The sequence below is a fragment of the Onychomys torridus genome, chromosome 5, assembly GCF_903995425.1.
Source record: "Onychomys torridus chromosome 5, mOncTor1.1, whole genome shotgun sequence".
Classification (NCBI taxonomy): Eukaryota; Metazoa; Chordata; class Mammalia; order Rodentia; family Cricetidae; genus Onychomys; species Onychomys torridus.
The window spans coordinates 92244322-92388137 of NC_050447.1; the positions used below are offsets into that span (position 1 = coordinate 92244322).

Here is a 143816-nt window from a genome sequence, read left to right on the forward strand (position 1 = left end):
GTGCAGGGTGTTTTCTGCTGCTCCAGAATGAGAAAGAAAGACACAATGCACTCACCAGGTGAGTGACAGCTGGCCAACCAAGTAACTGCTGCTCCATCTCCGCTCTGGGTCAGGTACCAAGCACTCTGCTGTGGCGAGACTTGTCCATGTCGGTCAGCACGACCCACCAGAGAGATCATCACACCCCACCATAGCTCCAGCCTTCCTAATTTGTCAGAAAGTTCTCTATTCTGAGGCAAATGCTGCCTCCCCTCCCCTCCCCTCCCCACGTCTGAACCTCTATTATGGATGTGCGCTTCCATTTTAAGATGACAAATGAGCTCTACAGATAGAGGGAAGATCTAATGGACTGTCTCCGACAAAGTTTCCGAAGCAGATCCAGGGCAGCAGCACACAGCAAAGATCATAAAAGAATGTTTATTAGCCTATTATAGTGACTCATGCTTGTAACTCAGAACTTGGGAGGCAGTGGAAGGGGCAGGATTACCAGAAGCTTCAGACTAGACTGCCAGACACAGTTATTGGTGAAATTATTAAGACCACTCCACGTAGTTAAAAGGGAGGTTTATTTTGTGGGATAACTTACAAATGAAGGGGTAGGTTGCAGGGTCTGGGAAAGGTATAGCGCAGTCCGGCGATGTTCTCTGGAGAACTCTGCTCGGTCTACTTCCAGCGTCCAGGGTCCCAGAACCAAGAAGAGCCCCCCAATCCGGAACTCAGGTCTTTAGTATCCTCTTTCAGCCCCACCTTGTAGGCGTGACTATTACTGAAGCCTCAGTGGGGGTTGGAACTTCCAGGTCAAAGCTGGAATGGCTACCCACTACACACAGTGAGATCTTGTCTCATGAAGAAGAAGAGGGGGAGGCAGGGGAGGTGCTGGGGAGATGTCTCAGACATTAAGAGTGAATACTGGGGGGCTGAAGAGATGGCTCAGAGGTTAAGAGCACTGACTGTTCTTCCAGAGGTCCTGAGTTCAATTCCCAGCAACCACATGGTGGCTCACAACCATCTGTGATGAGATCTGGCACCCTCTTCTGGCCTGCAGTCATATATGCTGTATACATAATAAATAAATACATCTTAAAAAAAAAAAAGAGCTGGGTGGTGGTGGCGCACACCTTTAATCCCATCCCTTGGGAGGCAGAGCCAGGCGGATCTCCGTGAGTCTGAGGCCAGCCTGGGCTACCAAGTGAGTTCCAGGAAAGGCACAAAGCTACACAGAGAAACCCTGTCTCGAAAAACAAAAACAAACAAACAAAAAAAGAGTGAATGCTGCTTTTGCAGAGGATTGGAGTACAGTTCCCAGTGCTCACATCAGGCTAATCACAACTGATTGTAACTCCAGGGAATTCAACACTCTCTTCCATGGGCAACTGCACTTACCTGTGTATGCCCCCCAGTACACACACATTTAAATATAATTTATAAAAATATTTAAAAGTATGTTTTTTTGTTGTTATTGTTATTTTTGAGACAGGGTTTTTCTGTGTTGTTTTGGTGCCTGTCCTGGATCCCACTCTATATACCAGGCTGGCCACGAACTCTCAGAGATCTGCCTGCCTCTGCCTCCCGAGTGCTGGCAATTATTCTTTAGGAGTGGCTGTAGAGTAAAGATTGACCTCACCTTGGGCAAGGTTAAAATCCTTCTCTAAAAATCCAGAACATTTTTTGATAAGTTTGCCAAGGCAAACTTTTATTTGAATAAATATTATATATATTTATAACAGGGTCCCAGACCTTAGCACAACTGACTCCATGATGGAAGTGCCATTCAGGCTGTGAAACTCAGCACGTAGACAGCACCACCTGCCAAAACTAAACACCTGCCAAAACTAAAACAAAGGCCTAATTCATCAAAGTCCACAGTTCTGGGAAAGTCTCTAAACATACTAACCTTGCCTTTTGGCTTCTGTAGTTCCGATTCTGGCTAACTGTTCTCGTTAGCTGAAGTATGTCAACCCAGAATATGGTTTTTGTGCTTTAAAGCTCACCCCAAGAAAGACTCAGTGCTAAACTGGGATCCCGGATACCCGGTATAATTGCCAGCCAACTAATAAAGACTTTCTATTGGCTTAAACCCATGTCCCAGCAGTCTTCTCTGGTGAATACCCCACAACATAATCACACATGTACAGACACACATATATGGAGAGGAGAGGTGAGGAGATATAGATATACATATACATATAGATAGATAGATAGATAGATAGATAGATAGATAGATAGATAGATAATCTGTCTTAGGAAGCCTCAAACTGGGTATGAGAGAATGACCCTGAATTTTCTAATCTTTCTGCCTTTACTTCCCAAGAGCTAGAATTACAGAAGTATGCTACCATACCTGGGTTTATGTGGTGCTGGGGATCCAACCAGGGCTTTGTTCATGATAGGCAAGCAATCTATCAACTGAGAGCTACATTCCCAGCCCCAAAGTAGACTCTTTCTTTTCTTCATTTTCTTCCTCTTCTTTCTTTCTTTTCTTTCTTTCTTTCTTTCTTTCTTTCTTTCTTTCTTTCTTTCTTTCTTTTTCTTTCTTTCTCTCTCTCTCTCTCTCTCTCTCTCCCTCCCTCCCTCTCCTCTTTCTTTTTCTTTCTTTCTTTCTCTCTCTCTTTCTTTCTTTCTCTCTCCCTCCCTCCCTCCCTCTCTCCTTCTTTCTTTCTTTCTTTCTTTCTTTCTTTCTTTCTTTCTTTCTTTCTTTCTCTTTCTTTCTTTTTTTTGAGACAGGGTTTCTCTGTGTGTGTAGCCCTGGCTATTCTAGAACTCACTATGTAAACCAGGCTGGCCTCTGCCTCCCAAGTGCTGGGATTAAAGACATGCACCACCACTGCCTGGCGGCATCCATCTCTTAAATTAATTAATGTATTTTTATTTTATGTTTCTGGGTGTTTTGCCTGTATATATGTCTGTGTGCCACATGCATGCCTGATGCCCCCAGAAGCCAGAAGAGACATTCAATCCTTTGGAACTGAAAATACAGAAAGTTGTTAGCTGACATGTGGGTACTGGGAATCAAACCTGGGTCCTTTGGCAGAGGATTCAGCCAGTGCTCTTAGCCACTGAATCACCTCACCAGCCCCTATTTTTATTTTTACTGGTGGAAGGTGATGGGAAGGCTCCTAAGCTCTTGGGCATGCTAGGCAAGTGCTCTACCATTGAGCTAGACTCCCAGCCACTTCTTTCTCTGATAAACATTTTTGTTTGACCTAATAAAACCCCAGTTTTCTGTTAGACTATTCATTTGTTAAAATAAACACAGGTCAAAGATTTATTTAACTCATGAGTGCATGGGCCAGCATTTGGAAAGAGATGTACTCTTAGATTCCTGGGGAAATTTTGTACTGATGAAAGCTTCAGTTGAAAAACCATGATAAGGGCTGGAGACGTGGCTCAGCAGTTAAGAGCACTGGCTGCTCTTCCAGAGGTCCTGAGTTCAATTCCCAGCAACCAGACAGCAGCTTGATGCCCTCTTCTGGTTTGTAGGCAGACATGCAGACAAAGCACTTGTATACATTAAACAAACAAACAAATAAATAGAAGGAAAAAAGAAAAAGAAACACCACAATGAAGTTCAATGTCATCTTCAGCTACACAGTGAGTGTGATGATATTTTATTTGTGCTTTAATAAATAAAGCTTACCTGGAGATCAGAGGAAATAGCAAGCCATTTTAAGTAAATAAAGAAGTCAGGCAACAGTAGCACACGCCCTTAATCCTATCACTTGGCAGGCAGGATCTCTGTGTGTTCAAGGCCACACTGGAAACAGAGCCAGGTGTGGTGGCACATGCCTTAAATACCAAAACTAGTTAACCATGGAGGTTTGTAGGTCTGTACAGACAGACAGGAAGTGACAGAGATGGGTAGGAAGAGAAAGTGATGTAGCTGAATGGAGAGAGCAAATCAGACGGCAGAACAGCAAAGCATACAGGTGTGGGTAGACAGGAAGTCATAGCATTTGGAAGCTGCAGAGTTGGTGAGGTAAGGTTGGCTGGTGGCTTTCCCTATTTCCCTGATGTCTCTGAGACTTTCACCCCTATATTTGGCTCCGTGTTTTTTATTTAATAAGACCATTTAGAAATTCATCTACAAGTGAGTTTGAGGACCTGTCTTGAAAAAAAAAGCAAACACACACACACACACACACACACACACACACACACACACACACACGAAACAAAAACAGTTGTGATTGATTCTTGGGGTGGAAGTGGGAGGGGCACATTGATCTTGGGTGTCCCAGTATTCAAAGCAGACAGAGTTTGCTTCCTCTGAGAGGTAGAAAGGAAGTCAGTTTACTAATCAAGGATGAAGATAAATGTCTTCTAAGGTCTTCACAAAGGGAACCATGGGCCAAGAGTGATGATGCTTGTGGACTATTTTTGAGGAGCCCAGGTTCTGAACAAAGTTCAATCCAGTATGAGGGGCTGGAACATTTGGAAAACCCACAGCATCAGAGCAGTGTTTATTAGCAATCTTAGAAAATTATTCTCTGGCTCTAGGTAGATCTAGAGGCTCAACCTTCTAGGGGGCAGAAGAGCTGGGGTGAAGTTATACTGAGCTGTGGGCACTAGGATGGTCACCCTCTCATGGAAAGATGAGAAATCAGATCTGCACAATGACAGGTAGATGGAGTAACTTCCTCAGACATGCACGGAAGCAATCCGTTTTCTCCAATGGAGTGTCACAGGGTATGCCAACCACATTTTAGGGTGGGCCCTGTGCCCAGAAGTAGTTGCCTAGTTGCCAACAAAAAACCAACTCAGTGGCTTTTTTTTTTTTTTTTGGTGGACTTTTTGTTTCATTTGCTTTGACTTTTTTGTCTTATTATTTATTCTCTTTTTTGTGGACTTTTTGTTTCATTTGCTTTGACTTTTTTGTCTTATTCTTTTTTTTTTTTTTTAAATGTGGAGCTGAGGATCGAACCCAGGGCCTCTACCACTGAGGTAAATACCCAATCCCTTGTCTTATTATTCTTATATTCATATCTTCAATATGTTGCATGAGAAACAATTTTAATAAAAATAAAAGATATGAAAGGAAGCATCATCTAGCTAGTACCAAGCTAAGCATCACCACCAGCATAATTAGCATCAATACTAGTACCAGTGTTATCAGCTAATTTAACATCAGCATCAGCACCAGTATCCTCAGCATCAGTACCAGCATCATCACTTTCATTAGCATATCATCATCATCATCATCAGCAGCAGCAGCAGCAGCAGCAGCCTACAATATAGAAGAAAGCAGTGAAATTCGATCTGGGCACATTCTCAACGCAGGTGTTTCCAATGCAGCCAAATGAGGCTGCACATAGAATTTTGTGTTCTGACAAACAAATTGCCATGGTAATCACACTGTTCTTCTTCATTTGACAGCTTATTATCTAGCAGTCAAAGTAATTGGGGAAATTTTTGTTTTTGTGTTACATGGATGTAAGAGTGGGAATATCAGGGAAAGGGATGGAGGCAGGCAGAGGCATCATGCTTCAAGGCTTGGAAGAGGAAGGGGCAAAGAGAGAGGTAGAGATGGAGAGGAAGAAGGAAAGAGGGAGGGGGCTGAGGGAAGGGAGGGCAGGCACAAGGGAGGGAGGAGGCAGAGCAGGAGAAGAAAGGAAGAGAGAAAGTGGAAGATAGAGTCCAGCTGATGCGAACAGGAAACGATTGGAGGATGTGGAAAGGCGGAGGCTTAGGGTCCCCGAGGGCATCAGCCCCAACTGAGAGGCAGCTGGGCAGAGTCTAATCAGGGCCTGTGGTTGGCAGGTTCCCCAGAGAACATCTGTGTCTTTCCTCAGTAAGATAAGGTTGCAGGCAGTTTCCCTTTGAGCCTCAGAAGCCCCTCCAGGGAGCAGCTGCACTTTAGTGTAGAGACAGCACGCAGACACTGTCCTCTGACCTGTGGCTGTTGCACATCCAGGGGTCAGGTCATCTACTGGAGGGGAAGATTCCTAGTCTCACTCAAGCCACATGCTTCAGTTTCAAAGCACATCGTTGACTTTTCCTGGAGAAATAAGGATATGGCCATTAGGACAACCGAGAGCAACAGACACTCTTACGAACTTCACTTTCCATATGGTGCTCCCACTGTGCCTGCTGTAGATGGTCAAGAAGGGGCCAGTAAACCATCACTGAGTTGTCATTGAGGACGTGGTTCATTTATTATTTTATGTGTATGAGTGTTTTGTCTGCATGTATATATGTGCACTACATGCATGCCTGGTGCTTGAGGTCAGGAGAAGGTATTGGATCCCCCGGGGACTGGAGTTACAGACAGCTGTGGGCTGCTGGATGTAGGGAATCTAACCAAGGGGCCTCTCTCTGCAAGAGCAACAAGTAAGCGTTTTTAATTGCTGAGCTAACTGCAGCCCCAAGGACTTGTTTTAAGGATCTTTGCTCCCATTCAGCTGCCTAGATCAATCTGAGAGCTCTGCCAACCCCTCCAAAGGACCTCGGGTACGGGGCCTAGGAGACCCTGGGAGTGTAATAGCTCAGTTAGGCTCTACCTGGTTGCAAACCCTTTCTTAAGATCTGCAGGACCAAGAAGGCTTGATGCTTGTGGACAACTTGGCTCATCAGCCCCAACCAAGGTGATACTGGAGGGAAGTGAGGGTTGATGAAGGGACATTGTCTTTAGATAGGATTGCCCTGCCAGTGTGTGAAAGAAGTCCATTTACATGGAGTGGAGAGCTGAGCCCTCAACAAAGAAGCAGAGTCCAAGGCAGGAGGAAACAGCCCAGTGACATTGACTAAAATCCTGGGTTGACCTCTGTCTGAACCAGAAGGCATTTGTTTGGATTTGAGGTCCCCCAAAGGCTTGTGTGCTGAAGGCTTGGGCTGCCATATGGCAGTGTTCAGAGGGGGAATTCTGGGAGGCAAGTGAATCCCATGCACTCTGGGTTTATTCACAGATGGATTCATAGCTAGTTTTAGGAGTTAATGAGAGGTGATGGAAACAGGGAGATGGAGTGTGGTTGGAGGAGGCTGGTCACTGGAGCTGTGACCTTAAAGAGGGTCCTTGCTAGTGGTCTACCATGAGGTGAACAACTTTGTGATGGTCTGCCTTGTCACACACCCAGAAACAATGGAACCTATCATCCATGGACCGAAACTTCTGAACCTGTGGGCCCAAAGAAATGCTTCCTCCTTTGCGTTGATTCTCCCTCTTCCTCCCTCCCTCCCTCTCCCTCCCTCCCTCTCTCTCCCTCTCCCTCTCCCTCTCTCTCTCTCTCTCTCTCTCTCTCTCTCTCTCTCTCTCTCTCTCTCTGTGACAGGGTGGCTAAGTGGTTAAGAGTACTGGCTGCTCTTCTAGAGGCTCCAGGTTCTATTCCTATGCAATCTCTTGTTGCTCCAGTTTCAGGGGATCCACTGTCCACTTCTGGACTCTGCAGCCACCAGACAGTCATGTGTGCATACATACAGGCAATACCTATGCACATGAAACTTTTAAATATATTTTTTTAGACATAGTCTCTCTTCATACCCCTGGCTGTCTTGACACTATGTAGAACAAGTTAGCCTCAAATTCACAGAGATCCACCTGCCTCTGCCCACCAAGTGCTGGGATTAAAGATATGTGCCACCACACCTGGCTTTAAATTTTTTTTTAATTAAAAATATTTCGTGGGGATGCAGCTTGGATAGTAAGGTGCTTGCCTAGCATGTATGTGGCCATAGGATTGATTCTTAGCAACACACAAAACAGGTGTGTATGCATTCTATAATTCTAGCACTTAGGAGACAGGATTGCCCACTAGACTGAGGCCAGCCTTGTCTACACAAGTGAGTCCCAAGCCAGACCAGGAACTGTTTCAAAAAATCAGAGAAATAATGAAAACCATACTTTGTTGCTAATGCTTTGAGATAGGGTATTACTGGGTAGCTCAAGCTGGGTTCTAATGTGTGGGCCTCTGCCTCCCAAGTGCTGATAGTAATATATCTTAAGGATGGAAAACAGACACAAGATTAGGAATCATTATTCTGATTTTTGTTTATATAAAATTTGGTACTAAAACTTAAAAATCCTCTCGTGGGAATGCATACATATTTAGTGTAGACTATACCACTCAGCACTGGTTCCTCCAGCAGGGTACGGTCCTTTTCAGTGTGTCAGTCTGATAGAGGTGGAATGGGGCTTTTTCTCCCTGAGTCTTCTTCGCATGGGGGTTTGTTTGGACATTAGAATGTAGGAGAACACGTGTCTGATTTTTAGAGCCCAGTCTAGCCCACTAGACATGACAAATGCAGCCTAATGTGTCTGGAGCAGCCCAGCCCCCTCCGCAGGATGCTGGACTTCAGGGACTGCCCAGCTCACCTGTGTGGCCATCCAGAGAAGTCATATTGGTTGCTTTAAATCACTTTGTTGTCAATGTTCACTTTCCCTTTCAGAGATGGAGCTCAGGCTTGTACACGTGAGACAAGTGCTCTGCAATGATACTGCATCCCTAGTCTTTTATTATTTATTTTTATTTTTTAAGACAAGGCCTTAGGCCTCAGTATCTAACTCAGACTAGCTTGAAGCTCACTTTCTTCCTGCCTCTGCCTTCCCCCAGCTCCAGAGAGCTGGGTTATAGGCAGGCACCACAGGTGACCCAATCCACTAAATTTTGCTATCAGGAAGCAAAAGCGGAGTCACCCTAACCCTGATTCCTCATGTCACAGCACATCATTTCTTCCACACTCTTAAAAAATCATTGGGCTGGCGATTTAGCTCAGTGGTAGAGCACTTGCCTAGCAAGCGCAAGGCTCTGGGTTCGATCCTCAGCTAATAAAATAAAATAAAATAAAAATCATTTACCTGGTTTTTGAGCCAAGGTCTCACACAGCCTCTGAGATCAGGTGCTGGGGTGACAGGTGTGCCACCAAGCCTAGTGATTAAATATTTATAAGCTTCCTTTGTTTGTTGACCCCGGAGATCAACCCAGTCAGCTTAAATAAAAGGGGAATACAATGAGAAGGTTCCTGGGGCTTGTTGAAGGGTAGGGAGAGAAGTCTGGCCTCTGCTCTTAGCAGCAGCTTCCGTAATTCCTGTTTCCTACCAGAAAATGGCTCTGGACAATTCCACGATACTAATAATCAGTTCAGGTTCCCAGGACAGCCCCCTAGGCTGTCCTTTGAACTATCCTGCAGGCTTAGTGTCTTACAGTCAGGACTTTAAGCTAAGAAAGGGTCCAGGCAGGACTAGACACATGGGAACAGTTCATCTGAACTGCAGAAATTTCAAGAGTTAACCTGTCAACTGGAAATGGTTACACATCCTGGCTTGGGCCTGTTTTTTGAACTACATTATCTTTCCTGAAGGCCTTTCCTTTCAAACCCTCCCTGCAGCTACTGACCGCCATCAAGGCTTCTTACAAAAGCAATCTGTAGAGCGGGATCGCAACAGTAACAATCCTGTAACACTGTACATTTTGATAGAGCCCAAGTCAATCGTTTGCACCAGGTCCTTGAGTAGGCCCCCCGTGGGGGGGGTGTCGGGGGGATGTTATTTAGTTTTTTGTTTTTGTTTTTTAAACCAAAGTTGGCCTGTAGATAAGGACGAGGGCAGGTGAGGCGGCTCACACCTGTAATTCCAGCACTTGTGAGGTTGAAGCAGAAGAATCAAGAGTTCAAGACCAGCTTGGACTACGGAATGAGTTCTAGCCAGCCTTAGATACATGAGATTTGTCTCAAAAAGGGGGCGGGGGAGGGGAATGTATTAAAATAAGAAACAAACAAACAAGCAAAGAACCCCTTAAGACCTGAGTATCCTGGCGTTGTGAACAGAAAGGAAGGAAGCGGGACACATGATTTGGGTCTGGCCCAGGTGCCGGCTGCTCACAGGCACAGGTTGCACCTTCAGCTGAAGCCTGTTCCCCAGGGCGCCAGTAGCGAGTGGGCGACCAAGCTGGGGGTTCACAGCAGCGCCCCAGGCGCGGGCGGGGGCCCAGCGGGCGCGCGGGGAGGTGCAGGCTTTAGGCTGGGGCGGCGCCTTCGCCTCCGGCTGCCGTAGGACCGCCGGGCCGCCGCTCCATCGGCGACATCTTGGTGAAGGACGCGCTGGGGGAAACGCTGGTCACACCGTAACTCCTGCGCCTCGATCTCTGCTGACCTCCGGAGCGCGCAGGACCGAACGCGCAGGCGGTAAGGCTGCTGCTCCCGGAGTCCTCACTCCCTGCCCAGGAGGGTGCGTGGGGACCTAGATACCCAGCCTTGCCACCCTGAGTCCGGTAGTCTCCACCTCTACCTGGTGGAGCTGACCCCAGCCCTACCACCTAAGAGTACCACTTCACCTAGCAGGGTCGAATCTCCTGGAATCCCTCCTGGATCCCCGCCCCCGCTGCTACCTGAACCACAGGGTCCTCCCGGCCCGAGACTCCGCCCCCCAAGGACTCCGCCCCTCTCCCGGGATCACTCCGTCACAGACCCGCCTCCTCCCCGCCCCTCTTTGCCCCAGCCTCCGCCCTCCGGTCCGGGCGGGGCTCCGAGTTTGAACCGCGCGGCGGGCCGGGCTTCTGAGCCGGGTCAGGCCCGTAGGCGGCGGCGGCGAGCAAGCAGTCTGCGGTGCGCGGCACCATGTCCCCGGGCAGTGGGGTGAAGAGCGAGTACATGAAGCGCTACCGGGAGCCGCGCTGGGACGAGTATGCGCCATGCTACCGCGAGCTGCTGCGTTACCGCCTGGGCCGCCGGCTGCTGGAGCAGGCCCACGCGCCCTGGCTCTGGGACGCTTGGGGCCCGGACAGCCCCTCAGACAGCTCGGCTTCCCCAAGTCCGGCGCCCAGGGGCGCATTAGGGGAGCCCTCGGCACCTTCCGCGCGGGAGGAGGAGCAGACGGTGGGGGAGCGCGGAGCGGAGCTGCGGGGCGCGGAGGTTGGGGACGCGGAGGAGCACGACACAGTGCTACCAGGTACGGGCACGGCGGGTCGCTCCGACGACTGAGCTGCGCGTTTCTCCCGTCTCCCGGCATGGCTTCCTGTTTTGTTTTGGTTGAGGTTGACAGAATCCGTTTGCTGAACTAAGAGGGGAAGGTGCCGGCCTCGTCTCCGCTCTCCCTCCCCGGATTTCCCTAATTTGGTGACTCTTGGCGGAGCCTTTTATGACCTCTAAGTGCCCACCCTCCTCACCCCATCCCCGGGTCCGGGGTCCTTGGTTGCAAGGCAGTGGCCGGCTCAGTGAGCCCTCGATCCACCGGATGGCGGATCTGTTTGTTTCTGCGCATCCCTCTTTGCTAGAGGAGCTTTTCATTCCAAAGATGACCCACGAAGTTAAGAACCCCTGAGCTGTCATAATGGTTGGCTGTGTGAACTCCTTGGTCTTGCACCCCTGTTTCTGAAAAATGGTGTGCGTGCGTTTGTGGACGAACCCTCTTTGTATACGCGGGTGCCAGCCGCGCACCCTGGTTAGGCTGTGAGCCACTTTTTCCGCTGTTGCGGAGTGGGTCTGTCAGCAGAGAGGCCTGGAGGGTGCTTGGGCTCAGGGCGGTGCTAAACTGGAGATCACTATGGTTGCCAGCCACCTCCTTGAGATCTTATGAGAATCGAGTGATAAATAAGTTATTAGTCAGCCACTCGTCTAGAAATATGTATTTTCTCACCAGACCTTCAGATAGTTATAAGATGGGGTCTTTTAAAAAAAATCTCAGTTTTGTAAACAAAGACCTGGGAGCTTGGGATCCATGGTTAGAGTCTGAAAGGATCCGGTTGCTTTTGCTCTTAGTTACCCTGTTTGCCTCTTCTCAGTTCCTGCATGGCTGGACTGCGTCCTCGGCATCGGGTTGCTTGTGACCACCACTCCTGATGCTTCAGTGATGTGGTTAGAAATTAGAGTGGGAGAAGGTGGTGTGTGTGTCGGATGCGGCTAGGAGCATGTCTCCTAGTTATCCGGTGCTGAGTCCCTGCAATGATGAGGTTTATTTTTATTCGGATGAATACACGGGCTTTTCTTTTTCCCTCCGTGGTTTGATGAGGTTACCTGCTAGCTGTGTGTGCTATATGAAAACTGTTGACAGCATTTTAGTGTGCTTGGTGCCTGTGTTTGACTACTTAGGAATGCCTGAGTTCATGATTATTTGGGTTTCCATGGAGATACTGAGTCCTCCCCCAAAGATTCGCTAAATCCCTGCTAAAATTTTTGATGTGTAGGCATTAGGGGGATATAGATGTACCCTGCTTTGGATTCTCCATTGCCAGCTCTTTTGCATGGCTCCTGAGGGCCAGTGTCAATATGAGAAATGTTCCTGGTGGACGTTTGCATTGCTCTAAAATACATTTGCCTTACTTGTACTGCAAGCCACTCTCCACCCTCCCCCGCAAAGACAGGGTTTCTCTGTGTTGACCTGGCTGTCCTGGAACTTACTCTGTAAACCAGATTGTCCCGGAACTCAGAGATCTGCCTGCCTCTGCCGTCTCAGTGCTGGGATTTAAAGGCTTGGGCCACCACTGCCCAGCTACAAGGCATTTTTGCATGAAGAATTTTGTAGCTCTGCAAAACTTATTACAAAACCACAGTGCCTTCAGCAGCTGCCTGCCTACTTCTTAGGTAACCTGCTTCTAGCTCCTCTGCTTTTTCCCTTCTGTGGTATTGAAGACTGAATTAAGGACCTTGGGCATGCTAGGCAAATGTTCTATGACTGAACTACATCCCTAGCTTTCTTTGTATCTTTTGTTTTGAGATAGGGTCTCACTAAGCCACACTGGCCTTGAATGTCCTCTGTAGCTCATGCTAGCCTCAAATTGATGATTCTTCTGTTTCAGTCTCCTGAATGAGTAGCTGGTATTATAGGCCTGGGCTACCGAGCCCAGCCTCTTTTTATTTGTATTCTTATTTTGGGGTCAGGTCTTACAGTGTTGCCAAGGTTGACCTCAAACTCCTAGGCTTAAGCCATCCTTTTGCCCCAGTTTCCTGAGTAGCTCAGTCCACAGGTGAATGTCATCATGCTTGGCTGGTATTTACTTCTATATACCTTTATGGACACTAATTGATATCTGCCTCCCCCCCCCACACACACTTTTTTTTAAACCTTGGCTTTTATTTCTACTCTCCTAATACATGCATGTCTGTTTCCACACATTCTTCATAGCCAGCATAGTCTGTGTGATACTGGGCCCATGGAAATGGAGGAGTGCTCAAAGCTGACCCACTTTGCTTCTCTGGGTCCTTTTTTCTTTCTCACAATGTGGCCAATACAGTGGTTCACCATCATACTCACCTTAGCTCATCCCTCGGGGCCACCGACCTACTTCTGTCTGGCCTGCCTGCCGCCCTTGTGGCAGGCTTGACTGATGTTTGTTGTCTAAAGAGGGGCCTTGACATTACGTCAGGCACTGCCAGCTTCTCTCTCACAGATGGGAATCACTGTCATGTTTTGACGTACCTCCTCATGGGAGGCGTCATCTATCTATCAGCTTAAGAAAGTCGAATTTCTGAGACCACTGTTTAAAAAGGATCATAATTTCTGAGTTTGTGATGGCGGTTCATTGTTTCTAAAACATTGCTCCATTGCTGTGACTTCTGATTCGTTTGTTTGTTTGTTTGTTTGTTTGTTTTCCAAGACAGGGTTTCTCTGTATAGCCTTGACTGTCCTGGAACTCATTGTGTAGATCAGGCTGGCCTGGAACTCAGAGATTCACCTGAATCTGCCTCCCGAGTGCTAGAGTAAAGGCATGCGCCACCACTGCCCAGCTTGACTTCTAATTCTTGATCCATACCTATAACTGCACTGAGGGGGGCTGTTAGAATCTTTTTTCTGACTTGACTCTCAGGAGTTGATGTAGGTTACCTGAAAGTCCCTATAACCAAACTCTTAAATTTTTGTTTTCTTTATTTTTTATTTTATGTGTGTGTTTTACTTGTATATGTCTGTGCACTGTGTACATGAAGTACCCTCAGAAGCCAGAAGAGGGCGTTGTATCCCCTGGAACTGGAGGTTGTAAGCTTTCATGTAGGTGCTTGGAATAGAACCTGGGTCCTCAGGAAGAGCAGCCAGTGCTCTTAACCATTGGGCCACTCTCCAGTCGCCAATTTCTCTTTTTAAGTCAATTCTGGGGAGTCTTCTTGAATTTTTTTTAAAATTTCATTTCATTTCTCCTTTTTGGGGGCATTTATAAAGTGGAATTAAAGACTTTGTATAGCTAGGAAAGCACTGTGCAACTGAGCCTCTAGTCTATTCTTTCTTTTAGAAATTTAAAAAAATGGCAAATAAAAACTATACACGCCGGGCAGTGGTGGCGAACGCCTTTAATCCCAGCACTCAAGAGACAGAGGCAGGTGGCTCTCTGTGAGTTCGAGGCCAGCCTGGTCTGTACGTAGGCTAGGACAGGCACTAAAGCTACAGAGAAACCCTGTCTCGAAAAACAAAAACAAAACAAAACAAAACAAAAAAACTATCCACATTGATGGTTCACCTTGCGGTGTTTCCACAGGTGTGTACAGTATGTAATGCTGAAATCAAGTTAAGCATGTGCGTAATTTCTAACACTTGGCAGCTCAGTAGGTAGAGTGCTTGTTTCCATGCACACAGCCCTGGGTTCCATCCCCAGCACAAAGAGATGTGGTGGTAGTGCATGCTTGGAATTCTAGCACTTAGGTGAAGGTTGAAGGCTGGGAAGTGAGTTCGAGGTCAGTCTGAGAAAGATCCATGAGACCTTGTTTCAAAGGGAAAAAAGTATCAAGTTTATTGTTTATGTAATTTTTTTTCTTTCCTGTTTTGGAGACAGTTTTCCTGTGTAGTCCAGGCTGGCCTAAACGGAATCCTCCAGGTGCTGGGATCACGGCAGGGCACTGCTCCTTGCTTGCAAAAGGGTACACTGTATTTTTTTCTTGTAAAAGAGATATTTTTAGAGGGTTTTGTTTCTCTTTGTGTGTTTAGCAGAGTATATCCTCCCTTTTTTGCTTTGTTTCTTTTTGCTTGTAATTCTGTATTGCTCTCTGGAGGCCTTTCCCCCCAATGAATGGGATCTGTTGGCGTCTTTTCCTTATTTGAGAAATGGCTGTGATAAGTTCCTTGTAACTCCTGGGTGCCATGTTGGAGGTGGGAGTGCTTGGTTAGTAGAAATTCTGTAATTTGCTAGACATCCTACTTTGAAAGATGGTGAAGACAGCTTCCAGATTTATTTTTGTAATTCTGGGGACCCACCACAGGGCACCTCCATGCTAGGCGAGTGTGTCCCTCTGGTCCACAGCAGTGACAGTGTCAAGGAAGTGTGTCCCTCTGGTCCACAGCAGTGACAGTGTCAAGGAAGTGTGAGCAGTGACAGTGTCAAGGAAGTGTGTCACTCTGGTCCACAGCGGTGACAGTGTCAAGGAAGTGTGTCACACTGGTCCACAGCAGTGACAATGTCAAGGAAGTGTGTCACTCTGGTCCACAGCTGTTACAGTGTCAAGGAAGTGTGTCACTCTGGTCCACTGCAGTGACAGTGTCAAGGAAGTGTGTCACACTGGTCCACAGCAGTGACATTGTCAAGGAAGTGTGTCACTCTGGTCCACAGTGGTTACAATGTCAAGGAAGTGCATCCCTCTGGTCATGGCAGTGACAATGTCAGACTGCTGGCCTTTTAGACTGTCTCCAGCTCCTTATTCCATAGTCATATTTTTCAACTGCCTTTTACTTTTGGTAAGGTTTGCATGTGTCTTATTTTAAATAACCTGTTTAAAATTAAGAAAGTAATCCTGCCCCATTTCCTACTCATGCCTAGCCCTCATTCTTTCCACTTCTTGTCTTTTAGCATGTTTTGGTGGGAGGCAGGAGCTTCCAGAAGATTCTTTTTCTTCTCAGATTCTCAACTTCAGTGGTGTGCCTTCTGTCTTTATTCATTCATTGTACTGGACGTTTGGAATATGGAAGCTTCTTACAAATCAAGATTTCCTAATACCACTTAAGTTCATGTCCTCTGCTTCACATTTTGCTGTCTTTTTCTTCTCTTCCTTCCTCTTACTGAACCCCCTCTTCTGTCCTTTTCTCTTTGAGACAGGGTTTCACACTGTAGTCCAGACTGATTTCACACTATAAAAAATTTCCTGCTTCAGACTTCTGAGTACCAGGATTATAGATTTGTCCCACCACACCCCGATTTTTTTTTTTTTTTTTAAGCTGAGGATTGAAACCAGAGCCTTGCGCTTGCTAGGTAAGCGCTCTACCACTGAGCTAAATCCCCAATCCTGAAGATTTATTTATTTATTATGTATATAGCATGTATGACTGCAGGCCACAAGAGGGCACCAAATCTCTTTACAGATGGTTGTGAGCCACCATATGGGTGCTGGGAATTGAACTCAGGACCTCTGGAAGACCAGTCAGTGCTCTTAACCTCTGAGCCATCTCTCCAGCCCCCTGATAAACCTCTTGAATCAAACCTTCTAACATTAAGAATTAATTTTAAAAACTAAGATTAAGAATTTTATTTTATTGCTGGTCATGGTGGCCCAAGCCTTTAATCCCAGCACTCAGGAGGCAGAGGCAGGTGGACCTCTGTGAGTTCGAGGTCAACCTGATCTACATAGTAAGTTCCAGGACAGCCAGAGCTATGTAGTGAGAGGTCCTCAGAGAGGTCTGAGAAAAAAATAATGGTTTTACGTGTATAAGTATTTTGCCTGCATGGATATAGTCCCCAGGGAGACCAAAAGAGGGCATCAGATCAACAAGGACTGGAGTTACAGTTGTGAGCCACCATGGAGCTGCTGGGAATTGAACCCGGGTCCTCTGGAAGAGCAGCCAGTGCTCTTAACCACTGAGCCATCTCTCCAGCCTCTCATATTGATCTTGAACTCTCCACCCTTCCACTTTAACTTGGTTAGCTGGCATTACAGGTGTCAAATACTGCACCCATCTCTGTCTGTTTTGTCTAAATATGCACTCACGGGCTGGTGAGATGGCTCGGTAGACAAAGGCACTTGCTGAGAGTCTGAAGACTTGAGTTGGATCCCTGGGTCCCATATGGTGGAAGGAAAGATTCTACTTCTGCAAGTTATGTTCTACACACACACACACACACACACACACACACACACACACACACACACACACACACGTAATGGGGAGAGGGGTCATACCAGATGTCTGCTCCTAAGCTCTCTGCTCATATTTAATGGTGAGGCCTGAAAGTGCTCTGAGAAACCTGGGTGTGGAAGTCTTGGGGTTACTTATTGGCTGTATAAGAGGAAGACACAGGCGTTTCTCTGGGGAGTTTAAAACTTACCCTCTGGGAATCTCCTATGTGCCCTTCCCAGATGGTGCCTCCGATCTTGCCCCAGGGGAACCAGCCAGTCTGCCACGTACTTGGAGCCCAGGAGGAAAGCTAGAGAGAGCTCTGTGCTGAGGCCTCCAGTCCTGTTAGGAAGGTATGGCCCTGGCTTTTGCTGTGCTGGGGGCCCAGGTCCAGGACCCCTCTGCTTCTCCATCTTTAAACAGGACTCTGGGCGTTGGGGAGCGCTTGCCTAGCAAGCACAAGGCCCTGGGTTCGGTCCTCAGCTCTGGAAAAAAAAGGCAAAAAAATAACAACAACAACAACAACAAAACAGTACTCTAGCATTCAGGGAGGAGAGGAGTAGGCACTTTGAGTAGACTGAAAGAGAGAGGCTGGGTGGTGGTGGTGATGGCGGTGGCACACGACTTTAATCCAGCACTCGGGGGGCAGGCAGATCTCTGTGAGTTCAAGGTCAGCCTGGTCTACATTGTGGTTCCTGGGCAGCCAGAGCTAAAAAAAAGAGAAAAAAAAAAAGAAAGAGAGAGAGAGAGGGGGAGAGAGGAAGAGAGAGAGAGAGAGGGAGAAATGAAAGACGGTTATCCATTGCTGTGAAACTGTCACCTGAACTCAGCCCAAATCCACACCACTCCTGACTCCTGAAGCATTGTAGGCTCTGGGCTAGACACAGGACCCTTCCCGAGGCTGGCACACCTTGTCTGATAACTTGGCCTCTGCTGAGAGACCAGCTGAGCTGTTGCTAGATCAACACTTGCAAGGCTTCCCCCTGTGCTGGGCCTTCCTCATTGTGTGTGGATGGTCTTTAGGACAGCACACAATAAAACAGACTGGATGGAGGGCCCTGCCTTTCCAGTTCCTTTGTGGATCAGACAGTATCTTTCCTTCTCAGCCTGCTTTCTTTAGAAATTACGGAAGTCTGCTTAAGCCTGGAGTTGGGGGTACCCTGATCCAGTTCTCAGTGGAAATGTGTCTGTTGCTTTACAGAAGGTTGTGGGGTAGGGCTGGCTAGTGCTGGGACTTTGGAAAGGAAGTCCATTGCCCTGATCTTGTGAGACCCATGTGCCTAGTGGACTCTCTTTGGGCTCAGCTTTTGACCTGGGCCTCCCTTCAGGCAATCGGCTCCCTCTGGTGATTTGAACCTGTGTTCCTCACTTACATGCTTCTTGGTGTTGTATTGCACCCTCTGTGTGATCCCATTGCTTCCCCTATGCTGTGTCTTTGTGCCTTTTGGCCCTTACTGAGGCTCCGGACTTTGGGGAAGAAGAGATCTAAGGACATATTTGCAGTGCTTATTTGCACAGACCCTCCTGCTTTATTTTTATTATTTACTTATGTGTATGTGTGTGCATATGCACATGTGCATGCAGGTGCCCATGGAGGACATAGGATTCCATGACCCTGTCAGATAGGTCTGTCCTGGAACTCACTATGTAGACCAGGCTGGCCTTGAACTCACAGAGATCTCCCTGCCTCTGCCTCCAAGTTCTGGGATTTAAGCTACCATGCACTGGTTTTGTTTTTAAGAGAGGATCTTGCTACATAGCCCAAGCTGACCTTGAACTAGAAGTCCTCCATCAACCTCCCCAGGATTATAGGCCCTTGCTGTCTCCTAACTCAGGTTGACCTCAGATTTAGTATACAGCTGAGGTGACCTTAACTTAATCGCTCTGCTTCCATCTCCCACGTGTAATCACAATAGAAACTTTAACTTGTGGTAGAACATATAGAACACGAAGCTTACCGTTTTAACCTTCTTAAAATGCGCAGTTCCTGGCATTAAGTACTTCATGTGTTTTAACAACTGTATGTTTTGGTTTTGACTCATAGTCATTTAATTAAGCATAGTTTCTCTCTCTCTCTCTCTCTCTCTCTCTCTCTCTCTCTCTCTCTCTCTCTGTGTGTGTGTGTGTGTGTGTGTGTGTCGGGGGGGAGTAGGCCAGAGGAGGATGTCAAGTGTCTTGCTTCACCACTGTCCACACTATTCCCTGAGACAGGACCCCCTCTGAACTTGGAGCTATACTGGTCGCCAGTGAGCTGCAAGGGTCCTTTTTCTGCCCCACCCCCCAACCCCAGTGCTGAGTTACAGATGCACACTGTTACACTTGACTTTTTACATGTGTTCTAGGATCTGAACTCAGGTCCTCAGGCTTACACAACAAGTAGTCTTATCCACTGAGCCATTTCTTCAGCCCCTAGATGAGTTTCTACATTTCAAAAATGGAAATTGATGTTGTTGTTGTTTTGAGACTGGGCTTCACTCTGTCAACAACATCCTTGGTTCAGACAGGATTTTAAAAGCCCAGGCTGATCTCAAATTTATAGTAATCCTCAGTCTGCCTAGTACTGGGGTTATGAGTGTTAGCTGCCACATTGGACATAAAAATGAAAGAGATTTGAAAGTTATTTATTATTATTATATTTTATATTTTATTTTATTATTTTTATATTTTATTAGCCTCATTTTCCTAATGGTTAAGAGATGATGTTCTGTATCTTTTCAGTTTATGGAAGTCCAGTTTTGTGTATGTGTGAAGATTCCCGTTCATGGCTGTGTCTATGAGGTGTGTGTGTGTGTGTGTGTGTGTGTGTGTGTGTGTGTGTGTTCCACATCTGCTTGTGGGAATGCACCATCTCCAGTTACCTGGTGTTTGTCCCCACCCCACTGGGTCATTTGCTGTTCTTCCTTTTTTTCCCTTTTCAACAGAACTCTACAGAACAGCTCTGCGGTAGTAGACGCATTTTCTATGGCATCCACTGTGGTGTCACTGAATGGTTGACCTGTGACATGCCTGACAGAGGTGCACAGTCCCCTCATTTTGTTTCCTTTTAATTTACTTGAATTTATTTTTAATAGCCACATGTGGCTAAAGGCCATTGGATTGGGCAGCTCCACCCTAAAGTCTGGATTTATTTGAATTTGAATGTTCTCTCAGTTGATGAGAAAAATGTTACAGTCTTCCCCTGAATCTTGTGGGAAATACTGTTTTTGTTTGCCTGAAAATATCCTTATTTTGAACATCATTCTTTCAAATAGGATCTTAGAAGCATATACTTATATCTAATTACCATGTACCAGGCACTATTTTGAGAGTTTTATAAATATTAAATTACAGCAATTACAGTCTATCTCTTTTCTTCTGTTCTGTCCATCTTTGGTTTCCTGCTGGGAATGATTTTCAAGCATTATCTTTTTTTCTTAAGCACAGAGTATAAGCACCATTATTTCACAGACTGTAGATGATAATTTAAGTATCTTAAGTCTATTGCTCCAGCTGGTTGTCTCAGCATTGTTATCTTTTCTTGGGTGCTGGGCTATCTTCTGTGACACTCTGGTAATTATGTGAAATCATCTGTAGGAGTCATTTGGACACTGGGGTCCTCCCTAGGTCCTGTGGGCAGTGACTTTCGTACTTCACTGGGCTGCTTTGGGTCCTTGTGGTAAGGAGGGTCGATCTGGTAGCTCAGTGATCCGGTAGCTCAGTGGAGCAGTCTCCTGCTCTGCTGCTCGGCTCGGTTCCTGAGCCTCATGTCCCTCCTGCACCCACCAGAGTTGTAGGGTCTCAGTCCACCATCACACTGGCTTTTGTGTGGAATGTGGCACTTGGTAGGTTTCCTTCTGTTTTTTTTTTTTTTTTTTTTCTAGACATCCCTCCTTTGTCCTACTCTTGGGTTCTTTCTCTGCCAGATCATTAAGTAAGTCTCCCAGGGATCCAACTGTGCCCTATTGTTCTTCTGCTCCACACTTCTCCTGGGCAGTCCTGTGCACTCAGAACCTGGTCCCCAGCCTCGTCTTCCCTCTCAGGGTGCCTGTGGCTGTTTACTAGCAGCCTGCCTGGTTGTTCCATTCTGCACAGTTCCGTCCTTCATGCCTGGGACACCGTGGGTCCATGCATAGAAGGACCATCTGCTTAGAACATCTATGGAGACCAATCAGGCTCTTCTGCCCCACCCCCAGGCCACCATTATGCCAGGGTGCCTGTTTACCCTGGTCTGTTGTCAGCTTTTCCTGGCAGGCACTTGGCCCTATTCTTTTATCCAACCCATCCTAAAATATAGATGGCACCACATCATTTCTGAGCTTAAAATCCTTCCCTAAGTCCCCATGATTTCTAAGGTGTAATCACTCCCACCTCCAATCCAAGATTGGCACAGAAAGGCTTTATTTCTTGAGTGCCACCTGCTCCCAGCCTGTGGTTGGCGACTGCATGTGTACTTGTCCTTAGAACTGTTATTTATTCCCTCTTCCCTTTCAATGGACATTCCTTCTTCAGGTCTCTTCCTGGCCAGCATCAGCTTTTTCTTCACAGAAAGGCATTATTGTCCTTTCTGGGCAAGCTGCCCCAGGAGATCTGGAGGAGAGGAGGAGAAGGGACCCAAAACTCAGGTCACTACACAATTCCTCATTCTCTGTATTTGATCTATGTAGCTCTGCCCCATGCTACTTTTTTCTCTTTGCTTTGACTGCGAGGTTCCCTCTTTCCCACACCCTCCACTCAGGTGAGGATGGGTATGGGTATAACATGCAGAAAGGTGCTCGGGCAGTAAGTGGACTTAAGTCCTGGGATGAAGTGGAATCTGGTGTCCCTTCACCCCGTGAAGCTCGCTCCACTGCTGGGATTACAGCCTGGTGTAGGATGTAGATGTTAGACCCCGGGCTTGGCTTGTGTCCCCTGATACTTAGGACGCGCAGTAAAAATGCATGGGTTGTTAGAGCTAAGGCGGAAGTGAAGGTTTCCTGCAGTCAGGCATGCCCTGTCTGGATTGCCCACACCAGGTGCATTCTCCCATAGAGGAATATGAAAAAGATACCCAGCCAAGGGTGTGAGCAGGGCTGAGGGTCTGTCCTCTGGGGGGACCCAGCTTTGTTACAGCAGTCTGTATAGTTAGTTATCGTGAAGAGCCAAGTTCTGCAGCAGCTGATGGAGGAGGCTATGCAATGCCTGAGCAGGGGGTGACTCACATGGAGCTCATATTCTGGTGTGTGTGTAGGTGGGAAGGAAACAGGCTCAGGAAGGATTTATGCAAAAAAAATCATGTCTTATAAGGGTGTGTGTACATGTGTTAAAAATGTCAAAATCGCTAAAGGTAGGTAAGGGAAATTAGAGCCATTCTGGAGCGTTCTTTCATACCTGATATTCACCCCAGGTTGCGCAACCACATCCCTGCCATTTCCCTCTATTTCCCCAGGCCCCACACTCTGTGTGTCCATTACTTTTCTCATCACTGTGACCAAGTCCCTGATAAGAAACTACTGGTTGGCGGAAAGGTTTCTTTTGACTGTGCATGGAGAGGGTATGGTTCATGTGATGGGAGAGCTATGTCAGAGTTCATGGCAGCTGGAAGGTGAGGCCGCTTGCTTACATCTTGATGGTTCAGGAAACAGAGGTTAGGTCAAAACTGGGATCAAGCTATTACCCATAACACTCATCTTGTAGTGACTCCCCTCCTCCATCAAGACTCCATTTCCCAGAGATTCTACAATCTCCTAAGATAGCACCACCAGCTGGAATTGTTCAGATTCATGAGCCTGCGAGGACATTGCATATTCAATCACAGCACTATGGGTGGCCCTGACTCATGAAGTCACGTCTCTTTCAATATCTCTTGCTGGGGATGCTGTAAAGGGCTACACGAGGTGAGTGGTTGGGGTGACCCCCTCCTGTTGTGACAAGTGCCCTTAGACTCAGGTAGACAGCCACCTCTTGGCAGGCACAGGGGAGGAGGTTTTCTATCAATGTACATCAAGGAGGAAACAGAATCCTGGAACTCCAGGGAGTGACTTAGAGCCTGACCTTGAGCAGCTGCCTGGTGAAGTCTGCCTGCTCTGTCCCCAGACAGAGGGGAGCTCCCCGTACAGAGGGGAGCACACAGTCTGGGACTTGTGGAGGGGCACCAGGGTATGTCCATCACTTTGTCCTTGCGATGATGAATCCTGAGGGTCGCTGTCAAGGTTGCTTTGGAATTGTTTTGATGTAATGTTGGTACCTTTGTTGTCAATTTATTTATTATGTATACACACACCAGAAGAGGGCACCAGATCCCATCATAGATGGTTGTGAGCCACCATGTGGTTGCTGGGAATTGAACTCAGGACCTCTGGAAGAATAGCCAGGGTTTCTCTGTGTAGCTTTGCGCCTTTCCTGGAACTCACTTGGTAGCCCAGGCTGGCCTCGAACTCACAGAGATCCACCTGTCTCTGCCTCCCAAGTGCTGGGGTTACAGGCGTGCACCACCGCCGCCCGGCCCTTGTTGTCAATTTTTAAAATGGGATAGATGAGAGTTACTCTACAAACTTGTTTCCGTATCTTGCTTTCGGTCAAACCTGTTGAGTTTAGCCATAGTAAACATGTAACTGACTTGATGAAGCTTTATTGTTTTTCAGCTTAAATTAAGCAATTATATATAAACTTGATTTAAAGTGTTTCCATCTTGTCTCATCCCTTTTTTCCAAAGCACCACCAAAAAAAGACAGAGAAGAAAAGCCTGAACAACAAACCAGGGCAAAAGAAACTGACAGGGTGCCCGTTGGCCCCGAACCTCGACAACAGCCTAGTGCCTTATTTGCCAGAGCAAGTAAGAAAGCTACCAGGAGCCCCCAAAGATCAACAAGCAAAATAAAAGAGAACAAGCACCCATTTGCTCTTTACGGCTGGGGAGAGAAACAGATGGACACGGGGAGCCAGAAGACGCACAATGTCTGTGCATCGGCCTCTGTGCATGAGGTATGCCTCAGAAGGGCAAGTCCAGCCGTGTGCCGCACAGGGCATTGCTCCTATGGCTGTTGATGCTCTGGGCCATGGGAGGTCGTCGGGTGGTGTGGGGTTCCATGGAAGTCAAAAGAAGGGGCCTCTGGTCATTAGGAAGATGGAGTAGACTTTGGCGGACTGGGGCTCCAGCCAGGAGAAGAGGCAGATGTCATTGTGGTTGAGTTCTGTGGCCTGGGCCACAGAGGGGTAAGTACACTGGGAGCTGGAGAGGTCTCGGTTTCCCTCAGCTTTGCTACCCTGGGTCTGTGACCAAGGCTTTCTCCTTGGCATGTCTGATGACTTGACATCTACTGGGGGCCTCTGTTTTCCCTTCTGATGAATTCAGCTTCCTGCTCTCCTACTTGTATGTGTACTAGGGTTTTGTTCGAGAAGCTCCAGTCATCCGACTCAGCCTGGTTTGACATTCTTTCAAGACCTGAGGTATTTTAGACAGGAGGGCAGAGAGGGTATGGTCCATCATGAAACAGTTACTGTGTTAGCACCAGCTGAGTGCCAGGGATGCCCGAAGAGCAGGCAGGAAGAGAAATTGCAAACTCAGTTTCCCTGTAATACCAGGCAAGTTCCCAGAGCAGTCAAGGTGGCAGATGCTGTTTATCTGAAGTGAAATCTGAGACAAGGGAGTTGTTAGCAGGGGATTCTGATCAGTCTCTGGGACTGATTGAAAACAGTGTGTGTATCTGTCACAGGATAAACTCCCCAGACATTTTTTGTTTTATTATATTTTGAGACAGGATCTCATATAGCCACAGGCCTGAAGCTCCCTACCTAGCTGAGGATGACCTTGAACCTCTGATCTTCATACCTCTATCAAATTCTGGGATTACAGGCTTGTTCGTACTCCTGCACCTGGCTGTCCTCCACATTTTTTAGTGCAGTGTTTTAAAGCATTATCAAGAACTTAAAGACTCTTACATGCTCACTGTGGAGGAGTTTCTATCTAATCTGAGTCCTTGGGAGGCAGAGACAGGAGGATCCCTGGAAGTTTATAGCCAGTCTGATCTTTGTAGTGATTTCCAGGCCAAGCAAGATCCTGTCTCAAATAAGCAAACCAAGTTTTCCCAAGCTGGTCCTAGATTGCATGAAAGTTAGCTGCTTGCCATTTATATCTAAACTTTTAAAAATTTATTTTATTTATTTATTTTTTTTTGGTTTTTTGAGACAGGGTTTCTCTGTAAACTTTTATTTTTAAAAAATATTATTTTTAGTTATGTGTATGTGTGTGGGCCTGTGTGAGTGCTGGTGCTCTTGGAGGCCAGTGGCATCAGATCCCCTTGGAACTAAAGTTACAGATAGTTGTGAGACGCCCAGCTTGGGTTCTGGGAATTGAACTTAGGTCCTTTGCAAGAGCAATACTTGTTTTTGCTTCTGATCCATCTTTCCAGCCCTAAAACTTTTTTTTCTGTGCTCAGCTTTGCCATCATTGGTAACGGGGTGAATTGTGGTGACAGGATAGTATATTCTGTGAAGCGTTGATGCCATAGATTGGCAGGGCTTGACTCCTGCTTCAGGGAATCAGGCTAAGTAACGTAAGACAGGGTCTCGTGTATCCCTGGCTGGCTTTGAGCTTTCTATGTAGCCAAGGATGGCTTTGAGCTTATGATCCTGATGCTTCTACCTCCCAAGTGCTGGGGTAACAGGTGTATGCCACCACCCTTGGGTATAGAACCTAGAGAGCTTCATCTGTATTAGGCTGCACTAAGCTATATCCCCAGACTTTTAGTTAGATATTGTTAAAAAATGGTCCTTAAGCTGCTTAGGCCACTACCTTTATTTTTGAACTTTCTTTAGATTCATGAATCAGCACTTCGCGCCAAGAACAGAAGACAAGTGGAGAAAAGGAGACTGGCTGCCCAGAGGCAGCGGGCTCACTCCGTGGATGTGGAAAAGGACCGGAGGGTAAAGCCAACTTCCGCAGAGAACCCGTGGCTGACAGAGTACATGCGGTGCTACTCAGCAAGGGCATAGATGCTGGACATGCTCTTTCAGGTGTTTGTGAAAGACAAAGAAAACAAAAACTCTCAAATGGGACCACACACAAGTGGAAGAAATTGACTGGTTCTGCAAGGCTTCTCTCTTAGGAATTTTCAAGAGATGTTTTGCTTTCGTGATGGTTGGTCACCTGCCTGAATAGTTAGGGCAGACCACTGAAGCCATAGATGTTGGCTTGTTTATGAAGACAAGTCCCCAAGTCTTGATATTCTTGTAAGAGTTTTATTTTCAAGATTTTAATCTTTGGAGATACCCACACCAAATGCCTTTAACTGGCTCTAGGCACTTCCCATCCACACCCTCCTGTAGTACAGTTGGAGCTGTCCTTTTCGACCAGCACCACATTTCACAGCTGGCAGGGGCATCCCGTCCCGCAGTGCAGGACTCCCAGGCACCACATCTGTGCAGTTTGCCTTGCAGGGAGCACCAAGGAAAGTGAGGGCTTCAGCGTGAGATCAGTGCTGTTCCGACAAACGAGAACTCTGGCGACTGCCTAACAGTGAGACTCGGTATTTCACCTCCCCTCACCTCCATGTAGACTATGGTATTTAAGAATTTTCTGGCCAGAGCCGGGGTCACCTTTTCTCCTTACATCGTCACTTAGACATTTGTTTACTATATAACTCAATAGTTCTAGTACATTCCAGTGAGTGACGTGCAGTGCATGTTTAGAGCAATGATGACATTTCTTTTGAGTCAGTGTCACGTCCTTTTAACTGCAGCATTCCCTTTTAGAGCACACAGGGTATCTTCAGCTGCCTGTGAAGTCTCACCCACCATTCCCCTCTTCAGAGATAGCAGATGGTGATACTGAAAATTTGTAATCTGAAATGACGTTTAATGAGCCGAGTTTGTTTGGCCTGTGAGGTGGGACCAGCAGACACCATTGTCACCACCTCCATTCTGCTTTTCCTTCTCTAGGACTTCCTGAAGGCTTCATGATGCACAGTGCTGATGTTAGTGTAGGTTGAAAATGTGACTAAGGGATGTCCCGCCTGGTGATCTGTGCTGCTGAACTGTGGGAGAATGGGGCGTGTGCTGGCCTGGCTATAAATGTTCTTCTTGTAGTAGGGAACCACTGTCAGGGTTAAGAAAAATAGTTTTAAAAAACAAAGGTTTCCACGAGATGGGTGCCTTCTCCATTGTGCCGAAGAGACACTCAGGAGATGAGCACCGTGTTCTTCTTCCGAGAGACAGGGAGCTATTTGGCCGGCAGCCACTCAGCATCTGAGTTTGTCGGGTAAAACCGAGTGCTGGGCGTGTGGCTGAGCACTTCCATGGTATTTTTACTTTGTGTTTTTGAGTATGATAATTTCTAGAACACAAACTGATTTCATTCCATATAAAATTGTCACACAATGTCATCTTAAAACCACGAGGCTTTGAAAATGTATACTGAAGAATCATGAGTGTTTTAAAAACCTTTAAAAATATTTGCCTAGTTTTGTATAGTCCCTTGTGTACAGAGCCCTCCCACTGAGGTGTATATTTAATTAAAGAGTAAGTTCTACATGTTGTCCAAATACAACTTTCTAGAGACTCTGTTAACCAGATAGTCCCTAAATGTCACATAATCAGGGTGATTGGGACAGTGGCCCAGTTTGTTGAGAATTACACTTTGTAAAGCTGTGCCTTGAAGGCCTGTGTTCTCCACTCAGCCCTACGTTATTAAGTTGCACCCGACAATCTCAGAAAGACAGGTGGGGAGAACACTGGACCCCCAGCCTGGCCTTCAGACTTGTGTAGGAGACACTTGCATCCTTCTGCGTGTGTGCAGAAGTCCAGGCTGAGTGTACTGAAAGGCCATGCTGGTGTCTCTGCCACCTTCTTTTTACACAGAGCACAAATGATCAGGACTTTGGAGAATATTTAATGTTCATACACCACAAGTAAGTCAGTATGAATTAGCTGTGACTCCCACACCCGAGTCCCTAATGTTTAGGCTTCAATTTTCCTCATTTTCAAAAGATGGTGATTACCTTTTGAGCCTATGAAATTTTTAACAAATTGATCTGATCAGCTTTTTCCTATCATAGGAGCTAATATAGGACAAGTTGCAAGACAGTGAGATAATTTAAAATTAGCTTCCATGTGGGAAATGTTTGAAAATGTTTGGGAATACAATCATATTTAAAATAAATGATACACAAGTCTTTTTAAAAAATTGATTTTAAGGTCTTAATTAAAAATTTTTTTCCATAAGTGTTTTTGATTTTTTTTGTGTGCTACTTTACCTTAAAATTAATGATAGAATATTGAAGTAAGAATGCCCAGCTCTGCCAGTGACGAGAATGAGAAGAAATAGAAATGTATTCTTTGTTTTTTTTGTTTTGAGCTGAGGATCGAACCCAGGGCCTTGAGCTTGCTAGGCAAGCGCTCTACCACTGAGCTAAATCCCCAACAGAAATGTATTCTTAAACTGTATGTTTAGCGGATATCTGAATACTAGGCGTTGGTTATGTGTCTGCTCATCTGTTCTACCCCCATGGAATTTCTAACATGTTTATACATTTTCGAGTTCATTGTGGGTCGTCTTACCTGCTCACAGGGCAGCAGCCCATGTTCCTGGCAGTTCCTATTGCAACATCTTTGTAGCTGAGTTTTATTGAAGGTTGGCTGCTAATTCAAAGGTGTGTTTGCTCAGGTCACAATAACTGGACTAAATTGCAAGGAAAGAGATCGAGCAAATGGGCTGTCATTGAAGGCTTCATTTCTGAAAGGAGTCTACCATGCTGGGACTGTCATCCAGTGACAGGGCACTTGCTTGGCATGGGAGGCACTGGGGTCCCCCACATGGCAAGAAATGAAGCAGCAACCAAAGAGAATTCGGCACAACTTTCTAGTTAAGTATGTCTTCAGAAAACTTTGTAAATGAAATGAGACTTCTTGACACTTAGGACACCAGAAGTAGTATCAGAGAAGAGTAGGAAAGGCCCAGCACAGATGGAAGGTGAGGCTTGCTTTCTAGGTAAGTTCACTGCTCAGGAAAAACAGGATAAGCTGTATGGTCTACTTTATGAATAAACTAATGCTATACCATGGCCAATTCTGCAGTCGCCTGGCCCAGGTAAGATCTTTGCTGTATACTCTGTGGCTGGTATAAATGCAATCCTTTAAACATGACCTGGTCATGACCTGCATCTAAATTTGAAGTGAATTTGAAGCATCTCTATGAGGCCCTGATTATCCTGGAACTCACTGTGTATCCAACTACCTCTGCCTCCCAAGGGCATCCACTACCATGCCCGGTTATTTTTCTTGTTTTTAAAGACAGGGTCTCTTGTAGCCCAGACTGGCTTTGGAAATAAATAACCAAGGATGACCTTGAACTTTCGGCTCTTCTTGTCTCTACCTCTCAACTGCTGGGATTACAGGTATATATCATCACATCTAGTTAATGTGGTTCTGGGGAGGTAAGAATCCAGGGCTTTATGCATGTTAGGTGGTTACTCTGCCAATTGAGTTACATTTCCAGTTTTCAAAATAGGTAGGCTTTAGATTGGCAGCAACTTACCTATTTTATGCTACTAGCTTCTACAAGGAGGTGAGTTAGTGGCATGTTAAGGTCTCTGTATACTGGTCCACCCATCATTTGTATGTCTTTATGAATATCTTCCCTCTTTTTCTTTATTTAGACTTGTACAAGACACAGTTACATCGGACATGATTGCCATATCATGAGGTGGCTGTTCAGCTCTTGGGATACATCCCTGCAGCGCACCTCAAATATGACCACATGAGGACCAGCTGCTCTACAGCCAGGCTTTCTAAGGCACCAAAGTCAGCACCATGGAAGGTGTCACGGGAATGCAGTCATCTGTGATTGGACCTTAGTACCTCTTGTATGAAAATCTGGAGACCTGAGGGAATTCTTTTATTCACAAGAGCTTTTAAATAATTGAAATTACCTGAAGATTTAAAAAATCTCCACAAGAAGCAGTTGTCGGTCACCTCTGGATATTTTTTAACTTTAGGGACTTTTAGTGGGGGTCTTTAGGCAGTGGGAGCTGGGGGTGGCCCACAGGATGGCAGCTGGGGTTTGTCAGCCCTCATTCCCGCAGTATACCCAGCACTGTGGATTTCTTCAACAGTAACAAAATTGCATTCAGGAAAGTTCCCACATGGCTCTAAGCCTGAGCACCACATTCACTTCAGAGTGCTGAAACACCACTGCTTGTGGGGTTCACACTGGGCCTAACTAGCATCCCCAAGGAAGCTGAGCCAGCAGGGGGGTCTGGATCACAGGTGGCGCAGGTCCAGGCAGCACAGCCAGGGCTTTAGGAATTGATGCAGAAATGGGATCATACTGACCGAAGGTGGGTTCAAACATGGTCAACTCCACATGTTAAACATGACAGCCACAGTGTGGCAACAAGGCCATGCCCCTCACTCAGCATCTGAAGTGGGGAGCTCAGGAGAAAGACAGCAGATATTGCTACAGACATTGAAGGAGCGCTAATGAGCAATCCAAACCCTCTCAAAGATTAGATGTGAACGAGGATGACAAAAGGAAGTGACTGGGCAAATGTGTTGGTGTACATCTTAATCCCAGAACTGGGGAGGCAGAGGCAGGAGAGCTGTTGCAAGTTTGAAGCCATCCTGAGCTACACAGGGAGTTTTGGCTCAATCAGAGTTGTAGAGCAAGACTGTATCTTAAAAAACAAACTCTAAGTGAGAATATCAGAACCGTGAGAGAGCACAGCTGGATAGACTCAATGTCTGAATGGAGACGAAAGAGAATCATCAGTCTGAACAACAGAAAGATGAAACAAGAGCAGCGTTTCATGGGGACCTGTGCCTTGGGAGATGAGAAGGATAAATACCGAAGGCTTTGAAAGATTAGAATGAACGATGGCTAGAAACTCCCAATCTGATGAAAGATGTAACACCAAACGAGTCAAGCTGAGTGAACACCATGTGGGATAAACCCAAAGGAATGAACTAAGCACCTTCGAGCCCAGTACTGGGGAGACAGAGGCAGGAGGATTTGAGTTGGAGGCCACATTAGTGAGACCCTGTCTCACACAAATATCCATCTGGGCCTACCATCTTCAAACTGTCCAGAACTAAGATGCCATAAAGTGCTCAAAGAAAACCCACATGTTGCACTAACAGTTTGAACGATGGTGTGTTCTTCATAGAGATCAAGGAGGCCAGAGGAAGTGGATCAGTGGAGAGAGAAAATGTCACCTGGGAATCCTGTACCTAGAGCTGGCATGTTGCCATACACCATAATCCCAGCACGAGGGAGGCTGAGGCAGGATTGCCATTAGTATGGGGGCCAGCCTGGGCTAGAGTGAGACCCTATCTTTTTTTTTTTTTTTCTTTCTTGAGACAGGGTTTCTCTGTAGCTTTGGAGCCTGTCCTGAACTAGCTCTGTAGACCAGGTTGGCCTCCAATTCACAGAGATCCACCTGCCTCTGCCTCCTGAGTGCTGGGATTACAGGTGTACACCACTACCGCCCGGCTGAGACCCTATCTTAAGTGGGGGAGTTTCTGAAAAGACAATTTTATAATGAGATAATACTAGAAATGTTTAACCTAAAAGAGAGCAGGTTCAGAGAAGCTGAAAAGCATTTAAGAAATGCAAAAGAAGCCAAACATCAATGTCTACAGTGCCTTCTTGGTATTTCCCTGTCAGCAATGCTGTGAAGATGCTGGGACTTCCTAGGACCCACATGACTGCAGGATGTATGAGCATCACACCCACAGAGTGAAACAGGTGAGTGAGGACATCTGGTGGCTATCAGCTACACTGGGACTGAGGCAAGGGCTGTGTGGACAGGCCCAGAGCTGTATGAGTCAACTACAAATAGGAAATCTGATGGGACTGAGTAAGAGCTGGAACCTTTCACCTCCCGTGAGCACTAGAGATAACTAACAGGTGAGAATGAGCCATGAGGCAGGAAAGCCTGGTGATGACCAAACGCCAACAGTGAGAGTCCCCAAATCCTCTCCACCACAGTCATGCAAACTTCCAGGGATACAGAGCATTACCAAGACACCAACCCTCTTGTATAAACAGACCTTGCCATTCCAAAAAATTAAGATTATGCATTGTATGTCTGTGACTGTGGTAGAATTAAACTAGAAATTAGTGACAGATGATCTGGTCAGGTGGAAATTAAACAGCACACACATAAATTGCCAAAGAGAAAGTATCAAAGTTGGAAAACATTTTAAATAGGAGAGAAATGAAGTTTGGTCATATTAACATTTGCACAAGAAAGGCAGTGCTCAGGAAACATTGCTTGTTAGGAAAACAGGTTTTGCTGGGTGTGGTGGTCCATGCCTTTAATCTCAGAACTCTTAAGGCAGAGGCAGGTGGATCTCTGAATTTGAGATCATCCTGGTCTATATATCAAGTTCCAGGGCTACATAGTAAGATCCTGTCTCAATACAAAAACCAGCTCAGCTTGATAGATGTATATAGTAAAGCATGTCTTTATGTCTTCCAGAAGAGCCACAAGGGATAGTCTTTTTTGTGTGACTCACCTCTCCCCTGGACTCATTCCAGTCTCTAGCTCATGATAGCTTCCCACTGACTCAGTCTACTGAGTGCTGGGATCATAGATGTGTGCCACCATACCTGGCATAATAATAATGTGTATGATGGGGAGGTGCTTGCTGGGGATCAAACCCAGGGCCTTGCACATGCAGAGTGAAGCACTTTACCACTGAGCCCAGATTTCTTAATAAGCAGTATCCTTTGCTAGAGGTAGTGAGTTTGCTGAAAGGGACTACAGAACAATGTAAGAAGTGGAAACAGAGGCAGTGATGCCCTTATAATGGGTCTTGTAGCAAGGAGACGACAGTGGAGGTGGAGGGTGGTGTGGAAGCTGAGCAGGATGGGCAGGTTGACCTGGGCCCACAGCAGCTCTTATACTGACCTCAGTTCAGAGCCTTACAGAGCAGGACAGTGTACTGTGCATGAGAAACTGGGTTCCACTTTATTTCCGGATGTTAGTGAGTCCTGTAAGTTTAGCATTTCAGGTGTGGATCACAGAAACACAGTGTAAAAAGGGTAAGAGGGATTAAATAAATGCCCTGGCTGTTAGCGCCAGAGTCCTTTGATACGGAGTCATGTGTGTAACCAACACAATGAGAGGAGCACGCTCACATTCACAAACTGCATTTCCTGTGAGTTGGAAAAGAAAAAAAAGCTTCATTGAGTGCAGGATCTATCATGTCACACTGGCTCTGCTGTAGGAACGTGCCGGGCTGTGTGCAGCACAAGCTTGATTTAACGGAACATGAAGGGGTAGATGTGGGGCAGGGATCTTTGCATACATGTGGCATCTAAAGGTATTGTCCGCTGAGTTAGTTTGCAGTATGGCTGCTGAGTCCTGTCCACCAGTGTGCACGGTTGTTTCCCCCATGAAGATCTACTTCTGTGCTGAGTAGAAAAGACGGTAGTGAAACCTTCAGCCTCTTCAGGCTCCAGCAGCTGTGTTCCAGAAACCACCACTGAACCTGAGAAATGGGAAGTGTGATTAGATGCTTGTGTGGTTGTAAATGCAAAACAGCTCAGAGCCCAACAGGACAGTTTCACCTTTCAGTAACACCGGCTTACACTGGAAGACAGTGCCACCGTGAGCTGAGCAGGATAACATACACTTGTAACCCCAGTATTTGGGAGGCTGAAGCAGGAGGATTGCCATAAGGTGGTAGGTCCCCCTGGGCTACTTCAACTGCCCTGACAAAACGTCCACTGTGGTAATGGGGGAGAGAGCTATCAAAAGTATAATAGACAGGCAGTGGTGACATACATCCCAGTATTCGGGAGGCAGAGGCAGGCAGATCTCTGAGTTTTAGGATAGCCTGGTCTACAGAGCAAGTACCAGGACAGCCAGGAATACATAGGGGAAAAAAAAAGTTTAACGGAGAGCTTGCTGGTTCTAGAGCTAGTCCTGTGGAGGCCTCGGCTAGGCCAGGTCTACTCCACGGTTTAAGGAGAAGGAACTGCTACAGCTCCCTCTGGGCTCCGGGCTCTGCCTTGGCTTCTGAATGGCTGGGAGGAGTTCCTGCAGGGCCAGTGCTGTTGGGCAGCTCTCCGACTATCCCTGTGGATCTCCTCCCCTGCTCTCCCACCGCAGTTCCAGACCCGCTCTTTTCTGTCCAGCATGCAGGGCCTCTAGTACCCACCTGTCCTGCTGGCGTGCCTAGCAGCCACACTCCTGGGCACTCGGGGCCTGTGTACGCCGTGGCGACCGTAACTGTCTTAGGGCAGCGCCTCCATACTGGATGCCAGAGCCCATTCTCTCTGGGTCCAGCTCACCTGAGGACCAAGAATACATCTGTGAGCCTGTGTTCAGGCGAGTATGACTGACTGGCATGCTATTTAGGGTGCCTTGCTCCTAACAGCCGGCAGGGGGCACTGTTGAGCTACAGGGCACAACCCACAGATGAGGCCAGGGAAGAATGTTACCTGATGCAATTTTGTTAAGTATCTTCTTTGCACACTGCATGAACGCCTCTTCAACGTTCTCACCAGTCAGGGCACTCGTTTCCAGGAACATCAGCTCTAAAATGATATCAAAGGAGACAGACCCACATTTAGAAGCTAGTGATCTTTAAATATTTTATCATTACATTTATTCATTCATTCTGGTAGAGTGTGTGCTCTGGTGCACATGTGGCGGTCAGACTTTGTAGGCGTGGGTTCTCTTCCTTCCGCTATGTGGGTCACAGGAATGGAACTTGGTCCTCAGGCTTAGAGGCAAGTGTACACTGAGCCATCTTGGTGGCCCAATGACAGTGACTTTCAACTGCTAACAGACTGCTCAGCATTCTCATACAGTGACAGACAAAACTCAATCCAGTACCTAAATCCTCTATTCCTATAAACATAAATATATATTCTTCTTGTCTGTTTTTTGTTTTTGTTTTTTTTTTAAGATAAGGATTCACGTAGTTGAGGCTGGTCTTGAACTCTTGATCGTCTTACTTCTTTTGTCTCCCAAGTGCTGGGATCACAGGTACCAACACATCCGGGGATGCTGATATTTTAAGTGGTGGGAGTCCACTGAAGAATGAGCACTATCAGTTCCCCTGAACTGACAGGGTGAAGTAAGCATACTGGCTATTATGATTTAGAGCCCCAGTTTTCTTCTCCAAGTGATCATGAATGCAGACATGGAGCTGATAAATCACTGCATTGCACCACACACAAGCAGGACCCCTGTCCATCCAAGCCAGATACAGCCCTGCTGTCCAAGAAAAGCCATCCCCATCCAGGGCTTTTAATTTGCATTCAATTTGAAAATGTGTGCATTTGGGTATCCTAGATATTTTTACTGATTTTGTTCTCTAATCATTGATAGTTTTAAATGGGGAGGTTGGGTGGAAGTCTCACTTGATTACTTATCATTTGTGTGTATGAGTGTTTTGTCTGCATGTATGTCTGTGCACCACATGTGTACTTGGTGCCAAAGAAGGGGTTGAGCTGGGAATTGAACCTGGGTCCTTTGCAAGAACAAGGGCTCTTAGCCACTGAGCCAACTCTCTCCCTGAAGTTCCACTTGCAGTCATCCTCCTTTATCCCCAGAGCAGGGGCTGACTCCAGTGGAAAGCCTGCTCTGTGCTGAGCTGCACCACAGCTATGGCCTCTGGTCCCTACTAGGACTTGCCACACTAAACAGCTCCCGCTTTCTAAATAGCTCCAAAACATCGGTTTTCAATCTGTGGGTCGTGACACCTTGAGGGTGGAAGGACCCTTGCAGGGGTCGCCTAAGACCATCAGAAAACACAGATATTTACATTATGATTCATAGCAGTAGCAAAATTACAGTTATGAAGTAGCAACAAAAACAATGTTATGGTTGCCCCCCCCCCCCATCATGAAGAACTGTGTTAAAGGGTTGCAGCATTAGGAAGGTTGAGAACCTCTGCCCTAGACCTTCATCCCATGTACACTGCATGGGGTGATGCATGTAGTCTGCACTGCAGTTACTTTTTTCCCACCGCCTTTTGAAACAGAGCTTCACTCAAGCTTTCAATAATCCTCTGCTTCTCCCTCCTAAATACAAGGACTACAGGCCAGCACCATGCCTGGCTCATGTTTATTTCCTAGTAAGTACCCATCAAGCTGGGAAAACAGTTTTCTGTCCTTGAGTCCAACCAAATGTGGACATAAGGATATACTAGTCTCAGCTGGCTCAATGTTTATAATGCTGTTATCTCTATAAACAGTGGCTGATTTTGAAATGTAGTTTTAACATTAATGAATTTGTTACCTAGCCTGGTCTACATAGCAAGCTCCAGGACAGCCAGGACTTCATGTAAGAGAATGAAGCCAGCTAGCTGAGTGTTTGTTCTGCTTCCTTTCTATGTGAGATGACTGCCAACTTTCAAGATACATAGAAACTCTGCCACCCTAAGATGGCTGATATCCCAGAGACCTAAAAGTCCTTACAGAAGGTAAACACCTTGCTTTCCTCCACGCACCAGCTTTTGTCAGCCGAAAGACATCCTGAGCTGTGCTGAACTAGTCAGTTGACAGTGGAGATTTCACAATTTCCTAAGGTAATTTAATCTCAACTCCACCCGATATTTTAAACCCAAATAAATGTCACTGTGCCCAGACCCACCCTGTGAGAAGCTCTAAGAGGAAACTGTCACTTGCCATTCTCTTGTGCAAACCTGGAGGCTTCAAGGAAGGTGACTTCACGGTCAGCATCCAGGTCCTTCTTGTTCCCGCAGAGGATGATGACAATGTTCTGACTCGCCAGCATTCTGGCATCTGTTAACCAATTAGTAAGCGCATTGTAGGTTTCTCGGCTGTGTAACATAAGATTGTGGAAATAATACATGTATTTTATAAAACTAGCAACTCTTTCCAGTCATCCTCACCATGCACAACATTTCAGCAAGGGCAACCGCACCTCAGAAGTGACTTGGGAACCTAAATGCCCGGTGATGCATCAGACCCATGGGCTACGTTTAGCTTTTGTTACAACAAAATCCATGAGTCAGAGACACTCTGGGTTCAGAGGGAAAAGGGACTTTTCATTCACTTCACAAATTCACCTGAGCCCTGAGCATGTACAAGGTATGTGCCTGGCTTGCAACACTAATCACTGCCACCTGTAGATTTGTGGGCACCTTGACTCACAGGAATTCACCACAATGACTCTGCAAGGTCGTCCTCTTACCACTAGGAGCTGGGGCTCAGGGACATGCAGGGCTCCCTGGCTCTGTCAAACAAGGATCAACTCAGACCTGCATGTTGGCTCCCACATTTAAGGATCGGCACAAGTGATATCACACCCTGGTAGGTTGAGCCTCTCATGGCACTGGGGAATGAGGGTGGAGTCAGGAATGTCACTCGCTTCTCAGAAAGACAACCTTGTGCTATTCTCTCTTGGGTCAGGTTCCTCTGGATCACATGTTTCCAGGGCAATGCTGCAAACTCTGAGGTCAGTGCACTGATGAGATGTTCTCAAGGACAGGAATGCGCTGCAACCCGCATTGGCCAATCCTGTGGTCACCAGCCACATGTGGCCTGATGTGGCCTGATGTGGCCTGGAGGGTTGAAGTGTAGCCAGAGCAACTCGGGAGTGGAACTAAGCTGTTACATGCTTCGAGCAACTGCAACAAGTATTTCATTAGTGATTTAAACCCCTCCCCCATTGCATTCTGAGGGGCCAATAATGTTACCCTCATCTCATATCTCATAGATGAGGAAACCAAGACCAGAACAGGGAGGTCTTGGCCTGCAGAGATCACAAAGTCACTGGCTGGAGCTGGGATCTGAACCCATGTGATCTGAGCCTGAGTCTGCATCTTCGGCCTCTTGGTTCACTTCAGAGAATTCACAGAGCCTTGCAGACCTCATGGAACGTGTCCCACATGGTGTGAAGAACAAGGAGGCAGGAGGCTTGTTTCAGCCCCAACAGCTCACAAACACAAAAGACCTTCATGAATCCCCAGGAGAGGGCCCAGAGGTGTGCTGGGTACAGCCATGCTCCCTCTTAGACCAAAGTGAATCACATCTCACCAACACAGGGACGCAGAACACCAAGTGGCCTCTGTGGTGGGGAGTTGACTTTACCTGGTGATGTCGTAGACAAGGAGTGCCCCAGCTGCACCTCTGTAGTAGCTTCTGGTCACAGACCTGAAGGAATGACAGGCTTCTAACAATCAAGGCCTTTACTTCTCCCCATAAAAACCATGCTTCCTTGTGAACCACAACATAGGGCCAGGACAAGCGGGGCACTCTCTTCAAAGAGGGGCAGCTCTGCTGAGCAGCTGCTTAGGCACAGGAGGTTCTGGCATCTGCATGTGGCCCAAATGTCCTTAGCTCTATGTGGGCACCAAACTCCGGGAAACCCTCCCATCCCTGCCACCTGCGGGTGCCCTGTGCCATTCTGTCCTTTCTTCCCCAGAAAAGCCCAAGATGGAAGCGGCCTAGATTCCTGCTGTCAGCCCACATTTCCTCTGCCCCATGGAACATCCTTCTTTACTGCTCACTCTATGAGGACTGGCTTTTTGTCCACTTCACATTCTCAACGATCTGTTTCTCTTCTGTAATGCCAATTTCTCTTTGCTAGCTTTTTTTTTTTTTTTTAAACATTATTGTGTGTACGAAGTTTAGGCATGTACGTAGCAGTCAGACAACAACTTTGTGAAGTGACTTCTTACACCTTTGTGTAGGTTCTGGGGATGGAATTCAGATTGTAAGGCTTGCCCAGCTTTACCTACTGAGCCATCTTGGTAGATTTTTTTTTTTTTTTTTTTTTTTTTAATACTAGCAAAATAACGTTTGCTTTGGCACCTCCTATGTTCCTCACACTATATGGCTCAGACTGGCCTTGATCCCCTGGACTTAAGTGATCCTCCTGCCTCAACCTTCAAAGTAGGACTATAGGTACCACCATACTATATCCCCAATTTTAGTAAAAAGTTAAAAGTCTGCTGTTGGGGTATGGTTTAATGTACTGTGCAGAAAGCATGACTAAAATGTTCACACACAGTCTTGCATTCACTGTTACAAGATGCTAACTACACAACCTGATTAGCAGGGACCTGGGGTCAGTTGTGGAAGATTGTCCTGTAGGATTCATAGCAGCCGTCACAGCAGTTAGTGTGAAGGGTGTTTAAAAATTCCTCATAGAAGTGTAATATGGAAAATTCCTCACAGAAGTGTAATGTGGAAAAAACCATTTGTCCTGTTGTAATGCCTTGATTTTCATCTAAAAGCATGCTACAGCTAGGATGGTGTTACACACCTGTCATCCTGACACTCAGGAGCATGACACAAGAAGGTCATGGGCTTGAGGTCTACCCAGACTGCTCAGCTGGACCCTGCCTCAAAACACCAAAGGACAGACATCACGAAAGCTGAAACCAGCTACAGGGATGCTTAGCGTCACAGCCTCCTGACCGAGTTGCCACCTCTGAGGTTCTAGTTATCTAGTGCTATCTCTTGCTTGCTTGTTTTGGTATCTAGGGTCCAGTCAATGCTCTCTGAGCAGTGAGAGCTTCCAGGCTGAGCTGGAGTTTTTGAAATCAGTGTACATGTTGGTTTGAGATCACACACAGTGAGGGAATCTAGCTAAATAGTTTGAGTCCAAGTTCAAGTATTCTTAGTAAATTAAGAGAGCTACCTGAATCGCTCCTGTCCGGCTGTGTCCCATATCTGTAACTTTACATATTTACCACCAACATTTATTATTTTTGAGCCAAATTCCACTCCTATGGTATGATTTGAGTCATCTTTGACTAAAAAAGAAAAACAGCAAATAATTACATTTTAGAACATGAAGGTAACAATTCACAGATTTAAATAGTAATGTTAAGATGAAGGGCTAAAATAAAATAGTAAAAAGAAGTGGGGCAGGGGGCTGTAGTCAGAAGTTTTCCTGTGTCCTGCCCATCTGGCCGCCGCCAGGACAAGTAAACACAGAGGCTTATGTTACTTATAAACTGTATGGCCTAATGGCTCGGCTTCACGCTGGCTAGCTCTTATATCTTAAACTAATCTGTTTCTATTAATCTATATTTTGCCACATGTTGCATGGATTACTGGTCTGCTGGCATGTTGTTCCTTGGGCGGCAGGCTGGCGTCTCCCTGCCTCTCCTTTCTCTTCCTGTCTGCCTGGATTTCAGCCTGCCTCCAAGCTGCCTTGCCACAGGCCAATGCAGCTTATTTATCAACCAATCAGAGCAACACATATCCACAACATACAGAAAGACACCCCACAGCAGGGGACATACGAAGGGCTCTGCAGATGGAAAGGCTGCTGTTAGCTTCAGCCATCCATCTCTAACAGTCAGCTGATGAACGACACTGACTTGAAGTAAGTCACGTGATTCCTTTTCTCAAAGAGACAGTCGAGTGTTCCCCCATCTCCTAACGCATGATATAGTGACTGGAAGAGGCTGCCCTGAGCCTGTGACACCCTACTGTCCATGGAGAAGCCTGATACCAGCCACCTTCTGACACCAGGCTGCTGCACCGTAGGGCATGTGCCTGATAACCAGCTGGACACTTGCTCCGCAGTGAGGTGGTCAAAGTAGAGTTATTCCAAAGAACTGAACAGAGGGGGCCCCAAGGATAACCTGATCATAGAGCTCTGACTTGGGGTCTGTCCGAGGAATTTTTTTTCCGGTTCTTATGTGTATTACTGGTACCGGACGTTCATTAATTCTAGCCTTGCACAGCAGAACTTTGAGTTTATTGTAGAGTTCCGTCACTTCTAAGTACAACTGGGACAAAGGGATGAGTTAGAACAAATGCTACTCCTGTCACCTGCCGGCACCCATCAGGACCTGGACACAGCGGACTGCTGCTGAAACCAGGGCTCCAGCCTATGCCAGAGACAGAGTCAAGTGTGATCAGGTAGGAAGCCCTCACCCCCACCCAGGCACACTGCAGGGAAGACCTTGGCAGCAGCCCAGGTGGAGGCATGCTGTTGTGACAAGGAGAGAGTGAGCTTGTCCTTGAGGCTCTGGGGACAGTTAGGGATGGATACACAGCCTTCCTGGCTGCTCTGTTGTTTTCAGAGATGGAGCAGACACTAGATGCGGAAACCTGAGGGGTTCCCACAGACTTTACAAAAATGTCTGGTGTCACTCACATTTTTTTTCAATGAACTGATGAAGCAAGCAAGATTTGCCGGTTCCCGCATTTCCAATGACCAAGAATTTAAACAAGAAATCTGAAAGGAAAAAAAAAGAATAAGAAATAACTTAAAAGGGAGCTATGAACACATTCAGAATATGGTCATAAAATCTAGTGACGTGTTAGTTTTGGTATGATAGAAGAGGTAACTGAATCTTGTGTGAAAACACATACTGGCTTGCGTTTTCATATCTACACATTTCACATTTGCATATTTCGAATACATTCTGAGCTTTTCCAAACTGCTCCTTCAACAACTTCAGAAATTTGAAGGTTGAAAATTAAGTGTGACAATAAATAAAATGGGTCCCTGCTAGCCACTACAAACACACAGACTTAGTTGCAAGCAAAATTAGTCTAGAAATGGAAGCCTGCTCCTTTCTGCTGTTTGCAGAGGTGGGTTCCCAGGCAGGTAGCTCCATGCGTCACTTCTCATCCCTTGGCTGTAGTTCCTGGAAGGCAGCTAAGGCCAAGTTCAGACTGCAGGTCTAGAGTCTGATTCGGTGCAGACAGGGTCATCTAATTTGGGATATCCCTTTAAAAAATGTATTATTTTATGTGTAGTGGTATTTTGCCTGTACGTCTGTGTACTGAACATGAGTGTGCAGTACCTGCAGAGGTCTGAAGAGGGCGTCAGATCCCCTGGAGCTGGAGTTACAGATGGTTGTAAACTGCTATGCAGAAGCTAGGAATCAAACTTGATTCCTCTGGAAGAGCAGCCAATGAATGGTCTTAACTTCTGAGGCAGTGGTTCTCAACCTTTCTAATGCTGTGACCCTTTATTATGGTTCCTCATGTTGTGGTGACCCCAACAATAGAATTATTTTTATTGATACTTCATAACTATAACTTTGCTAATGTCATAAATCGTGATATAAATAATCTGATACACAGGATATATGACCTCTGTGAAAGGGTCATTTGACTACCTCCCCCAAAGGGGTTGCAACCCACAGGTTGAGAACTACTGTTCTGCAACATCTCTTCAGCTCTTGGGGTATTCCTTTTACAAGATTGAAATAAAAGATTTCCAAGATGGAATTTGTTAATTAGTATGAAGTAGCTTTAGAAAGTCAGGGTTGCAAACTTTCAGTGTAGCAGAGGCTGGTCTTGAACTCTTGATCTTCCTGCCTCTGCCTCTCCTAAGTACATCACTACAAGTGTATCATCATACCCAGCACTATAATTGCTTTCTTTCTCTTTCCCTCTCTCTCCCCCACCCCCTTTCTCTGAGACAGGACCTCACTATGTAGATAATGCTGGCCTCAGACTCCCAGAGATCTACCTGCCTCCATCTCCCAAGTGCTGACCCTGTTTTTTTGATATAGAGCCTTACTATGTAGCTCTAGCTGGCCTGGACCTTGCTCTGTAGACCAGTTGGCTTCAACTCAGAGATTTGCCTGCCCACCTGAGAGAGGGGATTGAAGGCATTCATCTCACCCAGCCAACTGCTTTCTCTTTAGTAAGAACTCCAGTCCTGCCTAGCTGGGAGCTCCACATATTGTCTCCTTGTCCTCTGAATGGACTTGCCTTGCCTAACCTTGTCTTAATCTTGACCTGATGCAAACCCCACCCTGCCTGGGACCCATGCTCTGTATTCCTAACTCTCTCCAGACCACATCCTCTTCCAGATGGGACCAAGTGCTGATGATCCTAGCCACTCTCTGCTCTCCCCCATTCAGCTGAGGCAGCTGCTGGCTTTTGACATGACCCTGTCACCAGTTTCTAAAAACTATAATCATCACTCAGAAATTAAGCCTATTTGGTCTCCAGTGATATCCAAATGGTCGAAGAAAATCATGGAACAGTGCCATTAGAATTGTGCTATCATTTAAATACCAATCACTCCAGCTTCTCACTGTATGTTTTTAAAGCATGAATGGAAACGCCACTCCTCTTTGAGATGCCTACACACACATTCTTGCATGTGTCTAACTTACTTCCTGAGTGCTTCTCTTTCTCTTAATCATTAAGTATAAAATCTATATCAAAATAGCTTTTAATAGCCGGGTGATGGTAGCGCACGCCTTTAATTCTGGCGCATGGGAGACAGAGGCAAGCGGATCACTGTGAGATCAAGGCCAGCCTGAGTTCCAGGAAAGGTGCCAAAGCTACACAGAGAAACCCCGTCTTGAAAAACAAAACAAAACAAAAACTTTTAATAAACTTCAACTCTGGTTCAAAAACAAGGTATTATAAGGGCTGGAGAAATGACTAAACAGTTATGAGCACTGGCTGCTTTTGCAGAGGGCCTGGCTTGGTTTCCCAGCACCCACATGGCAGCTTACAGCCGTCCTTAACTCCAGTGCCAGGGGATTCAACATCCTGCTCTGGGCCCTGACTCATCAGGTACACCCACAGTGCACTTACATACACACAGACAAAACACATAAAATTAAAAAACAAAACTTTATCACCAGCATAATTCACAGTAGTAAAACAGGGAAGCAACTCAAGTGTCCATCAGTGGAGGAACAGATACCTAAAGCATGCTATCTCCATTCATCAGAACAGGGCTTAGCCTTAAAGAGGAAAGAGCTCCTGATAACTGCTCTAGCTGGGGAACTGAAGGATGCTAGTGACATAAACCCATCATAAAGTGACAAACACGGAGTCCATTTATGTGAGGTCCTCAGAGTAGACTGTAAGTAGAGTGAGATTACCAGGGCCTGGGGGGGAACTGGAGACTTGCCATTTCATGGGCACAAGCATGGAACTATGAGAATTCAAGAGACGGTGGTGGTGACCAGTGTATTCCACAATGGGACTGCACTTTCATCTTTGCCCTTTAGTGGAGAGCGTATTTATTTTTGTGTTATTGTATGGGTGTTTTGCCTGCATGTATACTTACACACCATGTGCACGCAGTGCCTTTGCAGGCCAGGAGTTAGCTCCCCTGGGACTGGAGCTGCCATATGGGTGCTAGGAATCAAACCCAGGTCCTCTGGAAGAGTAGCCAGTGCTCTTAACCACTGAGCCATCTCTCTAGCAACCCCATGAAATATGACTGTACTCTAATACCACTGAAATGTATACTCAAAATTTCAGTTGGTTAAGATGGCCAGGCTAAAGGGAACTGAAATTTCTCAACCTTATTCAACATTCTCTTTTGTTAGGAAGCAAAGTTGTAGAAGTTATAAAGAGAAGATCAAAAGAGCTGAAGTTGGGTCTGTTGTTGCCTTGGGAGAGGGAGAAGGTAAAGGCTGGTGACAGGCAGGCAAAGGGAGACTCCCAGGGCACACTAAAGACTCCGCTTGAAGAGCACAAATCTCTGCTTCTGCACCTTGGACTCACAGAGCCCAGTGTGGACTCGGGCTCGGATTTGCTGAGCTGTCCTTTATAAACTAACTGCTGACTGCACTGTTGCCACACCCGGCCAAAGGGTGACAGCTCGGCCTACGGTGACCGAGAAGGGATGGGCAAGACGCACAATCACTACAGAACACCGACACTCAGACAGTAAGAGGCTACACACAGAAAACAGCTTGTTCGAAATCACTTTGGTCACATATCTAAGTATAGTGAAGCATTTAGGGAAACCGAATGATGTTGCTTTTCTGGAACAGTAGCAGAGTGCAGCCTTGGGGGAGGGGCAGGTCTGGAGTGCTGGGACAACTAGTAAAGTCCACTCATCCCTCCAAGAGGATGCAAACATCCCCTTCTGATAATGAACTATGAGCTGATACTGTAACGATTTCAGACAATACACTCTGCATCAGGAAAACAACAATAATATGCCACAGAAAGCGATGCAGATCACTTCAGAAGGGCACACCCTGACACAAAGGTTCCCCACACATGGCCCTCTGAAGATGTTTACAACCTAAAGCTATAAAACACACAAAGAAACAACTCCTTATGAGGACATTAGAAGTGACAGAAGCCAAATGTTGATGATCCCATTTGTGTGAGGTTCCTAGAGTTCACACACAGAGAACAGGGGCTAGTGGGCATGGGAATCACTTCAGTGCCTCAATGTGTGCAGCCCCTGCCGTTAGGACCTGCCAAAGGGCAGCTTGGTAAGGGGTCATCGGGATGACCAAGAACATGAAAATGTAGTTAAAAATGAAGGACTAGCAGGCTTGAGAGAATGGGTAGAATCGAGGCTAGATTGCCTAGGGAGAAAAAAGACAACCATTAAATGTAAGTTCTCCCAGGGCCTGGTGCTTCAGGCTTGCCATCTGGCTACTTGAGAGGATGAAGCAAGAGGATTTCAAGTTCAAGGCCAGCCTGGACAACTTAGTCTGTTTCATAATGAAAAGCAGAAGAGGGCTGGGCATGTGTTAATGACTAGGTGGAGAGCATAGGCCCGGTGTGTGCAGAGACCTAGGTGCAGCCTCCAGTGCTGAGTAAACAAAACAAAAATAGGTTAAAGAGGAGATGGACAAAATGAAGGCAGAAGGAGCGGAGCAGAAGCTGGAGGAAAATTACTAGCAGGCAACAGAGCATCATCAAAAAAAACCAGGGGAACCCCAAAGACACAGGACTGAGGGAAATCTAACATCTGTACAAGAGGGGTCAACACCCAAAGAAACAGTGATGAGGGATTTTATAAAACTGACATTAAAGCAATCAGTTGGGTGTGGTAGTTCATGCCTGCGGTCCCAGGGCTTGCGGGCCAGAGGCAAGAGCACCACTAAGAGTTCAAGGCCAGCCTGGGCTACAGTGTGAGACCCTGCTTCAAAATAAGGGCCATTAAGGTGGCTCAGCAGGTAAAGGTGCTTTCTGGGCAAGACTGATGACCTGAGTCTAATTCCCAGAGCCCATGTAAAGGTGGGAGCATGGTGGCACATTAAGTGCCCCGCCCATCATACACATACACGCAATAATAATTTTAAAAAATGATCAGAATAAAAATAACACTGAGCTGCTGAGAGGGTAAGTGTACACAGACAAGGACAAAGTGAACAGAGTGTGGAGCAATCAGCAGGAAGGAAGACTCCCTCAAGGAGATGGGGTGCCCCAACTGTAAGGTCAGAGCGATGGGTGCAACAGCTCCTCGCCTAGGTGTTCCTCTTCCTTTGAGAGTCCGGAGTTCTAGGAATCTGGTAACATAGTTATGAGCAAGTACATCAGGCCTCCCTTCTCTTTGGTTCTAAACTATGTATGGCTGCCTTAAAAACAAAATGACGACCTTGTCTGACATGATTGTAGAAATACGTACTAGAATTACTTAAGTAAGTGAGAAATGGCGAAGTTAAGGAAACACAAAGGGGACTGGAGGGATGGCTCAGAGGTTAAGAGCACTTGCTGGTTTTGCAGAGGACCAGGGTTCAATTTCCAGAACCCATGTGCCAGGTAACCTTTTGTAACTCCAGTTCCAGGGAATCTGATGCCCTCTTCTGGCCTCTACGGGCACTGCATAAATGTGCCACACAGACATACACGTTGGTGAGACACTCATACACATAACATCTTAATCAAGGGAAGGTAGGAACAAAGAAAGGCAAGAGTTCTCCCCTTGATCTGGTAAAATGGCAACAGCCAGTGATAACATATTGCACGTGGATAATGCTGTATCCCTAGCAATCACTAAAACGCTGTAATGAGAACTGTGTGGGACAGGCGTGGTGTAATCAACACCTTGGGAGATGAATGCAACAGAATCAGGAATCTAAAGTCACTTCAGCTGTTTAAGGATGTAGGCGCCAACCAGGGCTCTGTGAGACCCTATCTCAACAACAATAATAAATAAAACAAGCCCTCACCACACACCACCCATCCACCAACCAAACAAGAAAAAGGAGAGAGCAGAGGGGGAGTTGGCTAACCTGAAAAGGGGCTGGTGAGGTAACAGCATGGTAGGCGCTGAGCTGTGGGTTCTTCCAGTGTGTGTGTGTGTGTGTGTGTGTGTGTGTGTGTGTGTGTGTGTGTGTGAGTGAGAGAGAGAGAGAGACCTTTGTTTCCTCCCAAATCATGGTGGAACGGATTTCTCTTCTTAGGGTATTTCTTCCCTGGATCCTCTTGAAAACCCCATGGTTATTCTACTCACAAGGTAATGGTTTCTTCAGGGAGGAATTAGCTTGAAGGCAGGGAAAAGTCTGTATCCCAAAATAGAAATGCTAAAATGGGACATTATACCAGCGTACTTTTAACTTTCCATATGATAAATGTCAGATGGGATTATGGGAAAGCTATCAAGCAATCAGCAATCAGTGGGGAGACATCAGCCACCCTTCCATGGAGGCATTACAGAATAAAAACAGTCACAGCTGCCAGAGGACATGACATTCGGTGCCCTTACCTTCTCCCCAGACCCAGTAGACCCACAGCTGGACCATGAGCTAAGGCACAGAAGCAGGGTATGCAGTAGGGGACGGGTCAAAATGACCAAACAACCCATGCCAGTGACCTCAGGCTTGGTGAGTATCAGCGCCTCTGCTTGTGGAGCTGCTGATGTCTGTGACCTCCATCTTGCTTTAACCCTGGGCCTGTTCCCAGTCTCAGACCATGTCCCCACTCTGTATCATGGGATCCTGCTGTTTTCTTCTGAGCTCATTATGGAACTGATTGTTAGCTTAAAATTGACCTAGAACTGGGATGTGCAACCCTCAAGATGAGAGGATGCCTTGGGGGAGGGGACTTGCCACCTGCCGTCTGTATCAACACCAGATTTCAGGGGACACCATCCTGGTCCTCCCAAGAATGCTGCCCACTTCTCTAAGGAAGGGGAAAGAGGTATGTGAGACACAAACATAGTGGTCTCCTTCCAGGACACCCACCCTCATGCATGCTGCCAACCTCACAGTGGAGAGCTTTTGAATACAAGTTCTATGACACCGTCCTGGTTTTCCCTTCATGTAGCCACTTTGATGTTAAAATTTCCACATACCATAGTAGGTTGGAGGCCCTTGAACTGCAGGATCCTCTCCAGGGGTCCCTCTTCCTGACAGAAAGGGTTCAGTGTGGATGGCACTTAGCTTTGGATAGGTAGAATGGAGGCATTTTGCAGGGGAGAGGGTTCTTACTTTCCTGCTTAGCTTGGGATTCGAAGACCCATATAAGGGATGCCAAAGGTTGCAAGAAGAATCTATTTTGAGATACTGAGTGGCAGATTCAGCTGATAACACCTGCAAGCCAACAAGGTGAGCCCACAGGAAGCATCCTTCACAGGGGCTGACCATGTGAAGGTGAAGTCCATGCCCTTAAGGCAGGGCAGAATCCTGGCTACAGTGGGCTGAAGAATGAAGTGATACTATGTGGATGGAAATACTGGCAGCTCGTCCAAGAAGCTGGGACGGAAGATGTAGAGAGTTAGCAGGGGATGCAGAGCAGTGGATACACCAGGAAAGAAGGAGGGGAAAGGGATGAGATGCAGCCACTGAGACCTGGGGACAGCTTGTGCAGAAGGCTGGTTCATCTTGGATGGCAAGACTTCCTTCTGAGACAACAGGGAAGGCACAGATGAATGTGCTGACTGGAACAGGTGGGCACATCCTCTGCCAGTATCTTCATCTACTGGTGGGCTCTACCAGGGCGATAATGGCTTGAGATGTGGGAGACAGCTGACAGACAGGAGAGTGCCAGGGTGAGCAAGCTGCACATCTGCCGCCATCTCCCCCTGCAAAGCTCTCTGTCCTCTCGCAGCAGGTCTGATAAAGGGTTGGGCCAGGACTTTGCAAAGCACATGGCCTAGAAGCACAGAGAAGCAGTGGCAGCAGATAAAGACACCGGAGCTAGGGGTGGAGGGCAGGGTATCTGGAAAGGAGGCAGAGCATGGCCTATCAAAGACCCAGGAACTTCCATGTCAGGATGGATGTGGTCAGTGATAGGAACTGGATGGAGGATGCCCAGGGTGAAGTCAGGGAATTGAATACCTGAAGCAGAAGAGATGACCAGAATGACCCTGCAGAGCCGTGAGGCTGAGGAGCTGACCTGTCCTCTGTACAGACGCTTCGGGCACCACGTCAGGAGCTGAGGACAAAGCAGGATGCTCAGCAGATGACCCTGATGATGGCTAGCCTGAATGTCCATGGATGACAGCAACTCTAAAGAGCTGGCAGGGCTCAGCATGAAGGGGGTGTGTATTTTAGAGAATGCAGAGTCTGGTGCCTTCCTAAGGGATCAGCAGCACAGAACGGGAAGTCAGTGGCCAGCGCAGGACACAGTGAACTAAAGATAAAGAGGTCTGATTGGAATGGCTGCCCTTAATGAGGAACAAAGTTGGGGTGTATTAAGGAGTAGACTGTCGAATTTGATTAGGCTAACAGAGGGATGAAGCCTGCCAAACTCTATAAGGAAATAAGGGCAAATAATCTGTCAAGATGACTTACAGAATATTTCAATCAGAGGAGAGACAGAGAGAAAAAGGGAGAGAGCTGAATAGCTTTTCCATTTTAGACAGGGTCTTAATAAGCAGTCTAGGCTTCTGCCTCTGCCTCCCAAGTACTGGGATTACAGGTGTGTGAGACCCCACTCAGTGTGAATAGCTAACGTGACTTGTGTGTGGCTGACCCAAAGGACTTTCCTGGTATACAATGGCGTACTGGAAGAGCAGATAAGCGTGCTAGACAGAGAATAATCAGCTCGCTCTCAGCTCCTCCTTTATGGGGAGCTGGTTCATGCGGTTGTCAGCTTTGACCCACTGAGGGCAGAGACTTGAGGTCTCATCATCTTTGAGAGTCTGACCTCCTGCTGTTGTGACCTAGCCACCATAGGCACACACAGAAAACATGGGTCCTAACGGGACATTGTTCAGACGGACAGTGTCTGTGCTTTAGAGGCCTCCGAAGTCTGTGGTACCAGACTATGCACTCCCACCTTTTAGCTCTAGTTAGCCCTGGATCTACAGACAGATTTCGCTCTGTATGGAACATAGTGAGTCAACAAGATCTGGTCACATCAGTAGAACTGCACAGGGGCTCTCCACTGAGAGCACCCCACTGGGGTTCCGGGCTGAGTTCTGGGCACAGATGTGCCCAGCAGTACCTGGGCAGGTCCCTTATGGCCCTGCTTGTCACCCTGTTACTCTTTTGGCTGCCCAGCTTCCATCTGACCGTCACTTGAATCTGGCAGCTGCAGAACCAGGTCCTCCCACACTTGGCTCAGAGGCCTGGCAGGGCCTTGGCTTCAGATTTGGATCCTCAGCAGGGACGCTTGTTTTTCTCCATTTTCAGGCCCTGTGAAGTACCCATGTGATCTTGTCAGTCCAGGAAATTTGATCTATAGAACAGGTTTTATTAGAGTTCTGTCTCCACTAACATAATGCCTAACTTCTACCACAAAAAAAAAAAAAAAAGTCAAACCAGGCCTCCAAGTCAAGTTTCTATTTATTTTGGCCTTTTGTTTTATCTTCTCTGACTGAGAGCAAAATTGTTTCTCAAATGGATTCACATCAAAGCCTGTTTTGGCTGGCTGTGCCCTGGATTGTAACAGAGGACCAAGGCAGAAGCTCACCTGGACCCTCTGTTCCCAAAGACGAGAGTTTACCTTCTAGTATTGAAAGGAAGTTTTTGCTTTGATCATAAGCAAGAGCTGATCTGCAAAAGGATGCATGGGCTGTGCTCAGACCTGTGTTTACTTTGTGAGCATTCTCCTAATAACTGCTATGGCAGGTACACCAGGAGACAGTGGGGTTGCTAAACGCACACTCTACTTATGTGGACAGCGATGATGAAGGAGGGATGCTTTGTTCTTAAACCTCCAGTTGCTTTTCTGTGCAATTAAAAATTTATGTTTCAAAAGAAAATGATAAATGCCTCTCTAAAATAGACCTTACATACATAATTTATTAGCACTTTATGAATAGTGTCCTTTCTTCTCCCATCTAAATACCACTGACTCCTTAAGGCTTAAATGCCAAAGGATGCTGCACCTGTGAGGAGATGGAGTCAGGTATAGTGGTTCAATCTGGTAATCTGTTTCAGGAGGTGGAGGCAGGAGGATTAGGATCAAGTCTAGCCTTGGCTACAAAGCAAGTTTGAGGCCTGCCTGGGTTATATGAAACCCTATCTCTTTTATTATTTTTATTTTTAAAGATTTATTTATTATGTAACAGTGTTCTGCCTCCATGTATTCCTGCAGGCCAGAAGAGGGGACCAGATTTCATTATAGATGGTTGTGAACCTCCATGTAGTTGCTGGGAATTGAACTAAGGACCTCTAAAAGAGCAGCCAGTGCTCTTAACCTCTGAGCCATCTCTCGAGTCCTATTATTTTTTATTTTTAGAACATCATACGGGTATGTCTGTGTGGGTATATGCACATGAATGCAGGTGCCTGCAGAGGCCAGAGGTGATTAGACCCCCTGGAGCTGGAGTCACATACAGTAACAGGGGAGTTACAGGTTGTGAGCAACCTGATACGCATGCTGGGAATTGAACTTGGGTCATCTGGAAGAGAGCAAGTGTTCTTAACCACTAAGCTGTTTCTCCAGCCTGAAACCCTGTCTTAAAACAACAACACAAAACCAGAGGAGAGAAGCAGGAACAACCACAAGATGCAGCCGCTAAGTGCTGTGAGCTGCTGCTGGAAGTGGCGCCGGAGCACACGTTCTACTAGACGTCAAATCCACTGCCATCACACACTTACTTGTATTGACCAAGTCTTTCACAACATAAACTACCTTTGGAACTCTTTTTTTGAAACAAGGCCTCACTTTGCAGCCCTTGCTGGCCTGTGGCAATCTGTGTAGACCAGGCTGGATCTGCTTATTTCTGCCTCTGAGAGCTAGGATTAAAGGCTGTGCTACTCAGCTCCTTGGAACTCTTAGACAAGCTTAAAATAAATAAATAGAAAATAAAATAAAATGTATACGTATACAGTGCTTACTTGCCTTATGTTCTCTGCTATAATGTGGTTCCTTTTTTAAAAATCTTTTTTAAAGACAGGGTTTCATATAGCCCAGGCTACCCTCCTACCTCTACTTCACAAATGTTGGGACTATATGACACCCAGTTCTACCCTTTGAACAACAGTGCCCTGTGTCATCTTATAATATTTTATTCCACAGTTATAGTCACTGACTAGCAAATGTCACACAGCCTTCATAAGCACAGAAAACAACCCAGAGGTGAAAAGGGACAATGACACCGGGTGAGGGCTTGATCCATATTACAATCACCATAACTCCAGCTCCAGAGCATCCAATTGTCTTCTGAGCTCTGCAGGCACTGGGCACACATGGTATATTTACATACATCCGGGCAAACACTCATTCACATAAAAGTTAAGTAAGTCTTTAACAAACAGATAAACACAACTGCCCTATCTCAGAAATTCCACCACAGCAACAGGGGCTAAGGCACAGGCCAGCAGAGGCTTCCAAATCTTTACCTGGGCAATGTTCTGCTAGAATTACTAAGAATGATAAAAACTTACCAGCTCACTGGGCGGTGGTGGTGCATGCCTTTAATCCCAGCACTCGGAGGCAGAGCCAGGCAGATCTCTGTGAGTTCAAGGCCAGCCTGGTCCAGATTGAGGTTCAGGACAGGCACCAAAACTACACAGAGAAACCCTGTCTCAAAAACAAACAAAAAACAAACAACAACAAAAAAAAAACAGCTCAGTTTGACCACACCCCTTAGGAGGGCTTGAGAGAAGAAATTCCAGAAACAACATGAACCTTTTCAAAGAAATGTTCAGGGTTGGAGCGATGACTCAATAGTTAAGAACATTTCCTGCCCTTCCAGAGAATCAGAGTTCAATGCCAACACCAGTTCACAACCGCCTATAACGCTAGATCCAGGAGCTCAGATGTCCTCTTTTGGTCTCTGTGGGCACCCAAACATGTGGCATATTCATACACATACACACAAAAGAGCTGGGTTAATCCCACCATTCAGGAGGCAGAGGCAGGTGGATCTCTAAGTTTGAGGTCAGTCTGATCTACACAGTGGGTCAATGTTGAATTGTTTAAAAAAAAAAAAAAAAAAAAAAAAGTCTGTTAAGAATAACTGAGAGCCGGGCAGTGGTGGTACATGCCTTTAATCCCAGCACTCGGAGGCAGAGCCGGGCAGATCTCTGTGAGTTCGAGGCCAGCCTGGGCTACAGAGTGAGTTCCAGGAAAGGCTCAAAGCTACACAGAGAAACACTGTCTCAAAAAAATAAAAAATAAATAAAAATAAAAAAATAGAAAAGAATAATTGATGCAGATTTTTTTTTTATTTTTTATTTTTTATTTTTATTTTTTTTTGAGATAGGGTTTCGCAACAGCTCTGGCTGGCCTAGAGCTCACTTTGTAAACCAGGCTGGCCTCGAACTCCCAGAGATCCACCTGCCTCTGTCTCCCAAATGGTGGGATTAAAGGTGTGTACCACTACTGCCCGGCCAACATGTGAATTCTTAAAAAACCCACCGGCGTGGTCATTAAAAGAAGGTCCGCTATTATAGCAAGAAGAAATTTTCAAACTTATATTTACACGAAATTGCTTTTTGGAGAATTTGGAAAGTTTGGAGAATTTAATTTACTCAATCATGGTTTTCCAATGATACTGCGTTCCAACATAATTTTCTCAAGGCCCCTTCTCTCATGCACACCCAGGGAGCTGTGGGTCCCGTGAGAAGCCTGCAGAGGCTGCAGATCAGGTGTAGATGCGCAGCAGCAAGCCCCAGGATGGTCCATACCTGCCAAGTCACTGAGATGAGAACTAAGAGAACCTCCCTTTATTCGGGATCTGGCCAAGCAGCCCTGACTCAACTCTCCTTCCAGGGAGAACAGTAACATGAACTCCGTGGAAAGGCATCTTAGAGACTTAGCAGACAGCTGGACTCAGGAGCTGAGGGTGGGGAACAGTCTAAATGGTGTTTTCTCCAAGGCAGGCGGGGACTCAGAGAGCGCAGCTCAGGGAGGCAGAGGATTATGTGATTGGGCATGGGACACACTGGGGCACCCAGGTGGAATAGTTAGGGAGGGTATGGAGAAATAAGATCCTTAGGAATTAATAGTGGAACTGGTACTATATAATCGGAGGCATTCCAGAACCAGAAGTCACAGGCTTTAGCACCCAGATGACCATGAGAGGACTACTGATCTTGTTCTGCCAAAGAATCATGTCTCCAATGTTCTTGGATAAGCTGTGATACAATACAGTCATACCAACTACATTAATATATGTCTGACCTTTACTCATGGTCACAAGCATCCCAGGATAGCTAAGAATGCTGCTCAACACATTTGTAGACTACAAAATCATGTAATAGGAAAAGGTTGGACACCCCTGATAAAGACTTCAAACATAGTTCCTGAACCAACAGCACCTCTACATCTGGAGCTTTAGGCTAGACTCTCCAGACCCCTGGAACTGACCCTTTTGTAGGTGAAAACACATACATTATTATTATTACTGTGAGTATGTATAAATTTGTATGAGGGTGCAAGTGTGCAATGGGTGTGTGTATGTGGAGGTCAGAGGACAACTTTGTGGAATCAGCTCTCTCACTTTCACGTGGGTTCTGAGGACTGAGCTCAGGCCGACTGCAAAGCGAGTGCTTTACCCTCCGAGGCATCTTCCTAGCTTGCTTGCTTTCCTCCCCACCACCCCCTCCCCTTTCTCTCTCTCCTTTCTTTTCTTTTGATATAGGATCACATGTAGTACAGGCTGGTTTCTATACAGTATAGCAAAGAATGACCTTCTACTTCTGATCCTCCTGCCTCCACATCCTAAGTGCAGGGATCATGCACATGCCTCCCACCCCAGGCCCAGACCTTGCTTCTTGAAATGCTCACCAGTAAGTTTTCAGTGAATAAGAAAAAGAAAACTATGACTTGGGCAATCAAAAATGTACTGAATCAAACAAATGTTCTTTTTTCTGGTGTCTGCTTGAACTGTTTTAATTTTTTTGTCAATTGTGAGTTAAGGCAATGGGGATTCAGGGGATTCTCCTAACAGGAAATTAATTTTACTTTATGAATGAAAGGGCTTTAAAAATGTTGCTTTTTTTATTTGAGATATCCTTGTCAATCCAAATTGCCTTATCAAGCCTACATTTCTTCAAGACTCATTGTATAACAACTAAGTCCTGTGAGTTAGCGTCTGAGGCTTTGCACCTCAAAGTGCCTCAAGTCCAATGGCTTGTGACAGATATCTGCTGTCAGAGCCAGAGGCTGCAGTGAGGTGTGGCAGTGTTGAGCTCCTGCAGGCTCAGGAAGGGGTGCTTCCTGCCTCTTCCTAGTTGCCAGCTACATTGGGGGTAAGTTGGCTGGGTACTGGACCTCTCTAACCTGAGGCTCACGGCCACAGCCTACTCTCCTTGTGTCCATGTTTCCCTGGTGTCATTAGGACACAGTCACTGAGCTTGGGGCACACGACTCCAGCAGAATGACTCCACCTTCAATAATCACTGGCAAAGATCCTATTCCAAATAAGGTCACATCCACAGGTCCAGAACTAGGACTTAAGTGTGACTTTGAGGACACAATTCAAACCTCACATATACAAATGAGGATGTATAGTTAGCAGAAAATACTCTGATGATCTCAACTTGATCTATTAGACACTGGAATGCTATGCGTTGTTTTCTAAGTGGAATATACTATACTGAATATACTATGATAGAAACAACCATGAGGCCAGCAACATGAGCAGAATTCTTCTGTCTCTGGAGATTTTTCTAATAGTACATGGCATAAATTCTTCCTCCATGCCATTCTTCCCTAGCACTTGAAGTTTTAAAAGCTCCCTGGCATTTCCCCACCATCACACTGCTTAGCAATTTCTGTGACTAACCATTTGGTGTCAGGAGTTACTTAAGGAGGGTTTTCAAACTCAGGCTGCTGACATGAGTCCTTGGCCCAGCTAGTGCTCACTGAACACAGACAGTCATAGGATGCTGTGTCTCTGACAATCACTAGGACAAGCTCCCTTCAGGTTAGGGACACTCAGGTTGAGGGTCAGTGTTACTTTTGTTAGCTGGGACCAAAATGCCTGAGAGAAGGGAAGGGAGGAAGGATTTGTTTGGCTCAGTTTCCCAGGAGTCTGCCCATCGCAGCTGGGGATATGTGATAGGACAGTTCACATCAGCAGAGGCCAGGAAGCAGAGAGAAGGGACTACCAGAAGAGGCAGGGGGAAGACAGAGTTCCAAGGACATTCCCCCAGTTTCTTCCAGTCATGTCCTACCTCCAACCTTTGATCACGGGCTGTAATAGCATCAGATCATGACTATATCAAGAGATTAATTCATTGATTAGTTTGGAGTCCTCAGGATCTAATCATGCCTAGAAAGCCACCACCGACTCACCCACATGTATGCTTTATTAATATCCTAGTGTCTCAGTCTAATCGAGTGGACTAGGTCAACCACATTTCAATGAGAAGCCTACCTGTTTAACATTCCAATTACATTATGACATTATGTGATCTAAAGCACAGTGTTCACGGAGTTAGGGACTTCAGATCAAGAAAATGCCGGACACCACTCAGCCAGTGCAAGGTGTAGGGACTGTTCTACAGACCATTAGCAGCCATAAAACACTGGCTCCTATTTTTCATTGAATTTCCACCAAGCTGCACAGAACCTCCTTTCACAGAAGAGAGAAAACCAGCCCCGAACACACGGAACTTAAAGGTTAGGCAAACATTCTTATGCCAGCCAACAGGCACACGTCCAGAAGGAGAGGTCTTGGTTGTTTTAATTTGGGGAACAAAACTGTGTAAACACAGTCAAGGATGAGTGAAGGTAACGGCCTCTGCTTGGGTTTTGGGTGACTATTCTTCCATGCCAGCAGCTCTAGAGACCCCTCTTGCCTCTTTCTAAAGCTAGACTTCCACTTACTAGTTTCTATTCATTGTTTGTTTTCTCCCTTGAAAGGAAAGACTACATTCAGACTTCATTAAAAAGTAGAAACCTGAACATGGGGACACATGTCTATAATCCTAGCACTCAGGAGGCAGAGGCAGGAATATTGCCACAAGTGTGAGGCCAGCCTGGGCTACACTGATTTCTAAGTCATCCAGAACTAGAGAGAGAGAATCTGTGTCAAAACAAACAAAAACCAAACCAAAACAAAACTTAAAAAATAAAGGCATATTTGGAAAATACCTTGAAATGAAGGAAAAGATAATCACACCTGTGGCCCGGACAAAGCCAGCCAACCATGGGTAGTGCCTTATGTTTGTAGGGTCAGACATTATGCCTCAGTGCCCCAGGAGTGCTGGAGCCAGGAGACAGTGAATCAGGCGGCTGTGTGCCTCATATGACCCTTCCCAGGGTCCCGCCCTCTCAAAGTCCAAATCTTAAGGTTCTTCAACTGCCTCCTCACTCTCCTCAAGTTAAGGTGCCCAAACCATGCTCCAGACCTGAACCCCGGATCTGCCTGTCCACTTGCCTCTCTCTGACCAATCTGGGACAGCTCTTTTTCACACAGTTGGCCAGACCATACTCCTTCAGAACTGCTGCTTGGATTTTAATTGTTTATCCATTAAGGTCACAGCCGAATTAACCATCTGTTCCTTGCTGGACTGAAAACTCTTGGGGAAGTTTCCCCAGCACTTTTTACAATGATTAGAACCTTCCTAGCTGGCCCCTGGCCCCACCCTGTGGCAGGAAGGAATCGGGGCACATTGGGATAACCCGGAATGATCACCATGCTTTTACATGGGAGTCCCTCCCTGGAACCAGCACATACCAAATCAAAGTCTCAAGCCTCAGGTAGGGACTGGTAACCATGCATAGTCCCAGTTTATTCTTACCTCGATTGGGGATTTGGGGGGGGGGGGCACCCAGCACATGCATTGGAGCCGACTGGGACAAAGATGAAAAAGCAGAGCTCCATCTCCAAGGCTTATGGTCATAAAGAGGATATGTGTTTATAAAGAGCTATAATGCAACCTATAACAGGGTGAAGGGAGGGAGGGAAGTATAAGGGAGGCCAGGGGTCTCCAGAAAAGAGATGCACTCATCCATTTAAAACTCATTTTAATCTCAATGCAAAGAAAGGAATTCCAAGCCTTGAGAGGCCCACAGCCATGCCCCCAAAGACACTGAATGCAGGCGTGGCCCTGAGCCCTCATCCCTGCGCTCCATGCTGCAGCGGGGAGAGGGAGAATCAATGATAAACTGATTCCCCCAACCTTGAGCTATTTAAATAATCCAAGGAAGATAATGTAGGGTGAAACCAGGGTCAAAGCAGGAAGGACCTTGGAGGAGAGGATCACAACGCTCTGCACAGCTGGGGGCATCTGCTGGCCAGAGAGTCCAACCCAGCTCCTGACACCCCTAGATCCTCAAGATTCCAGGCCAGCCTCAAACATCCAGGAGCTCTCAAGTTCTAGCCCGACCTTGACACCCCAAGAATCTCGGGATCCCAGCAGTTGATACTCCGGGATTTTCAGTATCTCCACCTAGCCCTAAAACCTAGATTCTCAGAATCCCAGCTACCGGCACTCCACGATTACTAGGACCCCAGCCCAGTCCTAAACACCCCAAGATTCTCAGTATCTCCACCTGGCCTCTGACACCACGAGGTTCTCAGGATCCCAGTCCAGCCCCAACATCTCGATATTCTCAACACCGGCTCTGGAACCCTAACCCCAGCCACAAACATTTCAGGACCCCAAGGCCTGCACCCCCTACAAACACATAAGCATGAACCTGCGGGATTTACCGTAAGTCTCGGACATGGCGGTCTGCGCCATCCTGCCGCCACAGTTCCGTGAGGTCTGGGACGTCCTCCAGTCTCCACAGAGCGAGGGGAACCGAGCGTGAAGGGCCGGGTACAGGCCCACTGCGAGCCGGCCACCGGCTGCGGCCCAGCGGGACTCGGCTCCGCGCCTGCGCACCTCCGCCCCGCCGCCCCGTGAAGGAGCCGGGCAGAGGGGGGAGGGGGCGGGGTCGCAGGAGGAAGGAGGAGCGGGGCTGGGGAAGAGGAGGGAGGGAGAGCGAGAGAACTGGTGAGAGGCTCCTACTGGGAGAAGGAGGTGAAGGCGAGAGAGGATGAAGAAGGGGGACCAGGAAGGAAGGAGGAGCGGGGCTCTGGAGGGGTGCCTGCACCCGGTAGATCGCCCCAGATGTCATTGCAACACAAACTCAGTCATCCTTAAGTGTGACCTACCGGGTTAGGGTGGACAGGAGCCCGCCCGAGGGCTTGCTTTGAAGGGAAGAGGGTTCACCAGCAGAAGGCCAAGCTCTTACCCTAAGCAGGTGTGTTTGGTCACCTGAGCTCCCCGACTCACCTCTTCCAGGGGACTGTGCATTGGAGATTGGGAAACAGTGTTGTCTCGCCTTTACTGCCTCTAATTTCAAAGGTGTGTTCGGCTTAGGAAGCAATGCAGGTCAGAACCTACTCCTGCTCCCAAGAAAAGGGGTCGGGGCCATTTACTGAAAGGCACACTGGGGTCAGGAATTTGGCCCACTTGAGCAAACCAGGGCCTGAGAGAGAGCCTACCTTCTTCACAGTAGCAACAGAGGCCTGGGCGGTGGAAAAGGCCACCGTGTACCTTTTACCCTAGGCCATCTGGCTCTGCCACGGATCTATCACCAGGCATTCCCTCCTGCACGGTGCTGCCTGGCCCAATATTTCACTCTCTTGTTTGGTGACACAGAAAATTAAGGCGATATGGGAAGGGAAAGGAGCCCTCATCCTGGAGTCTTGTTGAAGTCCCTTGCTCACACAGCATTCACAAGTTGCAGTTGAGATTGCCTGGACAGTGTCTCTTGTTTGTAATCTCAGCATCCTGGAGGCAGAGGCAGGATTGTCTTGAGTGGGAGGCCACCCTGGGCTACACAGCAAGGAGGGGGGAACAAGGATAAAAGAGACACAGCTAAAAAAGAAATAACTTTTGAAATAACAAAAAATGATTGCTTACACAATTTTTAAATACAGAGATCTTTTATATAAGAATGTTAAAATAGCAGTGAACTGTGCTTAAGGCCCATTACTCGAAGTTTCCAAGCTGTAAAATCGGTATTGTTTCTGAGGAGCTCACAAGATTGCATTTAAAACGTGCCTCTTAGTTGGGCATGGTAGCACAGGCCTTTAATTCCAGAACTCTGGAGGCAGAATCAAGCAGATCTCTGAGTTTGAGTCCAGTCTGGTCTACATAGTGAGTTTTAGGCAAAACCAACCAACCAATCAACCAACCAACCAACCAAAAATATGTCTTAGTCTTTGTGACTTAATTTAGTAGAGAATCTTTTGGCCCTTGTGACCTATTTTTTATCTTGGTTTCTAATTCTGTGAATTCAGAAACAACTCTATGATCTCATTTTTTAAAAAGAAAGAGGGGGCATCAAAATTGCCAAGTGTGGTGACATGTTTGTAGGCCCCTCCCTCAAGAAATGGAGGAAGGAAGATTGAGAACTCAAGCTGGCCAATCTTAGCTATATAGTAAGTTTGAGGCCAGCTTGAGCTACGTGAGACTCTGTCCTGGTTGGTATTTTTGTCTACTTGACACAAGCTAGTATCATAAAACTGGCCTGTAGGCAAGCTGATGGGGCATTTTCTTAATTAGTGGCCCGTTCCACTATGGTGCCACCACTGAGCAGGTAGCCCGAGTTATACAAGGAAGCAGGCTGAGCTAGCTAGCCACGAGAAACAAGCCAGTAAGCAGCACTCCTCCATGGCTTCTGCTTCAGTTCCTGCCTCCAGGTTTTGCCTTACCCTTTTTTGATGATGGACTTTGATGTGGAAGTATACTCAGGAATAAACATCTGCCTCCTCAAGTTGCTTTTGGTTGTGGTGTTTTTTCACAGTGATAGAAAACCCCAGCTAAGACAGATCCTGCCTCAAAACACAAAAGTGAAGGCCTGGGGAGATGACTCATTTGGCAAAGTGCTTGCCATACAACGCTTGAGGACCCGAGTTGAGATTCTCAGCACCAGCGTGAAAAGCTGGGTACTGTAGTGTGAACCTGTAATCCTAACACTGGGAAGAAGTGAAAGTGACCCATGGGGTCTGCTGGTAAGCTATTCCTGCTAAATCAGTAACCCCCAGATTTAAAAAGAAACTGACTCAGAAAAGAAGGTAGTGAGAGAGAGAGATCCCCAATATCAACATCTAGCCTCTACGTACATGTGCACAGTCATATGCGTGCACCTGTGTATACACACACACAGAGACACACACACACAACCAGGGCTGGCAAGATGATCCAGTGAGTAAAGGTACTTGTTACCAAGCCTGATGACCTGGAACCCACATGATAGAAGGTTCATTCTCTGACCCCAGTGCTCACTCATGCACACACAAACTAAATAGTAAGCATACATGTGTTCAGGCACATACACAATAAATACATGAACAAAAGAATTAAAACAAAATCAAAATCATATATATACTGTTGTTAAGACACTTGAATCTCTCTCTCTCTCTCTAGTTTTGAGACAGAATTTCGAGTGACTAAGGCTGGTCTCCAACTTGCTATATGTAGGCTGAGGACAAACTTGGACTGATTTTCCTGCCTCTGCCTCCTGAGTGCTGAGATCAGATCTTTGCACCACCAGGCCTGGTTTATGCAGCTCTGGGGATTGAGTTTGGGCTTCACGAATGCTTAGTAAGCACTTTACCAACCGAGCCCCGTCTTTAGCCAGCACTTTTGTCTTTTGAGAACGCCTTCTCACCCCTGTCTTTTTCTTCTTCTTTATCTTTTAATTTCTGTGATCAAATCTTTATTACCTTAAGGGGGCTGGAGAGATAGCTCAGCTATTAAGAACACAGGCTGTAGCCAGAGGTGGTGGCACACGCTTTTAATCCCAGCACTTGGGAGGCAGAGACAGGCACATCTTTGAGCTCAAGGCCAGACTGGTCTATAGGGTGAGTCCAGGACAGCCAGGACTACACAGAGAAACCCTGTCTCAAGAATTAAAAGAAAGAAAGAAAGAAAGAAAGAAAGAAAGAAAGAAAGAAAGAAAGAACGAACACTGGCTGCTCTTCCAGGAGACCCAAATTCAATTCCCAGCATCCACTTGACATCTAGCCACCTTGAGGAATTCCTGTCCCAGGGGAATTGATGTCTTCTTCTGATCTCCATGGGCATGGTATACACATGGTTCACAGACATATATGCAGTCAAATACCTATATATGTAAGAGAAAATTAAACAAGGCTTTAAAACAAGATTTATTATTTTAAAATTTATTTGTACATGTGTGGGCCTGAATACATATGTATGTATCACATGCACGCAAGTGCCCTTGAAGGCCGGAAGAGAGTATCAGATTCCCTGGAACTGGAGTTACAGAGGGTTTGTGATCCACCTGATGTAGGTGCTGGGAACCAAACCCAGGTCCTCTGCAAGAGCAGCAAGTGTTCTTAACTACTGAACCATCTCTCCAGCCCCACCATCCTCTTACTAAACTCCAACTTTGCTCCATACTCGCTTGTTCTGAAATTATTTTCTGCTGTTCAGTCAAGAATACTAGCTTAAACTGAGCGTGGTGGCCCACATCTTTGATCCCAGTGCTTGAGAGGCAGAAGCAGGTGGATCTCTGTGAGTTCAAGGCCAGCTGGGTCTATATAGTGAGTGCCAGGGCAGCCAGGGCTCTAGGTAGATAGATCGCGTCTTAAAAACAAAACAAAGCAAACAAACAAAATAAAGAACAAAAAACCAGCTTCCCCTGATAAGAGGTCTTTGAAAAGAACTCGGGCTGCTCCAGGCAGCTGCCTAGAGCTGTCTGTGGTGCTAATGGCTTTACCACAGCCCACATGAGTTTGAAATCTTCAAAAGCTGTCTCTTGCCTACAGCTCCTTGTTGCTGATACTAATAGCAAATGAATATCCTTCCATCTCCGCCATGCAGGGGACCTCACTGCTGAAATACCAAGAACTGTAATTTCCTAGAATTATTTTGTTTCTAGTTCTTCCAGGACTCAGGTACTTCCTTTCTTGTTTTCTTTTGTTGTTATTGCTTTTATTTTTGATACAAAGAGTCACTCTGTAGTGGAGGTTGGCAAACTGACTACATAGTCCAGACCTGCATAGAATTGGCATCTGGCCAGGCGGTGGTGGTGCATGCCTTTAACCCCAGCACTCGGGAGGCAGAGCCAGGTGGATCTCTGTGAGTTCAAGGCCAGCCTGATCTCCAAATCGAGTTCCAGGAAAGGCACAAAGCTACACAGAGAAACCCTGTCTCGGGGAAAAAAAAAAAAAAAGAATTGGCATCTGTCCTTGCTTCTAGGTCTTCAAGAGCTGGGATTGAGGCATGTACCCTGCTGCTTGGCCTTCTGCTGCTCTGCCGGGCTTAGGCTCGTAGCAAAGCCAACTGCTTCTGATTAAAGCTTTCAGCAGCACTGGGTTTCCCATACCGGGAAGAGGTCAGCGTTGCCTGAGCTCAGCCTCCTCCTTCCTGTCACACACTGCTGCTGGCCAGGAGGAAGTCATTGGGCATGGTGCTAATTTGTGGGTTGACAGAAACTGGACCCAGAAACCTCAGAAACTTGCTCAGGTTGGCAGGGAAAAGAAAAGCATGCTTTTGGTTGGTCAGAAGGTTGTGAGTTATCTCAATTGTTCAGTCAGTTACAGGTTGAACTCCTGTTCTATATGCTCCCCTCTTCTCACTGCTGGACTTGACTAGTCTTTAAAAAAAAAAAAAAGCATGCCGTCCTCTAAAAATATATATAGTTTTGTGAAAATTGAAGGCCCAAAGACCTTGGGAAAGTGGGAAAGGATACTGTTTAGGGAGCAAATAAGGCAAACCCCAGAGAGACCCTTCTATCCACATCAGTGAAGTCTGTGTGAAAACTAGAACAAGAAACAGCAGAGTTTTGACAGAGCCAGGTTCTCTGATGCAGGGTGAAAGGTCTTGTTATCTCAGCAGTTTGGGTCCAGGAGGAAGAAAGCCTCTCATGGTGTCCCTAGAGGCTGCTCTGATCCAGAGACATTGTTGGTTGTGCATGGAAATTTTACCAACATATTAACTTGTGTTCCTCTTTAATCACCTTCTTTCTCCTCGGAGGAAGTTTTTGGCAGACTGAAAGCAGGTCCAGGTCGGGGATGGGAGGTGGGAGTGAGGGTGAGGGAGACCTATTTGGGGGAAGGAGGAGGGGAAAGGATTGTCCCAGGGAAACCAGAACCCCACTCCTTCCCAGGTTTGTGGGTCCTCCACAAAACTGGCACATTGTTTCTGCTTCTAGACTATGCCAGATGGTGTGACAGGACCTCATATTTAATGATGACAGTTTGATGCTCAGGACTTTGTGACATAGGTCCTTGGGGCCAGACTCAGTGAAGGCCCTCCATAGCATGTGGCCCTTGATGGCGGGAGTTGAGGAATATGAGCCAACTGTATCCAACAGTTGGTACTCCGAAACATCTGGGTGTTTCCTCAAGGAGGAGCTAGGCTTTTAACTACATGTGGAAGCTTGAGGATGTGAATTTAGTTACACCCAGGCAGGTGGAAATACTCCCATGAATGAATGAATGAATGAATGAATGAATGAATGAATGAATGAACGAACTGCCACCAAGCAGGAAGATACCTTGGAGGATAGCCCTCCAACACCAAAAACAAAATCCCAAATCTCTGCAACACACCTGCTCTCAGGTACTATTTATCTGAATGGGTTGGATTAGCTGCGGGAGCAGAGCTTTCTGTGCTTAACACAGTGAAGTTCAGTTCCTGCTCAGACAATCTTGGCACTTCTAGACTGGCTGATGTGGTTCACTGTGGCCCTGTTAGCCTCAAGCTGATCAGGTGCATCTTGAACACAATCTCAAATCACTCAGGTGAGGACAGGAAATGAGACATTGTGTATCATCCAAGGAAGATGTCCCCAGGAACTAACAGGCTGGAGAAATCATTGACTATAGATAATTCTAAAGAACACAGATAAGTGAAATATGTCCCCAGGGGAAAGCGAGGACTCATGGGAAGCTGTTCCAATCACACTGGAGTTTCCAACTCAAGGCGAATCATTCTTCGTTTACTTGAAACAACTTTATTGAAGCATGATGGACACCATGAGTTAATACTTTGATCGTGCTACACTTGTGTAAACCTGCACTTACTGTGCAGGTACCACAGTCTTTTACCCGGTTCAGCCAACACATATGTGTCCTCTGATCCGGGTGGTTTCTTTTGTTGGTTCTCTATAATAATGCCTTGTAGGGTTCATTGAGTGGCAGCTTTAGGGACTCTAGGATAACTCTTTCTATCATCCCAGTCCACTTGCAGTGGTGTTACACAAACTTCCTGTGGAATGGAAGAACTTTATGACAAGTACTATTCACCTCTGCCAGCACCCAGGATCTGTATGTCATGGTTCTGGCTATGTGCTGTATCTTCTACCTTACTAACGACTGCCTTAAGCAGCCAACCCCCACACCTGTGTGTGTGCGTGTGTGCGTGTGTGCGTGTGTGTGTGTGTGTGTGTGTGTGTGTGTGTGTGTGTGTGTGTGTGTGTGTGTGTACACACTTACAAAAGTTGTAACTCAACCATCTAAATGGATGATAATGAAACTGTTTCACAGAACCTTTATTCTCCTCTTCTCCAGCATCTACAGCCCTCATTTTACTTTCTGTTGGACAAACCCGACCCCTCTAGGAACCTCACAAAATGAACCTTGGATACCACGTGTCCTTTGGTGCCTGGCCTTGGGTGGAGACACAGCTTGGCTGCTAACTGTAGCCTAAAGAGTTCTGCCCTCAGGGACCTCCACTCAGAGAAAGCAGGCCCTTGATTAGATGCAGTAAGGAATTTCAGGCCTGACAACCCCACTAGGCCCAGGAATTCCAGCACTTAGGAAGTGAAGCAGGGGATCGGGAGTTCAGTCTTCTACTACATTTCAGAGTGGAAGCCAGCTTTGGCTACATGAGCTCCTGCCTGAAAGAAAGAAAGAAAGGAAGGAAGGAAGGAAGGAAGAAAGAAAGGAAGAAAGGAGAGAGACAGAGCTATTAAGTAGAGATAGATGTAGTACATGCTTTAGTTTCGAGTATGAGTGTTGTAAAAGACCTCAGAGAGTCTTAATATGTGAACTTGTTGGTTTTTAGGGTTGTATTACTCAAAAGACATAACATACAGCTAGGTTAAAAGATAAGCAAGGTTTAAACATTAGGTCACATTTAAAGATTAAGAAAAACTAAGTAAAAACCAATCAGCTGGTTTTCCTGTTTGCTTAAAGAATTTCCTTTGATGACTGAATGGCAAGGTGGCTTAGGAGGTGCATTGTTTAAGTTTAGGGATAAGAGAGGGGCTGATAGGTCAAACTCAAAGGTCACCTAAGCAAGCAAATTCATTTGTTGTAGGCAATCTTGTCAGTTGTGTTGAAGTTTCTTGACTCTGAGTCTACCGGAAATGTAATCAGATTAAAAACTCAGGTATTTCTTTTCTTCCCATGTCCCCTGAACTTCGCTGCTTTCCTATTTTGCTCCCAAAATGCAAATTCTTAGCCGAGTGTGGTGGCCTGCATCTCTTACCCCAGCACCTGGGAGGCCAAGGCAGGGTTACTGCAGTTCCAGACAGCCTGGGCTACAGAGTAACATGTTATTTCAAAGAATCAAAACAGCAACAACAAAAGAATTTAAATTCTTTCTTTTCTTTTTGGAAACAGGGTCCCATGTTGCCCAGGCTGGCCTCAAACTCACTACATAGTGAGGATGCCTTGAACTTCTGATCCTTCTGCTTTTACCTCCTAGGTGCAGGGATCACAGCCTTCACCACCACCCCTGGTTATTACGTGGTACTGGGGACAGAACCTAGGGCCCTGTGCATGCGAGGTAAGCCCCCACCAACTGAGCCACATCCCCAGCCTGGTTTCTTTCATTGGCCAAGCATTGTTCAATATGTTGTATTATTCTCAGGTAGTCCAGCCTGGCCTCAAACTGGCTATATAACTGAAGACAACCTTGAACTCTTATTGCTTTTCTCTGTGTAACAGTCCTGACTGTTCTGAAACTTGCTGTGTAGACCAGGCTAGCCTTGAACTCACAGAGGTACGCTTACCTCTGCCTACCAGGTGCTAGGATTAAAGGCGTGCATCGATTTTGCCACCACCACCCAGCTTGACTTTGAACTCTGATCTTCAGTATTCCACCTCCCAAATCCTGGGATTGTAGGCAGTCACCACCATACTAGGTTTAGACAATTCTTTTAAATAAATTTTGCACTAAGAAAAAGATTTTACAGGCAGCGTGGTGGCTCAATGGGTAAAGGCTTTTGTTTGATCCCGAACCCAACATGGTGGGAGGAGAGAACTGAGTCTTCTGAGTAGCAGGTGTGTGTCTACATACTTGTAAGTAAATGGAAAACAAAAGAAAAGAAAGGAAAAGAAAAGAAGAGAAAAGAAAAGAAGAGAAAAGAAAAGAAAAGCACATCACGTTTATCAGCTAAGTCCCACACTGGGGATTTGTTGCCTGGTACCATTTCCTTCTGTGCAGAGGACTCTGGAAAGAGACCTGGAAGCAAATGTACTGGCAGAGAATTCCTTCAGCACCACATGTGGTCCTAAGCAGTGCAGTCCTGAATATGCTCCGCTCAAAGTGATAAACACATTTCGGGGCAGGGGACATGCGCTTGAAAGGTTAAAATGGTGGACAGGAATGCCTCTAGGCATGCTCAGCCTGCACACAGGTTTAGCTAAAAATAAATAAAGGGCACTTTGAAGGTGTATTGAACAGCCCTGCCCCTGAAGCGCCAACTCACTCAGAGGCTGACAGTTTCTCATAGACTACTGTTCATCCAATGTGTTTCCAACGACTGGGTGCGTCGCCCCCACCTTCATTTCTTTGTGTGAAATGGGTCACGGAGCTCAGCTTTTAATGATTTCATCTTTTTCTCTGGTTTTAAGCAATTTGATCTTGATGTGCCTCTCATCATGGTTCTTGTCCTTGAGTTTTATTGGGCTTCTTTGTTCTGCAAGTTTATAGTTTTTATCCGACTTGGAATTTTGTCAGCCATTGTCTTTTCAGATGTTTTCACCCTTCCTGTCCTTGGCAGTTTGTTAGGATACGTGGACTTACTTTCTCCTGAATCCTTTTGCTGTTTGGTTTTGTATAATTCCTTGGTTTTGTGTCTCTGAATTCAGGAATCTTTCAGCAGTATCTTTTTGCCGTGGGCCTCATGGGTGCATTGCCTGCCATACCCCCAGGCAGTGCGATGCTTCTCTCATGGAGTGTGAGTCCGTGAACTCTGTGGGTGCATTTAGTTTCCATTTCTCCTCCAGTTTCTTGATTGCACAGTCTATTTTATGTTGTGTCTGTGTATGCACATTTGTGTGTGTGTGTGTGTGTGTGTGTGTGTGTGTGTGTGTGTGTGTAGATATACATGAAATTCTGTTCACATGCTTGTGGAGGCCAGAGAGAAATCTTAGCTTTCATTCCTTAGGAATTCCTCTCTGGCCTGCAACTTGCCCATTAAACTAGACAGCTGGCCAGTGAGCCCCACAGAGACTGCACACAACAGATCAGCCTGTCTTCTCCCCAACATTAGCAATACAAGCATGTGCCAGCAAGCCTGGGTTTCTTTGCTTGTTTAATGTGGGCTCTGGGGATCAAACTCAAATCTTTGTACTCACAGGGCAAGCACTTTGCAGGCTAAGCCACCTCCCCAGCCCAGACCATAGTTCCAACGATGATTTCAGTCTTGCTTTCAGCCGAGTTTTGTTGTGTAGGGGATTTGCGAGGTCATTTCTAGCATCTGACTTTTCTCTTCCTCATGGGCAGTGTTTACCCACTTCACATGCCAGGCGATTTGTCACTGACTGTCAGACATGGGGATGTTTGCTTAAGAGATGATGTGATATGCTTGAGCTTTGTTCTGAAATGCGGATAAATCACTTAGAATGAACTTAACAGCAGCCACATCCTGAGAGCATTCTACTCAACACAACATACTTGAATTACAAGGTATTCTGTTGTGAATAGCAGGACTAGGAACTCATTTCTTTGGTACTGGATTGAATAGTAAGCATGCACTCCAATACTGAGCTTCACACCATGGCTCTTTATTAATTTTTTATTAAAATATTCTTCAGTGTTTGGAGTCAAGGTCTTACTATGTAGCCCAGGATAGCCTTGAACTCCTGACCCTTCAGCCTCTGTCTTCTGAGTACTGGGGTGGTATAACACCCATGCTGGGTTTTTGGTTGTTTGTCTTTTGAGACAGGGTCTTGTCATAAACTCCTAGGCTGGAGGGATCCTCTGGCTTTCATCTCTTGTCCTCCGCACTTGAGCATGCTTTTCCATTCTCATTCTTTATTTGGGCCCAGACGGTAGCCAACGCCATCTCCACCCACCAACTTGGTGCATCTTTTGGTTAGTGCTAGTTTAACCCGGGGCTTCATAACAGCAGAGAGATCCAGGTCCGAGTCAGATTTTTCCTCCTTTGCTAAACATGTGGGGACCAACTGCCCAGCTGACATACACCGTGAACACCATGCTGCTCTTCAGTGGTGGTCTGATCTAACTGCCCTCAGAGCACCACAGCTTCAGAGGCTTGTACAATAGTTATGTCGTCACCATCTGGAGGCTAGGACATGATCTGCGATGGTCAGATGTCACAGGGCCCGTTGCTCCCAGTGTGCCTTCTCTATTGTGTGGTGGCAGTTTCCTTCCAGTGGGAAGGATTCCTTTTTCATATGTTCCTCTTCCACCAGAGAACTGTAGGACTCAGGCCTAGAAGACACTCCAGAAGGGGGTGGCTATGAGCTGTCCAGAATCCTTCCTTCTGCACTCTCTGTGGTTCCCAGGGAGGGTTTGGGCTGGAAGCAGTCCTTGATAGCCTACTCCACCATTGAGATAGCTGGCTTCCTCACTGGTTCACACCTTTCCACTTCTTTCCCTGCTGTGCTCCCTCCTCCAGGAGTTCTGTTCTGTCCAGCCAGAATTTGTAGCCGCTGCCCCCTTGACACCTCTAGTGCTTTTCCCAGACCCAGGCACGTGGGGGGGGGGGCAGCCCCCACATTAATTTACCCCAGGAGCTCTTGAGGAATGAGGGATAAGAGTCTTAGTTAGAAATGGGGAGAGAGGGCTGGAGAGATGGCTCAGAGGTTAAGATCACTGACTGCTCTTCCAGAGGTCCTGAGTTCAATTCCCAGCAACCACATGGTGGCTCACAACCATCTGTAATGAGATCTGGTGCCCTCTTCTGTATACATAATAAATAAATAAATCTTAAAAAAAAAAAAAAAGAAATAGGGAGAGAGAAACAGAGAGAAAACACAGGATAGATTCGGGTGGACCTGGATCCTTATCCACTGGCCCAGAACTTTATTCCAAAGGTGTGTTTATAACAATGCCAAGGGGTGGAGCAAAAGACCTCCCCCCTGCTTGTTACCCAGACCTGTGGTCCAATCAACCCCCCCATTCAGTCCTGCTGGATACAGCCACTAAGAAACCTAGTGGGCTCCAACACAGGCATTTGCGGACTAAAGCAGAACTAGAGAGTGCTGTCACTGCCCTAATCAGTCAGAAAGGGAGTGGTGGAGCTCGTGTGGACCACTGTTAAGACTCAGCCCAGGAGCCTGGGCTTGTGTAAGGCCAGCCAAGCATTAAATCTCAAGACAGAGATTCCCACTGAGGTTGTCAAGCACTGTCTGAGCCCCCCCACCCCCACCCCCCGTGTGTGTGTGTGTGTGTGTGTGTGTGTGTGTGTGTGTGTGTGTTTCCTTCTACCCCTATTGAGAGAACTGAGAGAACGTTATAATTCCCCCTAAGAAAGTAGGGACTGTTGCTTACCACTGAGTGTAAGATAACTGGAAATTGGTTTGTAGAAGCTGTTAGGACTTGGAGGCTCTTTGAAGCCTGCTGCACAATACTGTCACATAAAAGTTGGAGGGACCTGTGTCTGCCTATGAAGGAGACCAATTATTGGACTGGCAGGGGACTGGCCACCTCAAATGTCCTTCCTGAAGCCTTGCTTACCTTGAAAATGCCCTCCTCCAGGAAGCTTGGATCCTCGCCTTCAGACTGGCCATCTACTCTAACCTATTGCCAGATGGACAAATCATCCCCTTGATTCTCAGAGCTGCTGGGGAGCTCCAACTCCTCCATTATCAACCCTCTGGGGTCAGCTGCTGTGGGATGTCTTTCTGTATGCTGTGAATATGTGTTGCTCTGATTGGTTGATAATAAAGCCATTTGACCCATGGCAAGGCAGGATGGAGCCAGGCGGGAAAATCCAAGGGAGATAATGAAAGGAGAAAGGAGAGGCAGGGGAGACACCATCCCGCTCTTCAGGGAGCAGCATATAATGGCGCACAGGTAAAGCCATGGAACATGTGGCGACATATAGATTAATAGAAATGGGCTGAGTTTAGTTATAAGAACTAGCTAGCAAGAAGCTTGAGCCATAGGCCATGGCCATGCAATTCATAATTAATATGTCTCTGTATGTTTATTTGGGTCTGAGCAGCTGCAGGACCGGGCAGGACACAGGAACACTTCCAGTTACAGTCACCCATCTCCCATGGCAGTGAATTTTAAAGCTGCTTAGCTCCTGGGACTGAGAAACCAGGGCATCTTCCAACTCTCAGCCTTATCAAGTGTGAAGACCTTCACTTCAGAAACATAATCCAGGACCAATTTCATCCAGAGTGTTGTACATCATTTTTTGGTCCTGTGGTGCCCCCTGGTGGCCTATGCATCCAGAGTGTAGCTCCTAGCTGACTCAGACAGAGCCGGGTGGCCTGGAAAGGGTGGCCATCCATGAATGCACTGCATCTCGTCTGATGATGAAGGGGGAAGTTTATAAAAAGGCTGTGGGTTGAATTGTGTACCTCAAAGATATAACTTTACCTGGAAAAAGGTTCTTTGCACATGCTATTTTGAAAGAGAAGACATGGACTAAGGTGATGACTCAGCAGTCAAGAACAGTTGCTGTTCTGGGTGAGGACCCAGGTTCTCTTCCCAGCACCTTGGTGGCAGCTTACAACCATCTGTAACTCCAGTTCCCAGGGATCTGACACTGGCTTCTGGCTTCTGCTGGTACCAGGCGTGCATATGGTGCGCACACACACACACACACACACACACACACACACACACACACACACACGCATGCGCACACACGCACGCGCACACACACACGCCCGCATGTGCGTGCACACACACACATATGCACACACACACATACACACACACACACACACACACACACGCACACGCACACGCACACGCACACAGGCAAAGCACTCATACATGTCACAAAAGAATGGGAGGAAAAGACAGGGGCTGTTGAGATGGCTCATCCTTATTGGTTAGTAGTGCTTGGCAGCAAGCCTGACAATCTGAGTTCAATCCCTGGGATCCAAACAACGGAAGAACCTAATGGAGTCCTGCAAATTATCCTCTAACTTCCACATGCACCACATGTGTGCATGTGTAAACACACATGGGCACACACACATACACACACACACACACACACACACACACACACACACTGTAAAAATAAAGGAAGACATGGACTTTGGGGTGGCCCCTTAATCTAATGTTCTTTGTGTCTTAAGAAGGGGAGAGATGGCCAGGCAGTGGTGGCACACACCTTTACTCCCCCAGCACTCAAGAGGCAGAGGCAGGGGGATCTCTGTGAGTTCGAGGCCAGCCTGGGCTATAGAGTGAGATCCAGGAAAAGGCTCCAAAGCTACACAGAGAAACCCTGTCTCAAAAAAATAAAAAATAAAATAAAATTTAAAAAGGAAGAGGAGATATGCTGAGTGGTAGTGGCCCACACCTTTTAATTCCAGTACTGGGGAGGCAGAGACAGGAGCATCTCAAGTTCAAGGCCAGCCTGGTCTACAGAGAGAGTTCCAGGGCTACTCATAGAAACATTGTCTTGGTAAAAAAGAAAGAGGAGAGACATAGAGCTATACATAGGGCAGGGATACCATGACAGCAGGTCCGAGCTTGGAGTGATGCATCTATAAGCCAAAAAGTATGAAGAGGGGCTGGGTTAGAAGATGCTTAGCTTTGGAAGATGCCAGTCAGCACTTCATGCTCATTGCAGACTTCTAGCCTCCAAAGCTGTGAGAGACATGGAGACGTGTTACTAAAGATTCTTTGTAACCTAGCAGATGGCAGAGAGAACAGAGAAAGAGCTAGAGACAGAAATAGAGACAGACATGGAGAGAAATAGGGTGGGCGGGCCCATCTCACTGGGCCTACTTGTTCTATTTAAACAAATGAAATAAAGTCCCAGTACTCTGCCAACACTGGTAGCTTTTGTTTTAAGTAAATGTATCCTAAATGGCACAGCAGAAACAGGATCTGAAATGAAATCTTTCTTTCTGGGTTGTGGCTGTCGCTTTATGGGTAGAGTGCTTGCCTAGCCACAAAGCTATGGGTTCAATCCCACATAAACTAGGTGTGAAGGTACATACCTATAATCTCAGAACTTGGGAGGTGGAGGCAGGACTTGAGGCCAGCAAAGTATATGCTGCACGTGATGTTAGCTCCACAGTTTGATTTAGACCAGCAGTGGCATGAGTTCTGTAAGATCCCAGACGTGAGGGCCACAGTCAGTGTTACAATTAATCCCTTCTGTCACAGGGCCACCCCAGCAACAAACACGCACTTGAAAAAGCTTTCTGTGTTCAAAAGCAGAAAACAGGCAATTCGTCCCTGCTTTTAAAGAATCACACCCGAGGCACAAGCCTTTAAAACACCCACACACGTGTCCCCACACCTGCCCACCCTCCTGCAGTCCACATTTCTCCCTTCTTCCTGCAGACATTCATTGGTCAGTCTGTGGAAGGAGGGTGCCTGCGGCACAGGTCTCAGCCCTCGCTTGTTTGAAAACCTTAGTTTGCTCTCAGCTTTGTCAGAGGTTATTTCTTGGCATAGGATTCTAGGTCAGCAGGTTTTTCCTCCCAGGCTGCCTGCTGGTGTCCGTGGCTTCTGTTGGGCAGCCAACTGCAGTTTTGCCAACTTGGAACCCCACACAAGCTGTTTTATTGCAGGTTGCCTTTAAGGTTTCTCTCTGTATTTTTGAGTTTTTAGGAGATTGACTGTGATGTGCCAGCTGTGCTGTCCTTTGAATGGGCCTCAGGGTCAGTCTTTGAACTTCTAAGAGTTGTGGCATTTTTAAAATCTTAGAAAAATCTATGCATTTTATACTCCCCCCAGATAATCTCTTTTGCTCTGTTTTGATTTGATTTTATTTGTTTTGGGATTACAACTGTAGGATGTCAAGCCATTTGCAATTTGTTACTTCTCTTCTGGCATCACCACCTTTACTATTACCATTGTCAAAGCCCCTCCACCCCCACCCCACCCCCACCCCAACCACCACCTCTACCCCACCCTCCCACCCTCACCTCCATCACAACCTCCACCTCCACCCCACCCCCCGCCCCAACCACCACCTCTACCCCACCCTCCCACCCTCACCTCCACCACAACCTCCACCTCCACCCCACCCTCCCACCTTCACCTCCACCTCCACCACCACCACCTCCATCTCTTCCACCCCCACCTCCAACACCTCCTCTATGCCCACCTCCTCCACCCCACCTCCAACACCACCTCCAACACCTCCTCCACCCCCACCTCCACCTCCATCCCACCTCCACCACCATCTTCACTTTCCCATCACTATATCCACCTCCATCACCTCCATCTCCATTACTTCCATCTCCATCACCTCCATCTCCACCACTACCCTCCACCTCTACTTCCACCCCTTCCACCTCTACCACGGACACCATCATTGCCATGCCACCATCATCATCCTTACCACTACTATCCCCACGAGCAGCAGCACCATCTCCACTAGCCAGCTACTGCCTTCCAACTATGAGTTCACCTGCGGAGTGCATGTCTGGTCTCCCCTGAATCACAGATAATCTGTTACATCTTAGGAATGGAAAAGGAAATGGGGGCAGGACCAGATACTTAGATGTCTATGTAGAAAAGCTGAGATAACTCAGAGCCAACTCCCAATGCACCCAAAGCTGAGACCCAGTGGAGTGTGAGAAATGCTAATGGAGCATGCTCACCTTGACTTCGTGGGACACAGCTCTGCTTAGAAGGGAAATAAATCACCGCAAGTCTCCTTCCCTGTCACTTGCTTCCTAAGTTCCTCTGTGCTCCAGTTTCCTGTCTGCTTTCCACCTTTCCCTGCCTGCTTCTTGCACTCATCCCGAGGTGCCATGCTCCTCAACATAATCAGCTTTTGGGAGTGCTAGCTTTAGTTTATTGGCATTGGCATTCAAGGGTTGGCATGATATGTAAAGATGGGGTAGAAATAAGAGAACGCTGGGCCACTAGACAATTCCTCTGGATTTGACCAGCAGGGTTCAAGTGGGAACAGAACTCATTTAAAGAAGATGGTCTTGGGTCTTGAGTGGCATTGCATTTACTCTGCCCATAGCAGGTGTTGACGTCAAGGCTTAGAGACAGGATGAGGTACTGGAATCATCTCTGTCAGCTAATTTATTTCTAAGTCTTATAGTTTTCCAGTTTTGATATTTTCTTTCTTCTTTTTTCCCTCCCTCCTCTCTCCCTCCCTCCCTCCTTCTTCCCCCCTTACCTTCTTTTCCTTCCTCCTTTCTGCCCTCCTTTGTTGCGGGATATTTTGTTCACACTAACTCTCCAAGACTACCAATAAAGTTTAACCTTGAATCAGGGGCAGAGTTAGTGACTGGCTGGCCAGAATTAGCCATAGAGATTTTGGAGGACCTAGGATACATATAGAGAGACACAGGAAGTAGTAGAGAGGGGCTTAGAAAGATTCATGGTCCTCATGGATTGGGGAATGAGAGAGAGAGGTGGTCACTGGTCATTTCTCTGCTGCCTTCTTTGATCAATCAGGTTTTTACCCAGATATCTGACTCCTGAGTTGTATTTAATAATAGAATAATATAAGCAAACCTTCACTCTTTCCCTTCCTTCCTTCTTTCCTTCCTTTCCCTCCTTCCAGTGCTGGAGATTGGACCCATGACCTCGTGCATGCTGGGCAATTGCTTTACCACTACTTCCCTAGCTTCCCCCACCCCATCCTCCTTCCTTCCTCTCTTTCTTCCCAATTCCCTTCTTCCTTTCCTCCCTCCCTCCTCTCTTCCTTTTTATTCTGACAAAGTCTTACTTACTCTGCAGCCCAGGTTGTCTTGAACTCAAAATGATCTTCCTGCCTCAGCCTAGTTGGGATATTGTCTAGGTTGATGTACGTCGCCACTCTGTAAATCATCTTACTGAGCAGAGATGGAAGCATCAGGAAGTGGCAGTGTTGGAGAAGGTGCAGACTGAGGCCCTGAGTGAAGAAGTAACTTCCCAGGGTTGCAGAGTACCCAGCCGAGTGGTTGCTATCGGAGGCTCTAAAAGCATGAAGTTTGGTGTTATTCTGTCCCCCAAAGACCTTCTTTGACCAGCCTCAGCGGGACCTCAGCAACCCCCTACTGGTCTTGAGAGCCCAAGAAGTGATCCATGAGGGACATGTGCCATATCTGACTTATGAGCTGAGGATCTCACTGCAGGGTCAGACTTCTTCCAGTGGTGCTGGGGGACACTTGCTTTGCGCAAGGATCTATCTGATCATGGCTCTGAGGACTTAACTTTGACAGTAGGGCTATCAAAGGGCTTTCAACAGAGCACTTTCTGTCGTGCTGGGTAAACACAGCCGGGCGTAGCCTGTGCAGAGATGGGACGTCTTGCTCCTCTACCCTTTGTGCTTTGTTAACAGAATGTCCCTGGCACACTGGGCTCTAGCTTGTGCCAGCTTAGTTTGGCCCTTGAATTTGGCTGGGCAAATTTCAGAGCCAGGGTCCTTCCTCAGAAGGTAGGCATGCTGGCCTGACCTGCCAGGTTTTTAGTTTCAAGGTTCAAACTCATTTGCCTCAGCTGCTTTCGACTGCAACCCCATTCATCAACTCCTCCCTCTGGGTGGGATGGAGACAAGGTCCTAGGAGGCCATGGCCACCACTCCAGAAGCAGCAATTGGTGATTTCTGTCTCCTTGGTGCCCCAGAGCAGCCTGCGTGTTTGGGGAAGAGCCAGTCTCCTCAGCCAGTCAAGGTGGATTTTACCCCAGGCTTGCGGCCTCTCTGGCTAGACAGGTAGGGCAGAACACCTTACAGGGGAGAATAGAGCAGGGAAACATGAGCTCTTGGTCTCAGGACCTGGAGTCAGGTTCAAGTGCCTGTGCACCTCTGCCAACTTTCCTCCTTGTCCTTGGGAAGGCCACATTCCTTTTGAAACCAGAAAGACGACTTACAGAGAAACTGGCAAGCCTGGGCTCCTACTGCCCCATGTCTCAGGACTGCTTGGCTCAGGGTAAGGGGGTCTTGGTGCTAGAATAGACAGATGTTCTGCTAGGGAAGGCAACAGCTGCTTTCCTGTGGTGAAGCCAGACACAGTGGCCTTAACCGCTTGATTTTCCTGGTTGTTTGTTGTGGTTTCCTGGGTAGCAGGGCGGAGATGGGCACTGGACAGCCTTGTCACACGTTAGGTGACGCTCGGTCACTTGTTACGTTATGTAACCCGTCTCCTGTGCCTTTTGCTCACTGTCCTTGCCCCACTGCTTCCCAGCTGTGCTGCCAAGAACAAGTCCCTTTGTGTGTCTAGACCCCATTTTCTACAGCTGATGAACTAAATATTACTTCAGGGTTCCCCCAGGGAGCAGGAAAGCCAACAAAGATGCCACGCTGCACACTGTGAGACTCAAATATTATTCTTTTGTTTTTGAGACAGGGTCTCATGTAGCTCGGGCTAGCCTTGAAAACTCTATATAGCTAAGGCTGGCCTTCAATTACTAGTTGACCTGCCTCCACCTCTCAAGTGCGGAGGTGTACACTTAAATATTCTTAAATATCATTATTGCTGACAATATTTTTTCTTTATGTGTGTGTGGTATGTGCATGTGCATGTTTGTGTGAGTACGTCCATGTAGACTCATGTACACATGTGTAAGTGTGCACACGGAGTCAGACTTAGTCAACTTCCAATGTCCTTCTCTATTGTTCTGCATCTTAGTTCTTGAAAACGTCTCATGGAACCTGGAACTCACCAGTTCTGTACTAATGAGCCATTTCCCCAGCCCCTTACCAACCTCCTCTCTACACACATAGCTTTGCTAATCTCATTTTGGTCAAGGACTAGCCTCACTGCTAGCCTCTTCTGGACTTTGAGCTCAGGCACCCCGCCTGCTGCTGAGACCTCTTGCAGCTGGAATTCTGCACTGCTTCTGTGAGCCTGGCTTTGAGCTGCCCCCCTCCCCCATCCCCGATCTTGCCTCTGCATCATCCTCTGCTCGGGCATGGCAGCAGAATGAAGCTATGGCCTTTATGGCGCCATCATCGAGGAAGCAACCAGCAGAGGGTGCAAGCTAGCTGCTGCTCTCTGTGAGAGTCCCATCCTCTCCCTGCCTGGCTGGCTCTGCACTGGGCAAAAAGAAGCCCGAGCAGCAGAAAGCAGCCTGAGGTGGATGCAGTGAGTCATGCCACTTTCTCTGAGCCACCAAAACTCCTTGAGTTACTGTTTTTTAAGGAGCCCACTCTGCCTCCTGGGGCTCCTGAAATCACAGCCTGCTGACAAACACAATGATGCCAGATGTGTGGAGTTAGGAAATGGTGGCCTCATAATACTGGAAGAGGGAGGAGGCATCACTGGGGCACCCCAATCTTGCTTCACCTTTCCCTCCTGTGGCATTCATTCCCTGTGTTGGAGGCTCACCGGCTTAGACGAGGGGCCCCCTGGCGTGTGGCTAGGAAGCTGAACCACCAGAGGTGATAGGAACTCTCCAAGTTTTAGGTGTGTCAATGACTTCACCTGGTCTCTGGCCACTTGAAACCGAAGAGCCAAGGTTCCTTGGCACTCTACCCCACCCTTTCTATCTGCCAGTCAGGCTGAAGGACACCAACAATAATAAAACTGTGAAGGTTGCTCACACAGCTGTGGCAAACCATTTCTGTTTTCTCGTCATCCTTGGGCACCTCCCTGGATAGCCAAGGGACAGGCCACTTCAGGGGTCTGTGAGCCATAGATCTAGCTGTTCCAAGGAGAGTTAGGCTCTCTGCCAAGCTGGGACAAACTATTGAAGGGACCTTAGTGCTGTGATGTGTGTGTGTGTGTGTGTGTGTGTGTGTGTGTGTGTGTGTGTATGTGTGTATGTGTGTATGTATGTATGTATGTATGTATGTATGTAGAGGGGGGCTGTTCTGAGGCTGTTATTAGGTGCTGTGCCCAGGGACTGTGCTCTGGGCTGATGCCTGTGATAATTGAGGGAGAGCCTGGAAGCCTTGATCTCTCCCTTAGGCTGGCCCTGTCCTTTGAAAGGATCATGAATCTGATGCATTCCACCCCTGGGTTCCATCTCTGAGACGAGAGGTCTCTTAGTGGAGGGACAGGGTCTTGTGGGCAGGTGATCAACTTGTTTTGGTTTTAATTGAAATCCCCCTGTTCTGACAGTCTGGTCATCCTGTATGTAAGGAGGCTAGCCACCTCCTGACATGTGCCACACAAGGAACTACTTCAGTATGAGTCTCAGAGAGAGCCTTGTGGTTGTAGGTTGTGATGGGGAGCTGCTGGAAGAGAAAGAAACTGACTACCTCCTCCCATCCCAGATCCAAGGCTTCGAGTTGATTTAGTCCTTGGGACACCGAAGACCTGGTCTCACCAGCCAGTCAATCAACTGCCGTGGGCAAGCCCATGGCTTGCTCAGCCTACTTCTTATAGAATCCAGGACCACCAGCCTAGGGATGGCCCCACCCACCATGGGCTGGCCCTCCCTTATCAATAGATGCCTCACAGCTGGATCTTATGGAGGCGCATTCCCAACTGAGGTTTCCTCCTTTCAGGTAACTCTAGTTTGCGTCAAGTTGACATAAGACTATCCAGCACACTCACCATCACAGAAACACACACAGCAACACAATTGTACACATATGCATGCATACACAAGCACACACACAGACAGACATACTCGAACACCCATCAGCACACAAGCATGAACACAGAAAATGCACACAAATATACACACATACCTTTAGTTAAACATTCCACACAAAGCACACTCAATATTTATACTACATATGTACACCAATTCATCAAATACGTGTGTTCATGAACATACCACACCCAGGCACACATTAACACACATATGTAAACATATACTTGGCACAAATGCCCACGCACACCTTCTGTTGGTGGGTAGGTTGAGAATGAGAGGGATCGTGAACTCTTCACCTGTGTTTCAGCACGCCATGCTTTCAGAAGGCAATTCCTTAGGCTTTTCAATGTCTGATTCATAGAATCACTTCATAGAATGTCTTTTCCTTTTCCTTTTTTTTTTTTTTTTTCCCAGTTTTTCCGAGACAGGGTTTCTCTGTAGCTTTGGAGCCTGTTCCTGGAATAGCTCTGTAGACCAGGCTGGCCTCGAACTCACAGAGATCCACCTGCCTCTGCCTCCCGAGTGCTGGGATTACAGGCTGCCACCGCTGCCACCACCACCACCACCACCGCCACCACCACCACCACCACCACCGCCTGGCTCATAGAATGTCTTACTGCTGTGAAAATATGTGTACTCCCAATGACTCATGGCTTCCAAAACCCAGTCATTGAATCCACGTTTGAAGACTTAAAGTCAGCATTGTTTTGAAGGCTTTCTTGCGCCTCACTGGCTTCTCAGGTTTTTTTTCCAGGTCTGGGTCAATCATTCAGGGCCATGTCCTTGGAATATTTCTGACTGGGGCCAACCTCACACACTGAGTTCACACTCTTGACCAGGACCTATGGACCAGCTCTAGCCTCAGCCATGCCCTTAGTTCTTGCTCTGCCCTCAGCCTCCCAGTGGCTGCTTAGGATTATTGTGAGGAGCAAGTGGGCATTAGGCAGGATGCTTGGCACTAGTGACAGTCCAAGGTGGTCACCTAGTAATGAAATGTGGATTGTGACCAGCACTTAATTAAGTAGGGGAGCAGAGGGAAATGCCTAGTGAGTAAATTCAATCTTCAGAATCCATATTACAACCCCCCCCCCAAAAAAACCCAAAAAACCACCAAACCAAACCAAACCAAACAAACCAACCAACCAAACAAACAAAAAACCCTGGGGTGATGGCATTGGTTTGTAATCCTGGTGCTGTGGAGATGGAGACAGGAGAATTTGAAGGGTTCACTTTTAAGCCAGTCTAGACTACTTGGCAAGTTCCAGGCCCGTGAGGGACCCTTTCTCAAAGAAATAAGGTGGTTGATGCCTGAGGAACAAGAGCCAACATTGTTTTCTGGGTACCCCCCACCCACCCTACACACACACACACACACACACACATACACACACACACACACACACACACCTATGCACATAAAATGCACATAAACACTTAATAGAATAGATCTTGACTATGAGGTTCTAAATTTGATTATGATAACAGGTGATATTAGCTCTGGAAATACACTCAAAGTGACTATCTCTTGGGAAAGGCCCAAGGCCTTCATTCCTTGATGCACCCTGGGGATCTGGCCTCAGGCAGGATTGAGACTGTGCTGATGGACCTCAGCCACTGCCCTGCTGGAACCAAGGCCTGTCCTCAATCAAGGTAAGTAGATGAAGTTATCTGGGGCTGATGACCTTTTGAAGATACCCTCGCTTTAAGTAGCACCAGATGATGTGTTCCAGGGATAAAAGGATGTATTCTCTGTTTTCTGATGGCTCTTTGGCTCTTTGGCAAGAAGTGTCACATACCAAGAACACTTGGGAAACACTGAGTCAGTGTTAGATACATAGTCCCTGCAGCCTTCATCCTGCAGTCTCCAGTATCTGATCTGTATTTGTATCACCTGGCTATTGCTATGTGGCAAATTATCCCACAGCTCAGTGGCTAAAAATAAGGGCAGACATAGGTGCCACTCATAGTCCCTGTGTGTCAGACATCTGTGGGGAGTGCAGCTGCAGGGTCTGGGTAGCCTGGCTCCAGGTCTCTTGAACTGCAGTGGAACTATAGGCTTTCTTGTCCAGGCTGGGATTGGAGGAGTCCTTCTGGGGAGGGCCCCTGCTGGACTGCGGGTGGTATTTGGGAAGAGCTCTCAGTTCTCTATGGGTCCCTCTTTACAGGACTGCCGGTGGCCCTCAAGCAACAGAGACTCTTCTTCCAGAGAGCAAGACAGAAGCTGCAATGCCTGATAAAGTGAGGGTTGATCACACATTGCCATCTCGACTAGGGCTGTGTCCAAGTGAGATCCTGAATTGCAGTGGAGACTCGGGGACAAGGTCTTTGATGGTTCCCTGGACCAGTCTTCAGTAGACTTGAGGGTGTGTAGTATATGTGCATATGTACAGTGTGTGTGGTATGTGTATACGTGTGTGTGTGTGTGTGTGTGTGTGTGTGTGTGGTATGTGTATATGTGTGTGTGTGTGTGTGTGTGTGTGTGTGTGTGTGTGTGTGTATGTGTGTGTGTGCGTGTGCAGCCCAGATAGTGAGGAGAAGCTGATGGAGTGTACTGTGTGTGTTGGGTGGGGGCTGAGGCCTGGGCTCTGCAGCACAACCCAAACCGGGGGAATCCTCGGGTCTATAGACAGCACCCACCTTGTACTGTGGGTGGCATTTTCCATGTTAGAGCAGCCAGTGCCCCTCTTGGTACCCCTGGCTGGCAGTCACGAGGTCCCCAGTTTGGAGCTTCTGTCTTCTCAGTACCTTCCTCATCTTCAGCCTTCTTGCACAGCTTGTCCTCATAAAGCCCCTTTCTTAGCTTTTTCCTCACAAAGACCTTTAGTGGTCTAATCAGAAGGAAATGGCAACTGATATTTGGTGCCAATCACAGCAGTTTTCTTCTCTCTGGGCTGAGACTTACTCTCCATGAATACAACCCAAAGTCCTTTTGGAAAAGGCGCTTCTGTCTTGTGCAAACAGAATGGGCAAATCCGGTTTGGGATTTCCCCCAATTGGGAAAAGAAACAACAGAGTTTCCATGCCAAGTCTGATGAGCCTATCACCTCATACAGATTTGCTGAGGACTGAGCTCCTTTGCAGCACTTTGGCCTTGTCCCAAGAAGCCTGTCCTGACTGCTGTGTCTAGGCGCTGGCTGCCACCAGCTCCCCAGCCTGCCCCAGCTACCTCTTAAACTTCTACTTACTAGATTCAGCTATTGGACCATAGCCTGTTCTGGAGGCAGTGTGAGGAGGCTGAGTCAATCGGTACCCAAAACTGTGGCCTAGGCTGATCTGCACCAGCTTGGGATGCACAGGGGTAGGACAGAGCCCAGTAACAATAGGAAATACAGCTGCAGCCTCTGAGTGTGTCCCAAACTGAGCAACAAGCTCACCATGCAGCTTTGTACCTGCTGGGGCTGAGGTGATAGTCACCTGTGACTGTCTATTTTTAGGTCTGAGTTTTTAAATATCCTCCTGGGTTTTTATACCATGGTGTGATGACTAGCTTTATGTCATTTGGGAAGTAGGAACCTCAGTTGAGAAAATGCCCCCACCAGAAAAGGCAAGATTGTGTGCATTTTCTTGATTGATGGTTGACGTGGGAGGTGCCAGCTCACTGTAGGTAGCAGTAGGGCAATGCCACCCCTGGACTGCTGGTCCTAGATGCTATAAGAACTCAGGATGAGCAAGCCACGAGGAGCAATCCAGTAGGCAGCACTCCTCCATGGCCTCTGTATCAGTTCATGCCTCCAGATACCTGCCTTGAGTTTCTGCCCTGATTTCCTTCAGTGATGGATTGTGACCTGAGAGCTGTAAGGTGAAACAAACTCTTTCATCCCCAAGTGGATTTTGGTCAATGGCGTTTTATCACAGCAATAGAAACTCTAAGAGACATGGTGTGAATTCATTTCTGTTTGCCGGATTGTGTTACTTTTCAAAGTCATAAGTTTAAAGACTTCTTCCCTGTGTGTTGGGAAATGGGAAGCCCGGCTCCTCAGAGCAGGACCCAGAATCTCATGTTCACAGATGACATGTGGGCCTCCTGTGTTCTTAGGCCTCTATTTCTATGTCTAGCTCAAGGACACAGATAGAATGGACCCAGCATGTCCCAATCTGCAGCAATATATCACCAGTAGGGCCCCAAGCTGTCTGTCCTTTCCCATGGGACACAGACAGCACAAATGGATGGCGAAGCCTGGGATGACAGGACAGATGGAGTGGAGCTAGCACTCTGTACCCAGGGGAGTGGAGGGCCCAAGGCCACACAGAGGAGGCACTGTGGCACTGCAGGCTAAGCAGCTGTTCTGCAGGGCATAGATAAGGGTCCAGTGCAGCCTTTAATGCCCTGTTTGAAAATTTCAGATGGGAGTTCCTGGAAGAGTGAGGGCAGTCTCCCTTGGGTAGCTGTGGCTGCTGAGGCAGAGTCTAGTGACCAAGGACAAAAGCAGGGACCAGAGTCTACATGCCCCTCCTGAAGCCAGGAGCTTTTCTACTGTGAGATTGATTATTGTCACATTAGCGGACCAGGACAGATGTGTGCTCTGCCCAGAACTTCAAATCCTAAGGCAGCCATGAGGATAGTGAGTGAACTGTCTTGTGGGATGCTGTAATGATCCCCATCATCATAACCAGGCTTGGAGCTCCATCTGGAGAGAGTCCATAGGTGCTGGCAAACCCACCCTGGTCCAGATCTCCTTGGGACAAGGAGAGAGGGTATCATGGTGACTCCACAGACAAGGAAATGGAGGTTCTGGAAGGGCCATGCTCACAAAGTGTGCACCCCAAGCAAGAAGCAGAGCCAGAATCAGGTCTTGCTGGTCCAACATCAGTGCCCAGGAGCATTAGGTGTGAGCAGGAGTGTGAACAGGAGTGTGGGCAGGAGTGTGAACAAGAGTGTGAACAGGAGTGTGGGCAGGAGGGCAGAGCAGCCTACATGGCTGTTGGTCAGCTCCCGGCACATCATAGTGGGCTCTAATCACCAGGACAGCTTACTGCAGCATCTGGCTTGAGCTGAATTGTGCCCCCCAGAATTCACATGCCAAGTCCCTAGTTCCCAGGACATGACTGTTTGGGGACAGGGCCTTTGCAGAGCAGGTACCAACACCTGGGGTCCCCTGAAGTGCAGCTGTTGTGAACAGCTCCAAGGCTTCCGTAGGTGGAGATATGACACTGTGGTGATCTAGTGGCTAGAGTTCAGAATGAAACTCACCACAGACTGGACCGTCCAAAGAGGCTTTGCAAAGAGCACAGGGACTTGCCACAGCTGTCCCCGTTTTAAAGATTTTGTTATTGTTGTTATAAAGTCATCTATTGCTCCGAGAGACAAATACATATCTGATTTACTGGAATTGCGTTTTTTTGTGTTGGTTTGAACGAGAATGGCTTCTATAAGCTCATATGTTTGAATAGTTGGTCCCCACCCCACCACCTGGCTGAATTTTTTAGGAAGGATTACGAGGTATGGCCTTGTTGGAGGAGGTGTGTTATTGGGAGTGGACTTTGAGGTTTAAAAATACCTGTGCCATTTCCAATTAGGTTTCTCTGTCTCGTGGTTTGTCTCAAAGTATAAGCTCTCTTGCTGAGTGTAGTGGAGCACATCTTTAATCCCAGCACATGGAAGGCAGAGGCAGGCAGATCTCTGTGAGTTCCAGGCCAGCCTGGTCTACAGAGTGAGTTCCAGGACAGCCAAAGCCACATAGTGAGACCCTGTCTGCGGGAGGTGGGGATTTAAGCTTTCAGCTACTGCTCCAGTACCATGCACACCTCCCTGCCCTTCATGCTCCCTGCTATGATGACCATGTGCTCTAACCCTCTTACACTCTAAGCTCCAGATAAAGTCTTCTGTAAGTCGTCTTGGTCATCTATCTTCTTACAGCAAGAGAAAAGTAACTGAGACACAGTTCTCATCTACCCCAACATGTCTGTCTGCTTAAACAGGGGACTCTGATTTGTTCCAGGGAGGGGCAGAATCTCCGTGGGAACCAGAGAGCAGACACAAACATCACCCCATCAAGAGTAGGGGAGCGGGGGCTATACCTTAGAGCTGCAGGCTGCATATTGCTCCTCCCCTGAAGGAGCCAGGGTCACTAAGCAGGGAAGAGGCCATACTCTATAGTCCATCCCAAATGCAGCTCAGCATTACGGCTAACTGAACACAAGGATTCACCTCATGCCAGACAGTCAGGCTGTCTGTGCTCATCAAAGCTTACTTTCTGACATCATAAGACAATAATGGCATCAGAGCAGTGTGGAGCGTGTCTCTGGCATGGAGATGTCCTGGTCCTCCACTGGGCCATGGCATGCAGAGCTCCACCTCCCAGGCGGGGAATGGCTCCTGCTTGAGCTATCATCAGGACTTTGGAAGGCTGACTTAATGAATAAAAGATAAAGGCTTAGAGAGGTGCAGCTTGTAGACGTTTAGCAGCCCTTTGTCTGTCAAAGATCCTTTCTGGGTAATCCAATCAGAGAACAGCTGCTCCAGCCACATCTGCTGACAATGACATGAAGTGAGATGGCAAATGAGCCAGATGACATCCGTGATGGGGGAGGAGCCCTCGGCTACTGCAGGTGAGTCTGGTGAGAAGGGACGCCCAGGTGGGAGGCTGTGAGCTCTCAGCAGACTGGACTTGTGGAGTTCCTCTGGGAGTCCCACTCCATTTGCGAAGCCACAGCCCCGTGGAGGCTGTCAGAGACATTCTTCCACCACACCCTACTCTTACAGAAGCCACAGCCCCACAAGAAGCCCACAGGTGCCCCACAAACCTTTGCATTGGTGTCTGAGGTGTGACCCCACTCCAGGCTGTCTCTGCATCTCTGTGAGGGAGATGCCTGTGGGGAGGAGGAGGCCGGACCGGGAGCCTCACAGTTGGTTTCTCTCTAGAGCTGTGAGGCCGCCCCGCTGGCCTCAGGCCTGAGTAACTGATCACACCTGACCCCTCTGGCTAGCCCCTTAATCACCCCAGGTTTCTTCCCTAGTGACCATCAACCAGAAAGGCCTTGCCTGGGTGCCCTCTCCTACCCTGCTTACTGTGCATTTTTGGCTCAACAGTTGCCTCCCAATTGCTTTACTTTTGTGTTAATCAGCATCCCCTACTTTCCTATAGCTCCTCTGATTCTTTTGAGCTTGGGATCTGGGCCAGTGGCAGCTTCTGCATCTGTACCCAACATGTAGCAGAAGTCCTGGAATGGTAATGGGTCCCTGTGTCACTTCTCCCAGGAGGTACAAGACAAAGCCTGGGCTGCCTTTGTCATCCAGGGCTGGGAAGTGCTCAGTACCCATTCTAACTGGCAAGGGGTCTGAGGACCACAGTAGGGTGTGGTTGGAGACACCAAGAGAATTGGAATGATTTCTCACGTGTGCAGAAGGGAGTGGAAGGATGGAATAGCGTTCTCTTTGGCTCTGCAGAGGAAGACGGCTGTTATGGTTATTACCACAGTCCCCAATGCCAGCTTTAGGGCTTCATGAATTTGGTCTCCTGAACCAAGGTCTAGTGTAGAAGCTGAAGGTGGGAGGGGGGTCAGATCCTAGGGGTCAGAGTCATCTCTGGAGGGAGCTGATCACAGGGGCACTTAGTGTCATAGCAGGGCACAGATCAGTCATTTTTTCTGGATTCAGGCTCTGCTGTGGGGTACCAAGGAGGAAGAAAAGGCTAGGGGGATGGTGATCCCTGGACCCACCTCCCTCTTAAATTGTACCCCAGTCTCTGGGGTTACCTCTGTCAGAAAGAGATTCCTCAAAAAGCTGGGATGATTACCGTGGGGTAGATCTGATCTCACCCAGACTCTCAGCTCAGACTTGACTCCAGGAAGAGTAGCCTGCACCTCCCTCATGGTTCCTTGCTTGTCTTTCTCCCAGAGCTGAGACAGTGGGTTGCAGGAGCAGGACCCATGTCTGCTGCTGGGACTCATCCCGTCCTTTGGCCCTTTCCTCTGGAGACATTCTGGGGCTAGGAGAATTATTTTTGCCCATGGCACAAATAAACCCAAGATGAGTGAGTTGATACTCCCAACAATCACAAAGACAAACAGCTTCCAGAGCATGAAGCCAAAGAGAGAAGTAGTGAGCAGTAGATCCTGCCCCATGGTTACCTTCAGAAGTGGCAGGTACTTTTATTTAAAATCACCAAGGGACTGGGGAAATGGCTCATAAGGCTAATGTGTTTGCCATGCAAGCAAGAGGCCTGGAGTCTGATCCCCAGAACCTGCATTTAAAAAAAAAAAAAAAAAAAAAAAAAAGTTGAAGCCAGGCATAGTGCAGTACATGCCTTTAACCTCAGGAGGCAGAGGCAAGTGGATCTCTATGAGTTCATGGCCAGCCTGGATTATATACTGAGTTCCCAGCTAGCAAGGTCTGCACAGTGAGACCCTGTCTCTTAAAAATCAAACCAACCAAGTAAGACCAATGAACAGCGCATGAGAAATGACAGCTCAGACTGACCTCTGGATTTTATGTGGGAGCGCCCCCCCCCACACACACATACACACACACACACACACACACACACACACCACACACAGCACCTGAATATACATCTGCATACACATGTTACACTTGCACACATATGAGCATACATACAGATGTACACATAAATGAAATAATAAAATTGCCAAGTTCTTCAAATGCTTTAAAAAAAGAACAATTTAAAAACTGGATCTTAAAGTTTGTCCCAGCTACTCCAGGTCCTTACTGTGATTCTGTTTGCTTTCTTGTGTTGGCTTCAGTGTTTATGCTACTGAGAAATATATGCATCTGGAAATATATGAGACATGATCCTGCTTTGTATTCTAAACTTTCTTTAAATGATCCTCTACTGTATATATCTCTGCTAGTTGCTTTAAAAACAACGATGCAGGAGCTGGAGAGATGACTCAGTGGCTAAGAGCTCTTGTTGCTCTCGCAGTAGACCCAGGTTCAATTCTCGGCACTCACATGAAGGCTCACAACTATTCGTAACTCCAGTTCCAAGGGATCCAAAGCTCTCTGCTGACCACCATGGACACCAGGCCCGCAATGTGGTGCGCTAACATTCATACACATAATAAAAAATAACTTTTAAAAAAGGTATTAAAAATGTAACATTAAAACATAAATGTTCACCCTCCCAATTTCCATGTGGGCCATGTGTTGTCAGCTCCAGGACACTGCCTTGCTGGTCCTGGACTTCCCTCTCCTGCATGACTGAAATTCTACACTACCAAGAAAGGGCTTCTTGTGTCCTGTGGTGCTGCCCTGGGCCTGTGAGTTCCCTCTGGTTACCTCTTGTGGGTGGGTCAAACAAAAATTAAATATAGTGTGTGTGTGTGTGTGTGTGTGTGTGTGTGTGTGTGGTCAGAGAACAGCTTGTAGGAGTTGGCTTTCTACCGGGTAGATCCTGGAGCAGAAGCCTAGGTCTTCAGGCTTTGTGGATAGCACCTTAACCCCACGAGCCATGTCACTCCAGCCTAGGAACTGTCTCTGTGTCTGTATCACTTCCAATTTTGTCTCCACTCTGCTGCATGTGATAGCATGTCCTTTATTTAAGGCTGGTACCACTCCACTGTGTGAGCACACCTCATCTTTTCTACAGATTCAGCTATGTCTGCTGTGGCCATTGTGGTGGTCACTGCTCTGCACATGATGATACCTCCTGGAGACCATGATTGCAGTTCTTTGGGCACAAATCTTGAATCAAGGTTGCTGGATCATGATTTGTTTTTATTTAAAAAAATTTTTTTTCAATTATGTGTATGGGGGTGTGTACGTGCACATGAAGCAGGTGCCTGAGGTGCCAGGTGCCTCTGGAGTTTCAGGCAGTTGTGAACTGCCTAACCTGGGATCTGGAATCTGAACTTGAGTCATCTTAACCTCTGAGCTGTCTCTCCAGCCCCCATAAACATATAACACCCTTGTGCAATCCTTATGACCCCAAATTTTTACCTTATTGCCTGCAGTCCATTACAGTACACCCCAAGAACCACCCCACTGTCCATTCAAGTTCCTCAGCAACTGTCTTAGAGTTTTTTTTGCTGTGAAGAGACACCATGACCATGACAACTCTTATAAAGAAAACATTTAATTGGTGGCCCACTTACAGTTTCAGAGGTTCAGTCTATTATTGTCATGCTGGGGAGCATGGCAGTGTGCAGGCAAGTGTGGTGCTGGCTATATCTTAGCTTGCAGGGAACAGGAAGTGGACTGAGACACTGGGAAGTATCCTGAGCATAGGAAACCTCAAAGCCCGCCCCCACAATGACACACTTCCTCCAACAAGACCATACTCACTCCAATGAAGCCACACCTCCTAATAGTGCCACTTCTTATGAGATTATAGGGGGCCAATTACATTCAAACTACCACAGCAACCTTCTGAGAAGGCACCAAAATCCTCGACTTGGCTATTGTAAGGACATTTAAGTTCAGCTCTCTTGGGAAGGCCATACTCATGCTTGAGGATGTGTGATCCCTTCTCTGAATTCCTCTGTATTCCCCACCCTGCCCTCATACCTGTTCCAGCTTAAATCTAAGTTAACTCTCTTTTTCATAAACTCCAACTCTGCTTCATAACGACTGGGTCTGATATTCTTTTCTGCAGTGGAGTCGGGGCACCCCACTTCCCTTTTGCGAAGGTCTCCAAACTGAAGTCCCCAGGCTGCTCCTGCAGGTGGCAGTGTGGAGCTGAGCCCTGTGGGCCCCTTGACAGTGGGAGTTTTTACTATACTTTGGACATTAACCCTTTTCAGGTATGTGGTTAGCAAATACTTTCTCCTCTCCACAGGCTGTCTTTTTGCTATTGGCTGCTTCACAGCTCTCAAGTTTGTCTATTTTTGCTTTTGTTGCATCTGGACTTGGTGGCATATCCAAGAACTCCTTGCCAAATCCAAATCCAAAGGCGGCCAGGCGCTGACAGCCTACCCAGCTTTACTGCACTTACTGTCCTCACTGGCTGTCACCCAGTGGAAAGGCCACTGCTACTCATGGGGACAGGGTCAGTTGGTGAGGATTTCTTGCTCAGTGTGGGTTCAGGAATTTCTATGGTGCATCGGCAAAGCTCACTTGGTCCTTGTCTCAAGACTGCTGTTTATCTTCCTTCTGGCCTAGGACAACGTAGATCCTCAGAGTTCAGGAGTAGCCACAAAAAGCATAAAGATTGGGCATAGTGGGAAGGGATATAGCCTCTTACAGCTGAGGCAATTCCCATCCGCCCGGCACCCACTTTTAGAACAATATAGCACAGACCATGTGGGGTGCTGTTTTGAAAGCTGCCACTTGGGGAACAATCTGTGTGTTCTCCTCTTATGTAGTGTTAATGTCTTGCTAGAAAGATTTCAAAATTAGAATCCACATTTGGGAAGAAACAAGATCTTTTCACACACTTTGAATTTGAGTGGTACCAAAAACGACAGAGCTGAGTCCTCCAAAGCAGACCTGGGCCTCAGCACCCTCCATACTCTCCAGTGCTGCTCCTGTGCTGGCTTCCTTCCCGCCTCTCTGCTGACCCATCTGCCCACTGCACACTCCCCCAGTGTCTGTCCCATTCACCTCTCCTTACACACCTTTACCTAACAAGGGAGGCACCTATGACTTACTGCTCCTCTCCTCCCTGCCTCCTGGGCCCCTCCCTGCCTCCTGGGCCCCTCCCTGCCTCCTGGGCCCCTCCCTGCCTCCTTGAGTTCCCCCATCCCACTGTCCTTCCAGGGAAACAAGCACCCTAATGGTTCTATGGGGCTTCACTTTCCTTGTTGGGGAGCCAAACCATGTCTTCTTTCTCTCTTATCATAGAAACAATAAACACTGGCTTAGCATCAGACCTTCTATATTCCCCTCGGGCCAGAGACCAGAAAGCCCAGGCCAAGATAGGCACAGTCCTTGAGGGACCACCTAGATGGAAGAGCTGTGTTTCCTAGGTCACTTAGGAAATGTTGGCGAGAAACTCATCAGCAGGGCAATCAACACAGACCTTTGGGCTTGGCCAGGAAAATCTTTGACCTTGATCTTTTTGCTTGGTTTAGTTTTTTAGCCGAACATCTCCTGCGGCCTTCAGCTGGCTTATGCCAGAACTCCATGCCTTTTTTGTTCACAGGGGCCTAGTGGTGAACAGTTTTCCCACACAGACTTTGTCAGCAGGACTTCAAGCTCTGCAGACCAGATGCCACCATCTGATCCTGATAATCCATCTGGGAAAACTACAAACTCACCCTCTCTGGGCTAAAAAGCTTCATCTTACCCTCCCAGTCAGCCTCTGGTGCCTCAGGGCACAGCTGCCACACCTACAGCTGAACCCTGTGCTTTAGCTGTAGGCCTGTTTTCTTTCTTTTCTTGTGTGTTTTCTCTTTTGGGTACCTAGAGACAAGAAAAATACAGTGAATTTAATACTATCTGATCTGTGATTTAACAGACTGCAGTGGGTGCTGGGTGAGCCATCACTCATTGCTTGGGAATACATCCTGCTGTCCTGTTCTGGCTCCTAAATCTGTGCATCCTCAGCAGGGCTCGGGATTCTCACGTAGGTCACGTGAGGCTCTAGGTGAGGCTGCTGCTGCTGTAATACATGTCCCATTGCTGGCCTCCAACTCCAAACGGTTGGCCAAGCCTCTATAGGCTGCATCCAGGAAGGTGTTTCTATAGGATTGACACTTAAATCAGTAGAGTTTGGGTGGTGTAGACAACCCCTGAGCCCCATCCAGGTGGCCCCATCCAGCTGACTGAAGCCTTGGAAGAAAAAGCCCATGTTCTGGAGGAAGCATGAATCTGCTAGCTGATGTCTGTGCACCCGAACTCAGCATGGTATGGATAATGTGATATATTATACAACACACACACACACACACACACACACACACACACACACACACACACACTATGAGCTCTTTGCATTTGGCTCAAATCGCAGCATTTAGCTCTGTGAGGTCTGGTCAGGCTATCCCAAATCATTGCTTGCTTATCAGGTACATGGAGGTCACACATCTGTTCCAGTATCTGGCATCTGGGCAACTCGTAATACATTTTGAAATGGTTTCCCAGGAGCTGAGGGTAATTACGACAGTCCTGGGGCAGGCACAGGAGCCTTTGGGCCACCCAGCCCTCCTTCTATGTTCTAAAAACCTCCGTGAACCAAGACAATGGGACCCTTTCTGCAACCCAGCACCCAGAACAGAATCCATTGGGAGCCTGCCTGCCCAGGACAGTTCTAGTCAAGAGAATGGGTGGCCAGGTGGTGCCTTCCTTTCCCCTAGCTGCCAGCAGGAGGGAGACACAGCCAGTGGTTTCCAGTCAGGACATCTTGCCTGGTTGTCATTGGGTCAGAGCCAGCTCTTCCTGTTTCAGTTGGCTTCAGTCTGTTTATTATTTGTGCAGTTCTCTAGAGAAAGATCAGAAAGCTTGTTTCTACTCTGAGCAGCCTGAAGCGCTGGGACCCTTTGCTCTTTAGGTCTTCAGGACAGACTCCCAATGCCCAGCCCTTCCTGCTCCTAGGTGGGACACCTGGTTGGTGGGACACCTAGGTGGGCCTGGTTGGTGTGAGAACAGGGTCTAGGACCAGGTTGGGTGTGTGTGTGTGTGTGTGTGAGGTGCAAGGTATGTGAGGCGACTGGGGGTGTGGGGTGGGTATTAGGTGCAGGGGGTGTGGAGTAAATGGTAGCTGAGTAGGGGTGTGGGGTGGGTGTTAGGTGCAGGGGTGTGGGGTAAAGAGTGGTGTGTGGGATTATAGGGTATGGAGAAGTAAGGAAGTGTCTAGTGCTGGGCCACCTGTGTCTGAGAGGGTCTGACCAGTGGGAAGACTGATCACTGAGGAGCACAGAGGGGGAAGGGCTAACAAGAACAGCTGAGAAGCACCAACAACCCCTGGGATAAACTAGGAAAAGCAAGAGGGTGAATGTGGTGGGTATTGTGTTCCCTGAAATATTGTGTGTTTCCCGAAATAAACATATCTGGGGTCAGAGAACAGACAGCCACTAGAACAGAGCCAGAAATGGTGGCTAGAAAATGGGAAGAGTAAGCCATAACAGAAGTTGGGCGGTGGTGGTACACACCTTTAATCCCAGCACTTGGGAAGCAGAGCCAGGTGGATCTCTGTGTGTTCAAGGCCACTTTAGAAACAGCTAAGCATGGTGACCCACGCCTTTAATCCCAGGGAGTGGGGGCAGAAAGAAAAAGGTATATAAGGCTTGAGGACCAGGAACTAAAGGGGAAAAAGCATGTAGTTAGTTAAGCTTTGGAGCAACACAGTTCAGCTGAGATTCATGTGGAGGAGGACTCAGAAGCTTCTAGCCTGAGGAAACAGGATCACCTGAGGAAATAGCAAGGTGAGATAGCTGTGGCTTGTTCTGCTTCTCTGATCTTCCAGCATTCACCCCAATAACTGGCCTTGGGTTTGAGTTTTATTAATAAGACTCTTTAAGATTCATTTTATAGGTGAAGGTAGACAAGGCCTGGGCCTGAGGAGGAGTTGAGGTTTTCTACACGGGTCCTGAGCTCTGAGGATACCTTTGAGCCCCCAGTACAAGAGGAAGGGACAGAGTCCCTTGAGGAACAGTGTCACCCAAAGAGCCTCAGGAACCATGTCTTCTGTTTTCATCCAGGCCTAACTGACCACAAGGAACAACAGCAGCCAAGTAGCTTTAGAACACTTTCCTTATGCAAACAACCAATCCAGAGCAGACCCCCACCTCCATCTTCTCGTGCTCTGGGCTCTGGCCCTTGCCATCCTGCCTTGGGGGTCTGGAGATAGCCCTCTAAGCCACTTGCTCTGCTTCCCCTGATATGTTCAGAGCCACTACAGACTATGTTCTTGCTCACACTTCCCCTGGCTCCTCTGCCCCTTGCTCCAGGTCCCCTCCTCTGAGCAGTGGTGGACATCCCTCACCTGAGTGCAGTTGGTTCTGTATAGTCTCTGAGCTCTCTGTATCTGGTTCAAACTCCAGCTACACTTTATTTTCATCAGTGATGCTGTTCCGATGAGGGTGCAGAAGTCCCAGGGCCACAGTTCTAGCCAGGTGAAAGGGACCCTAGGGAAGAGGGAAGAGAACACTGAGACACCTGTGAGGATGCTGGACTCTGACTGTGAACACCATGCTCGGAGTCTTCAGAGCCACCAGGGTATCTGCTATGAGCAGGAGGGGCTGGATGGAAGTGGGTAGCCTGCATGTAAGCTAGAGTGTCACAAGGACATGTGATATGCCACAGGCAGGAGACGTCTCAATTCCTTAGGTGTGTGCATCCTTATAAAGGCCAACAGGGACTCACTTGGATCATGCAGGAAGGTTTTGTTTGGTTCCTTTTACCTTTTTAAAATTTAAAACCCAGGTTGTTTATAGAAGAAAGATAATGGAGAAGGCAGAGCATGCTGACTGGGACCCACTCTGCATACATACTCTCATACACTCTGCATACATACTCATACACTCTGCATACACACAAGTGCGTCCATACTCAAGCAGCATCACTCTGTTGGTGACCAGCTGATGACTGCCCTCCCCTGCTCCCACAGAGTTTGCCTCTACGGGCTCAACATGGTTCCAGAGGTACCCACTGGCAACTGTGGTAAATCAGTGGGGCAAGCTCCCACAGCTGCAGACATCAGCCTGGGCTTGAAAGGAGGGAGTGCCACACTCTCTCAGCTCTTTGAGTGGCAATGGAACCAAGTGGGTCCTCCATCTGTCATCAGTGCAGACAAGTGGGCAACTTCTGCTGGCTGAGTACCTTAACCACATCAGTTTCCTGTGGACTCCCACCCCTGTCATCTGTGAACTCATAAATTGCTCATGGTTGGTGGCATTTATAAAGCCTGGCTTGGCCAGAATTTCTTTCTCACCACATTCCCCTTTTCTAGTAGGGAGTAGGTTTGGGCGTATGTCTCAGAGTGGCAAATAGGTGAGGGAAGAGGTGAAGGACTCTTCCAGAGAGATGAATTGTTGGTATAAACAAAACACCTTCCAAGACGCAGGGTTAGGGTGTGGGTTAGGAAATTGGCACCAGGAGGAAGAAGGACCTCTGAGGAAGATCTGCAGGGACCCCACTGTGACACCCACAGACCCTGAAGGTGGGGCTCTGCCTGCTGCTGAACCTGGCAACAGAAGACAGCTTGTGAACCTCGCTCTGGTTCCTGTGGGGGTTACCGTGGGCCCAGCCTTGCTGTGCGGTGTCCTCTCTTGACAGTCCCTGAACTGCAGAGTCTGAAGAGCTGATTAGGGAGTGCAGGGTGTGAGAGCCTGACCAGAGCCTGAGGAGGGTGGACAGTGAGGGATGGGAGGCCAAGGCTGGTTGTCAGCTGCTGCTGCCAGCCTGAAACCCTTCCTATGTTCTGGGTGAGGGCTGCCTGTGGACAATGTGCCTTGCAGCTGAGATTTGCAGGTGGAGCAGTGCTGTTGTGGGAAGTGGCTCCACCTCACCTGCAGGTGGTTAGGACCCAACTTTGCCTTTGGGTCTCTTCCCCACCCTTCCTTATTTATTGCAGAGCCCTCAGCCCCTGACTGGGCTCCTGACACACAGAGGGGCTCAGTAGTTACATGTAGAATGAATGAATTCGTGTCAAGTATAAACTTCCGCTTGAGGTTTGAGCAAGAATACTGAGTTACAGAAATGTATTCCTTACATTTAAAAAACAATTTTATGTGTGCTCCATGGTGCATGTGTAGAGTTCAGAGGTCAACTTGCAGGACTTTACATCATATGGGTTGCAGGGATCAAATGTAGGCAGTCAGGCTTAGCAAGAAGCGCTCTTTCCCACTGAGCTATCTCTCAGGGCCTAGAAATGCATTTCTTAAGGGTTAAAAAGGAAATGCTAAATGGTCTGTGTGAAACAGAATGACTGTAACAGCACTTAGCAGCTCCTTCCTGGTAGCTGCTCATGCAATTTACTAATCCAAGAACACTGGGATGAGAAAATGGTCTTCAGCAGATACTCTTGGACTGCAGCCAGACATCTCATTAGAGTTTATGAGTTCGTCATCTTTGCGTAAGTGCTCACGGAAATGCATCACGAGGCTTTTCCCAGTGAAGAGCCTGGGGGATCCCCTTTTTGGGCCAGGATCTACTTCAAATGCAATTTGGAAAGACCCACTTGGAAAAGCTGTCTGCTTGTAGGATGTTATTCCCATGGACGTCTGTGGGCCAGAGAAAACCTCTGGATGAGACTGAAGCCCATCCAGTATCGACTCCAGCTGTCTGGGCAACTGGCTTGGTTGGACGTGTCTGAGAGTAGAGTACCCACTCAGTCTCCTCTGGCCCCACATATATCTCAGAGGGTTTGAATGGGCTCTAGGGTTGCACTGTGCTGTAGAGGATGCTGGTACCAGTCAGTATAGTTCTCAGATTTCAGGTAAAAGATGCCTGGCAGCCAGTGTAGTGACCTTTGGTTAATGGACATAAAGGTGTGTCGCAGCACTTCTTATGTCTGTTTAACTAAACTCGGGGTCTCTGAAGGATCCATAATTACATCACAAAATAGAGGAGAGGGGAATGAAGCATAGATGGGGTGATTCCATCTAGATCATGTATGTATCAAAGTAGTAGTTGTTATTATTTGGGGATAAGACTTACTATGTAGCCCAGCTTGGCTTTGAACTTGAGATCTTCCGACTCAGATTTCTTAGGGCTGGGATTACAGGGCTATTTCATTATGCCCAGCTCCTTTCTGGAGTCTTGATTGCTGTAGCTGATTGAGTCATTAATGCCTTCTGCATGTGACATTGGGCTCCACAGAGGCCCTGGAACTCAGTATTTCCAGAATTAAGTCCATGCTGCTCCCCAAATCAGTGGCATCCTTTTTGGCTCTCCAAAGACAGTCTGGCCTGTGCTGTGCACCAGAGTGGCTTACACCTCTCACATTGGAGCTCAGTGAGGTTTATTGCAGCCACTTAGGAAGTTGCCCATCTCTCAAGTCCCTGAGAACAGGCAAAGACCTTACACATTTACCAGCCGATTGAGAGCCAAACTCATGTGGCTCTTCATGCTCTCTAGCTCCATTTGCTTTCTGGATCTCATAATCTTGTCTCTGGCCCAGACATCTGCACCCATGGCTACTGCCTCCCTAGTCTGAAAAGGTACACAGTGAACCAAGGGCATGACAACGTCCCTGAAATCAGGGACTTTGGTACCCTGAGCTGGCCTGCTGGCTTTTAGGGGCCACCTTTTTGGGGACAGCTGGCTTTGCGGATCTTGTTTACCCCATAGTCCTCCTCACTTTCCCCCCATCCTTTGTCTGTAGCACATGCCCTCCATCTTCAGATTGTCCTGTGCAACAAAGAGAGAGATGGCGAAAGGCAGTGACAAGGGAAATGGAATCCTGGATCTGCAGGGGGAGGGGCTGTGTGCACCAAGCACTGCTGTCACGGTGGGGTCACCGCAGCATCCTCCCCTGGGCTGAATTTTACCTTTTATCTTCTTAAAATGTTAATGTACTACACAGACTCCAACCTCCTCATGCCTTTCTGGGAATCCCTCCCTTTCTCTGTCTCTCCCAGAGGGCCCATTTAAACCTTGCTTTTACCATTAGCAACATTTGGAGCTGAACAACTTTAAGTAACCTCTGAAGTGGTTCGAGTCAACATTGTCCCCCCCCCCCCCATTATTGTTGTTGTTTCAAGATTTCATGCTTATTTTTTTTCCCAGTCAGGACCCTGCTCCAAACCCTACATTTCAGATTGCACATCTGAGCTTTGGTCTCAGGCCAGTGAGCTCATGCGCAGTGTTTGCCTTGGCTCCATTCCCTGACCCAGCCAGGAACACAGGCTGGCAGATCAGATGGGAAGCAAAGCCCAGCTTTGGCTCTTGCCAAGGATGTGATCAGCCAGCCTAGGGCTCCGGCAGCTCCCTTGGGGACATCCAGCCATTCCTTCTGGTCCTAGTTAGTTAGCATCCTTAGGTCTTTGCTGCTGGCTTCTGTTCTTCTGTTCCAACACAGCCGCGGTGATGGCTGGGTAAAGACAATCTGAGCAATGAGAGGCAGACTGAGATGGCAACAAACTTCCTCTGGGCAGATGTCGTGGCCATATCCCAGGTCTGGCTCAGGCCGGGCCGTAACCTAATGTAGCACTGACATGAGTCCATCCCATTTGTGGGATCTGCCTTCTTAATGTCCACATTTGACTGGTACACCTCTCAGGGACCTAGGGCCTGCAAGCTCAGGTTACAAGGCCCAGCCTGAAAGCACACAGTTCTGGAGACTGTAGGATGCAGGTGTTTGTGGCTTTGAGGAGATTTCAATTCTGTAGGGCTGGGTTGTGACAACATTCATGCTACATTCAGAGAGATTATTTATTTGTTTGTTTGTTTGTTTGTTTTTGAGATAGGGGCTCTCTATATAGCCCTGGCTGTTCTGGAACTCACTTATGTAGACTAAGCTGGCTTAAAACTTATGGAGATCAGTCTTCCTCTGGCCCTGCAACCACTGGGATAAAAGGCACATGTGCCACCATGCCTGACTTGCCCAGTTGCACTTTGAATCCTGTGAGCTTGTGCAGAGTCCAACTGTCACTAATGGCACCTTTCTATGATGGTATATGCTGTGATTTGCTCATCTGGGGGTCCAGGGAGGCAGTGGCAGGGCCTTTCAGGGTGCGCATGAGTCAGAGGAATTCAATGCTGGGCACTCTCAGTGAGTGTGTAAGGGACTGTGGTGCTTCATGGGTGAGCCTGGGCATTGATATAGAAATGAAGGTCAACAGGAGGGGAGGACACACATTGTAAGTCCCCTTATATCGCACTCTACAAACCCAACAGTCTTTACCATGATCTCAACCATGCTTTTGCAAAGGCCTTCTATAACATGGTGCTGATAGAGAGGCCTTGAATCTGAGGGTGGAGCTCTGGCTTTGGCTCTTTTGGGAGGCTGTGTGACTGCACTTGACACAGTCGTTCTTGGGAGAATGCCATTCTCCCTTGACCTGAAGAAGGAACCCTCTTATTCTCATGAGGGCTTTCCTTGGAAAGGTTTAAACTTGAAAGTAAATATTCCTGAGACCAGGGCAGACCAATACTTGCCCAACTGTTGGGTTCTGAGGATAAGCACAACGCTTTCAGTGATAGCCAGCCTTACACACTGGCTCATAAATGTCCACTGGGCAGTGGTGACACGTGCCTTTAATTCCAGTACTCAGGAGGCAGAGGCAGGAGGATCTCTGTGAGTTCGAGGCCAGCCTGGTCTACAGAACAAATTCCAGGATATCCAGGGATGTTACACAGAGAAACCGTCTTGAAAAACCAAGTGGGGAAAAAGTCTCTTCTATGTAGGTAAACTTGCTTGCAGGTGGTTAAGTGGACTTTTCCTTCCTTCCTTCCTTCCTTCCTTCCTTCCTTCCTTCCTTCCTTCCTTCTTTCATTCCTTCCTTCTTTCCTTCCTTCCTTCCTTTTTGGAGATAAGGTCTCTCTATGTAATCCTAGCTGGCCTCAAACTCAGAGATCTACCTGCCATGATCTACGTGCACTGTCACACCTAGCCATAGATTCTTCTAAGAGACAACAGAAGGGGCCAACATAATCTGCTCATCACAAAGCACCATACTGCTGATGGTCTAGGGTTGAATTGCTGAGCTCTGCATATTTGTCCCAGGAAGGAGGGTGGGCATGACAGAGGCTGTGGGTCTTCATGGCTGTACTGTCAGCTGCCTCTGACCTTGTGTACCATTTGGCCCAGCGGAGACTTGATGCTCACAGGCAGCACTTCTTGGTGTGACTCCTGTAGGAAGAGGGGTGTTCCTTCTGGTCAAGGCTACTTGCCTTCTCTCTGCTCTATGCTATTACTATCCTCTCATCTCTGTGCATCTCTGCACAGAGAAGAGGTGCAGAAGGCCAAAAAAACCCACCCAGCTCCAGCTGTGTAGAAGCCGCAGAGTTACACTCACAGCTAAGCTTTCTTGAGCTGAATTGATGCCCTGGTACCATATGCCTCTGTGTCTTGTAGGACAGCTGTCTACAGATCCTGTCTCTGGGATGCTTCAGGATCCCTTGGAGGGATTTTCTTTCATGACTGAAGCCATGTGCCTGCCAGTCTGCTTCTGATCTCTCTCTGGATTTACTATTAATGCTGTGAATTCTCCTAGCAGAGCTGAGAGCCTGGGATAATCTTATCCTCTAGGATGGGACAAGCTACAAGCTGACCATCCCCTGCCCTGGTCCCATCTCGCTCCCTCGGCCTTTGAAGAATGCTGATAGCCTCAGAAAGACCTGGCTGTGGGACTACCTCATGGAAAGATCCTCTGTTGGGAACAAAGTGTATCTTGTTTAGGATTTTCTTCCATGGGGATCCAAAATCTGGGGACAGACTCAGGAAGCTCCCAGCAGACTCCTGGTAGGTGGTACACTGTGGTAGGTGTTGGGGAGGGGCGGGGGAGGGATTCTGGCCTGCCCTCTGCCTGTTGAGAAGCAACAACAAGGTACCCACAAAGGACTTGTGGGTGTTCTGGCTGTGAGTGGCTTGTATTGGATCCAATTTACTAGGTGACAAAAAGCATCTCGAAATGAGGGGTCTGGGGAAGAAGAGCAGAAGGGCACAGGGTTGCTGAGCAGGCAACAGTCTAGAAACCCAAAATGGGCAACTGTGTAGTGATGCTTTGTCTCTCCTGGCCCCATTGCGTCTCTAATAAACCCCTCTTTTGTGGGCTGAATAATCCTGCTGAGTGTGTTTCTGATGAGCTACTGGAGGATAAAAGGGATTAATCCATTGCCCTTCTCAGAGGTAAGGAAATTAAAAACCAAAAACCTTTTGGAAGCTGGAGAGATGGCTCATCAGAATGCTTGTTGCTTTTCCAGAGGACTTGGTTCCCAGTACCCATTTCAGATGGCTTACACCTGCATATAACTACAGCTACAGGGGATCTGACCTGCTTATTCTGAAACCTAGGACACTTACACACATATAAGCATACACTCACATAATCACATATGTAAAAAATAAATCTTTTACAAACCCTTAGTTATTGTGAAAAACTGTATATGGCATAACATGATTGCTTTTCAAACTAAATCACTTGGTCCAGCTATTTTCGTCTTGTGTATTTTCTGGCATATAAACACACTTCATTTGATTACCTTCATTCAAAGCCTGTCACGTTGTCCCGGGGACTCACTGATGCCATTGAGAGATTCTGTAGTAAGAATAGCCTCTTCAATGTTGGCACTCCATCCTTTATTTTATTTTATTTTATTTGCCTTGATTCTTGTAGTTAGAGTTTTCCTGCCTGGCCCAGTCAGGACAAATCTCTCTTACCCGCCAGTCCCACAGTCTCTCAGACCCAACCAAGAAAGCACACAGAAACTTACATTGTTTACAAACTGTATGGCCGTGGCAGGCGTCTTGTTATCTGCTTCTTCTATCTTAAATTAACCCATTTCTGTTAATCTATACTTTGCCACATGGCTTGTGGCTTACCAGTGTCTTTACATGTTGTTTCTCATGGCGGTGGCTGGCGGTGTCTCTCTCCAGCCTTCTACTTCCCAGAATTCTCTTCTCTCTTGTCCCGCCTATACTTCCTGCCTGGCCACTGGCCAATCAGAACTTTATTTACACAGAGCGATATCCACAGCACTTCCCCTTTTCTTTTTTTTTTTTTTTTAGGAAGGTTTTAACTTTTACATAGTACAATTACATATAACAAAACAATTATCAAGCAAGAATTACAGTTACAATATTAAAGAAGATATCCTATCTATCTTATATTTGTGAGTCTAAGGTTTTATATCTAACGTATCTTTTATCATAACTGAGGAAATTATAACTGTCTAGTCTTCAACCACATCAAAGACCTCAGAAGGATATAATATTACCTGAGAACCGGGAGAAGGACGCAAGCAACTTTCGGGAGTCTTGCAGGGTAGACAGAGACAGCTGGCAGCCTGAACAGTCACCTAATGTTCCTTTGTAATGTTGGGGCATTTGTCTTCAGCCCACAGGGCTAGAGTCTCTCGGTCACTTCTCTCAGTGTCCTACAGAATGTCTGGCAGTTTCCTTTGCAAAGCAGGAACCTGAAGGACCATTTTTTCAAGCAAAGTTTAGTGGTCACCTTTCTGTGGGTCCTGCATGTCCAGTCCATTAAGCAGTCCAGGCAAGAACAGTTTCTTGCCCAAATGGCTATTTTTGCCAAGGTGAAGATAAATTCCATATGAAGTGTTTTCAATGCCCATCTTCCTCTCTGAAGTAAATTGGTGCTGCCAGGAGCAGACATGTCTCACTGTCCAGAAAGTCTAAATTTTAAAAGTATTTTAAATGCCATATTCTGTAGGTCTTTGAAGTATTTGAAGATTACCTATCTATCTGAAATATCTCTATGTATACCTAGAAGACTTAACTAACATGGCTACGAGTATGATTATCATAGATGACTAATTATTAATCTATTTTTAATTATCCATTTAAATTTAAAATGAGCTGTACAAACATAATACCTTAAACAAGAGTAGAGATATACACACAGTATAACAAAATTAACTTTAAGTTTGTATCAATAGACTAAAATCTATACCAATGTAAAACATTTTAAATGAGTTGTTGCTCTTTAGAAGTAAGTTCATTAATCTACCCTTTCATCCTATCATATCTATATCATATCCCCTTTTTATCTTTAGAAAGAGATCACATTTATAATCAACCTGATTTAAATAAAAATATTGGTTTTTCTCTGTCCCACACCAGAGGGCTCTTCTGATTTGGGACACAAGAATCTCTTAACCTTTTTTCTTTTTTCTTTTTTTTTTTTTTTTTTTGGTACTATGTCTGGGTTTAGAGAAGGAGTGAGCCAATTCCATCTCCAAAGCCAGCTTGATAATTTTGGGAAATTGGGCGTAGTTTTTCTTACTACTTCCTGCTGGAGGGGGGCGCTGCATCTTATAGGGACACAAAGAAAATTTTAGGATTATGGAGTAGTCCATTAGGGTGAACCTCTGAGCCAGTTGCCTTGAAACCATTCTGGATGTCGGATCATCTGGGCCATGGTGTCATCGGAGACCTTTCAGGTGGTCTTGGATGATCAAACCTGATGTACCTTAATCTGGAACAAATCCACAGCCTCTGGCTTTCTGTGGAAACAAAAGCAGAGACTCTTTTCCAAAGCAACATATCCTTATATCCAAATTTTGAAGTCAAGGTACCTTTAAAATTTACGTATTTGTTTAACTCAACAGCTTTTACGATCAAATCTTTTTCTGTAGTTAAAAATTCCAAAGACAACATAAACCAGATTCTCTGGGTAATATGCATCTTTGTAAGATTGAAACACCGCTGTGGCTGCTGGCTCCACCCACCTCAGCTTTCCAACATGGCAGTGATACAGTTTACCGCCAGCTCTGGGTTTGGAGCCATGTGTACCATCAACTATCAGAGCAGTTCTATCAAAGCAGTGCATAGCCCAGAAACCTTTTTTTCTTTTTTTTAAACTGGCAAAGGCTAAATCTACCATGCAGCAGAGTAAAGTGTCGCTTGTAGACTCCTCATTCCTGCCATACTGCAGGTCAGACGCACACGCCAGGAACCCGCCAGGAACCCGCCATAGTAGCTCAAACCGGCAGGCTGCCGCTAACTTGAGAGAGACAATTAGGAAGCTGTTTTTAGCTCCGTCTTAGCATCTTTTTTGTCAGGTTTTAGGTGGAAATTATTGCCCCACGTTGGGCGCCATTTGTAGTTAGAGTTTTCCTGCCTGGCCCAGTCAGGACAAATCTCTCTTACCCGCCAGTCCCACAGTCGCTCAGACCCAACCAAGAAAGCACACAGAAACTTACATTGTTTAGAAACTGTATGGCCGTGGCAGGCTTCTTGTTATCTGCTTCTTCTATCTTAAATTAACCCATTTCTGTTAGTCTATACTTTGCCATATGGCTTTTGGCTTACCAGTGTCTTTACATGTTGTTTCTCATGGCGGTGGCTGGCGGTGTCTCTCTCCAGCCTTCTACTTCCCAGAATTCTCTTCTCTCTTGTCCCACCTATATTTCCTGCCTGGCCACTGGCCAATCAGAACTTTATTTACACAGAGGGATATCCACAGCAGATTCTGGTGGATTTAGCCAAAGGAAAGCTTTGCAAGACTGAGTCCAAGGTGAAACCACATGATCCTCAGGCCATGTTGAATTTGAATGTGGGCTGGTATAAGCTGGGATGTGTTATGGGAATAATATTCTTACTGAGTCAGGAAGACTTACTATAAAACTGAAAACATAAACCATCTCATCCACAATTTTTTAGGGCATAAGGGCAAAGGAGAAGACATAGTTCAAAGAAAGGGTACAACGTTGCAGCCAGATAGGATAAGTTGACTGAATACAGCTTCATTTGAGAGATAATGGTAGGGCACCATATACAGATAGCTTGGGGGACTAATTTTAGTGATCTGATCACACATACAGAGAAAGGAAGATGACGTGCTCCTTTGCTTGACTCCAGAAGTCTCTTCACGACACACATGAAGATAAAAATAAATGCAGCAAACCATCAGGCTGTACCCCTCAATATATAGGAAACTAGGCCTATATTTTTATTACATTTTTTTTTTTTGGTGTGTGTGTGTGTGTGTGTGTGTGTGTGTGTGTGTGTGCGCACATGAGTGTGGAGGTCAGAGCACAACCTGCAGGCGACTGCTCTCTCCCTTCCCCCATGTGCTCCATAGGAATAGGACTCAGGCCTCTTTACTTGCTGAACTACCTCACTGGCCAGATCTTACAAAACTTTAAATTAAATATGTGGCATTATAATGAATTCAAACAGACTACACTGACTAAAATAAATAGCAATACTTTTAAGTGAGGAAGCTGGTTATAAAATGAGAAATGCAGTATAAGGCCTCTTACTAAGTGTTTAGAGCTTTGCAGAGTGACAGGGTTATGGCTGTGCACACACAAAGCGCTTAGGGTTAAACCACGCAGGAGAACCGTACCTGAACTTCAGATTACTCATCTTTTTTCCCCAAGCTCTCCTGATGTCTGAGTCTGTCTGCTTCTAATTCCCCTTGACATACCCTAAGCTGAGTGAGGGTCAGAGCCCTGCCAGGAAGTGTTGATTTAAAGGTTTGGTCTCTCCTGGGGACACAGGGACAGCCCAACAAGCAGAGAGTTTTCAAAGAAGGTGGTACTGAGGTCATCACTGCTGCCTCTTAAGGCCAGGAAGGGGCAGAGCAAGGAAACACTTCAGATGCAAGGCCCAGGGCTGGGCTGGGCCCTGATCCTCAGGGGCAGGTCAGCAGAGGGAAGCTCAGGGTGCATATGGTGGGCCTGGGCACACACTGAAGAGCCTGACCAGCTCTTCAGGCTTCTCTGGTCTGAGTTCCTTCCACTGTGACTGAGCAGAGTAATGTTCACATTCAATGGCTGTCTCTAAAATGAAGTGAAATGACTGTGTAAGCATTTGTCAATGAAATAGAGTGGCGCACATGGTGTCACCTCAGCCTAGGCCTCTGACCTAAACCTGTCTGACCAGTCCCAGCTCTGCCTCAGTCAAGATCCTGATTTGTCTTTGGTTGGCTGCAGGTGTCATGAACAGAAAGGTGACAGTTCTGTGGCCTTCAGAGAGGGATGAGTCCACTGTGGGGTGCTGAGGAGATGTATCAGTTGAAAGTGTGTTGCTCAGTCAGATCCCTGGCAGGACTTGGAAAAGGTCAAAGAAACCTTGGGAACCTCTTTGGTCCTTTTTGTACCAGGTCACCTCCCAGGAACCTTGTTAAGAATCTAGAACAGGGCTGGAGAGATGGCTCACTGGTTAAGAGCACTGACTACTCTTCCAGAGGTCCTGAGTTCAATTCCCAGCGACCACATGGTGGCTCACAACCACCTATAATGAGATCTGTTGCCATCTTCTGGCCTGCAGGGACACATGCAAGCAGAACACTGTATACACAATAAATAAGTAAATCTTAAAAAAAAAAAAAAAAGAATCTACAACAGTGGTTCTTAACCTATGGGTCACAACCCTCTAAGATCGAGCAACCCTTTCACAGGGGTGGCATATCAGATATTTACATTATGATTCATAAACCATAGCAAAATTACAGTTATCAAGTGGCAATGATAATAATTTTATGGTTGGGGTCACCACAACATGAGGAACTATATTGGGAAGGTTGAGAACCACTACTCTAGAGTATAGAACAGTGGCCAGGCAGGCAGGGTAGTGACTTCCAGAAGGGAAAGCTTCATTTCCTTGGGATTTATTCGGTGTTTATAAAGGTCTTACTTCCAGAAATGCCCGTAAATCACTCACCACCACTTCAATTTCATTCTTCAGAATCTTGTTTTCTTGATAGAAGTGAGCAGAGATAAAACCAACAGCTTACTCTCTGTGGGAAAGCCTCCAGGTGCCAGGCCAGGCCCTCTCTCACCCACCTGCCAACAGAGCAAGCTGACCCTCGGGAAAGGAGCCGTGTGCACAGTGAGACCTCTTGTCCTGCTCCTGGAGTCTCCAGGAAATGGGCAGCTTCCTTCTTCCTCCCCGTTCCTTTTCCCTTAACATTTGTGTCCAGGTAGCTACCCATTTTACATCCCACTTTAGATAAGCATGAAGAGGGATTTCTGTGGGAAAGCCCCGAGACTTCAGTCTCACTGAGAACAAAAGGAATCATGTAGGAAAGCACAGAGCTGCAACAAGATCTCTGGCACTGGGCTGTGATACTTGTAACCCAAGCACAGATGCCTCTGCAGCTGGGTCCACCCCACACACTCACAGTCCGACTGTGGCTAGACCGCACCTGAGAACATGGAACAACCAGAGCCTTTCCTTCATCCTCACTGTCTGTCTACTGCTCCTCATGGTCCTCCTGGTGTGTCACCAGGGCCCTGACTCTTCTGGACATTATCTTTCTCAGCCCCTTCAGCCGGCAAAGAACAGACATGCGGAGGGATGGTGCTGACCCCTGAGTTACATTCTTAGGACTGGGCTGGTTTCCCTGCCCCACTTTTGTGGTTGGGGCTGGTGGGAGGGAGATGGGCCCCTGGTGGTGGTGTCTGCAGCAACATTGTTTCTGAGATCCTTACAGGGCAGTTTGGCTTTGCCATTCACTGGAACCCAGGCTCAGTGTTGGCCTGGGATCAGCTGTAGCAGGAGGCCACTCACACCAGACCTCTGCTTGCGTTACTTCCTGGCCCACTGGTGACTTGCTCTACTAAAAGTCCTCTCTGAGGACAGGGATTAACCTAATTGTAAAGTTGTCATGGGAACAGCTCAAGAGGAACTAACTACTGCAGCAGTGATCTGGGCCAGGCGGCCATGATGCTGATGTACTTGACATCATGGCCCAGGGCCCCAGAGGGCTGGAAGCTACAGACACTCAGCTGGGTCTCAGTCCATGGGGAACATACTGCCCAGAACAGGATGGTGTCAGGCCTGCAGAACCTCATATCTGCCAACAGCACCTTATCAGTCACACCACCACCATCTTCTCTGTGGGGCATTGAGCGGATGTGACCTGTACACACCATGGGGCTCCAACTTTCTCATTCATTCATTCATTCATTCATTCATTCATTCATTCATTCTTCAACAAATGTTTGCTGAGGACCTACTGTGTGGTGGCTGCTTTGCTGGTGGGACTCACACTAGAGTGGACAGCAAATATTGGGAGGTGACAGTGTTTGTGGTGGGTCTGTGTCAGGCACTGTGTCTGAACTGAGGCTGCATGGGAAGATGGGGTGAGGAAGCCTTTTGTGAGGGGGAGGGCGCACACACACACACACTGATCAGCACCTGATACAGATTCACACAAGAGATAACAAGAGCAAATGTCTTGGGGATGTGAAGGTATAAGTGAGTCTGACAGGAAGCTGTGTATCAAGAGGGCGAAGGGCAGAAACAACTTGGTGGGCTGAGCCGGATGGCATAGGGCTGAACAGGCTTGAGGTGCAGTTCAGATTTTAACCACAGTGTGAAGTTATGGGGGATTTTAAACAGGAGGACACAGCCTGATTTGCATATTAAAAAGATTGCCCAGCTGCTGGGAGAAGACTGCCTTTTAAAAGCATAAAAATAGAAGTACGAAGACCGGCTAGGGGGGTATCACAACAATCCGGGCAGGGAATAATCACTGTTATTAACCACATTTCTCAGCGGAGCTCACAGCAGGTAGTGACGCTGAGCTTTCATTTGCAGTGAATCAGTGTGGAGGCCTTTCTCCTGACACTGCACTGGAACTGCAGAGCAACCCTGGGGCAGATTAGTGAGCACTAGTTCCTGGGCTAAAATGAGTCTCCAAGACATTTGTTCCCAGGGAAGGTAAGACTCTGGCTGAGAGCTGGGAGCCTGGCTTAAGCCTAGGCCTCCTGACCTATCTGGGCTCTGTCCACTTCCTGAACCCTCAGGCAGAGTTCCTAGGCCTCCTGACCTATCTGGGCTCTGTCCACTTCCTGAACCCTCAGGCAGAGTTCCACAGGCCAGAGGAGTAAATGCAGTGGGCCAGACTAGGTAGTCCTGGCCCAGAGTCCTGCTGACCAGAGCCTAAGGGGCCTGGGAGGAACCAGGGTGCTCGGCTCTGCTAGAGCTATGCCATATGGAGAACACAGTAAATAAGACGTGCTTTGGCTCCCAAGCGCCTAAAATATAGTCAGAAATAAATGGAAGACTTCAATAAATAATTTAAGAATGTGCTGCAGATTAAAAGGCATATGCACACATAAATGACTTTAGGGGGAAGCTAGGTCTTTCCTTGGGACAAATGGGCCTGAATACTGTTTGGAGGGCAGTGTTTTCACTTGGACCTTGGTGGTCTCCTGGGGCAGTTACTGGCCTGCTTACCAAGGTCACCCACATCATTTGATCCACACTGTACTGAAGCAGTCCTTACCCAGCAGCCCCCACCCTATACTTAGTGTCTAATACAATCGCTGCTTTGTTGACCTCATGAATTCTGTGCCTCAGGAATTTGGAAGGTCAGAGTGGGGATGGCTGGGCTCTGACTCAGCATGCCTAAGCCTCAGTTTTGAACTCCACTGGCTAGGTGCCAGAACCTGGGACCCTTTGACAGTTATGTGGCAGGCGATCTGGCTGGGGAGGTGCCAAAGCCTGAGCTGAACCGGCTGCTGTTCAGTGTGTTTCTATGGGGGTCTCTCCATGGGTTGGGGGCTCCTCACAGCATCGGGGCTCCAGGAAGTCAGAGGTCCCACTGTGAGGGCTATAAGGAAGGCAGAAGCCACTTGGCTGGCTTTTCCATCCCACCTGAAGGTGCCTCTACCCTGGTCACTGAGGTGCAACATTACACAGGGTGCATTGGTGTGTGTGAACCCACACCAGGTGGGTTCCAGGCCCCTGCCACACACTGGAGGGATCATCAATATTCAGCAAGTGAAACACCACTCTAGTGTGAAGGTTTAATGAAACCAGGAACTAATACTTGTGCTAGATGGTTTATAGCTATAAACCAAGGGCAGCAAAGATTTTTTTTTTATATGAAATGAATTTGAGCACAGAATTGTGCTGTGGTATAATCAATAAATTGCTGATATTTCAGCCCTTGGACCAGAACACAGAGGTACTAGCTATTACCTTGGGGAGGTGGGTGGAGAAGAGGACCTAGCTCCTGAGTGTGCAACGTGAGCAGGGCTGTTGTGAAGACAAAGGAATAACAGCAGTTGAGATGCCTGGCCAAAGAGCATCAGTGAAGATGTTTTCTAGAAGGTTTGTTTTGATCAGGTTTTAAAAAGAGGAAAAGAAAATATTTACTTTACATGAATACTGCTCCCCCCCCCCCCAGACCAGGCTGGTCTCACACTCACAGAGATCCACCTGCCTCTGCCTCCTGAGTGCTGGGATTACAGGTGTGCACCACCGCTGCCTGGCGAATATTGCTTTTAAATGAATCTCTTCTCCATCAAGGCAAGCCCATCAAGCCTTATATTTGGAAGTACTTAAGTGAGAATGAATAGTTATTATGTGCTTGAGATAAAAATAGGAAGAGGGTGGAGAGAGAGAGAGAGAGAGAGAGAGAGAGAGAGAGAGAGAGAGAGGAGACACTGAAAGAGTGGCCATGGGAGAAATACCGAAGAAAGAGCACTTTGGCCGTCTGATGCTCCGGTGAGTCCCCAAGGCCATTGCCTTCAAGACTGATTGTAAGTTTCTGTTGATTTCAGAGTGTGACCAAGAGGAGTAAGTTCCTCTCAGAAGAAAGATGTGATGTGTGTGTGTGTGTGTGTGTGTGTGTGTGTGTGTGTGTGCGCACCCGTCTTAGGTTTCCAGTGCTGTGATAAAACACTGACAGAAGCAACTCATGGAGGAAAGTATTTATTGACTCACGAATCTCAGGTCACAGTCCACTGAGGGATGCCAAGGCAGGAACCTGCAGGCAGGGACTGAAACAGAAGCCGTGAAGGAACACTGCTTACTGGCTTGCTCAGCCTGCTTTCATTTACCACCTAGGACACCTGCCCAGGGGTGGCACCACCCACAGGGGCCTGAGCATTCCCACACTAATCATTAATTAAAAAAAAAAAAATTGCCCTACAGATTTGCCTTCAGGCAATGTAATGGACATATTTTCTCAATTGAGGTTTCTCTTCGCAGATATGAGGTTTGTATAGGTATAGGTTTGTGTCAAGTTTACAAAAACCAACCAATACCTAAAGAAAGAGCAATTTAGGTTGATTGGACTCTCTCCCATTGTTTTTAAAGAGCTTTAGGAGGTACAACTCACCCACTGTGAAATCTACCCATCTACAGTGCAAACTTGGTTGTGGTTGGTATAATCACAGCAGTGTAACTACCAGTACATTTTAAATTAGATGCTCCAGACAAACGAGCTAGCTGGACTAGCCAACTCAGCAGATTCCGGGTTCAGCAAGATACCCCGAGTCAGTAAATGAAGAGGGGAATTATTGAAGAAGACACCCAAAGTCAGTCTATGGCTTCCACCTGCAGGTGCACATGTGTGCCCTCATGTACCCACACACATTTGAATATGTATGCATGCACCACGTACACAAACACACGGGGCGGGGGAGAACCCCGTTCCCATTAGCTGTCTCCCCCATGACTCTGCCCTCCCCAGGCAACCACTGATCCACTTCTGTCTCTCTTCTGGCCATTTTTCACAAACCCATGCAAAGTGATTCTCCCATATGGCTTTGTTCTCTTTGTGTGATATTCTCCAGACTCATCTGTGTCTCAGCCTCATTCCTTCCCATTGAGGGACAGCATCTTATTGTATGTATTTGTCATATTTTATGTATCCATTTAGGAGTGGATGGACATTAGATTGTTCTCATTTTGTGGTTATATGAATAACACTTTTATGAACATTCTCCTACAAGTTATACACATACATATAAATATACTTCAACACACACACACACACACACACACACACACACACACACACAAATACCAATGTATACATGAAAGCATGTGCATACATGACTAGAATGCTCTTCCCATGTTGGGGATCCAGTAGCCTAGGAAGCAGGAGTCCCCGAGCAGCCTCACACCTTTAGCATGGAGCAGTAAGGACTCAGTCTTCCCCACGGAGGCCAGTGCAAACCCAGGCAGCTCAGCCACTCCCCCGTCAGGATGTGAGGAGTCAGGAAGTTGACTCTGTTCTGAGAATGTCTCTTCACCTTCCTGGGTGTTCCTCACAGTTGCCATGAAGACATTGAGCAACACAGTTGCCACAGTGCTCCTCAGGTCTGAATTCCTTCAATTGTGCCCTGTGTGATGTCTTCCTGTGAGGCCTGCCCCAGGCCTACTTCTGGAAGGCACCTTTTTCTTGCTCTGTCAGCACAGCGGATGTCACTTGGGGCCACAAGTCCTGTAAACCTCAGGGTCTGCGCCAAGTGTGGAGAAAGGGCAAACAAGGGAGTCCATGAAGGCGGTGAGGAGAAAACTCCTGGCTTTCTTCCTTCCTTCAGACTGGTAACATTCAGGAAGCCCTGCCTGCTTCCCCACCAGCCTGGGGTGTGGCCATAGTCTCTGTAGAGTCAACTTTGCCTAGACCCTCTCTGTCTCACCACCCTCTGCTCTGATGTCTAAGCTTTGGGATGGCACAAAGATGTCCCAGGAGTAGCCCTGGGCTAAAATGGAGGAGCCCTGCCAGAAAGCAGCCATTCAGTGATCAGTGAACCAAAGGGCAATGCACTCATGCTCAAGTACACACATGGGGGGGGGGGGGGGTGGGATGGGGGAGGCAGAGGGAAAGGAAGAGAACACTAGACACCTTGGTTATTCACTATCAGCTCTACCCCTTGGGGAGCCCACCCTCAATGTTTCCCTTTTCCTTCTCTCTTCCCACAGATGGTCTACAAAGTGTAAGTCTGACTGCACAGGTTTCCTGTCTGAAACCCTCAATTGGCCAATAAAATCCCAACTCCTTGCCAGAGTCCAGAGACCCTTGCCTGGTTCTTCCACACCTGACCTTGCTGGATCCCACACAGGGGCTTCAGCACTCCAGCATGTTCTGTGCACACAAACCCTGTCAGGATCTCAGAAGGCGGTGACTCCACCGGGGTCTGTAAAGGGTGGTTAAGTTAGAATGGTGCTGATAGTCTGACCCGATGTAACTGGGTTCTTTGTAAGAGAAGATCAGGACACAAACACACGTAGAGTCACCTATGTATGTGGCTAGGAAAGACAACCTCTGCAAGCCTGGGGAGGGACCTCAGGAGCTGCCAGCCTGGTGACTCTACTCCCTCTGACTCCAGCCTCCGCAGCACGAGGCATAAACCTCATCTGTGGCTTTAGCTGTAGTCTGGAGCTAAGAGGGACACCCTCCTCAGTGCCTGCCTCTGCTCACACTGCCCACCCAACTCAACCCAGACATCTCACCCTTGGCCAGACTCCTAAGGTCAATTTGCCTGTTACAGGAATTCTGTAATGAATTCTGCATTAGGCTAAGGATTCCTCCCATGGATATCTATGTGTCTGGGGGATGGTGCTGTGCAGGCAGGCAGCTATCATGTGCGGCCTTGTGTCTGCATTTTGCCTGGCCTCGGACATGGAGAGCTTAAACGTTTCACAGCACTGTTCCACAGACACAGGAACAGACATTGGCCCCTGGTGGTTATGTGCTGGCTTCCCGATCCTCACACACTGAGCCCGAGGTCCCCATGTCCTCTCTACCCCAGCTCATGGATACAGGCCTGTACCTGGCAGGATGGGGGTGAGGGACAACATTTCCTTTCTCCTCTCCCACCTTCCCAGTGTTGCTCAGTGGCTGTACCTCCCATCCCACGGGGTCCAGAGAGGCCAGATTCTACCTCACCTGTCATAGCTGCCAAACATCTCTGCCTGGAGCTCCCTGATCTTCTCAGGTCTCAGGTCCACCTGGCATTCTTGGAGCCCAGTGGTTCACCACGGAGGTCAGGCTTGCCTGTCCCCAGACCCCAGATCAGTGTGCTGATGCAAGGAAGCAGTCTCCACCCGCTACTTTCAGACAGTCCAACTTCGCTTCATAAACGTAAGCAGGACACTCCATGGCTAAGACAGATCCTTTAAAACAATCATTTGGATTGAAAACATATTACATCACTTTTTTCCCCAAAAGGCTAATCTTAAAAGGAGTGATATTTCCAGAACATCTGTATCAACCAGTGTATGCTGGTGGCCACACAGGAGGTGGGTGTCTTCTAGTCAGAGGGTAAACTTCCCTGATCTGCCCTATGGATTGTTTACTGGCACTGAGATCTGCTCATGGCTATCTGGGTGATGTCTGTGGCCTTGTGAGGTCAAGGACCAGAACACAGATTGCTGGGGGGTGGCGGGGTGGCGGGGTGGCGGGGTGGCAGGGTGCTTCATTGGGGTGAAGGAAAATATGGAGCATGCAGCTTAGAAAATGAAGCTGTCCCTGTAGGTTATGGGGAGTCACCACAGGCTTTTAGAGTGGCCTGGGGACATTGATTTGCAGGGGTGACCCTTCCAGGCCCATGCAGGGGCTTCATCTGAAATAAAAAGAGTGATACCCATGCCAAAGTTCCACATCCCTAAACAGAATCTGAGCTGTGGTCAGACCTTCCAAGAAAACAGGAAAAATGAGAAACAGCAGCCAAGTTTCTCTTGCAGGCCAGTTCCAGTTGGCAAGACACTGAAGTTCTCTCCTCCTGATGCTTCCCAGAGAAGGGAACCTAAAGAAACCTGATGCTAATGCTCAGTCTTCTATTGTTCAGCCTCCAGTCTGCACCTTAGAAGGAATGCACGTCTGAAATACCTGCTCAGCTTTTTGTTCATTGTTTTATGTTTTTCTGTAGCTCTGTTCTTGTAGGGGCATGGTGGTGCACGCCTGTTACCTCAGGTCCTGGGAGATGGAAGCGGAGGATCAAGAGTTCCTTGGTTACACAACAAGTTACAAGCCATCCTAAACTGTGCAAGAACCTGTATGAAAAATTCAAAGTATGCAGGTGATGGTGGCATATGCCCTTAATCTCAGCACTCAGGAAGCAGAGGCAGGTGGATCTCTATGTGTTCAAGGCCAGCCTGGTTTATAGAGCAAGTTCCAGGACAGCCAGGGCTACACAGAGAAACCTTGTCTTGAAAAACCAAAAACTGAAAAGAAAAAACAACAACAAATTATTAGTTTATTAATTTAAAAACAAAACAAAACCCTGCCCTCTTCTGTGGCATGGGTGCTCACTCTATTCTAGGATTTGAATTGTAGTTTTGTTCTCTGGTGCCCATTTTACCCAAACTACCCATCAGTGGAAATTTTGATTCAAACAATGGCCAACTGTTGCCTAAACCTAACCTAACCCTAACTGGTTTAACTCTCAAACCCTCCCATAAGCCACACCCTCCCACAGGCCACACCCTCCCACAGGCCACACCTTCCTACAGGACACACCCTCCCACAAGATACATCCTTCCTTAGACTAGACCCTCACATAGGACACACCCCCATGACACACTCTCCCATAATTCATACTTGCCACAGGACACACCCTAAAGGATACACCTTCCCACAGGCCACACCTCCCATAGGACACACCCCACAGGACACAACCAGAGCAGAGAAGGTACTCAGCTAAGGTGTTCAGCGGGGCTCAGCACAGGGACTTGTGGAGGGAGAAGGTGCCAAGAGGTACTTCTAAGTCTTAGAAGGAAGACCAGAGAGTTCTAGACTATTAGGGAGAAAGCAAAAACTTGTGACTGTGGTATGCTTTCCTATCTACTTAGTTTTTTTTTTTTTTTTCCACTTGTCTCAATAATGTTCTACAGTTTTCTGTATAGGAGTTTTGTACATCTTGGGCCCCAAACTGTAACAGGGTGAGCTGACAAGTAGGGTATTGATCTCAAACACACAGCAGCTAGCTTCGAACCTTCTCCAACCTGAGCAGGTGGAGGCGATCTTCCTGGTCTAACTGTGGAGATGGAGAATGACAGTCATTTGAAGAGTCAAAAACCCTCTGCAGAACTGCAGCAAAGAGACACTAGTTCTAGTTACGGAAGGCGATCTGTCAAGATTGAACTGCAGCAAAGAGACACTAGTTCTAGATATGGAAGGCGATCTATCAAGATTGAACTGCAAGATGAGTTCCATGTTGGAAGTTATCAAAGGAAGTAAATGGTAAAATCATTTTGTGGTAGTTTGAATGTAATTGGCCCCATAATCCCATAGCCTCATAGTCTCCTAGAGAATGACACTATCAGGACATGTGGCTTTGTTGGTCTGTTGGAGGAAGTGTGTCACTGTGGGGACGGGCCTTGAGGTTTCATATACTCAGGATACTGCATAGTGTGTCAGTCAACTTCCGGTTGCCTGCAAGATGTAGGGCACTCGGCTATTTCTCCAGCACCATGCCTGCCTGCATGCCACCATGCTTCCTGTCATGATGAACTGAACCTCTGAACTGTAAGTGAGCAACCATAATTAAATGTTTCCTTTATAAGAGTTGCCATGGTCATGGTGTCTCTTCAGGGCAAAAGTAAACCCTAACTAAGACACATCTCAACAGAAGCAAAGTGTTTTATGAAATATTCTTAATTTTAAGAGGAACTCAAGCTAGAGACAGAATAGAACTTTATCTTTTTAAAGCTACAGTAGGGTTGGAGAGATGGTTCATGTGTTAAGAGCACTTGCTGCTCTTCCAGAGGACCTGAGTTTGGTTCCCAGCACCCATGTCAGTTGGCTCATAAGTGCCTGTAACTCCAGGGGCATCTGATGACCATTTCTGGCCTCCACTCATATTGCACACACACACACACACACACACACACACACACACACACACACACACACACACAGACAGAGAGAGAGAGAGAGAGAGAAAGAGAGAAAGAGAGATTTTCTAAAATACAGTAAACCTTTTATTAGGTGGCAAAGTGATTTCTCTCTGAAGTTGAGAATGAGACAGATCTGTTCAAGGCTAGTGAAACAAATATTATAAAAATATAGATATTTTTATAGTATATAAATATAGTATAAGAGTTACTAAGGGATCAATAAAACTATTATAATTCCCAGAGGCTGTGTGTGTGTATGTGTATGTGTGTATGTGTATGTGTGTGTGTGTGTGTGTGTGTGTGTGTGTGTGTGTGTGTGACTGGAGGCCAAACTTCTGTCTTTCCTCCTCACTCTCCACCATTCTTTGTTGTCATCATCCCCCCTCCCCCCATCTGGTTTTCTTTGAGACAGGGTCTCTCTTTTAACCTAAAGGTCATTGATTCAGTTAGGCTGGCTGGCCAGTGAGCTTAAGGAATCCTCCTGTCTCTGTGTTTTATCCCCTGTCCAGTCAATGGGGTTAAAGCATGTGTCAACACACCTGGATTTTAAACATGGCTTCTAGGAACCCGAATTCAGGTCTCCAAGCTTGCGTAGCAAGAAGTTTATTGACTGAGCCATCTCCTCAATCCACATATTCAATTTTAGTGAGCGACACATGTGTCGTTGCATATGACATTCATTGAATGGTATTTGAGCATCCCCTGAGCTGCAGAAATACTGTTTCTCTTGTCCTGGTAAAGATAATTCTTTCTGCTTTCCTTTTCTCCCTGTCACAGCACATATCACATTTTATGCACATACTAATTTTACATGTTACATGTCCCCACCAGATTCCAAGGTGAATAAATCATGTCTTCACAGATAAAAGAAAAAAGAACATAAGGACAATTGTTATTTTTAGATAACACTAACCAACAATTATTAAATGAAGTTAAATTTTATTTAGTTTATTTAGTTAAAACAGCTGAGATTGAATTGAACAAAAGATGTGTTTAAAAAAAAATCAACAAGGAATCTATAAACCATTCCTGAGATGCTGAAAAACCAAATAAATGGAAGAAACCCCTATATTTATGGGTCAGTTACTGCTTCCTTCAAAATGATCTGAACAGATTTAATGAACTACTACTAATCAATATCCCACCAGGATTTCTTGTAGAAAGTGGCACACTGGTTCTATAATTTATACAGAGAAGTGTGAAAGGCAAGAACTGCTAAGAAAAATGTAAAGACAAATGGGGGTGCCTTCACTGGGAGATATCAGGACTCAGAAAGCAGCTGTAATTAAGACAGTATAGGACTGTAGCAAGAATATGCATTTGGAAAATAGCTTTTAAAATATACAATGTTGAGTCTATCACATAGCCAGAAGATAATACAATTATAAATAACAAAAAGAATAACTTAAAAACATTTATTATTATTTTACTTGTGTGAATGTTGTATGTGTATGTCATGTTCAAGAGAGTGCCTGCAGAAGCCAGAAAAGAGTGTAAGGCCCTGGAGCCGGAGTGGGTTACAGATAATGACGAGCCACCTGACATGGGTGTGAGGAACTGAACGTGGATTCTCTGTGAGAGCAGTGCATGTCCCTAACCACTGTGCATCTCCCCAGCCTCATAAAACTGTTTTTCAGATGGAGTTGTGAGGCTAGCCCTGAGCTCCGGGACTGCAAAAAATCTTCTTGCCTCAGTCTTCTGGGATGGGGCTGGGGACTGGGACCCTAGCACATGCAAAAATCTAGACCTTTGTTACTCACCAAAAGCAATCTCAGTGGATGGGAGATCAAACGTGAAAATGGAGACGCAGGCTGACAGAGCGCTCTGCTGGAGAACATCCCATGTGGCTGAGGGGAGCTCAGCAGACAAAGGGAAAGATGGATACACTGGTATCCATTAAAATGTATTAAAATGTATAGTTTCTATTCACCAAAACCCACCACCGAAAGAATGAAAAGATGTCTGCCCCAGCAACAGAGGACACAAAGAACTCCTACAGATGGGTATGAAAAGGACAGACAGCCTTGTGGCGGCCACGCGAGATCTGAGCAAGTGCTTGGGAAAGCAGCTGCTTAAACGGCTAATGAACAACCATTATGGAAATTCAGGTCAGGGCCCCAGTGAGATGCCTCACCAACGCAGAGCAGGACTGGGGGAAAAGGAGACATATGAACCTGGCCAGCAAGGAGGCAGGGTTAGGATTCATCCAACTACTGCTGGGGTGTCTGCGCATCAGCCCTGCTGGATGGCCGAAAGCCTGACTTCCTCACCCCACAGTTCTGTTCCCAGATCTGTCCACCCTTTCTCGTGGCCACAACTAAAGGCTTTCTGCTAGCGTGTTTGTAGTCGCTCACACCCAGACACCACCTGGATGAACTGTGCTGAGTTCACCCATCTGTAGTTGTGAATATATTGTAACTCACAGACACGGGTGAGCAAAAGACACCAGCAACGAGAAGAGCATGTGCTATAAGGCTTCATTCCCATGAAGGCAAGCCCTGCTCATGGCTATGGAAATGAGGCTGAAGGGGCAGTCCAAGGAAGAAGGGGCCCTCGGCAGGGTGTGCGGCTTCCTGTGAACGTCTGTGTGCTGACCTGAGCTGTGTGCTCACTCACTGTGGAACTGCCCGTGGCTGCACGTTTGCAGTGGAGAATGTTACATTGTGCTAACCGTGTGTTGACATTGATAAAGGTTATTATCATTTAAAGAGAGAGCTGGGGAGATGGGTCCGTGCAAAAAGGCACTTTGCCATGCAAACCTGGCAACTGGATATGATCCCTGGGTCCCATGGTGGATGGAGAGAATCTATATCAGAAGGTGGACTTCTGACTGTCACATGGATGCTATGTATGTCAAGTACCCTGCTCATGCACACATCATATACACACAATGAAAAATTTAAAAATTAAAAAAGTTAAAGGAATCAATGAAGGTTGGGTTGTTACCATGTCAGCATTTCTGTGGAGGGCCAGGGCTGGGGTTCACCATTTGTTTAGGTTTGGACATCTCGTGTTTGGCAGAACACAGTGTGGCACAAGTGGCCCTCTTCGTAGCTCAGTCACTTAAAACACCGCATGCAGTTCTGGCTCCAGGGTCCTCGAAGTTCTTGCCTTCCACCTCTTCTCCAGTGGGGGTGTCTCCCTGCCCCTGACCCGCCCTCCGGTGGTGACTTTCCCTTGACCTCACAAACCTGAGCATGACTCTGTCTTTGGAATCCCTACATCACCAGAGAAGAAAGAGAAACAAACATGCTCTTATAAACATCCTTCAGAGGTCGGGCAGGTCCCGTGAAACTGATACTTTTTAAGGCATCTAAAAATCTAAATATCTAAACCCAGAGCTTTTTTAGAAGCAGGAGAATGTAATATACATGCAAACAGACACATGAAAACACAGACACAGACAGACAGACAGACAGACAGACAGACACACGCACACACACATACACACACACACACACACACACACACAACCTTGCATGCACAACCCCCCAGACAGATTGAGTGAAATTATTATGCATTATAAATTTTCACATTTAACAAGCTCTTTGTGATAACCCCCTTCCTTCCCCACTACACACATGTAAAACACAATAGAAGTGTAGATAATTTTCTTTAAAAACACAATTGAATGTCTAAATGCATAGGCTCAGTCAGGCCAGGCCAGCAAGACTTCTTCCCCTTCTGCTCTGTCACGGCCGCAGCAGCCACATGAAGGGTCTTCTTCTGAGGCTGGGGTTTCCTACAGGCTGACTGTCCCCTCTGTTCTCACAAGACAAACTCCTTGCCCAGGCTTGGCCCTGGGAAGGACAAGGACAGGGCAGCAGGGTCTGCGGATGCTGGTGTGGGCTCCTTGGGCTGCCTGGCAGAGGCAGGAAGCTAGAATGGGCTCTGAGCTGGGGGATTCCTGCTTATCCTTTCTCCTTCCTGCAGGGTTCAAACACAGAAGTGGCTTGTCCCCTACACCCCAGGCAGCTGTGCTGGAGGGCGCTGGCCTTGTCTCATCTTTCCTTTCAGTTAGTTCACTGAGGAGGCTGAGCCTGAGGACCTGAACACCCCATCCTGTGGAGGTTGTACGTCCCCTCTCAGAGCTCAGTTCACATTTGGAAAACCTGAAAAGGGCAGACCCACATTCCTTTTAGGTGAGATAGCAAGTTCCACACGGTGAAAACAGTTTGAAATGTGTTAGAATGCTTTGGAAATGACGGTGCTCGGAGGAATGTGGGGACGAGAGGAGATAGTGTCTGCTCCAGGTACTGTCTGGGACATTTTAAAAACAGGAGGCAAAAGTCTCTCTGGGGGCTTGTGGAGAATGCTACTATTCTTCCCTCCCTCTGCTGATCGATAATGGATGATCGTGCCTGCCTCCTGAGCGGCCCAGACCTGACCCCCACTTTGACCTGGGCCTGCCCCAGCCAGACTTCAATCCTGGCTGCCACTGCCTGTCCATGCTCCTTTGCTGCTTAGCGTCATAGATGGGAGGGGGGGGGCAACATCGACTCTGCTTATCTCTAAACAAGACCCACATGGTGGGAGGAGAGAACCAACTTCTCCAGAGTCCTCTGACTTCCACATCCATGCCTTGGCATACACTCATGCTGTGTGCAAGCGTTTGCACACACAAAGTGAAAACAAAAAGTTTAAAAGACAACTTTCAGATGTCAAGATGTGCACAGAACTGGGAAGTGGTGGGCTGAGTGACTTTCTCCCAGGGACGTCTGGGGATTTTCATCTGCTGAAGGGGAGAATATTTTCTCTCAGTATATGGTTGGTATCCTGTGTCTTCTACACACACTGCACCCTCCAATGTTTGTTGGATGTTTTAAAAACAGGCTTTTTGGGACTGGTGATACAGCTTAGTGGGTAAAGGTGCTTGCCACTAAGCATAATGACCTGAGTTCAATCCCCAGTTCCCACATGGTAGAAGGAGAGAGCCAATTCTCTGAAGTTGTTCTCTGGCCTCCACATGTGCACTGATGCATGCATCTGTCTACACACACACACACACACACACACACACACACACACACACACACTTAATAATATAAATGATAAATAAATTTAAAACTTATGAAAATATAGGCTTTCTTTGCAAACATGAAACAGAATTGAGACAACTCCCTCAGCAAGGAATGAGAAGCTGCTACTGTATTCTCAAATTTGTTTAGTTTTCCCCTAAAATCATTACGGACCACTGTTCTCTTCCCATGTCCTAGGGACCCTGTCAACCTCCCTGCTTCCTGACTTTGTCCTTTGCCTACAACCCCTCTGGGAGCAGCATGGGTGTGTTGCTTGTGTCCTGGGAGTCCAGCAGATGAGATGGTTCTGCATGGAGAGAAACTGAATGGGGAGCTTACAATGAATGGTGACGACACAGGATGATTATGGTCATCTGTCACCAAAATCCAGCCTTGTCCCTGGGGTTCCCTGTCCCTAGAGTCCTCCATTGGCTGGCCTCTCTGTGGCCATGGGGAGTTTCTGTAATCCCCACCATCAGAGACAGAGAAGGGTGGACAATAAGAACCCATTCTGTGAATGCATACAACACAATAGGACTCTGGGAAAGTGATACAGGGAAGGAGAGTATGCTGGCAGTCTACTAACCTGTCCGGTCCCAGAGAGGCCAAGTGCTACCCAGAAAAGGGATTTGCAGTTTCCTGTATTCCCAAGTCAGAGAACAAATTACATTCAACGGTGTTTCCCTGTGGACTCAGGATTATGACGGAACAGACAGTCTCCATGCTGTAGTGATGGAGCTGTGGAAGCGTCACAGCACAGTATGCTGCTCACACCGGTTGGAGTGCTGTGCGCAAGCCTGCCTGCCGGACAGCACGTCGCCGACATGCCTGATACCTTTCCTTGACAGTGATAGCAGACAGCCGCCCCGGCCCGTACGCATTTATCATTCTCGCCATTGTGAGCGCGAACTCCAGCATATAAAAACAAGTTTACTGAAAACAGCTGGCTGTGTCTCACCAGCAGCGGCCTTGGACCTCCTGATGTACCCAGAGGTCCCAAATGATCTCTACCTGCCTTGTCCAGGTGTGTGAGTCACTCCAGGGTAGTCACATGGTGATGAGTATCTCAGAAATTCTCACTGCTGTTGAATGACACAAGACTGTAATTGACACCAAGTGTCATAGGACCAAAGTCGTAAGCAAGAGAGAGCATGTGACATCAGGGAGCCAGTCTGTGGGGACAGGTGATCACTGAGCCCTGCTTTGACACCTGTTCTGTGAGGTCACTCTCAGGGTTCTCTGCTCAGTCTTTTTCTCCACTGACAGTTCCTGTCTGTGTGAGGGTCTTGGGGACTGTGAGTAAGTTCCATGGAGCAGAGAAATGTCAGTCATTGCAAAGCAGAGATTTTTTTTTTCCCTCAGAAAATTTCAGGCAGGTTATTTGGCCCCCTCCCCCATCTTCACAAAAACTGTTAAAGTTCTAGATTAACACACAGAAGGTCTCCTTTACAAAAGCAAATGTCTTTAGAAGCAGAAAGGAAACTGGGACTTGAGGGAGAGCTGGCTTGGCTGCCAAGACCTCAGCCAGGCCAGGCACATCGGGGACCAGGGCCAGAGGGAGGTCAAGACCTGCGCTGACCCATGCAGGAGCACAGGGACACCTTGCAGGGGTGTGACTCCAGCCCTTTAGAGGCCGTGTCTGCCAGCTGACTCACCCATAAGAATACATCACCATTGGCCAGGGAACAGGAGGCCCAGAAGTGGGTGTGTCCTGAGCTGCCCGGCAGGTGAGGCTTGGAGCCTAGGGAACCAGCCACAATGGCTTTGTGATCAGTGTTACTTTGGCACAGACTGTGAAGAGTGGGTACCCATGTAAAAGAGTAAAAATAACTAAGCGAGTCAACACACACACACACACACACACACACACACACACACACACACACACAATGACTGTAGAAACAGCCAGACTATGTCTAGTTAAACATTGGAGTTGACAAAGATGGTCGAGCAACAGTTTTCACTGTGTTTAAAGAAATAAAGCAGGTTAGAAAGTAGCTTCTGGAACCAGATTCTATAAAAATAGATCCAACCTATTTTAAAAAGAGTGAATAGGATTTCTGCAGGTAAAAGTTAGTGTCTAAAAGTTAAAGTCACTTTGGACACAGAAGAACTTGCCCTAGGTATGTGGGGGGGGGGCTATTGTGTGTCATATAACTTTTACTCCCTATGCCTTTCTAAGACCAGCTTGTGGGACCTCCTTTGAATGGAGAAAGCCATTCCTGTACAGAGCTCATGGCCCAGAGTCCATAGCTAGAGCCATGGCCTGCTGTATGCCTGAGTCCTCTCCAGCCCAGATTGGGCTCTGTAGGCACAGACCAATGATACCACCTGGGTCTGGGATGTGCTGCAATGACCTTCACTCAGGAACTGAGCAGGAATTCTGGGATCCAAAGCATGCAAGGATTCTGGAATGTAGGGTGGTTTGTCTCACAGCACTCAGCATAGCACTAGGCCACCTCTCTTTGGGTAGCTCTGCAGATCAGAATGTCCAGGAGCACTGAAGTCAGTTGTCTCAGCCCTACGAAATCCCTACACCTCACAGTCCATCACCCAATCCTTTTAAACATGGAGTTCCCCAAAGCCTTTGAGATTCCAAGAGTCATTCGGAGTGATGTCTTTGGTGACCTGAGAATGGCCTATAATTCCAGTTCTAGGAGATCTATTTTCTTTTTCCAACCTCAGCAGGCACCAGGTATAAATATGACATATATATATGCAGACACTCACATATGCACATAAATTAAAAATAAATATTGTTTAAAAGTTGCACACACATTGGCTGCTTCCCACAATCTTTGATGTGGCCTCAATGCATGTGGTTGGTCTTCCCTGACCTCATTTAACCTTTGTGAAGGCAGAGGCTGTTATTCGATTGCATATCACTCAGCACAGGCCCTGTGTCTTGCATCAAGTGGTACCCCAAAGTATCACAGAAACCCATAAAGGAGGAATACTCTGTATTTAAGAGAATGTGCTTACTGGAGTCCTTCTAGATCCACGAATGTGCTTAAAAGGCAGCACACTGACTCTTCAGCCCTGGGAAGCACATGCCTTCCCCTTTTCACATTCTCATGAGGCTGGATGAGATGGCCAGGTGGCTCCCGATGAACCAGTTCTTAGCCTTGGCTGTGGTAGAGTGGGCTTCCTCTGGGCTGCAGTTACTTTCTCCGTCCTATATGCTGCCATTCTGCAATGCTGCATTCCTCAGCTTAGACAATGCTATGGGCTTCAGAAATCAAGGGGGATAAAACCCAAGGAAAGAGCTGGAGTCTTGTCAGAACAGGGATGCCTTTGTTTTCTTGTGACCACCTTGAGGTGGCTGTCCCACAAGAGACACCGACCTTGGGAAGCTGGCCGGTAGAGTGTCCTCACTCTGGACAGCAAGCCTCCAAGGGCCAAAAAGTAAATGGCCAACAACCCTCTCCAAGGTGGTTCTGTGTGCAAGGGCTTGAGAGAACTTGTAGAGCGTCCTGCTGGCAGGGTGGGAGTGGGGATGAGAGATGGATCCTCTGCGACCACACTAGGCAGGAGAGCATCTTATTTTTTTTTTTTTTTTTTATTTTTATTTTTATTTTTATTTTATTTATTTATTTTTTAGCTGAGGATTGAACCCAGGATCTTGCACTTGCTAGGCGATGTCACGACCGCCTCAACCAGCAAGGAAGACGCAACACTGAGCTCTTCTTTCAGCAGTTTACTCAGGAACCTTGAACAATCTTCTGACCCCGGGGAAAGCCCGCCCACGACCTAAATAGTCCCTGGGTGGCCAACCCCAGCCTGCCATGTGGGCACTACGGATAGGTCCAGGTTCACGGAAGCAAGCCAGATCCTAGGACCAAGCCAAATATGGAGTTGTTTACTCCCGAGAGCACTCACCATCGGGAAGGTGGAGGAGGAAGCCAGCGCCATCTTATGGGTGTGGCTGTGCGCAGCTCTCTACAAGGCGAGTGCTCTACCACTGAGCTAAATCCCCAACCCAAGCAGGCAGGAGAGCATCTTGCAAGAGAATGTTCTTTGGGAAAGTAGGAGCCCCTTGTGAGGCCAACACTGCCAGGTCTCCAGTTCCACGGCAAGAACACAAGCCTGGAGAAGTTGCTTATTATGGGTTGGCTGTGTTCCCCAGAGCATGTGTTGGTATTTAGGATGGGACAAAACTTAGAGGTCTTCAAAGGTTAAAATGAAGTACATTGGTGCACTATTCTCCATATGACAGGACTCCTTACAGGAAGAGGGAATGCAGTCACATCAGAGGGATAAATCAGTGTCACAGGGAAAAGGTAGACATCTACTTGCCAAACTGCCTTCAACCGATTTGTATTGCTGCAACAGGAAGCTTGAGGCTTGGTAGTTTATAGAGACAGAATGTGCTGCCCTCAGTCCAGGAAGTAAAGGCACTGGTAATTCAATGTCTGCTGAAGGTCAGTTTCTGGCTCAGAGATGACCCCTCACCTGGTTAAAGGAGGTAGCAATGCTCTGGGGTCTCTCATAAAAGACACTAGCTCATCTACAGGGCTGCACCTTCCTACCATGTCACCCAGCACCCCATCTCCCAACACTATTGCACTGGAGTAGGATTTCTGCATGTGAGTGTTGGCAAGGCACACACATCATTGCAGCATGACAGGAATCTACCTAAATCCAGGAAGCAGAAGAGCTGCTTCCTATCCCTTAGACTGGAGGCAGGGAGGATCCTCCCGACCTTCTCCAGTCCCAGGTCCCTGGTTTTCGTCTGTGGTTTCTATGACTTGAGATGCCCCAGGGACTTCCTGCAGATTGATCTCAGATCCTCCACAGCCCAGGTATCCCAGTCCTGAGAAAAAGCCTCAGGAGCTGAGAGATCCGGAAGACAGCCATGAACATCTTGAGGAGTCCTTCCTACCTGTTTCTGTATGTGAAGAGCCCTCCAAGGACCTCCTTCACAGCCTTAGGCTGGTTTCATCCCACCCACACGGAGAAATGGTTTAATCTGATGAAAACCCTCACTGATGAGAGAAGACAGGCTCCAGGGAGCAAGAGTCCCCTGTGCTCCAAGCCCAGTTTTAACGGGGAGTCCAGGGTGGCCTCCTGACAGGTGCCAGTCAGGCTGGAGAGGGACACTGCATTCCAATATTTAGTTGGCAGGTGCATCTTGCCTTTGCCTTTAGCTAGTGAAAACAATCCAGACATGCAGTGAGCTGGTAATGGTGAATGGTACAGTCTGAGGAGCATCTGCCCAAGATGTGTCTCTGCTCCATCACGGTGACTCTGAGACACTGAGAAAGAGTTTGGATCCTTTCAACACTGCCAGCATCATTGCCCCTATCCCAGCAGTGCAGCTCTAGCACATTGTCAGAGGCCACCAGCCCTCAGTGTTCATTTTCCCCACCTGTCACCGAAGGTGCTGGACTTCAGCTGAGATTTTAAGGATCCTTCCAGCTTTTACTCTGAGCCTGGTCCTCAAAAACTGTGGGTACCTCCTGTGGAACAAAGTTTGCAAATATTTAGATAGACAGCTTGTCCTTCGTGGAGTGTATGATTCAATTAGAGAGAGACACATGTGTGAAGAATACGCAGGGCAGTGTTGGCCAAGGTCTAGCGTGAGTGATAGGCCTAGCTAGCTGCCAGGTTCAATCATGGTGCTGGCTGTCCTCTCTTGAGTCATTCAGTCTCTTAGCTTTGGATTTTCATGAGAAAATCTTGAAGTGCATCCTCAAAAGAGCATAAAATGTGTAGCATTCCCACTATCCTATACCACTCTTATTTTATCTTTCCTTGTGGAAATTTTCAAGGATGATAGCTGGAGAAAAAGACAAAGGACACCTCACAAGATAGAAATCTTGAGTGATATGATGCGCAAGTCAAAGCCTCACTCCTCTCTTGGTCAGCCCTGGACCGTCCCTGGCAGCATCTGAGGATGTGGGATGTCAGATATCTACCGTCACCTGCTTTCTCTGGTGGCATCCTGATAATAAGCAGTCACCGCCTTTACAGAACTCCAGTCTTTCTCCTCTGTGCTGCCCCACTCCCTCCTTGGCAAGCAAAAGCAGGCAGGACAAAGCTACTCCACAGCACCAGTCCTGTGCTCATTCCCACTGTCTTTATCAGCAGCCGGGGAAACAGCCTGCTGCTCTGTACCACCCAGTTCACAGATCCATCTATACAGCTGTCTAAACAAAACTGGGAGGAAAACCCTCATTTGTTTTGAAGGGAGCCAGGAGATTTTAAACTGAGCAGAAGGCTGATCTTAACATTAAAGCTTGGGGTTGAGATGACAGAGAGCCAGGCAACTGACATACTGGTGCTCAGGGTCTGGTTCTAAGGAGACAGCAGCACTCCTCCCTTCCTCCTCCTCCCCCTCCTCCCCCTCCTCCTCCTCCTCCTCCTCTCCTCCTCCTCCCCCTCCTCCTCCTCCTCCTCCTCCTCCTCCTCCTCCTCCTCTTCCTCCTCCTCCTCCTTCTCCTCCTCCTCCTCTTCCTCCTCCTCCTCCTTCTTCTCCTCCTCCTCCTCCTTCTTCCATTTTCCTAACTTTGCTTTCCAAGGCCCAGATGTCTTGTTTCAAAGCTGGCACTTGCAGAAGGATGGAGGGGCAGGAATCCTTTTGCTGTTTTGGCTCTCTAGAGCCCTCACAATGCCAGGTGGGGAGGGTACCCTGGTGACACATCTCCAGAAGAGGAGACTCACCCAGGCCAGCACAACAAGGCAGAGAGGGGAATCACAGTATATTCTAGACTTTAAACTTACAAAGCAACTTTCCATTCAAGGGCATTAGATGTGAATCTCAAAGCTAGTACAGGCCGCTCCTTGAGGGTTGCGGAGGGGAAATCAAGGCATAGCAGAAGCCTGAGCTGTGTGTAGCTCTTCACTTAAGGGCACAGTTGGGGGCTCACATGCACTTTGGCGTGCTACTAATCATAGCAGGTGGCTCAGTGGTGGGAGCAGTCTGTCCTCTTGGTTACTGATGACAGAGCCCTCCAGGGCTAACAGAGCCACAGGGACTATCCCAGGATAGCAGTGACTCTTAGAACCCCAGAAGAGGCAAAAGCCAGAAGCCCTGCAGAAAGTCTAATGCAGATCTCATGAACACAGGCTTCTCTTCTGGGACCTCTGGAGGAGTAAAATGATGTTCATCTTTGAGGCAGTGAGTTAACTTTCAGAAAGATGGCCGGCCAAGGTATTCCAATCTGAAACCCCACTGGCCCTACAGATTTGGGACCAGCTACCTCCTAGGTTGTGCTCTCCTTGGCCCCACTTGGACTTCGTTGTCTCCAAATGAATACCCATGCCATGTGCCCAGGCTCACTATGGCATGCACCCAGGCCAGGCCACAGAGCGTGGTATGATTCCATGGGTCCTGTGACCCTCACTGTTCTCCTTTTTCCTTCCACAGGCTCTGGGGTCCACTGATTCCAGCTGGGACTTCTCTCAAATATCAAAAGCTCTGCTGGCCTTCCTGAAGATGGGACTTGAGATGAGAGTGTATCTCAGGCTTGGGCAGGTTGGATGGTTGGGGAAGATGGCACAGACATGGTGCCCTGTTGAAATCTCTCCACGACCTTCACTTGGTGCTTTCACGACTTGGTTTCCCACAACTCCATCTGGGCCAAGCTCCCTTCCCATCAGTGTCTTTACCACCACAGAGACAGGAAGCTGTTTGGTGTTCTAGCTTTTTAGAGTCCCCTCAGCGCTAAGGTGAGCCAGGTGGGAAGGGTTCCCCATGTCATCTATCTGGGAAGCGGTTTCAACCCCAGAGTCAGTCCTGACTTCCTATGAGTTCAGAGCTGGCCAGGTAGGGTATGACTCGAGAGGCTGCTGACAATGGAGGATGACGGTTCCTGTCTCTTGACAAATTCTACACATAGTGAGAGACATAACCTCCTACTCACCGGTCACGTGCCAGCTGCTGCCCACCTGACCTTGTCAGGCAGCACAAGGAGCAGACCAGCAGGAACTGCCCTGTGGCCCAGAGCCCTGCGCATATCCAGCTATCCTGTCACAACCACAGAGAAAGCTCTGTATGGTTACTTCTCTGTGCCTTTCTCAGAGGACAAAAGTGACAATTAAACATGCTGGACTTCTAAGTGCTTGGAACAGTGCCTGGTTTCCAGAGAGGATTAGGTCAGTATCTATTATTATCCTCATTTCACTAATGGGGAGACAGAGGCAGAAACAGGATTAAGTCACTTGCCAGGATCCGCAACTTCCATTGCGCTGGACGGATGCCACCTTCTAGCCACAGAGCTGGCATTTTAGAACACCAGAGAAAAGCATCATGATTGTGTTTAATCACATGTATCATTTAGTTTCTTTTGATTTTCCTTGTGTAACACCCACCATAGCAGGCACTTGTTAAATAAATGAGGGAGGTTTTCTCACAGTCAAGTGGCTTGGCTCAGGACTGGAGAGCCGCAGCTATCCGATGCTCTGAGCAGTGAAGAGTGGTAAGGCTGGGGGAATGTGGCCAGTGGGTAGCACCGATGGTCCAGGGCTGATGTGCAAAGCCCCATTGAGAGAATGAGCATTGACTTCAGTACGGTGCTAGCTCCACTGCCCTGTGCAGGGCCGACCAATCAGGCAGAGCCTAGAGCTTATAACCTCTGCATGAAGCTCTGTGGTTTATACAAACACAAATGAAGAAGGGAATTGACAGCATCTGGTAGTGATGAGAACACAGTGAGACCCGAGGAGGGGGTAGGGATTCCTAGGCACCTCCCTCCCTTTCCTAAGAGCTGAGTTCATCAGAAATGGAACTTTTTCCCCCCTCCGCTTTTCCTCGTAATTTAAGCTTAGCAACGGATCCCTCTTAAGATGAAGCGTGCCTGGCACATCTCAGCTCCGAAAACACCACTCTCCCTGAAGATGCCGTGAGTGTGGGCAGATGCTGGAAGGTGCAGATTGCTGACTCCAGGGGTCTGGCTTAGAGCAGCCTCCATGGCTGCAACTGAATCTCGGGCACCACACAGCCTCTGTTAAGCCCCACACTTGCTCCCGTCCATACAGAAATCCCAAGGGTCCTCTGGGTCCAGACTCCTGAGTTGCTAAGAGTGGGATGCAGCTATTTTGTAATTGTCCAGCTCAGGCAGGAGAGACCTAGAAACTGGAGGCCATTCTGCTTCTTTTTAATAAAATTAAGATAGTATTTTATTAGACATGAATCTTCTCAGGTATGATACTGGACGGGAGAGGGCTTTGTGCCTTGCAAAGCCATGTTAATTCCCAGCTGTCAGTGTATTCCATGGTATTCCTCCACCAGCAGCACTGTTTCCCTGGATTGTGAGTCCCTAAAGAGGGTTGCAAAGTTTGTACAGTAAATGAACTCAAATCCCACAACTACTCATCAGACGTGTGTCTAATGCTAACAGCTACATACATACCCTGGTAACATGGGCCACATAATTGGTTGTCTTTGTCAAGATTGTGTAGTGCATATTTCTCAAAGTAGCACTGTGTCACAAGCATGCTTAGATTTTTGAAGTATCCACAGATCTGTTAGTTAATAAATCTTAATTGGCTAAGCATAGAGACACAGAAAATTCTGAGCTATAACAGAGAATTCTGCTTTGTGGCATGTCCCCAGATGCTCTGATGGGATCGATCCTGACTGTGTTTGGATATTCTTATTTATTTATCAATTTATTATTCTGTCAGTCAGCTTTATTTCTGAACAGAAGTTGCTAAATAAAGAGTCAATCCATATTAAATTATGCCGTCCAGAGACAAGGAGTCGAGCATGCTTTCATGCTGGGTGTGTTCATCAGCCAGCATAACCATTGCCTACTCCCAAACGCAGCACCTGGTACAACCTCCCCCTCCCAAATCTCTCTCTCTCTCTCTCTCTCTCTCTCTCTCTCTCTCTCTCTCTCTCTCACACACACACACACACACACACACACACACACACACACACACACTAAACATTCAGGAGACTGAGATGAGGTGCCCTAAACATTTGGTTTCCTTTGCAAGACCACCTATCAGGTGCTGTGGAGACTTTGCCCTGGGGCAAATGCAAATCTGAATGCCGGTCAGTGTTTCCATCCTTTCCTCTTCCTTCTTCCTTCTTTGGTTCTTCACCAAAAGCAATTGGGGTTAGAGAGGGAGGGCACAGGCGTGCCACTGACTTGGTGCCTTTTACTACAAAGCAAGGTTCCCACTCCTTTTCTTCCAAGGATGCCAGGACTGAGGAGGGGCTTCTGGGCCGTTGGAGGTTGTCAGAGGGAAGAGTGAGCCCCGGTGCCCATACCTATCTGCAACCCAAATAGGTAATGGACGCAGGCCAGAGATTGAGGCCAGGTGGACTGGTTTGCTTCTACCCACACCTACAGTCCAGCTCACAGTGGGGGATCCCCAAGGCAAAAACAATTCAGTGACAGACATTTACAAGGTGAGTCTTCAGATGTCTCTACTTAAAACGAGGCAAGCACTGCTCAGGAGACTGCAATATCTGTCCCTAGTCAACTGTCTGGAACTTTAACCTTGAGGAGAGATATTTAGAGTCCTGTTACCAGTGTCTCACTTGGACTCCTTCGATGGCCTTCTTAGCTTCCTCACTTACAGCTGCTCCACACTGGGCCTGTCACTATCGATGGAAAGATGGCCTTCCATCCAGAACAAAAATTTACAGTCCAGGGCTCTTGGGTCTGTTCCATGGCTCTACTGCCTTTCAGAGCTCACACTGTCCTTCCTCAGGACCTTTAAATATACTCTTTTTCCTTCTAGAAGGTTCTTTGCCTTCCATACTCAGATTCCTCCCAGAATTCACTTCTCTGATCTCCCAGCTTTTAAGTCCAGCTTCAATTTATGAAGCTTCCACCTTCCGAGGCAAGGGTGGGCCACACCGTCATTCTCACAGGCTTTTGTTGCAAACTGTCTTCCAAAATGAGGGGGGACTCATATCTTTCCAGGTAACAGACTCTTAGGGATAAACAGATACTAATCCTATGCAGAAAAGAAACCTTCAGGTCAATGAAAGCGTACTAGATAAAGACCTGCAGCCATGAGGAGAATCATAGGTGATTCTCACGGGTGCAGGTAAATGTGAGCAGCTAGAAAACTGGTAACCTAGTTTGTAACTCCACTTTCGTTTCCTGCATAGCTGAGGAGGTGAATGCATGAAGAGAGCCCTGACCTGTTTGTGGACACTCAATGTGTAAACACATAATTTTGAGACATCAGTAACTAAACAGTTTCAATAGGAACTGTCCAGGAGCCAGGATTTTATATGTATTTGGTGTCAGGTTGGTATAAATTCACATTGCGAGGTTTTCATTTTAGGGTGTAAAATGTAGTCCCCATGGAAACCTCAGAAATAGCTATAGAATACATGCATATGGAAATGAGAAGGGACTAAAGTGGTTCAGTAGGAGAAAAATCAAACCCATACCACTGTAGTGCAGGAAAAGAGACAACAAAAGATCAACAAGGCAAGCAGGAGACAAAGAGTAGGCTGTCAGAAGTCTGTGTGTCCTCGTCAGGCTGCTTCACCTGTGAGCGGATTAAATTCTCCAGTCAAATGACAGAGATTGGCAAAGGGCATAGAAAACCCAGGGTCCAACTGTGTGCTGTCAGCAAAAGACCCAGGGTCCAAGGACACAAACAGATGTAAGTGAAAGCATGGAAAAAGATGTGCCATGTAATTAAGAGAGCAGTGTGGATAAAGTCTCTTCTAAGAGAAGCCTTTTGAATTCAGAATTTATGTTTGAGAAGGATTCCAGAGACAAAAAAATGACATTTTAAGCAGTAAAAGGCTCAGCCAGGCAAGAAGGTATGACAATTAAGCTGTCTAGGAATCTAACTGACCAGTGAAGTCAGTAAAGCAAAACCTCTCAGATGGAAGGGAGGAGCAGGCAACTCCACAGAGGTGTGTGGAAGCATTAGTATAGAACTCTCCATGAGCTTTGGAACAACTGACTGAGTAAGGAAGTGAGTTGTAAACCACATAACACTCAGCTAGACCTGGCTGGTCTGTGTGGTATACCACCCAAGAGTAGCATGAACTGGGATTTTATATGTACTTGGAGTTAGAGTGATATAAATTCACAGTATAAGGTTTTCATTTAGGAGTGGAAAATGCAACCCCATAGTATAGAATATATATGCAGGAGGCTCTGCCCAATAACACCAATATGGGTCACAAGAAAAACCCCAGTAGATTCTAAAAGATACATATCCTACCAAGAGTCTTCTCTGCAATGAAGCTAGAAACCAGGGACAGAAGAACTGGAAAGTTCACCCATCTGTGGAAATTAGAGCATATACTCCCAAGTTAACAGCTAGAAGAAGAAATATAGTAACACATGAAAAGATATTTAACACCAGGCATCATTAGGAAAATGCAAATCAAAATGCACAAAGAGCCTTTGGTATCTTGCATCCATTAGGATGACAATTGTTTAAAAAAAAGAAAAGAAAAAAAAAGGAAGTTGTTTATCCCTATGATGTATGATGTGGAGGACACAGCCTAGTGTTCCTGGAGTTGGCATGCAGGAGACTTGGGCTCTGGCATAGTGTTGGGAGATGGTAAGCTTTCATAGGTGGGACTTGGTAGGAGGTGCTGGGTCATGGGTACTGCTCAGGAAGGGATGAAATGCTCAGGAGGGTTGCTATGGAAACCTGAGCTTAAACATCAGTTAGTATTGATTTGACAGTCATCACAGGGTGTTCATCTAGTTACTTCTAGTTTTCCTCAGATGGAAGGAGAAAAGGAGGTTTCCACTTGAGTGTGACCTTCCTCTGTACAGCTGCAGAGCAGGAGGTATGGCTGGACACAGGTGGACGATCTTTCAAGAGTCTTGACATTGCAGAGAGTCTTTTGACGTGGCCTTACAGGACAGAGGGATCCAGTTTGTTTAAATACCACTACACTGGTCGCTGTGTCATCTTGGATGAACAACTTGACTTCAAGAGGCTTCTGTTTTCTCTCTCAGACATGGAGCACACACCTTTCTAACTTTCTGCAGTGTGTGTCTGCTCGCAGGCCTGTTGGTGCAGAAGACGCTACAGTGATGGCAGTCTGCATGTTTCACTGGCTAAGGCCCCATGAGCTCACCAGACAGCCCATGCTCCGAATTTATTTTGCACTCAGCATGAAGCTACATATGTCATGGAGAGATGCACTTGTTCACAGGAGAGCAGACTGTCTGCAAAGCCATATATATGCTAAACAGGGAGCAGCGGTTATTCTGATTACTCTCAAAGTCATGAGTCAAGGTGGGGTGATACTGATGCTAATCAGCTCACACTTTGCATCTTATTTTCTGATTGGTCCCCACCATCTTGAATGGAAACCTCCCTGTTCAGCAATCCTGAACAGCTGGATACATATGCCTGGGATCAAAAGGTTTCTCACAACCATGCCAACCAAACAGGACCTGGTAAGAGAACCTGTGCTAAGCTCTCCTGTTCTCTTTCATTCCCTGTGGAACACTGATGACCTCCAATGTACCTGTGGAAGACAACCCCAACTTGCCTCCCCCACTGAAAATGGCCATTCATTCTCTGACTCTGGGGTTGGTGCGTTTTCTCCAAGTGAAACAGGCTTCCCGCTTCCTGGAAGGCCACAAGGGAAAGGAGAATGGAGGGTGAGGAAGGTGGAGTAGAGACTGGAGAGAGGATTTCCCCAACCAATACAACTAAAGAAGCATGGGATCCCACAAAATTAAAGAACACTGGGATTGGGCCTGGTGGTGCAGGGCTGTGATTCTGGCTACTGGGAGGCTGAGGCAGGAAGATGACAAGTTTAAGGCCTGCCTGAATAACTTACTGAGACCTTACTTCACAATAAAAAGTAAAAAGAGCTGGGCGGTGGTGGCGCACACCTGTAATCCCAGCACTCAGGAGGCAGAGCCAGGTCGATCTCTGTGAGTTGGAGGCCAGCCTGGACTACAGAGTGAGATCCAGGAAAGGCGTAAAGCTACACAGAGAAACCCTGTCTCGAAAAACCAAAACAAACAAAAAAAAAAAAGTAAAAGGAGGTTTGGGTGTGGCTCAGCAGTGAGTGATTACCAAACATGCACAAGGCCCTGGGTTCAATGCTCAGTTCTGCAAAAGAAAAAGACATTTTGAAGTTAGGCTATTATGCAGTTGTATAATTTTGTATGTAACTTAGATATCAATTAACAGAAGGGCATTTCAATGCCTTTCAATTCCATTCCTTCAAACAACTAATGCTGTTCTTATGTAAAGAAAAAATTAGGAATAAGATGAACATGAATTAGGTTTTTTAAATCTTATTTATTTATTTATTATTAATTCATTCACTCATTCATTCATTCATTCATTCATTCATTCATCTTTGAGACAGGACTTCTCTGTGTAACAGCCCCAGCTGTTCTGGAACTCACTCTGTAGACCAGGCTGGTCTCGAACTCACGGAGACCCACCTGCCTCTGCCTCCTGATTGCTAGGATTAAAGCCACCACCTGGCTATGGATTAGTTCTTATTCTTGGATATAATCATCCATGGACATTTGGATTAATAATTTTTTTAGGATTTAAAATTCTTTCCTTTTTAAGAATTCTTTTGAGGTGGAGTCTTACTCTGTGGCCCAGGCTGACCTTGATTTTTCACTCTAACTGTATCCAGCTCGATTCTAGGCATGCACCACCATGGCCAGCTAATTTTCCTTTTGTTAAGGAAAGCATGTCTACTTAAGTGTTGTTGTTGTTGTTGTTGTTGTTAAACTCTTGAAGATATTTAGCTCTATATGTTCATCCCTAACCTTGAGTATAAACACATAAGCACATACCCCCACCAACATAACATGCAGCACTCCCTCTAAATAATGTGCTATGTCTACTTAGATTTTTAGTTCATGATTTATTTACATTTGTCACAATATGTTGTTGTATTGGTCAGGTGCAACGAGAATGCAGTTCAGAAAAGATGGCCCTGGTGTCAGCAAGTTTTATTCTTTACATCCAAACCCTCCCCCACCCCTGTGTAGCATGACACATCTTCTCCTACAGACTGTAGGGGCACAGGAAGCAGCTGGTCAGTGTTGTCTCTGTTACAGTCACTGTCAATCTTCCCATGTATGCTGTGTCCAGGCCCACTGAGAAAATATGATAAACCCACGTTACTAAACAGGATCACATTTTCCACACTGTGAAGGGCTCCTTAACTCATGGGATTCTAAGAGGACTCATTTACATCGGAAGTTCTCTGTGTTATTTAAGTGAAGTCTATTTACAAACTGTCTGGGAAACATGGGATGCCAGGAACTCATTTTGTGAGCTAAAGGGGGCACATGCTGGGTCCTCACATCTCTGATGAGGGCCACTTGAACAGGACAGAGCACTGCTGTCCTCTTACACCACTGACTTAATCGTTTTTTTTTTTAATTTTTTAATTTTATTTTATTATATATACAGTGTTCTGTCTGCATATACACCTGCAGGCCAGAAGAGGGCACCAGATCTCATTATGTATGGTTGTGAGCCACCATGTGGTTGCTGGGAATTGAACTCAGGACCTCTGGAAGAGCAGCCAGTGCTCTTAACCACTGAGCCATCTCTCCAGCCCTCTACACCACTGACTTAAGGACAACAGGTCTGTCAAGAAAGTGGAACGGCCTTAGGACCCAGAACTGACGCTTAGGCTATTTCTGTTTCTACAAAGAAGATGCATTGTGTGAGGCCTTTTCCTGAATCCTCTTTGTTCCACTGCCTCACTGCTCTGATCCAGGTGGCCAAGGTTGCTTTGTGTCTCATTAGAGGCCAGATATTCTAAGGTGTGAGCTGAACCCAACAGCTATGTGAAATGTAGAGAACGGTGCTTTACTAACAAGGGTTTTCTATAGAATGTCTGTACACATTGTAAAAGGGGAGTTACTAGATTGGCATACATGGTATGGGCTGGGTAGGGCAACAATGGCATTGTGCATGCTAGAGAGACTGAGCACCTGGAAGCCGTGAGTCTAAGAAGCTGGATGCCTCAGCAGTCCTAATCTAGTGCTGAAGGGCTGGGGTCTTGGAAGCTCCCTGGAGAGCCACTGGTGTGGGGTCCAGATTGAAAGGCTAGAAGAAGCTGGAGTCTGGTGGCGGCAGCAGATCCAGGAGCAGCAGACATGCTCAGATAAGAAAGGAGCTTGCAGCTGTGTGTCACAGCATCCTCCAAGTTCCTTCCACCCTAGGATTGATAGCCGTTCAAAGTGCTTCCTACAGCCAGGGAGAGTCTTCTTTTATTGCTAATCACTGTCCCACATCTGGAAACAATCACACACACACACACACACACACACACACACACACACACACGAGGAATATGTTTCACCAGTCCTAGGCACCTCTTAACACAATCAAGTTGACTGCCAAGACAAACCACTACAGCTGCTGTGATGGCTAATGTTCATAGTCAACTTAACAGGATTCAGAATCGCGGAGGAGGCAAATCTCTGGGCACTTCTATGGGGAAGCTGCTAGAGTAGTGCTTCTCAACCTTCCTAATGCCGAGACCCTTTAACACAGCTCCTCATGTTGTGGTGACCCCCAGACACAAAATTATTTTTATTGCTACTTCATAACTGTTAATTTGCGACTATTTTGAATCATAATGTAGATATGTGTATTTTCCCAGTGGTCTGGGGTCACGACCCATAGGTTGAGAACCACTGTTCTCCTATGTTACTTGACGTGCATTGACCCACCCTAACTGGATGACACTGCTCTGTGCGCTGAGGTCCTGGACTGCATTAAAAGGAGAAAAGGAGCTGAACATAAACCTTCATCTGTCTCTACCTCCTCACATGACAATGTACCTGGCTGCCTCATGTTCCCCTGGTCATGAAGGGCTACATTCCTTAAGCTGTGAGCTACAGTGCCTTTCCTTCCTGAAGTTGCTTTTGTTGGGTATTTGTTGCAGAAATGAGAAAAATAACTAACAGGTGTCTTCCATGAGAGCAAAGTTTTGTTAAAGTAAGATTGGTCCCCATGACAGCAGAGACCAGGCTCCTGGGTCAGGAGTGTACACAGGACAGGAGAGCAGACCTTGATCCATCTCAGACACTCAGAGAGCTTTGGGCCCCCCTACACCTGTGCCCACCCCTAACCGTCCCTTGAAAGCCTTGGGGTCTTTGTGTGGCTGAAAGAAAACCCTTAAATTGGATAACTCCATAAACAGCTGGTTTCTCCTCCCTGAGGCTCAAATTTGAAAAGACAGTGAGGAGGGGCTGAACCCTAAAAACTTGGAAGTGCCTTATGTGACCTTGCCAACCTCTCCGCAGTTAGAGAAAGTGTTCCTTTCTCCAGTCGGCTCTGGTTCATATGTGCTAAGGGCCCCTTCCCTGCTGTTCTGTGGGGACAGCTCCCAAGTGGGGCTGTCTGAGGGGAGCGTATGTTTTGTATCTGCGTGGCCCCAGCTCCTTTGTCTGTAGTGACCATAAATAAGATAACAGTCTGAGTCTCAGTCTCAGGTCAGGGTCTGGACAGGGCTTCTGGCGCTGAGGAGAAGTGTTCCCTCTCAGAACTGCTTTGTAGGTTCCACTCTCTCTCTTGAACTGTGGTCCTGGGAGCCCTAGGTCCTTTGCCTTTCACCGATTCTTAGCAATCTAGAGACTGCGTTCTTGCCCGCTTTAATCCATCAAGCAGAAGAGACCTTTGCACTTGAGTCTTTGAAACAGGAAACGGGAGTGGAGCGTCTACCCTGGCAAAACGGAACCTGGCTGAGCAGCTGAGCGTGGGAAGGTTCACAGCGACTCCATCTTCCTGCAGAAAATGATTTTCTCATCTTTGTATTTTCCCATCAGAGTTAAAAAAGTTTCTTCAGAGGAACGAGGCCTCCTCTCTCCCTCACTCTTTGTCTGTCTGTCTTTCTGACTTTAAGACTTATTTGAATGCAATGGTCTCTAAGATAGAAAACAGGCACGCACAGAAATAAGTTTAGGGACAGATGCTGGAGAACTTCCGGTGCCATTCTGAGACAAAGGAAGTGATCCAGTTTCCCCCAAGTGTATTTGGCTAAGAGCAGACATTGCTAAGGCCTTGGTAATGTTAATGGCCAGCTTTTGTTGTAAATACCTTATCAATGTTTCTTTTCCTTTCACATATGCTGAGTTGTTGGAGACCGGAGATTTGATTCCCTAACTGACAGCTAGTAGAACTGCTACCGCAGCTACTGCCAAGCAGAGGCCAATCTGCCAAGCAGCCAACTTGACTGCTGACATGGCAGCCCAGTTGCTTTGAACATTGTAGGGATTCCTCAAGGAAGCTACATTTGACCACAGCTGCTTGCTCCAGCTCCAGACAGCACCATTTCAGCCATGACCATTTCATAAAACAGCTTGTACTGGACCTTTCCGCTATCACAAGCCTCAGTGAACTCTATCAGCCATTTTCAACTGGCCACAGGGCGAGCCTGTACCCTGTGGCCCAAAAGAAGCCATGTGATTGGTACAAGTACAGTTCAAAAAGGACTTTCATGATTGGTGGAAGCACCCTTGTCACATCCCCATTTTGGCTATACAGCAGGAGGTTGGCTCACTTTTCACTCCCATTCTCTCTCTCTCTCTCTGTCTCTCTCTCTCGGTCTCTCTCTCTCTGTCTCTGTCTCTGTCTCTGTCTCTGTCTCTGTCTCTGTCTCTCTGTCTCTGTCTCTGTCTCTGTCTCTGTCTCTCTCTCTGTCTCTCTCTGTCTCTCTCTCTCTCTCTGTCTCTGTCTCTGTCTCTCTGTCTCTGTCTCTCTCTCTCTCTCACACACACACACACACACACACACACACACACACACACACACTGCTCCAGGTGTTGTAGCATGAGCCATAATGGGGAGAAATCTGATCACTTTGAGAAGCTTTGAAAGTCTCCCCATGTCATCTCAATTTGTAGAACAGAAAAAAAAAAAATCTCAAGACTAGCAGAATCGAGGGATGTGGCAGCTGTGGAGATCTGCAGGCTGAACTTGGATGGACTCTGAATTCCTGTCAGTGACTGTCAGACACAGGAAGACCTCTTTCCCCACTCACTCTCAGATACAGCATATTCTGTGGTTGCCTGTGTGAGATCACCCAATCAGCAGGCAGTTCCACCATCTCCACTGAACACCCGCTGTTGTTCTCTGATTCAGTTCAGTCCCGGCTCTGCTTACCTGGAGATAGTGTCAGATCCACAGGCTGAGCCCTCATCCTCAGACTGCTGTACTTCAACGGCAGTTGAAAGCTTCTGGTCTTGCCTGAGCTTCTAACTGGCAGGCTGTAAGTGGGGTTTCCACACCCTTAACTTGGGTTTGATTAATCTGCTAGAGGAAAACTCAGGGAAGTCCTTGCTTACATTTATTCACTCCTTTCTGAAAAAAGAATATTATGAAGAATATCATTGAAAAGATTCTGAGGTCAAGAAATTTCCACTGTCCAGTCCTTAGAAAGCTTTAGGAATCTGTCTTTTAGATTTTAATGGAAGCTGCATTATGCAGTTGTGATGGGCAACATCACTGGACTGATGACTAACTCCACCTTCAGTCCCATCCTTTCCCAGAGATGGGGTAGGACTAGAATCCAACTGACAGATCCATGGCTGGTTTCCTTGGCAACCAGCTTGACCAAGGTATTATGGAGGTGGGAGGGTGCTTCATCAGAACAAAAGATGTTCCACCCATCTCTCAGGAAATGACTAGGGTCAGGAGTTCTGTCCCAGGGCCTAGGATATAGACTACATGTATTTTTTAAATTATTATACTTTATAGTTGCAATAATAATAATAATAATAATAATAATAATAATAATAATAATGTGTGTGTATTGTGCACATGCACAGATCTCTGCCCACATGTGTACAATGCATGCATGCGTGTATATGCTTGCATGTGCACCCAAGCCTCTGCACAAGCAGCTCTGGATTTAGAGGCTTTTGAAGCACTTCATGAGGCCTCTGAATTGGGTGTTTTCCACCCACGACTTGGCCTGCAGTCTGACATCTCAGTCACCTCTTGGATGGGTTCTTCTCGGGTGCCTTTTGCCTACTCATTGGCCTGAGTCCTCCAACACGGTGAGAGCATACTCACACAGCTCTGTTGACCCTCCCTCAGACTGCTGTCCCCTCCCCACTGTGAGCAGTGAGCCCTGCCCAGTGTCATGGCCCAGCTTCTGTGTGGAACCCCCATTATGCAAGCAGCAAACAGCCAGAGGTTTGGACTGGAGCAGTCAGTGTGCTTTAAGGAGTCTGTGAGGCTTGTTCTGGTTACTCTGTAGGATGTGTCTTGTTCAAGTTACCCAGGCTCTGAGACTCAACTTCTTCACCTATGAACTGGAACTGAAAATACCATATCCTTGACCCTGTTGTTGAAGAGATAAAAAGAAAGTAGAGCAGAGGATGGAACAGACTGAGCCATGGAACTGGGAGAAAATGACACCCACAGGGCCTGAACACCTCATCTCCCTGCCTGTGCCAGGTCAGGACATTAGAGCAGTGACTATCCCATGCTGGGAGGAAGCCAGGAAGAAACTGAGACTCCTGATCTTCCAAGCCTTCTTTTCCTGGGAGTGTCTGTCCACATAACCACTGTTGGTGTGAGCAGACTTGAGACATCAGAGGGGACAATGAGTAGGCAGGCCAGTGTGGCTGCTGATAGAGCGGGCAGGAGGGCTACGCTTTCCACTCAGGTTTCCACAGTCAGAGCCGAATGACCGAATGGAAACCTGAAGATTTGAGAAAGGACGCAGCAGGCTTCTCTCCACTGGAGATTCTAGTATTCCAAGCTAAAGGCCACGCCTACTTTTAAATGTCCAAACAAAACCACAAAGAGTGTTTGTAACTAGAGGAGAGTGGACTGGCTTGGCCCTGCCCTGCCCTCAGATAATAAGAATGCCTTACATCAGGGTCACTGGGCTGTGTTCTCTGGCCAGCAGTGTGAGTCACTAGCCCCTGAGGTCATTTTGGCTCCAACTCAAAGTAAACAGAGTATTGAACTGCCTATCAGGTGAGAAGTGAAGGTTGGAGGGACAGGGGGAAGGGAGTGTGTGAAAGGAAAGAGAAAGACCAAAGCCAAGATGCGAGATGCCGAAAGAGCCCAGGCACAGGGTGGGCATATCCCCTGCCCAGTCCACATCAGCAGTGTTGGACTGAGGCCTTGGCTTCAGCATATGATGGAGCCAGTGTGATCGGCAGTTTGCAGAAGGAATGTGACCAGCAGATACCCCAAGACTTTCTTCTCTTTAGCTGTTACATCAATTATTTCTCTATTCCCCTGGCAAATCCACAGGGAACTTAGAACAGTTCCAAAATCCAACCCCCTGAATTAAAGTCTTCACTTGTTAAAATGTGGGCCTTTTCTGGAAGTCCCTGGGTTCTCCTGAGGCTCAGAGGTTCAAAATGGTCCTGTATCTTAGTCCCATTGGGGATTAACAGGCTGAGGTCCGGATTGTACAGGGCAGGTCCAATTCACCCAGTGGATGATGCCCAGAGACAGGTGCAGTGTGCTGGACTCAGCTCCCCGTTAACCTTTCTACCCACTGACTCCTCGTTTCTAAAACACTGATATGGAGCCTAATTCCCCCACTGTGCATGAGGGACATCTTGTAAGAATGACAGACTGCTGTATCCTGCCTTAGAGCCCATGCTCCTGGTGCCCTAAAGAGGCCCAACCATGCACCCAGTTCCCGTTGGCAGAGGTGCCTGGCATCTTTACCCTCCATGTTCTAGGAGGCCTTGAGGTGTTCACAGGACCTACACGTCACAGAGGGGCACAACATGCTACCAGGACAACTGAACAAAAGGCTAAGATTGTCTGGGGAAGTAACCTCTGGGCCTGAAAGAAGCATTCTGTTTGCTTCTCTTTGATGGGGGGGTTTATGGGAATTCCTACATTTTAGCACACATCCCAAACAACCACTGCTGAAGACCTTTCAATGTGAACTTCTACTTCCTGCCCAGGACTCACTAGATGTTAGGTGGCCTCAGCCTCTGGAATCTGTTATTTTGGGAAAATAAAACACAGCTCCAAGGAATCAAAAAACCCATCTCTCCAGATTAAATTATGGCATATCTGTCCCCAGCTGTATCCTTTTCCTTCTTCCTGCTGATGTGGTTTGCACCA

At 47.2% G+C, this 143816-nt stretch overlaps 2 protein-coding genes and 1 long non-coding RNA gene across 4 annotated transcripts; 1 reads left to right on the forward strand and 2 right to left on the reverse strand.

Annotated features, from left to right (window-relative positions):
- Positions 1 to 5194: 5194 nt before the first annotated feature.
- LOC118584466 lies at positions 5195 to 9664 on the reverse strand. Its single transcript, XR_004945038.1, has 3 exons — positions 8789 to 9664; positions 5891 to 5995; positions 5195 to 5224 (listed from the first exon to the last, which is right to left on the reverse strand). It is a non-coding gene; the product is annotated as an uncharacterized LOC118584466 (long non-coding RNA).
- Positions 9665 to 9845: 181 nt separating this feature from the next.
- Positions 9846 to 28040, forward strand: LOC118584465 (centriole, cilia and spindle associated protein). Of its 2 annotated transcripts, XM_036188718.1 has the most exons (4): positions 9846 to 10113; positions 10270 to 10876; positions 23622 to 23890; positions 25724 to 28040. In XM_036188718.1, exons 2-4 carry the CDS (start codon positions 10546 to 10548, stop codon positions 25898 to 25900), a joined length of 777 nt encoding a protein of 258 aa, XP_036044611.1. In that variant the 5' UTR covers positions 9846 to 10113; positions 10270 to 10545; the 3' UTR covers positions 25901 to 28040. The 2 variants fall into 2 exon arrangements, with proteins under 2 accessions (XP_036044611.1, XP_036044610.1); XM_036188717.1 differs by having other exon boundaries at positions 9846 to 10876.
- A 4806-nt stretch (positions 28041 to 32846) lies between these two features.
- Positions 32847 to 58688, reverse strand: Rab4a (RAB4A, member RAS oncogene family). Its single transcript, XM_036188417.1, has 8 exons — positions 58591 to 58688; positions 41005 to 41085; positions 39532 to 39646; positions 37977 to 38039; positions 36549 to 36703; positions 34353 to 34448; positions 34070 to 34202; positions 32847 to 33397 (listed from the first exon to the last, which is right to left on the reverse strand). The coding sequence occupies exons 1-7, from the start codon at positions 58619 to 58621 to the stop codon at positions 34087 to 34089; spliced, it is 657 nt and encodes a 218-aa protein (XP_036044310.1). The 5' UTR covers positions 58622 to 58688; the 3' UTR covers positions 32847 to 33397; positions 34070 to 34086.
- Positions 58689 to 143816: the final 85128 nt, after the last annotated feature.

Coding starts and splice junctions, on each gene's coding strand:
- LOC118584465 (XM_036188717.1), top strand. CDS start 10,546: ATGTCCCCGGGCAGTGGGGTGAAGAGCGAGTACATGAAGCGCTACCGG. Junction 10,877..23,621: donor GCACGACACAGTGCTACCAG/GTACGGGCACGG, acceptor TTTTTTCCAAAG/CACCACCAAAAAAAGACAGA. Junction 23,891..25,723: donor CATCGGCCTCTGTGCATGAG/GTATGCCTCAGA, acceptor AACTTTCTTTAG/ATTCATGAATCAGCACTTCG.
- Rab4a (XM_036188417.1), bottom strand. CDS start 58,621: ATGGCGCAGACCGCCATGTCCGAGACTTACG. Junction 41,086..58,590: donor CGCCATGTCCGAGACTTACG/GTAAATCCCGCA, acceptor TTTTCCTTTCAG/ATTTCTTGTTTAAATTCTTG. Junction 39,647..41,004: donor TCAGTTCATTGAAAAAAAAT/GTGAGTGACACC, acceptor TTTCTTTTTTAG/TCAAAGATGACTCAAATCAT.